The sequence below is a fragment of the Scleropages formosus genome, chromosome 11 (genome assembly GCF_900964775.1).
Source record: "Scleropages formosus chromosome 11, fSclFor1.1, whole genome shotgun sequence".
Lineage (NCBI taxonomy): Eukaryota > Metazoa > Chordata > Actinopteri > Osteoglossiformes > Osteoglossidae > Scleropages > Scleropages formosus.
Genome location: NC_041816.1, coordinates 5,373,855 through 5,492,370, shown reverse-complemented (window position 1 = coordinate 5,492,370; position 118,516 = coordinate 5,373,855). Strand labels below are relative to the sequence as shown.

General features: G+C 45.0%; 6 protein-coding genes across 7 annotated transcripts; 5 read left to right on the top strand and 1 right to left on the bottom strand.

Annotated features, from left to right (window-relative positions):
• Nucleotides 1-13,317: 13,317 nt before the first annotated feature.
• On the top strand, nucleotides 13,318-16,508 carry psmd7 (proteasome 26S subunit, non-ATPase 7). The gene is made up of 7 exons (XM_018752384.2): nucleotides 13,318-13,469; nucleotides 14,664-14,755; nucleotides 14,902-14,994; nucleotides 15,093-15,190; nucleotides 15,339-15,419; nucleotides 15,628-15,719; nucleotides 15,838-16,508. Exons 1-7 carry the CDS (start codon nucleotides 13,396-13,398, stop codon nucleotides 16,274-16,276), a joined length of 969 nt encoding a protein of 322 aa, XP_018607900.1. The 5' UTR covers nucleotides 13,318-13,395; the 3' UTR covers nucleotides 16,277-16,508.
• A 63-nt stretch (nucleotides 16,509-16,571) lies between these two features.
• Nucleotides 16,572-41,348, bottom strand: pkd1l2a (polycystic kidney disease 1 like 2a). Its single transcript, XM_029256337.1, is given in 40 exon segments — nucleotides 16,572-17,042; nucleotides 17,197-17,328; nucleotides 17,415-17,516; nucleotides 17,703-17,913; nucleotides 18,175-18,335; nucleotides 18,492-18,616; nucleotides 18,729-18,862; nucleotides 19,155-19,512; nucleotides 19,988-20,173; nucleotides 20,980-21,120; nucleotides 21,198-21,294; nucleotides 21,399-21,862; nucleotides 22,943-23,159; nucleotides 23,304-23,551; nucleotides 23,735-23,934; nucleotides 24,048-24,194; nucleotides 24,324-24,502; nucleotides 24,795-24,896; nucleotides 25,149-25,379; nucleotides 25,460-25,647; nucleotides 25,755-25,980; nucleotides 26,099-26,230; nucleotides 26,371-26,488; nucleotides 26,583-26,705; nucleotides 28,676-28,833; nucleotides 29,173-29,310; nucleotides 29,510-29,674; nucleotides 29,794-29,939; nucleotides 30,967-31,311; nucleotides 31,428-31,554; nucleotides 32,811-32,930; nucleotides 33,376-33,493; nucleotides 33,654-34,038; nucleotides 34,170-34,392; nucleotides 34,829-34,980; nucleotides 35,323-35,433; nucleotides 37,261-37,461; nucleotides 37,595-37,753; nucleotides 40,857-41,117; nucleotides 41,267-41,348. Coding segments are annotated over 40 exon segments (7,266 nt in total). The 3' UTR covers nucleotides 16,572-16,889.
• A 2,157-nt stretch (nucleotides 41,349-43,505) lies between these two features.
• bco1l (beta-carotene oxygenase 1, like) lies at nucleotides 43,506-48,955 on the top strand. Its single transcript, XM_018752459.1, has 11 exons — nucleotides 43,506-43,571; nucleotides 44,728-44,856; nucleotides 44,954-45,083; nucleotides 45,337-45,484; nucleotides 45,596-45,743; nucleotides 46,624-46,844; nucleotides 46,948-47,211; nucleotides 48,007-48,109; nucleotides 48,298-48,392; nucleotides 48,509-48,620; nucleotides 48,801-48,955. Exons 1-11 carry the CDS (start codon nucleotides 43,508-43,510, stop codon nucleotides 48,953-48,955), a joined length of 1,569 nt encoding a protein of 522 aa, XP_018607975.1. The 5' UTR covers nucleotides 43,506-43,507.
• Nucleotides 48,956-54,719: 5,764 nt separating this feature from the next.
• LOC108934595 (hypoxanthine-guanine phosphoribosyltransferase-like) lies at nucleotides 54,720-63,061 on the top strand. Of its 2 annotated transcripts, none has more exons than XM_018752527.2 (9): nucleotides 54,720-54,831; nucleotides 57,518-57,624; nucleotides 58,216-58,399; nucleotides 59,072-59,134; nucleotides 59,221-59,238; nucleotides 59,354-59,436; nucleotides 60,897-60,943; nucleotides 61,564-61,640; nucleotides 62,437-63,061. In XM_018752527.2, exons 1-9 carry the CDS (start codon nucleotides 54,790-54,792, stop codon nucleotides 62,482-62,484), a joined length of 669 nt encoding a protein of 222 aa, XP_018608043.1. In that variant the 5' UTR covers nucleotides 54,720-54,789; the 3' UTR covers nucleotides 62,485-63,061. The 2 variants fall into 2 exon arrangements, with proteins under 2 accessions (XP_018608043.1, XP_018608044.1); XM_018752528.2 differs by lacking the exon at nucleotides 54,720-54,831 and adding an exon at nucleotides 56,945-57,028.
• A 452-nt stretch (nucleotides 63,062-63,513) lies between these two features.
• bola3 (bolA family member 3) lies at nucleotides 63,514-66,136 on the top strand. The gene is made up of 4 exons (XM_018752561.2): nucleotides 63,514-63,667; nucleotides 64,646-64,772; nucleotides 64,943-65,031; nucleotides 65,426-66,136. The coding sequence occupies exons 1-4, from the start codon at nucleotides 63,632-63,634 to the stop codon at nucleotides 65,489-65,491; spliced, it is 318 nt and encodes a 105-aa protein (XP_018608077.1). The 5' UTR covers nucleotides 63,514-63,631; the 3' UTR covers nucleotides 65,492-66,136.
• Nucleotides 66,137-69,263: 3,127 nt separating this feature from the next.
• vat1l (vesicle amine transport 1-like) lies at nucleotides 69,264-112,469 on the top strand. The gene is made up of 10 exons (XM_018752438.2): nucleotides 69,264-69,287; nucleotides 69,948-70,301; nucleotides 72,051-72,180; nucleotides 75,874-76,089; nucleotides 77,507-77,649; nucleotides 81,520-81,623; nucleotides 82,678-82,733; nucleotides 83,509-83,703; nucleotides 109,789-109,872; nucleotides 111,602-112,469. Exons 2-10 carry the CDS (start codon nucleotides 70,087-70,089, stop codon nucleotides 111,698-111,700), a joined length of 1,242 nt encoding a protein of 413 aa, XP_018607954.1. The 5' UTR covers nucleotides 69,264-69,287; nucleotides 69,948-70,086; the 3' UTR covers nucleotides 111,701-112,469.
• The last annotated feature ends 6,047 nt before the right edge of the window (nucleotides 112,470-118,516 follow it).

Genomic DNA, 118,516 nt, shown 5'->3' with positions numbered 1-118,516 from the left:
AGTGTGAACCAAAGTTTTACCAAATCATTAACGGAAGCACTTCTTGACAAACTTGTTCTGTTACATTAATTTTAGTGCGCGGAAAATGTCTTGTTAGATATAATTAGTTTAATTATGAAAGTAGTTTATGATATTTTACTTGGAGCCAATCATAAACACGTCCTCCCACTCATACAACATCTGATTATACTTATCAGCAACTTATCGCTTCCATTTCCAGTGGGTAACAGTTTTTGACCATAAATGAAAGGATAGAAAACTGCAGCCCACACCTATGCAATCATATTTACTACACAAGAGCAGTGTAAGACAGTGTGTAACACAAGTGTACCGTATCATATTTCACTTTGGAATTATCGTATAAAAGCCTGCCACAATCATCATGGCATCTGCTATTTCTTTTATTGTCAATTACTCGGAACTGTAGTGTTGGAGGCTTACCTTTGGCACATGAAGTACATTTGGCATTATCTATTTATTTTCTTAAACACCTTTATCAGCAATATTGTTGCAAAGAGTTTTGTTTGGTATACAGAGAGTTTAGCAATTCACCTGAAGTGTGAATATTACAGTAAAAATATTTTGTAAGAACTTCAGGTTTACTCTGGATTTACTTAGGCAGAAAATGCATTGTTTGTCAGTAACGTCAGCTGAAAGAATTCATGATTCTTGCCAGAAAAATATTGTTTTAATTGTCTGTCATAGGAGTTCTATCCCTTTTTTACCAAGACCCAGTTTCCGTCGCCCCCTCCAGGTAAGGGGAGAGTTTTTGCCCCAGGTGGAGGAGTTCAAGTATCTTGGGGTCCTGTTCACGAGTGAGGGAAGAAGGGAGCATGAGATCGGCCGCAGACTGGGAACAGCGGCAACAGTAATGCGGTCACTGTACCGGACTATAGTGGGTCGATCTACGTCCCTACCCTCATCTATGGTCATCATTTTTGGGTGATGACCGAAAGAATAAGATCGCGGATACAAACGGCTGAAATGAGTTTTCTCCGCAGGGTGTTGAGACTCACCCTCCGTGACGGTGAGGAGTTCGGACAGCCGGGAAGAGCTCAGAGTAGAGCCGCTACTCCTCTACATTGAGAGAAGCCAGTTGAGGTGGTTCGGACATCTGATAATGATGCCCCCTGGGTGCCTCCCTTTGGAGGTATACCGGGCACGGCCAACTGGGACGAGGCCCCGCTGGTGGGATTATATCTCACAGTTGGCCTGGGAACGGCTAAGGATCCCCCAGGCTGAGCTGGAGGAAGTTGCGGGGGACAGGGGTGGCTGGGCCTCTCTGCTCTCCCTGCTGCCACCACGACCCTTTTAGGACAAGCGGGACAGAAGATGAGATGAGATGAGGAGTTCTATCCCTGCATACAAGCTTTTGGATAAACACATGTTTGTTCTTGCTTCAGACTGGAAGCTTTCTTTACGGAATTTACTTTTTACATCTCGAATATGCATCTATTTAAAATATACACACATGAGTAGGAGCAGGGTGCACTAGATAGGGTGGTGTATCACGAAGATTCTTGGTGTTGACATCTGTTTTCAAATTCTAAAGTTCATGAACAAAAAGGTAGATTTGCCCACCCACCAATCCACACCAGAAGATCCCTTCACAAATATGTTGTTGACTGAAGTGTCTAAATTTCTTCCACTAGATGGGTTAATAACCTGTTGGATAAATCGAATGAACTCTAGAAGATTAGGTCAAATTTCAAAATCTTCTTAGTGAAGCATGACGACCCCTGCTGAACACTGTATCCTTTAAGCCTTTGAGTTGTTTGACATACCTGTATTTATTTCCGTTTTCTTGGTGTGCTGGTTCTGTCTCTGTGCTGTTCTGACCCAGTTCTGCTGTGCTGTGAAGAAAATTAAAAAGTGGCCGTTTTGGGGGGGTCCGGTCATGCAGCGGGCTTGGCCGGGTCCTCCTCTCTGGTGGATCATGGTTTCCTGTCCCGCTTGGGGTGCCCTGTGATGGACTGGCGTCGCCTCCGGGGTGTGTCCCCTCCCCCTCAGGCCATGCGCCCTGTGTTGCCAGGTTAGGCTCCCGTTCGCCGTGACCCCACTTGAGTCACAGCCAGTGTGTGTGTGTATTTTAGTGGGAAAGTACATTGCATTCATTCATTCTGCTGGCACTTTTCTCCAAAGTGAAAATAACTCAGAGCATTAAAAATACTTGTGATTTTCTTTTATTGTTCCATTCCAAGCATGAATTAATAAACTGATCAGCGATTAAATTAATTTACAGAACTGCGTGCTGAAGTCATTTCATTTTAACACTAATAAATAACTTAAGCATATCTCTTTGGTTATAATACTGTTGGGGGGTGTGATGGTGCAGTGAGTTTGGGTGGGTCCTGCTCCCTGGTGGGTCTGGGGTTCAAGTCTTGCTTGGGGTGCCCTGTGATGGACTGGCGTCGCCTCCGGGGTGTGTCCCCTCCCCCTCAAGCCTTGCGCCCTGTGTTGCTGGGTTAGGCTCCGGCTCTTTGCGACCCCGCTTGGGATAAGCTATTTCAGAGTGTGTGTGCGTGTGTGTGTGTATATAAAACAGCGTCACAGTTTTTAAACGCTGTCATAAAAATAAATGCAATGGTTCCATAAACTAATTTAAAAATCTGAATTAATGGAGAGAAAAACCTCAAAATTCTATATTTTTTTAAAGATGTGACCTTCATTGAAACTTGCTGCAGTCATTAGTTCCATTTACAATTAAAGTAACAGACTTGTGTTACTCAGTTGCAACGTTTGTGCTAATAAGACTGTGGTCTGATAAGAAAAACCAATAGCCGTACAGCCAAAACCATAATTTCTGTGGCAAGCCTATTAGTGCTATATATTTCTGTCCACACAAAGTGAAAAAAGAAAACATGTTTTTGCAAAGCACTAAATTATTATAATTATCTACGTTATAATTACCATTTTAAATATATCAGCATTCAGCAAAATATTCTTGTAAGAACTTTCTCGTTGAACCCAGATTTTTTTCGGCTCTCCTGCTGTTACTACATACAGATTTTGCGAACTCAAATACCTCCTGAAGTGAGTAATTTGTCTTAAAACCATTACTATCATTACTTGGCACTGAATTATATCTACATTGAGCGAGATTCTGAAACTCAATTTCTGTGCTTTTCATAGAGGTTTTCACTGTTTACATATCAAGGTAATTTTCCCCAAATTGTACAAATGCTCTGTTTTAATTTTTATTGCCTAGGAAATGTATACCATAAGGACAAGCTGTGTTTATGTATCAATTTTTGAGAACTTCTTTTGTGTAACTATTTTTAACCTTATTATTACATTGTGGATGTCAAAATTACAAGTATTGCTATATTGCACTGACAAGCTTTTACCGCCCTTTATAAATAAACAAAAGCCAAGCATTAAAGGCAGAGTTTGCATCACAGCAGTAACTTGAATATTTATGAAAATGCAGACTTTCCTTAAGTGGAGACTAAACGCAGTGGACCAATACATATACTGTAAATCAAAACACTGAAATTCCATCTTGTCACACACACACACACACTGGCTGAAACCACTTGTCCCAAGCAGGGTCGCGGCAAACTGGAGCCTAACCCGGCAGGCCAGGGCATGGGGCTAGAGGGTGGAGGGGACGCCAGTCCATTGCAAGGCACCCCAAGCAGGACTCGAACCCCAGACCCAACAAACAGCGGGACCCGGCCAAACCCATACATTCATTCTCAAATTAAGCATTGGTTGTTGAATGAGAAAACGTTTGGCAATAATGGCTTTCAGGAAAAAAACAGCTGGATAAAACAAGTGTTTGGCCAGTACGACTGGGTGCATGTGGCATTTGCATGTATTTGGTTATTTATTTGTTTCTACAAGAACAGTGTGTGTTTCTGTGTGTGTGTGTGTGTGTGTGTGTGTGTGTGTGAATGTGAGAGAAACAGAGAGAGCAAGTACTTTAAAGGTTTGGTTGCAATTCTTGAAACAAGGCCTGTACAATGTTATTAAATACTGTAGAACAATGTCATTTCCCAGCATAGGCCATATAAGACTTTCCCTTCTACCTCTGGATCCAGTACTGCAGCCTCAAAATATGAGAAGACATTAACATAGCTGTAATTTTTGGAGATATGAGTCAACTATCACAGTCGCAGTATCAGTAATCAGTTTCTCGGAATGATCCTACGCCGGCCACTGCCGCATAACTCATTTAGTGACTTTCTACCTCTACTGTGTGACTATGTCAGCATCCAGCGTCCAGCATCCAGCCCCCCCGCCCCGTGCACCTGGTTTGTGTCGTACGCTTCCAGAGATTGTCAGAAACATCACCGTCTGAACCTCTTAATCTGTTTCTGAAAACACATTCTTTCTTCGTGCCGTTAACATTCGGTTTTTATTATGGCAGCGTCATCATCCGTTCAAAAAGATTCACGCTTCGGCTTGAGTTTCGGAATCAGCGCGCTCGTCTTCTTTTCACGGTGCGATCGGCACGACCTTTACAGTATTTAACGTTTTAAGACTCATTGAGAATTAAGATGTCTGGGAAGGCCAGGGTGACTCACCAGATTATTTTGGAATTTGGAGTACCACAAACTGCATTTGGAATCCGCTGGCAGAATGGTCTATGTGAGCTTTTTTAAACCATGGCTTTTTTTTTTTTTTCCCTCCCCACCACTTGTTTTGAACAGACTTTTTGCCTTGTTTACTCAGCTTAGTGTTGCCATTTGTATATTTTTTCCCTCAATCTTTTCGCCATCAACCCGAAGTACAAACAGCTGGACTCCGAGTTGACTTGCACACACAGTAGGAAGAAAATCACTGCGAGGTTTTGAATACGTCCCCAGACTGCCAGGTCTTATCTGATGTCCGAGTGCATGTGACCTGACAGGTGCTACCCAGACTTAGAGAGGTCAAACCGCGGTGTGTCCCCTCCCATTACCCCGCTGAATGCCCTCCACTGTGTTCTCTCGTCCCTGTGACCCTTCCTGGCTCCTTTCAGACCAGCATAACTGCGCTTACATGAATTCTGACCTCAGCTATGTCAGAGATTTTTGGCTCTGCACATCCGCACTACCCATAAGAACAAAAACAAACATGTCAAGGTACATTTATGGAGTCCCTGAATATTAAATAAGCCTGTAAATACACAGTAATGAGCCTGGTAAATATATAAATACACAAGCTTCAAAATCATTAAATTTTTTCTTGAAAGGACATGGCCTATTTAAAAAATATATTAAACAGGCAGGGTGGAATGAGGGTGCGGTGGTGGGGTGGCACAGTGGGTTTGACCGGGTTTGACCGGGTCCTGCTCTCCAGTGGGTCTGGGGTTTGAGTCTCGCTTGGGGTGCCTTATGACAGACTGGCATCCTGTCCTGGGTGTGGCCCCTCCAGCCTTATGCCCTGTGCTGCCAGGTTAGGCTCTGAGGACCCCACATGGGACAAGCAGTTTCAGATGGTGTGTGTGTGTATTAAAGAGGCAACAAAATCACCTTTTTTGAAACTTTTAATAGAGTGTCTTCCTTTGTTACTGTTGGTTACTGTCAGACAGAGAAATATGTTCCATTATTCAGTATTTATTATCAGGGCATTCAAACCTGTTACACTGATCTGATGCTTTTCTCCAAAATGACTTACAATGTTCATCTACCTACAACTATTTACCCATTTATACATCTGGGTAATTTTACTGGAGCAATTTAGAGTAAGTACCTTGCTCAATGGTACTACAGCTGGAGGTGGGATTCAAACCTGCGGCCCTGGGGTACAAAAGCAGCAGCTCTAACCACTCCGCTCGCAGCTGTCCCAAATTTTTTTGGTATTTTATGTTACGTCTCCATTTTTGATGCACATTTAACACATAAGTTAAATGTTACAGACACCAAAAATGTGGTAAAAAACAATACTTGCATAATTTAATTTAGATGCTCATTTTGGCTCTTTTGCTGAGAAGAATTCATTTTGGAATCAGAATATATTCCAATGCATTCCAACGCTAGTTTCAGTATGTAGGCTAGGTTGAAAGACAATTTTAAGGCATTATTTTTGCCTATTGGGTGGATACATCTCAGAATCCTTTCTTTTTCATGAGTGGTTCTGTAATCCATGAAAGAGACTTTGTGTATGGAATAAAGGAGTTCTGAAATAAATAAGCAAATGAAGTCCACCAAAAATGCAGTGAACACACCTCACGTTGACACTGTAAAAAAATGATCATCTTCAGCACTCTGTTAACCTGCAGCCTAAAGTGACCTGATTGTGTGCTTGTCCTCTTTGTTCATAGCAGATACTATATTTACAGTGCATGTAGGTTGTGATCTGTGCTATAATTTACAGTATAGGAAGCAGGAAGAGTGCATGACTTGCCTGAAGATTTCTGCTCTTTTCGGGCAGGATGTATTTTTCCCACTTTAACTTACTGTCATCGGGTCATCTTTCTTGTACTACTTAGCAGGCTCGTGCAGTTTAACTACCATGTGTTTTGTGTTTTTGTGTTTTTTGGCGCAGTGCTCTTATTGGCATCGCTGCAGATAGTGTTCCCCTGCCATAACCATACACAGTATTTATTTTGCCGCCTTCCACGCTGTTGATCTTAGGGATGTCACTGCTAAATTGATTTCCCCCAAACACTATCAACAGGTGTAGCACATGCTTGTCAGTGGGCCTGCTAATGTATGTCAGACACAGGTTCCATTTCTTTCTTCATTTTGGTGGAATCCTCAAAGAATTGTAGTAGGCTGGATTACTGTAATGCTTTATTGTTGGGTTGTCCGTACCAGACTGTATCCAGGCTACAGTTGGTACAAAATGCTGCTACGAGAATTGTTACTAGAACTAGGAAGTACGACCATATAATACCGGTACGTAAATCCTTGCATTGGCTCCCGGTCTCTTATAGAGTTGATTATAAAATCCTACTTTTGACCTATAAGGCAATACATGGCATTGCTCCGGCTTACCTTTGTGAGATCATTAATTTTTATATCCCAGGACGATATCTCCATTCATTAGATGCAGGTTACCTTAAAGTACCTGTGATCAATAAGACCTCAGTAGGAGGTCACGCCTTTAGTTATACAGCTCCTAAACTGTGGAATAGTCTACCAGTTACTGTCAGAAATGCCCCGTCTGTTTCTGTTTTCAAATCCCGACTTAAGACTTATATGTTCACTCAGGCATTCCACCTTGTAATGTAATTCGACCTGCCTTGGTTGTTTATTTTATCACCTTTACAAAAATGCATTTTAAATTTTCTTAAGTAAGAAATTACTAACTCTGTCTTATCTTCTCGTTGAGCACTACCTCTCTACATAAGACCTGAGGAGGCTGGCCAGTGGTGAAAGATGAATCCCGTGCTGACAGAGGATGATGTCCATCTGCCGTGACGATCGAGACGTTCCATGCTGAGCTGGGGATCCAAGATGCCATTTACCAACATTATAATTACTTGTTAAACACTGGCTTATAAACTGTTACTTTCTAGAATGCCCAGGAGGGGTGGGCTACCACTGGCCCTTGGACCCCCAGAGGTTTTTTTCTTCCTCAGCTTTCAGTTGGGAGTTTTTGTTCCTTTCCCCGGTGGCCAGTAGGTATACTTATAGCTCTATAATAAGTTCTTCATTATGGTAGCCATTAGTTGACTGTCTTCTTTGTTTGTATCAATTTTTCTTGCTGTATGCCTGTGTTAAAGCACTCTGTGTCACTACATGAGAAGAGCACTCTATAAAAAATAAAAATAATAATTGGACAATCCACATAAAGTACCTGGGGAAAACACACACACAGGACAGGACACCAGTCCATCACAAGGCACCCCAAGCAGGACTCAAACCCCAGACCCACCAGAGAGCACGGACAAGCCAAACCCACTGAACCACTGGGCTTCCCCGAGGAACACACCCTTTTTTTATTTATTTACAGGATGCTTTCATAGCCTTTGGACCTTCACAAAAGCAGAAAAAAGCAAAAGAGATCAGAGTTCCTTCAGACTGTTGTGCTGTTACAGACATAAAGTTAATGATCAACAAATCGAGCCAATTCATGTTTATGAGTTAATTGCTCTTTCTCTAAAAAGAGTTGTAGGAATTTTAAACTCATTTTTTATTGGCCTGTCCTTGAATTTTTGTCTTTGAAAAACCACTTTGATGAGGTGTTAATAATGCAGACACACAGTGTCTTAAGTGTGTCTTTTGTAACTGGCAGACTATACCTGAATTTAAGGAGAAAGAGAGCAAAGTCAGCCTTCAGCGGGCCTCGGGCAGAGCAAACGTAACGGTGAACTCAACCCGCCTTTGTCTACTCTCCCCTTCTCCAACTGCTCTTAAATGACTTATCGGCCCTTCATTCACGGCAGTGTACATTTACGACTGTATTTATTCATGAAGCAGGCGCTTCCAAAAGCGACACACCCCTCGAAGAACAATAAAAAAAAGTGCATTACACCACAAGGAGGAGAGATCTTGGGTGCAGACAAGTGATTCTTGAGTCCAGTCCATTCGTCACACACTGCTGTATAAATCAGTGCACATTATACAAGAAGCTGCTTATAACACACACGGTCTGAAACCACTTGTCCCAAGTGGGGTCGCAGCGAACCGGAGCCTAACCCGGCAACACAGGGCACAAGGCTGGAGGGGAAGGGGACACAACCAGGATGGGACGCCAGTCCATCGCAAGGCACCCCAAGCAGGACTTGAACCCCAGGCTCACCCAAGAGCAGGACCCGGCCAAACCCACTGCACCACCACACCCCCCCCAGCTGATTATAAGTGTTTTTTAATTAATTATTAAACAGATTAGACACATTAGTCCAGCACAGAGGGGAATTTAACTGTGGATATTTTACAGCGAAAATGATCATCGGTGAACTGTTGTGATTTAGAGTCGACGAAGATTATGAGCCCTCAGCACTGTGATCCACAGCACTACACATGAATTTTGACACAGGGGTTTTGTCCTCAGGCTCATTTCTTGTTGGATTGCTGTGACTTCTGGGACCCTGCACAGTAATTTAGGACTTCAGGTATGTGGTTTATGAATTCATAGTATTCCAGTCGGAATTTTCTACCTTGGGGTTACATTGCATGCGATATGCAAACAGAGAATAAGACGTATTTGCTGTGCTAAGATTAAGAACATGGGGATTACATAAAGCACCGTGACAAGAAAAGTGTTGAGAAACAAATTGATTCTCGGAATCGGTGGGAATGGATTCAACACCATCTAGAAAGTAACACATTACACGTTACCCTGGTATAACCGCAGTTCAAGCTAGTTTTGCTATTGCAATTTAGCTAAACGCAGCACTACTGCCTTGTTAGATATTGGTTTAGCTGAGGGTGTGCTGCTTGTTTAGGTGCCTTGTATCTAGTAACTGCTATAGTCTGTAAATACACAGCATTTGATGCCAGTGTTACAGTAAAATTTCTTTCTCGGTGGGACTGACATGCTGGCAAAATATTGACTGCATGCATATCTGTCTTATTCCTATGCTCTCATTACTTTGTCTTTTTGTTGCAGCCTGACTTTTTGAGAAAGTGCTATCCTTGTGTATTTTTTTGGAAATTTGGGGCTAGATCTTGGAAATTCAGACTTAAAAGTCTGGCTGTTGAAGAGTGAAGAAACCTTCAAATGCAATTTTTTAAGACGTTTTTTGTCTGTTTTGAACGTAAAGCAGGCCGAAGCTCTTGTCATTCCCAGTTTTCTTCATTTTTTTAGAATCTCCATCTTTTTATCTATTTTTTAAACTTTAGCTTTGTTTTATTCATTTTTCTTTCAAAATCTTTTCATAATAAATGCTGCTATGCAGTGAGACTAAGCTTTTTTGTCAAACACTAAAAATTTAACCAAAACTGTTGCTCATTTTGTATAGCTCAGTCTTACAGCATTTCTAAAAACATGGCTAAAATGAATTTACAAGACTAAATGTAACTGTGATTTTACTGAATTTTCATTGAAATAACTAATTAATAACAATGAATTACAGGTTTCTGATTAACCTGTGGGTTGGACCACAGTCCTGCTCTCCGGTGGGTCTGGGGTTCGAGTCCCGCTTGGGGTGCCTTGCGACGGACTGGCATCCTGTCCTGGGTGTGTCCCCTCCCCCTCTGGCCTTATGCCCTGTGTTACTGGGTTGGCTCTGGTTCCCCGCGACCCTGTATGGGACAAGCGGTTCTGAAAATGTGTGTGTGTGTGTGTGCGTGTGTGATTAACCTGTAATTGTGGTTATGTTGGTCAACTTCATTAAGATTATGATTAAGTCAAAAAAGCAGGACCAGAACTAAGTGTGATTTATAGAGGGGGGGACCAAAACTATCAGGAACAGTATTCAGAGGACTTTTATGCAGGTATGCTCAGATTTTCAGAGGACACCTGGATGGCACACAGTGGCACAGTGACAGTGCTGTTGCTTTATAGTGCCTGGGTGGTGTGGGAGAATGTGGGTTTGATCCCTGCTCAGTCTGTGTGGTGTTTGCATGTTCTCCCTATATTTGTGTGGGTTTCATGGGGGTGCTCTGGTTTCCTCCCACAGTCCAAAGACATGCTGTTCAGGTTCCCCCATAGTGTGTGAGTGTCCTAGAGAGAGTGTGTTTCACTGATGTATGGTTGAGTGGCCCATTGTAAGTAGTGTCTCTAGCAGTGTAAGTCACCTTGGTGAATAAGGTGTGTGGGCTGATAACACCACATAGAGTTTGTTGGAAGCTGCTTTGGAGAGAAGTGTCTGCTAAGTGAATAAATGCACATGTCATAACTCTCCCTTGAATTAAATTAATGCTAATGAAAAGCCAGGAAGGAACACTGGTGACTACAATGGAGAATCAATTTCAAATTTCCAATCAGTGAAGGATTACAAGAAATTCCCAGGCACTGAATATCCCCAGGAGTACAGTTAAGTCAAAGTTAAAAATGGAAAGAATATTTACTTTTACATTTATTCATTTAGCAGATGCTTTTCTCCAAGCAAAGTGCATCTCAGAGAAAAATACAATGACTACATTACATCAAGGAGAGACTTCTATGCAGACACGTGATTATAAAATACAGTTAATTTGTCACATTCCACCACACTAACCAGTATACATCAGATGAGTAGCTACGTAAAAGCTTTCCATTATTCTACAATTTCTGAACACAAAATTATAAACATTTACATCACACAATTTGCTGCATAAAGGTCTATCCATGATTCACCAGTTTCTAAGCACAAACTATTCAACAAGCATTTACACATTTATCGTGCTCTTAAAAGATCAGGGGAGAAGTGAGTTTGAAAGAGATGAGTTTTGAGACCCTTCTTAAATAAAGAGAGAGATTCAGCAGTTCTGAGTGAGAGGGGGAGGACATTCCACCACATCTGAGCCAGAATCGAAAACTTTTGTGATTTTGATTTTGGTCCTTTTGTGCATGGGGCCACCAAGTGGGTGGAGGTGGATGAATATAATACAGCTGAGAATGTGCCTAGAGCAGGCCGTCCACAAATCGCTCTAGTCAAGGACAAGAGACTACTGATAATGAGTGAATGTATGAAAAAAGAACAAGTAACAATCTAGAAATAATTTTCTTATAAGTCCAATACAGTGTGCTGGTGTTACCATTGTCATGCATAAAATGCCTTTTATTTTAATTAATTTTATGTGACGTATTTTTTCCTCCTGGGGGTGCAGTGGCGCAGTGGGTTGGACCACAGTCCTCTTCTTCAGTGGGTCTGGGGTTCGAGTCCTACTTGGGGTGCCTTGCAACGGACTGGCGTCCTGTCCTGGGTGTGTCCCCTCCCCTTCTGGCCTTATGTCCTGTGTTGCCGGGTAGGCTCCGGTTCCCCGCGACCCCGTATGGGACAAGCGGTTCTGAAAGTGTGTGTGTGTGTGTGTGTATGTATATGTATTTTTCCTCCCTTGAACCAATTTTTTTCTCAAAGTAAATAATGATTTTCCCTCACCATGACAATTTGCCTATGAAAGTGAATTCACGGAACAAATTCAAGCAGTTATGTTAAGAAAAGGTGTACTATCTTTCAGAGTTTGCAAGAAGGCCCCAGGAATGAAATGGCAACACACACACACACATTTTCAGAACCGCTTGTCCCATACGGGGTCACGGGGAACCGGAGCCAAACCCGGCAACTCAGGGCGTAAGGGGACACACCCAGGATGGGACGCCAGTCCGCCGCAAGGCACCCCAAGCAAGACTCAAACCGCAGACCCACTGGAGAGCAGGACTACAGTCCAACCCACTACGCCACCGCACCCCCTTGAAATGGCAACAATGCTTTAAAATTATTTCACGTTCCGACAATTAAAATCAGTGTAACATTCTACATCTTTAGCAACATCATAATGAAGGATGGTGAAAATGTGGCAAGGTAAAAATAAGCATTGTTAACGAAAATAAAACATGCTTAAGGCTGGAGTGCTTAACCAAAACTCTTGCCAAAGTTTTATTCTTTTAGAGGTTCTTTTAGAGATTCTTTTACAAGTGCAGCTGATAGCATAGTGGTTAGTGCTGCTGCCTTTGCATCTGAGGGTTGCTGAGTTAAATCCCACCTATTGCTGTAGTACCCTTGAGCAAGGTACTTACCTTCAATTGCTCCAGTAAAATTTATCCCAGGGACAGCTGGTAGGGTAGTGCTTAGAGCAACTGCCTTTAGACCAAAAGGTCACAGGTTCAAGCCTCACCTCCTGCTGTAGTACCTACTTCAGTAAAATTACCTGGCTGTATAAATGAATAAGTATTTGTAACCTTAACAGTGGAAGTTGCTTTAGAGAAAAGCATTGAGTAAATGTAGAAAGGGATTGGTTACAAAACATTATGGTTCCACTTAAGATAATGCTCAGCAGTGCCCCTAATGGTAAAGCCCAAGGGTAGCAGGACCTAAAATAGTGATCAGATGAATTGTGATTGGTCGAGGACTGTGCTCAGCAGTGCCCCTAGTGGTAAAGTCCAGGGGTAGCAGGACCAAAAATAGTGATCGAGTGACTTGTGGTTAGATGAGGACTGTGCTCAGCAGTGCCCCTAGTGGTAAAGACCCGCGATCAGCGGGATCTGAAATTATGACCTATATAGTCTCGGTGGGTGCGCAGTATTGCCCCCTCGTGGTAAATACCATTAACTAGTCTGTGTCGTGTTAAAGCACAAAACATCAAAGATCAGAGCTCATGCTGATTTTTATTTGCGAAAAACCCCCAAAGTCAACTTATTTATTAATGACTACATTTCGCTACTTCCAACACTATATATTTGGAAATTTTTCTTTCACGCTACTAGCCCTGTTAATGTTGTTCTCCATCCCCCTCTTAGTCATGGCGCCTCAGCACACGTGACCGCTTTGCCGGAAGTGTGTTGCATTGTGGGATAACGCAGCTGGGTGGCCCGGTGTAAACTGTGCATGTCAGTTTCATTGGGATACGAATAGCTTGGTTGAACGGAAGAAAAATGCCGGAGCTAGCAGTCGAGAAGGTCGTCGTCCATCCCTTGGTGCTGTTAAGCGTGGTGGATCATTTTAACAGGTTATTTTTGTGTGCTTTTTCATGTTCGATGTGCGAATCTAATGAAAAATTTGTACTGGTTTGCTGTGCTCAGGGCAGGCCTGGTTTTAGCCGTTAGCTACTAGCTTTGAGCTAACCGCTAGCTACTTAGAACTCAACCAGAAAACTTTTTTTCAATAGCAAAAAAGACAAGAATTTATTTTAATTTGTGTTTTATAATGCGCGATTCCTTTGTCTTTACGAGACCATGCTGCTTTCCCCTACCTTACAGGGTGGGAGTCGTTGAAGCTTAGTGACGAGCTAATCATTGTTAGCCGCTCCTGCGCTGCGGTGATGCTGCAAAAATGAGCTGAAGCTTCAGTTGCCTGGCTTGTAGAAAACAGAAATCCAAACTCTATTGCTGCTTGAATGAGTTCCACACACTGTTACAAAATTAGTGTCTTCCCTTTGGAGAGATACATACGTTTTTAGCTTAACGGACATGAAGACGGTGTGAGGCAGTGAATAATTATATAAACTAAGCCAGGCTGTTGACTGTGTCGAAGTAGTATTTTGACTTTTCTTCTTCTTCTTGCCTCCATTTTTCTCATCATCCTCTAATACTCATACTGGCAGTTGAGTTGTTTTCAGTCCATTCCTGGGGTGATCTGGTGTTGCTACAAATCTATAATTTCATCCTTGAACATTAATTTTGTACAAATAACATAGCAAGTCACTTGGGTAAAGCAAGACTTCTGCTAAATAAATAAATGATTAATAATAGTGTGAAATAATACCCTTCAGTAAGGGTAGCTTTCCTGGCTTTCTGGAAATTTCAGGCTTGTCTTGTTGTTCCTTCATGAGATGAGATTCACTTAACTGGTTTTCTTTGCATCTCTTACTAAACACATCTTGATTTTTACCCACAAAACCACAATAGATCGATTCATTCTGCTGATATAAGAAGTAATTTTTTTTTTTTCAATTGCTTGTGGATTTGGGGGAATAAAGCTTCTGAGAAATTAGTAGATATATGGAGTATATAAGATGCCAATCAAGAAGAAATTAATCAGTTCTGCTCTTAGGGTTGACTATCTCTCTGTCAATCTATATAAAAAGTGATCAGATGTGTTTATTTTTGAATGTCACTGACTGTAAAATATTGCTTTGCTGTGGAAAGATGAGCTCATCATTTTGATGCCCTGTGTTTGACGACGTTCCTCCCTGTTTGTGCAGAATAGGGAAAGTTGGCAGTCAGAAGCGCGTGGTGGGTGTGTTGCTTGGCTCATGGCAAAAGAAAGTCCTTGATGTGTCAAACAGTTTTGCAGGTGAGTATTTTATTTTTAAATTTCATCATTGTTCAAAAGATGTTTGCCATCCTGATGTTTGCAAGCTTTGCCAATTAGATGTGGCAGAAGTTTATTTACTGAAACTTGTTTTTTTTTTTTTTTTTTTTTTTTTTCTTTTCTTTCAGTGCCATTCGATGAGGATGATAAAGATGATTCTGTGTGGTTTTTGGACCATGATTACTTGGAGAATATGTATGGAATGTTCAAGAAAGTGAACGGTAAGTCCCCTGACTCCATTTAATACAATTTCTTTGCCTGTTTTATTTGACAATGTTTTTTTTAAATGTATTTATGAGAATATTTTTTTTTTTTTCAGCCAGAGAGAGAATAGTGGGCTGGTACCATACAGGTCCAAAGTTACGCAAAAATGATATCGCCATCAATGAACTCATGAAACAGTACTGTTCCAATTCAGTAAGTGCTTTCCTGTCTCTTCAACTTTACAAAACATTAAATCCTTTCATTAAGTTCGTTAGTGGAAATATTTGCTCAGGTTACTCAGTGTGAGTCAGATATGCAGTTAATATGTTGGATATCAGACACTCAACAAATTCTTTGTTAGGTGCTGGTCATCATTGATGTAAAGCCAAAGGACCTGGGTTTGCCCACTGAAGCCTATATATCTGTGGAAGAAGTGCATGATGTAAGTAATTCAATCTCTAGTCTGATATTTTTAAAGGACTTTCAATTTGTTGTTCATCTGAGTATTTAAATTTAAAATTAATTTTTGTAAAATGTCATCAATCGAGCAATGTAATGACACTGAGATTAAATAGATACGTCATACCAGGTCAATGTTTAAAATTTGTGTATGTAGATAGACACACACAAAAAAAACCATGTTTTTCCAGGATGGAACTCCCACATCGAAGACTTTTGAACATGTGACCAGTGAGATTGGAGCGGAGGAGGCAGAGGAAGTCGGTGTAGAGCATTTACTCAGGTAAGGGTTGTACTTTTGTTTGCTTTGCACTGGGTTAGACTAGTTTAAGAGCAAGTCTTACAATGGATGGGAATGAGAAGTGTGGTTTTAATGTGCATGCTTGGTTGCTCCTCTGCAGAGACATCAAAGACACAACCGTGGGAACTTTGTCACAGCGCATTACCAACCAAGTCCATGGGTTAAAAGGGCTCAACTCAAAGCTCCTGGACATCAAGAGCTATCTGGATAAAGTGGCTACTGGCAAACTGCCTATCAACCACCAGATTATCTACCAGCTGCAGGATGTTTTCAACCTGCTACCTGATGTTAACCTGCAGGAGTTTGTCAAGGCATTCTACCTCAAGACCAATGATCAAATGTTAGTGGTGTATCTGGCCTCCCTCATTCGCTCTGTAGTGGCCCTCCACAATCTTATTAATAATAAGATCTCCAATCGTGATGCTGAGAAGAAAGAGGGTCAGGAGAAGGAAGACAGCAAAAAAGAGAAGAAAGAAGATAAAGATAAAGAGAAGGGTGATGTTTCAGCCAAGAAAGATGACAAGAAGGAGAAGAAATGATCTGGTACTTCTGGCAAAGGACTGATATAACACTTGCTACAGCAGAGACTAATGGATTTTGTTCTTTACAGTCAATTTGTTATCTGGGAAACATTTATAATGCCAGATATTACTGTATACAAAGTTGCTTGGGCAGTGTTATGTTTTTTTTTAATAACAAGGACTATTTTCAGCCCTTCTTGACAAGTAAGGTGAATGAAAATAAAGTTCCTTTTCTGAAATGTCTCAGTAATTTAAGTAATACTTTAAGGAAAGGAGTAATTCACACTTAAAACTGACAAATTCTTGTTGCCAATCACGTTTAATGTTTACACAGTGCAACTTCAAAGACTATGTTGCTGATAGTTACTGCTCAGTACACAAATGAAAAATGCATGCAGTGTGAGAATACATGCTATAGTCATTACAGCTCTGTGATCAGTTTAAGCGTCCTCTGCCCTAAAAGTGTAAAGTACATCTAGTTAAAAGAATAGTTGAAAAAGTAGACAGTGGTGGGAAACACAAACTTTGCTTTATGAGTTCTACTTCTTTAGGCCAGTAGAGAATTGAAAAGCATCACAGCTCTTTGAATACACATTGTATTGCAGTTAACATAAACAGGAAGTCCCTGGTTCTAGTCAGCGGGTGCAGTATTGCCAGCAGAGGAGCTGGAGCTGTGGTCCTTTGTGCCTTCTGCTCCATCTTGCTCATTTTTCTTGCTCTTCATCCCAAAGAGGCTGCAGAGCTTGAAAAGCATAAGGTCCACTATCTCTTCTTCTTCTGAAGGCTACAAGCAAAAGAATACATTTCATCACCTGTGGAGTTTGTATTAAAAAAGTGCTCTGAAACAACTTATGCCTGATATTTGGAATGGACTTGTGGAACATGAACAACATTCCCAGAACTTCTGAAGGTGACCAACAGTGAGTTGCTAATTTTACCTTGTAGTGCAGTCTCTCTTTGCTGAATGCCACTAAGATGACTGAGATAAAGAGGTTCAGCACCACAAAGGTCATGAAGATGATGCAGGAGCCAATGAGGAACGCACCAAGGGCTAGGTTGTAATTCAGAATCTGTGAGAAGATCCCAGTGATCAGGAAAGTAACTTGCTAAGGTTCATCAATATACCTCTCGGTCTGGTATAATCCAGCTCGCTCACCTCCTCGTAGTTAAAAGTCCCGAGCTGCAGACTAACTATAGTTGCAGCAGCATCCGTAATGGTCCTGTACGAGTATAACTTCCAACCATACAGCAGGTTACACTGCAACGGGAAACACCAAATACATCATGTTCATAATTCTAGGTTTTATCAGTCTGTTATCCAATGTCTATATCAAGATTACCACAATTAATTAAATCCTGTTTTATTAGTACAATGGTGAAGGTCAGTTGACGTGTTCTTTCATGGAAAAAAAAGTGAAGAAGAATTAGCATGACCAGTTCTCACAGCTATGGCGTAAGCCAAGAACATGATGACCATGACGATGATGAAGCCGGAGATGTCATTCCAGGCCCTCCTCAGTGTGGCTGTGATCATGTTTAGCTTGGGGTTGAGCCTTAGCAGGTGCCACAGCTTTACAGTGGCCAGCAGCACCAGAAAGGCAATCAGGTATCCCAAGACTGAGTCTGTTGCTGCTGTGTTGTAGAAGCTGACAAACCTGGACAGGAGGATAAGCAGCAGGAGGACTCAGTGTTTGAGTGACAGTCAGGGAGGCACATCAGCAGAATTCAGGTAAATAGTACAGATGTTCTGAAAATCCTGCATTTAAGATGTTTACTCTGCTTGTCGCAAAGCCGCAACGATGCCTTCTCAAAACTCTATATCCTTGTTGGTTTTCAACGGAGGAGGCTTTACAAGACAGCATAGACACAAAAATAGCAGAGAAAAGCCTTTTTTTTCCCATCAGTTGCCCACTTACTGGTCCTGGTGATTCTGGTAGTACTCCATGTCTTGGTTCCCCTGCAGGGTTCTTTTGATGAAGACAGAGAGGGTGCTCCAGCTCAGGATGATGATGGCCAAGTCCAGCATGTTCCACTTGGAGCTGAAATATGCCCACTTGTGCTGTTTCATTAGCTTCCCCTGTCAGAACCAAGAGAGCCGAGTTTTAGGAGACTGAATAGAAGGAGACTGCAGTTGATCCCGATAATCAGCTACCTGCCGAGCTGCTGGTTATGTATGATGATCAGAATTGACTAATGCACTACATTTTCTACCAAAGCTCATGAAACCCCTCACCTGAACAAACATATAATAAAGAATGAAGAGAAAATAGATTGCTTCAGATGCCATGATGAAGTACAGGCCGCTGGTGGAGGGATACAGGCGGACAATCTGCAGCTCGGAGCGGTACTGAAAACCTCCTGTAGATAAGGTTGATGGTGTTCATGGTTTCAGTTGCATGCCAAGTAAATAATTTTGCTATTTAATTTTTTCAGTGATAAAACTTGAAGTGCAAGATGAACAATGCCTCACCGGTAGCCTGGGTCTCGAGCATCAGGGTGACAATGCAGAAAAGATTGACGTTGGCATTGTAGACAGTGAACTCCACAAACACAGCTCGTGTGTATTCGTCCAGCCAGGTTTCGTCAAACAGGTACTGCAGGATGCTGATTGCAGAATGAACGTGGACATGGTGAAGAGGAAGAACATTGTTCACAAGGAGAGTAAGCTATCGTAATATAATGCATCGTCTCCCAATATCGAGCCCTAACCCTGAAGTGATTTGCTTTCATCATAGACATAAATGAAAGCAAAAATATTCTTGTTAATGATAAAAATGAAGATTGGTAGGTTGGGCTTTTGTTTTGATCTTCATTTCATCCTGCAATGTTAACCGCTGAAAATCGTGAAGTTTTACTGAAGTAAGTTAAACTGGGAGACTGTCTTCTCCTGCCTCACCTGCTGGCGTTGCCCTGATCTGGACCAAGGTCCGCCACAAAGCCGCCTCCTCTGTAGAGTGCTGTGCTGCCCCATATGGGGTATGCCCTCAGTTGGTCCTGGCTCTGGTACTGCCAGGCAAAGGGGGCCGGTGTGTTGTAAGCTTTAGTGCCATTCATTAGCGTGCTGTTGGAGTTGACAGGTTTGCTCCAGCCTGGTCCATAGGTGCCCATGTCTTCTACCTCCCAAGAGTAGGGTGCGTCGCAGTCCAAAATATAATGTTGCAGGTAGCTTGACATCGTGCAGGAGTCCTTCCTCACCCTTACCTGCCGAATACGAGCGTTTCCAACCAGCTTAGAGTTCCCGTCTGTAATGAACCCTGGAGAGAGATCATCTCGGTGCATTAGTAAATCCAAAGATCAATCTATCTGTCATCAATAACCACTTTAATACAGGGCTGTGATGTTCCAGAGCCTGTCCTGGAAGGATATGGCGTGTGGCTGCGTATACCCTGGACAGGGCACCAGTGTATCACAGAACTCATTGACTCAGACATACACTAAGGTTAGTTTAGAGTCACCAGTTCACATGGAACACATTTCTGCATAGACTGACCAGGGTTTGAATCCACAGGACTACCCACTGCAGCATCATGCTGCCCATGCAGATGTAAATGTGAACCTTACATTCAATTACATACCATTTACATTATGAAATCTCCTTTTATTTGACTTGTAAGGATCTCCAGGCTCCTTTAACAGAAAGATGTTGCCACCTTGGTTCAGAATTTGGTTGCATCTTACTTGTTATCAGACTGCTGGCACTGATTCTGTAAGTAGCGGTAAACTTGCTACCTGGATACTGTCCAAAAAGGCTGCTGAGGAGGGTGCTGTTGGCCCAGCTGAATATATCATTGAGGCTCATGGTGTCCGAGATCCCAGCGCCGAAGCTCTGTTCTATGTGCTGATTGAGAAAGAAGGCGTTCGGGTCCCTCTGGCCGTAAGCCACCATGAGCAGCATCCACATAAAGCCCAAATAGACTGCAACAGACAGCGAAAGGAAGGACAGAGAAAGAAGACTGAATGGCTGAAGACATAATTGCAACTGAAGCAATGCTTATTTGGATGAGCCTTGTGGAAGATAAATTCCACAGTAGGCCTGACCTCTTCTACCTTCCTGGTCTGACGCTAGTGATGCAAGACTACACTGATTGTGGGCAACTGATTATTCGACTAATAGGACGTTACATTATATTGCCTAGAACGTGTGTTGTGGTCCTCTTGGGATGAAGTAAAAAAACGGCAAAGCATGTTCTGTATTTTCTACTCGGGCTAATTGCATACAGAAGCAATTATAAATTCAATTTATTCTACACTATGCTATATAAATTTGCTTGAACACATATTGAGTATGGGTACTTCAGAACTGTGACCCTCACATGTTGTTGCTTGAATAAGACCTCCGCTAAAGCATACACCTCACTGTCTTTGCGAATTCAACGGCAACCTGCTTCAGCTGGCAGCAGGAGGAAGTCCTACATTATCTGTGTCCTTTTGGTAGCTTTCAGAAATGATGGTAGTGTAAAATTTTACCACCACGTATAGACTGCACATATGATCATAACCATATCCTTCATTGCTGAGCACTACCATCCTAAACTACCATGCTGAAGGAGCGCTCGAGTTCTTGTAGACATATCTACTTGTTCTACCAAGAACTATATTAAGGGTGCCAGGGTCTCAGAATATTAAAAATGACCACAATAATAATTTTTTGTTACATATCCAAGGAATAGTTTGTGCACAAGGCATTAAGGTGTTGTGATGATCTTGAAAAAACATCTTACTGAGAATTTCTCTGATAAGCGCAAAGACCTTCTGCTCCTTTATCATGTTGTTCCTCATCCTCTCAACGTCTGTGGGTGCAGGGGGTTGGTAGAAGCTACAGGTGCTGTCTCTTCGAGCACTCAGCACTCCATCTGGGTCTGCTCACCGAAGGAGATGGCTCACTGTCACCAACATTTACAGTCTAGAGGAATACCGTTTACTTCTGAAAAAGGTTTACCTGAGGTTACCGTTGCTTTCTCAATGGGTAGATCCCCATAATCCTCCTGGTCCACCTTCTTTATAACCAGAGCAAAGAAAGCAGCAAAACCCAGGACCTGGAGAATAAAATGCACATAAACACTTCTGTCTGGATTGAGAGGTGTCCTTTGAGTTGGGTATGAAGCAAGCAACAGCTCTCCTCTGCTTGGAGCCATCTCACCTTCAAGGGCTGGGTGATGAAGAGGCTTTCAAAGAATGACACCACCATGGAGATGAGCCAGCTGATGGACTTGTCCTTGCCGTAGGTGAGGCCGTACATCATGGTGAAATACCCTGCTATGCCGCTAGTGGTTACCACTAGGAACCACCCCACAAACACAAACCACCAGGGCAGTCCGCCCTTGCAGCAGCCGCACTTTGAAGGGCTGGGGTGGGGGCCAGGGCTCTCTGTGAGAACCTCTGTTGTGGGCCTGGGGGAGGACAGGTAGACCTCCAGCTGAGCCTTCATACCCTGGACCTGACGCACTGCCAGGCTGTAGCTGCTGGGGTTCAGGAAGCAGGCTTCACCCAACATCTCCAGCTCTTTCTCCACATGTTGAAGCTGGCGGTACAAGTACTGGCTGTAGTTCATCTGTCTTTGAGTGTCAAGTAGCACCCTCTCGGGGCTGACACTGGGACTGCTCTCTGCCAAACGTGACCAGGTAAACATTAGTGGAACAACAGTAACACAGACAACACACTCACAAGTTACATCTATGGGTTATCATGGAACTACTTTACTGAGCTCAACAGTAAGATACTTCAGTTGAGACTGAAATGGTCATTTAGACTTTTGTTGTTTGCTAGGATCTGTTGCCTGGTTGTTATTTGTAAAGAAAGCAGCAGGTGGTGTAGTGGTTAGGGTTGGCACCTTAGGACTCAGAGGTCGGAGGCTTGATTCCAACCTCCTACTCTAATACCCTTGAGCAAAGTACTTGCCCTGAATTTCTCTCGTAAAAATTTCCCAGCTGTACATATGGATAAATCAGTGTTGGTAGCTCAACAGTGTAAGTGACTGGAGAAAAGCATCAGTTAAATATAAACTATTGTCTTTTAGAAAATTTGTCAAAAAAATTATAATTTTCCCCATAACAGCAACACAAACCCGTGGGAAACAATACTCCAGATTGTTTGTTCACTCTGACTCTCATCTTGTTATTGTTCTTAAAGGTAACATCTAATAAAATGTCCACTGTTATGAAATGTGGCGCTTTTTCAATAGCTCCTCGTGAAACACCATTAATGGCATTTAGCTAAGAACAAACTGTTTGTTCTTCTTCTCCAACATAAATAAATAACTGCTTGCGAAGCGCAGTGCTTTATTAAATACATGGAAATAACCCACAATTACGCAGTCATCATTTGTTTGACTGGCTATCACTGGCTGAGCTTTGCAGCCCTCTCTCATGCCTGGAAACTGTAGCCAAAACACCATTGTCTGTGATCGAAAATTGAGTGTTGAGGATGCAGCAACAAATAGGCAGAAAATTATATATTTTTGTGCAGTTATTTCATTCTTGACTTGACTTGGATTCTGAGCTCAAGTTGTTCTGACAGTTTGTTTCCTTTACACCTCATGTTTCTGTTCAGCACGTTGTGCCAGTAAAAATATGTTTGTTTTATTGCCCCATTACTATGTTTCTAGGCTAATAGAACACCATCTCAGCATTCCTCTATAACTACACATGAAATGCAACGGACACTCAGAGAATCTGAGAGTTGTACCCTGTAAATTAACCGTCCCCAGTGTAAGGACTAAGGGGCTCTCTGTCTTGCTATTCTCAGTATAGAAGTCGCCTCCTGCCCGGTTCTGCTGTCTGATGATCTCCTCCACCAGCGCCAACATGTGGTTGATGTCAGATGACCTTCCTGTCTTCATTTCCATTTGTGGAACTGGGCTCCTCAAAGCCTTGGAGAGGGACTGGGTAATCTTCTTAATGTCCTGAGGGAGGTAGACAACACCTTTCATGGACTATGGAGGTGTGGGAAGCAAATAGCGGAGTCTCGGTGTGGGTAGTGTGGTGAAATCTATATTAGCAATTATACATGGTCATGTAAGAGGTGGGGACTGAGCATGATAAGCTACCTTGACGACAGCTTCAGGAGTGATTTCTCTGTGGATGCTCTCTGGAGATGGTGGCTGGGTGGGAGGCATAGGATCAGTGTTTCCCCGCTGTGCAGGTTCTACCTTGGCTAGATTATTTTCCTGCTGCGACTTCCTTTCTCGTGGACGGGTATTCCTGAAGATGCTCACAATTAGCAGGTTGATGGGGAACATTATGATGGAGCTCTGGATGCCAATCATCACCTGCTGCCAAGTGAACTCAATTGGGCCTGGAGAGGGACAACATAGACCTTGAGCACATGAGGTTCTTAAATCCAGCAATTTAGTGTTAAAAATCAAAGAGTGAAAGACCTGGGCTACACCTAAAGTGGAGAGCAACATATTGAAAGTCAAGACCAAAGCAGATTGACATTGCAGTTCAAATTAGTAACGTCACAGACAAGCTCACGTACCCAGGTCCATCTTCTGCTCAGATGGGTTCTTGGGGATGCCATAAAACATGATGTTGGTCAGCATAGTGCAGAGAAGCAGTGAAAAGCAGCAGGAGACACGCTGTACCCGTGTAAAATTGCTGCTGGGGGGCCGACTGACCACGGAGAACCAGATGTGCCCATCGTCAAAGTCCTTTGCAGTCTTCGTGAAGAACAAGTTACTGCCAAGCCACAGACAAACTTGACACTGACAAAAGTGGACAACAGTCTCAACAAGGTATTCAAGTGCCATCAGATGAGAGAGCCAAGAACTTGGCTACTGCAGGCCACTTACCTGAACCTCTTCAGATCCTCCTCTGTGGCAACAGGGAAGACTTTGTCGAGGACACATTCACCCATGTCTACTGCCAACCATGAATTACACAGGAAATGCCACTTCTGCCCTGTCTCCACATCCTGTACCATCACTTTACTTAGGTACCTGTCAGTTGTGGGATGAACAGAAAAGCAGACTTCTGCAGTAAAGCTTTCATGTTGCACAAAGCTGTGTGGATTTGAAGTCTTGGATCTTCAGGAGATAATAGGGTGGGATCACCCGTTTGGATCTCACCATGAAGGGTATGCCCCAGTGTTGTCGTGCCACATCCTGATGTTCTGCAGCTCCCCCAGGGAAAATGGAGCGGTCAGCAGGAACATGTCTACTGCCCCACGCTCAAACAGAGGCTTGTCGGGGTCCTTCAGATGATGGGGATCACTGTCACCCTCCGAGCCCATAAGGGTTACCGTGACCTACACAGGTAAAATGCATAAAATAAGAGGGAAATTTTGAAAAGCAAGGTTGATTATTTTCTAGAACTCATTTATAAGGCAATAACTTGTGTATTGTGTGCTGTGGCTGTTATTTTGACTTTTGTTCCATGAGAAAAATTTGACAGACCTAAAAACTTTTCCCCGTTTGGCTGCTACAATGACATTGATGCTGTATCTGTGGGAACTGGAATCAATGAAAGTCACCTGACTGTTTACTAATTTTACAATGTACAGCAGTAGAGTAAAAACACTGGTGACGTCTGTCCCTGACCTGGGAGGAAGTGGAAGCTCCGCGTCGGTGTCCAGTGCTCACATGTAGAAGGTAGCAATACTGAGCCAGTGGGTCGTTGTCCTCCAGCACGGTAATCTTCACCTGGGTGACGCAAGAAGCAGTCACGTGAATGTTACATCACCATCATGGCATAAAATGCCCTTCAGTCTATCAGTTTTGGCAACAGTAAAACAAACCCTGCATCTTACCATGTTCCAGGAGTTTAGAAAAAACACGACACCTGTAAAATAAACCTACTGCCATGAAAAAAATCGATTAGAGTGTGATGCAGTTGTGTTCTTATTTTTTAATTTGCCTGATTATAGGAACTGACCAAAAGATACCCCTGCTGACCTTAGTCAGGTCATGGATGTCCTTCCTGCGTGCCCACACCAGCACAAGGAGGTAGACCAGAACAATGGCTCCCACAAAACACACCACCACGGGGTTGTTGGCAAAGGTGGCAAACAGCTCGGCAGTGCGTGAGACGTCCACAACATTGGGCATGACAAAGAAGGAGCTCCCAAAGAAGGTCAGGTGGGTACACAAGCACTGGGTGGCCAGTGGAGTGGTGAGAGGCCCAACCTGCAAGGCAAGTGTGAAAACTGCAGCCATGTCGGTAATTTCAAGGGCTAAAATAGGTTGTTAGGAAATGTGCAACGTACCCTACAGCCAGTGTTGCTCCAATTGGACCTGATCTCATCCCAGTACACACACTGGGATGATATGGAAGTGACAAACACTGTGGCATTGGTGGAGTTGACCCCTGGGCCCACTACAGGTTTCACAAGCAGGTAGTACACCCCAGTTCTGGTCAGGTTTTCAGGTCCTAAAACCCAAGTGTATTGATCCTCTGGAGCAAGAACAATAGATTGCATGTTTTCAGGTTCATACTCATCCTGATAAGGCTGAAGCGAATCTCACAGAACCTGGGGTGAGTGGAGCTGGGGTGGGAGTCACCTTGGGTTTTGCCCTGCTGGGGAAGTCTGGTCTGGGCCATGTTGGAGCTCTGGTTGGGGTACTGCTGGAATCCTAGCAGCAGCTGCAAGGTCAGATTCTCTGAGGGGTCCAGCTTCAGCACCAGGGAGATGTTTGGTTTGCTCACGTTGATGGCCACTGTGCTGAAGTTCCTCAGGTTCAGAAGTGTCACGTTCACCTCCGAAACATTTGGTCTTGGCAGGAAGATCTGGGGACCAGGCGGTGGACACCAGGAGAGAGGAGAAAGTCTGAGAGATAAATCTAGGTCTTCCCACTCCCCCCCATCCTAGGAATAGATATAAAAATGTAAAACAAAATAATAACACCTCAATCTCCGTGGTCAAGTTCCCCACAGGGATTACAGAACCATCTTCCCTGGTCAGGGAAAGGCCCCCCACAACCCCACTGACGGGCACCCCTCCGCTCCAAGAGAAAGGGTTCGCTCCAAAGCTCGTCATCTGCAGATGGACAGACAGGAGAGTAGCGTTTGGCTGAAGGATCCAGACAGAGCCCTTAATGAGGTGTGTTCTCTAAGAAGTGTCCAGTGACATGCAAGAACACGCATAAACAGGTCAAGAGGACAGTGTTTACTACCCACCCGTACAGACACAGGTTGGGATACTGGTAGGATGCTGGAGCCCAGGTAGGGGAGATTGAAGGCTGGAGATGTGCTATTCCGGATGAAAAGCGTCCCCTTAACTTTGTGGGACAACATCCTGACAAATGGTACCAAAAAAACAGGAGGTTCAGCTACTCACACACAATGTGCGCAGGCAGAATCTTTAAGGGAGTAAATTTCACTTTACTCACTTGTTGACAGAAATGTTTATCTCAGGGGTTTTGAGGACGACGGGCTCTTGGTCGATCCCCAGCCCGGCCAATAAGGCGGACTGCACATTGTCCACAGCACTGAGCAAACTGCTAGAAATTTTCCTCTGAAAGAACAAGATACAAATGAAAAGAAGGAAAGAATTTTACTGCAGGAAAAGCCCTATCAAGCTGGACTGAACTCATGACGACCCCTCACATGGTTAAATGGTAAGGAAATGTTTACGTTACATGTATTCATTCAGCTCATGTTTCTCATCGAAGCAACTTACAGTGTTAAGCTACTTACAATTATTTACCCATTTGTATAGCTCGGTAATTTTACTGGACCAATTTAGGGTTAGTACCTTGCTCAAGGGTACTACAGCAGTAAGTGAGATTTCAACCATTCAACACTGTCAGTCACTGGATTCTACTCTCTTCTCTTTGTCAGCTTGGGATCAAGGGAGCAGCACTAAGATGGTTTGAGTCCTATCTGACAGATCCTATGAAATGGTCTGGCGGAGCTCCCGTTCTTCTCTTCTGCCTCTCTCAACCGGTGTCCCGCAGGGCTTGGTATTGGGTCTTCTGCTCTTCTCGATCTACACCTCCTCTCTCGGCCCCCTTATAACCTCTTATGGATTCAAATACCACTGCTATGCTGATGATACCCAGCTCTTCCTTTCCCTTCTGCTTGGAGCATCAGACATTTCTGCACGCATTGCTGCCTACCTGTCAGTCATCTCTGCATGGATCATCACTTCCAACTCAACCTCTCCAAAACAGATTCTTCACCTCCCAGCTGGCCTGTCCTCCTGTCATGATCTATCAATCAAACTGGACAACTCACTCATTTTGCCTACCTCCTCGGCTAAGAGTCTGGGAGTGACGATTGACTCAAGTATATCTTTCTCTCAGCACATTGAAACCACAACCCGGACCTGCAGATACATCCTGCATAATATCCGCAGAATCCGTCCCTACCGCACAATTGACTCTGCCCAACTACTTGTCCAGGCCATGGTGACATCTCGTCTGGATACTGCAACTCTCTCTTGTCTTGCACTCCTGCTACCGCCATCAAACCTGTACAGCTGATACAGAACACTGCTGCTGCCCGAGTTGTGATTGACTTGCCAAAGCGTTCCCATGTATCTCCCCTACTCGTTTCTCTGCACTGGCTTCCCATAACTGCCCGGATCAAATTCAAGACCCTGGTTATTGCCTACAAATGTAACAATAGAACTGCTCCCAGTTATTTACAAGACTTGATCATCTGCTACACCCCAACCAGACTGCTACGCTCTTCCACATCCGCCCGGTGGTGGTCCCACGTATGAAAGGTAAAGCATGGAGGTTCTCAGTTCTGGCTCCATTGTGGTGGAACGACCTCCCCCGTCACGCAGAATTGCTGATTCTTTGTATACATTAAAAAGGGTCTTAAAACTCATCTCTTGCCAGACTCACTTCACCTGTGATCTCTTAAGTTCATGTAAGGTATAAATGCTCATGATCATCCTCGGATCAATCCTTTACACAGCTACTCCTGCAATTTAACGTAAATCTTTATATGTTTCTCAAAAAAACTACTAGGAAGGTGATTAGGAATTGTTGATGTTCTGGTAAAGTTTTATGCAGCTACTTGTGTGATGAACATCGTTGCATATGGTCAAAGAAACAAAATAACTGTACTTAAGAATCACACATCTGCTGCTATGTCTCTATCTCCTAATGTAATGCACAAATTGTATTTTCTGTGAGATGTACGTCGCTTTGGAGAAAAGCATCTGCTAAATGAATAAATGTAATGTAACCTGTGGATCCAAAGGCAACAGCTCTAACCACTATGCTAACAGTTGTCCCGCTCTGTTCCATACTGCTTTACCATTGTGTTCTACTGTGCATGTCTTTATATTGTGAACAATGGGAGAGCATACAAACTCTAAGGCGACGTACATCTCAGAGAGTATGCGAGGTTATGCAGTTACGTTCTGCACCTGTAGGACCCCCAGCTGAGGAAAGACTTGATCTGCAGCACTCAGGAGTTCCTCTAAAGGACAGCGCTGTAGTGACCTACCCCTTCCTGAGGGGAAGACGTCTGCTGGTTCGAATCAGCGGAGGCCGTCAGGATGTTGCTAGCTGCTGAGACGATAGGTCCGGCCGCAAGCAAAGTCTGCGCGGTCCCGACGCTGCCGCTGCTGTTGATCAAGAGCAGTGCCTGACTGAGGTTCGCCAGCAGTGAGCTGGCCTGCACCTGTGATGAAGCCACCAAGAAGTCTATGCTCATCTTGTTTTACCTCCCACAACCTGCAGAAACAGAGCCTCAGCAGGTTTTTGGAGACCTTAAGAGGGCCTTCCCAGAGCACCAAAGTCTGCTCATTAGACTGTGACCTAACAGAATGTCTCCCAAGTCTTAACTCATGTGATCAGTGTTTCAGGCAGGAGAAGAGCTCTTTATTACTCAGTATGACAAACACAAACCTCAGCTGTTGGCCCACTTCCTCATCTTCCCTTGGTAAGTTGTATGTGTAATTAATCATAGTACTATAAATTGAATCAATCAATGCCCCATATGAAAGAGTGTAATAGACACCTGGGCAGTGGAGGTCAACTCTCTGCCCACTTGGGTGATCCCCACCACTGTTTCGGCCACACACTGCACTTCCTGGGCACTGCTGAACTGGGTGGTCTGTACAGCTACCAGCATGGTGGCCAGCATCTCCTGCCGCATCTTCAGAGAGAATACCAGCTCAGTCACGATTCACGATCCTCAAGGTTGCTGAACCTACAACCTTCATAACTGATGAACATTACAAGCAAATTAAAAGGGAATGGATTTGATCAAATCTTGTTGAAGCTTCTATCTGAACACTTAGGTCTCCATCTTGACACCCACCCTCATCTTCCTCCTTACATCATCACCTTCATACCTTCATTCGCGTCGTCTTCTCCTGATTGCTTTTAGCTGGATTGTTCAGAATCCCAGACACGGTGCTGTAGAGCTGTGCCAACCTTGACGAAGACTGCTGGTTTACCTGTGTGGAAATCAGAACTTGGAGTTCCTGCAAAGACGTGTTAGCGCTGGCCTCCGTCACCTGGAAAAGAGAAAGTATGACCATGGCAGTTAATATTATAAATTAACTTTGGAGATTGTTAATAATGTTAGCTCATTCTAATGATAAATCTTCAGACAGTCAATCATTAGACCACGTGCCTTTGTGGTCAAGGTGGTGTTGATTATCTTCCCTTCCTTATTCTTCAAAGACACGTTCAGAGCCAGTCTGTGATTACTGCTCTTGTCCCCCTCAGGCAGGAAGAGAGACTTCACCACCAGCTCATTTCCACAGCTCAGGTACTGACCTGTAAGGAGAGGCAGAACATCATTATCACACTTGTACCACAGAAATCCTATCCCACTTCTTTACCTACACAACTCCACATTTGTGAGTATGCCTTCATGAAATTCCAAACTCTGGTTAAAACCTACAAGACAGCCAGAGCATCTGCATCCTTATACCTACAGGACCTGATCACTCTTTGCTCCCCAACCAGACTGCCCTTATCCTCAGTTTCTGGCCACTTGGTGGTTTGACTCATGAGGGATCCAAATTTGAAAGTCAAGAGGATGTCGGTTTTGCCTCTAATGTGGTAGAACGAGGTCAATCTGTCACTCACAACTGCTGAATACCTCTCAGCATTCAAGAATGGTCTCAAGCACATCTCTTTCAGAACCACTTCTCTGCTGATTTCCTAACAGTTTCTTACCTAGCAGGAACATCTTTGTGTCTCCTACCTGACTCTCAATTCCATGAGCAGCTACTCAAGTGATATACACAACCAAAAAAGATTTTTTTAGACAAACAAACTGCTTTTATTGATCATGTGCCTGTGTCTGAAGCTCTTCTTCTGCTGGTAAAATGTATTTTTGGTTATATCAGGTTGTTTCATTGCTTTGGAGGAATTTGGCTGCAAGGCAATGTCTACAACGGCTCATCCCAAGCGGGGTCATGGCAAGCCAGGGTGCAAGGCCATAGAGGGAGGAGACACACCCTGGATGGAACACCAGTCCACCACAAGGCACCCCAAGCATGGTTTCAGCCCCAGACCATCCCTACAGCAGGCACAGGCCAAACCCACCGCCCCAACGTGCCCCCAGAATTTGGCTACTAAACTAATAAATGTAATGTAGTGGTTGCATCACAAAAGACATGAAACGGGGGAATTGGAGGTATAGAATGTGCATTTTTCATGAATTCTTTGCCTGTTACATCTAGTGACAACCTCTTTGAAACCGATTTTATGTTCCGAGAACTGTATCCCAACCCTGTATGGCTTGAAAAGGTGAGTGTCCCAGAGCCCTCTATGGAGCCCAACCTCAGATCCTCACCGCTACCAGTAGTGATGCAGCACGTGCAGGATCCAGTTTGGCAGAAAGTCTTGGATGTAGCACAAGTGATAGAGAAGGCTGTGAGGACAGAGCCCTGGGTTGGGCCCAGGCTGCAATTAAGAGTGGAAAGGGCAGACTGGGAGTCAGAATAGGTGTGATCATTAGATGGTGTGGGATTGCTTCTTCCTGAATTTCTGGTGGTGGTGGCGGTGGTGGTTGCACTCCCATGTCGTGTGGTCTGTGTAGGGGTGGTGTAGGCCAGCGTGGTCGCTTGAGTGCTGGAGGGACTGTCCGTGTTCCGGACGTTGTAGATGTCATATGCAGACTTCCCATCCTTAAAAATGGCTGAAGAAAAGTAAGAAATTATTCATTGTACGGTCAGCACTGTGCTCTGCGTGTAATATGAACATAATTCCAAAGTTATAAGAGATTAACATGACCAGGAGCAGTCCAAATCTCACCTAGAGCCACAACTTTGGTTATCACAGAGAGCACGTCTTCATCACTGAGTGTGAGGTTATTAATATCTTCTGCATACAGGGTTAAGGGACCTGGGGTCCACCTACCGAAGCACTTTCCCAGAACCCCCTGAAAAGAATGAAAAACAACGTCACACAAAGTCCATCCTTTTACACATCAAGGGCACATGATGTGTTGCTGTAAAACAGTTGAAAAACCAACAATGAACATATTCTAGAACAGACAAAAGAAATCATCATGTGTGAAACAAACATAAAAAAACATTTAAAAAATGTGTTAATACTATGTACAAGGGGGGGTGCGGTGGCGCAGTGGGTTGGACCGCAGTCCTGCTCTCCAGTGGGTCTGGGGTTCGAGTCCCGCTTGGGGTGCCTTGCGATGGACTGGCGTCCCGTCCTGGGTGTGTCCCCTCCCCCTCTGGCCTTACGCCCTGTGATACCGGGTTGGCTCCGGTTCCCCGTGACCCCGTAAGGGACAAGCGGTTCTGAAAATGTGTGTGTGTGTGTGTGTACTATGTACAAGGTAAGTCAAAAAGTACCCGCAATAAGACACCGATGTTACTCCATTCATTATTGCGAACACTTTTTGCCCTGTTCTTGTGTTATTCGCTAGATCAAGTACTGAGCAGCTAAAACGGTGCGATAGAGAATCCACTTACAGGATCAGAAGAGTCATTTATATAAAACCATTTAATTTTTACGCAATTATTGCACTGCAGCTGCAGCTGAATGGTCTGGGTGACGTTCTGTTGCTTGCAGCCCAAGTTACATCTTCAGAAAGACAAAGAGACATTTTCAAAAATCACTTGCAATTTCACTTTGAGAGTGAACATACAGCCATTGTTCCTTAGGACATTACTAATTATTGTGTTGTGCTATTGTATCTTGTATTTGAATATGGTCTAGTTAAACAATAAAAAAACTCTTAAATATACAGTAGATAATGTTTGAACAAAGTAGCTGCAATACAAATTGTTAAACAGCCAGTTCCGCAATGTGTATATAGGTGGAACAGCAGACAGCTATGATGAACTTTCATTCTTACTTGATTTTCACGCTGTTACTGTCATTTGGAACCACAGTGACACATCTACTGGCTGTGTCATTTTTATGATTTTTATATGTTACAACCAGAGTATACACTGAAGGGCTGAACGTGGGTGGAAGGCAGGCCTGCGAAATCACCAGCGTATTATTCGTACTGTTGATGTTGCAAGAACAGTTTCCAGCTGTAGGATTGAAACAGAAGTCAAAGAAGGCATGAAAATTCCATCATCCCAAAAAGGTCAAAATGTCAGCAGAGACGCTCAAGATCATACGCATATGCTTTCCTGCACACTTACTGCACATCCAGTTATATGATACAGGATCATTTTTCATGTTCTTGCCCTCTAACTGGACAGAAGAGGTATCAGGGTGCACGGTACTGGGATTGGCGTTGATAGTGAATTGTTGGTCACGAGGAACTCGGGAGCGGTCGCCTGCCTGACAAAGACAAGAAAATTCCAGGGCATCGTCAGCATGGATGTTGAGTTTCTTGTTTTAACGTGCGCCCCCAGCCATCAGCAGACAGTCTCACTGTCATGATGCCTTTTGGTTGCTCAAGTGCCAAGACTCCTTGTGTAAGATTCTTGCTTGTCTCCAGTTGTAGGCCTTGCTCAGCTCTTCACTGCCTGTTCCTGTCGGCATCTACCTTTTACTCAGATTACCTCTGCAACCGAGTCCACCGAACAGCTCCTTTAGATGTGCTTGCTCTCCGCCTGCAGCAGTATCCTTCCAGCTATCCTACGCAGAGGCTCAACCCGAACGGAATAGAAGATGAGGACCTACCACCTTACATCACTGTCTTTATAGAAGGAAACTCATTAACATAAATTACCAAATATGAAAGAGGGAATTTATTTCTATGACCCAGCTTATGGAAACTTGCCTTTGACTCACTGCAGACCACAGCTGTACTTCCAACATCAAGATCCATTTCAGAAATGCTGTTAGTTGCTCTGACTTTCACATTCATTGGCCCTGTTGAGAAATTTTAAGCCATTAAGCAAATTCAGCAGTCTGTATCTGTAGTAGGTAGTACATATTATTTATAACAATGACACACCAACTGTTTGATTAAAGCTAAAAATTAATGTATTCAAGCTGCTTTAGTGAATCAGAGACTCCATCAGTAGACGAGCACCTTGGAACCTGGCTGGAATGCTGAACACCTGGAGGCTGCCGCTCGTCATCTCCTTCATTTCCAGGAAGCTCTCTTTGTTCCCAGAGATCTGGAACTGGAGCTGCACCGGGGTGCCTCGGTCCAGAGACACAGATACCTGGAGCTCTGGGTTCAGGCACGGCTTCCTCCCGGGCTCCACTGAGGCCCACAGGCCCTCCACAGGCTCCAGGAGGCAGAGCTGCATAGTCTTGGAGACAGCGTTTGCCATAACGTTGTTGGAGGCTAGAAGAGCCACCTGGTGACAGCCAGCACCCAATTGCTGCTGAGCCTCGGGACTCAGTGTGATGTTACAGGGGATGATGCCTCTTGTGGCGGTGGCCATAGCCAAAACAGTTTCACCATGCTGGACTCTGTACGTGATGTTGGTTCCTGGAAGGTCCAATCATGCATCTGGTTTTAGCAAAGCAGCAACCTCAGCTCCATCCCGTGCCAACATGCTAATAGGCTGTCCAAGAGACAAAAGCAAACATCAACAGCACTGCCGTGCGAGTTGGTTCTACCTGCTTCCAGCTCCACCTGGATGGCCAGCTCGCTGCCATAAATGGCCGTGCACTCGGAGCTGTCCCCTGATCGGTTGAAACTGTAGCATCTGACGATGCCAAAGTCATCAGCGGGCTCCTGGACAGAGATTGCTCCTTGCGCAGTCACGTGCCACTCGCTGGTGGAGCATTCCACGGTGATTGTGAAAACACCAGTGTGGGTGTACCTGTGTACCAGGCTGCTCTCTGACCTAAAGGACAAACATTCACCATGAAGGCTTCAGCTGAGGACAGCACTGGTTTCAAGCCAAAAAACTGTTGAAGAAAGGCTTATATCCTCTTTTTTATATATATATCAAGTAATTCTGGGAAGTTGTTTAAATCCCACTCTTAGCATGTGGAATCATTTAAAAGCATAGATTGTCCTCTACTGTATAAGGTGCATTAAGACTCGGCGTTGTGACATCTACAGTTTGGGAGATACCCGTGAAAGCATATGTTCTCTAGAGTGGACAGAAATTAATAGTTGTGTCTAAGGAGAATATTGATGGGTACCCTTTGTCCAGTGACTACTGATGTAAATATCTATATTGATCTAAATATCTAATGACTAATATCTATATTGCTGCAGCAGTGGATGAAAATCAGAAAGACACATATTGCTAACAGAAGGGTACTACTTACCCCTCTGGACTGTAGGGGTCAATATTTTGCCCATCTCCAGTGTTTAAGGTGCAGGTGAGGTTGCCTTGGAAGGGGTGGAGGAGCCACTTAAGTGTGATGGTAATGTTGTGGAACACCACTGCACTCTCATTCACAAGCAATAGGAGACCTGCAGAGGAGTCAACAGAACCAGAAGAGCAGCTCAGCTTTCTTCAGCTAGAGGGGGAGCTATTTCGTTAGTTCAGGTGTGTGTTTGCAATGGAGGATTATGGGAAATACGCCCATCGCCACCATGAACCACATCGACTGGAACATGTAGTAAAAAGTTCCTGAAATGTGAATACGGGTTATGCATTTAAGAAGGTCCAGGTCATATTTTTGCCTTCCTCAGTTATGACTGACAACAAATATGAACTTGAATACATGCAAATTAAAGTGTGAAAGGGTCAAAAATGCAAAACATCAGGAGCATCAAGCTGTTCATCCAGGAGGTGCGGGATGCGACTCCAACCATCTCTGCAGTGGTACTCCACGGACAGATAGCTCCCCAAAGATGGACATGGCTCCCCAGATGAAACATCACCCGTAGCCACCTGGCACACCTGCAGCCAATGGCAGTGGCCTGGTGAGACACAGAGGGGGCAGTAGGTGGTGTAGTGGTTACAGCTGTCTCTTTTGCACTTAAAGGTTGCAGGTTCAAATCCTATATCCTTCCATTGTGGTAGCGAGTGAGGTATTTATGCAGAACTGGTACAGTAACAATTAATGAGCTGCATAATGAAATAAATCATTGTTGCTTTAGAGGAAAGCATCAAATAAATTTAAATGTGGTGTAAGAGAGAGGCCTCCTGCTTCCACTTCCTCCCCAGAAGCCATGCATAAGCAGAAGGCTGTTGTGTCGACAGTAGGAGAGCTGCCAGGTGAAGCTGTTATTGTTTCTGCCGCCTGCGCATGCAACAGCACAACATGATCTCAACACACAAAGATGCTCTTGGTCCATTATGTAACCAGATATGTTTAAACTGTGCTTTTCCTACAGCTTGTCAAAAAGTAGTGCAGTGGATGAGGATCATGAATGGATTATAATGGACTCTGAGCAGTTCCAGAATCATTATGGCTGTTGCGTTCCCTCCTCTGTGTGTCTGGGAGCCTCGCGGCACTTTGTTACTCTAAGGGAGCTTTGCTCTGACGCTGTCGGGAGCAGCTGCCCTTCTGTTGACTTCGGTAAAGCAGTGTTAGCTCAGTCCCAGGGCTGAGGGTGCGATTGAAAACATGATAAGTCAGACGGTGAGCATGTTTTCTGTATGTCACTGTATGGGCCAGCCTTAGAGAAACTCTCCATGGGACACGTTTCAAGAGCCCCTTTATGTGGGCAATAATTTCTTATAATATTCATATCTTTGAGGGCATGTATTGTATGTCCGAAGCAGGAAAAATCCATACATTTACGTTTATTAATTTATGTGACACTTTTCTCCAAGGCCACTTACAATGTTAAGCTGCTTACACTGAAATGCCTCTTTATAAAGTTGAGAGCATACAATCCGTGTATTTCTACATATAGGATATATAATAAAATAATAAAACATTAATTTTATGATATCTTAAATATTATATAATTAAGGTTTTATAATATCTTAAATATTATATAATATAATATTTAATAAAATATTATATAATTAATGCTTTAGAATATCTTAAATATAAGATATTTAAGATATTATAAAATTAATGTTTTATTATTTTATTATAAATCCTATATATAGAAATAGACAGATTGTATCCCGCAAAATATACTGCATAAATTTCTTGATTTAGTGTTTTGATTTGTTCCGTTTGAGAAATGTTAAGTGTTTTATAGACTATAATGAAAGACTGTGAGGCTATCTTGGACAGAGATATTTATATCATTCTCTTTTGTATTTGAGTTCATTTGTACTGGTAAATGTAGTAAATGTACTGGTAAATTTTATGATATCTTAAATATTATATAATTAAGGTTTTATAATATCTTAAATATTATATAATATAATATTTAATAAAATATTATATAATTAATGCTTTAGAATATCTTAAATATAAGATATTTAAGATGTTATAAAATTAATGTTTTATTATTTTATTATAAATCCTATATATAGAAATAGACAGATTGTATCCCGCAAAATATACTGCATAAATTTCTTGATTTAGTGTTTTGATTTGTTCCGTTTGAGAAATGTTAAGTGTTTTATAGACTATAATGAAAGACTGTGAGGCTATCTTGGACAGAGATATTTATATCATTCTCTTTTGTATTTGAGTTCATTTGTACTGGTAAATGTAGTATGTTATTGTGAACATGTAAGTATAGCTGGTTTTAGCAGAAGTGGTGGATTCACCCATAAAATGTGTTGTGCGTTAAAATATTTATTTTCAGAATTAAAGAAGGCAGTGAGTGAGGAAGCACCTGACATCACATCCCCGACATCCACCCAGCTGCACTCTTCCTGGGGGGCCGAGGAGGTGGGCGGGGCCAAGTGGGTTGGTCTTGGGCGGCAGTAGTGCAATGTTTTCCTGCCATAGAAGCCGTTGTCCACCTCGATCACCTGGCCAGACCCACACTGGAGTGTGGCATTATGGTCTGTGCAGGCCAGGGAGCGGCCGGACTCTGAGGAGAACAGCGGATTACAATGAATGGACACAGGTGAAAATACACACACAGACACACACACACACACACACACACACACACACTCACACACACTCATTGATCGTGGGATTTGGTGATAGGGGAGTCTCACCAAACTCGCACACAAAGTGGAACTCCTGGCTGCAGTTGTCAGTCGCCTCCCACTGAAACCCCGAATCCCTCACTATGTGTCCACAGGCAGCGTCTACAGGAGGGTCGTGGGCCCAGTTGGCATAACTAATGTCAGAGCCATCCAGCCAGGAGAGCGGACCTGTAAATACAGTGCAAATACACTCTTGGTCAGTGATGCCTGTGGAAGAATAGCAAAGACTCGTGCAACTAAATAAAGTAAAAATTTGATTAATACGGTTGAGATTCAATCAAAGCACTCCACAGAATATTGCCAGAAAAAGGAAGTCACAGAGTGCTTCCAGGTCCCCCTAAAAGAGGACAGATACTTATGTCCAGAGAGGCCCATGCCCACCGCTTGGTCAGGGCTCATGAACCAATCAGGTTTAAAACAAAAAAAAAAAACACTTCAGTAAAATGTGAGAACAAGAAACAGGGTCTGTTTTAAACTTCTAACACTAGTGAAAGACTGTGAAACACTAAAACATCCAAGAACTAAAAAATACAGTAAGAACAAAAGAAAAATATGTACCGTAGATCAGTGATTTAGGGATGGCTAGACAGTGGATCCCAGGTATGTCTTGGCACCACTGCCCATAAAGATAAGTGAGGTGCTAGACTAATTATACATAACAAATAAGAATTCTTCTATAGGGAATGCCTTGCTAAACTATCCATGGTCTCTCACCCTAAATGAACTTTCCAGAGTCTTCCACACAATATGAACCACACAACTGAAACAGATCAATAGCATTTTGTTAATTTTGCAAGTATTTAAAGCTTTATTTTCACACATATTCAACAATCAGAGTGAAATTCTTGTGCTACAGTCCTCTCTTTCCACAATAATTTAAACTGGGGTGGTGGGGATTACGAAGGAAGGCAGTGGAAAAATGCAAAAGCAAACTACAGGTGGTCCCTGACCAACAATGGGGTTATGTTCTGCAAAACCCATCGTAAGTCGAAAATATCGTAAGTCGAAAATTCATTTAATACACCTAATACACACCTCTGAGTGACAGACCGAGAGATGCGGATCGCTGCGGATCGCTGCCGCTGCCCCGCATCACGAGAGAGTATCGCTCCACATATCAAAATTCAAAATTCGAAGTACGGTTTCTACTGAATGTCTATCGCCAGCTCACCATCGTAAAGTTGAAAAAATCGTAAGCCGAACCATCGTAAATCGGGGACCACCTGTACAGCCATACTAGACAAAATACTATAGGATAATACAATACAAGAACAAGGCATTACAAAAGCAAAATTTACAATATAAATACAATATACTTAATAAATAATTACAATTTTAGGTAAATAGCACAAAACGTACAAAATTCTCAGGCCATAAGCCATCAGCATATTCCAGTAACACTCAAGATCAGCAAGTACTCAGAAATGCAGTCTAAGTAGAAAAACAGCATTAATACATTTGGGGAGAGAAATAAATAATGATTAGGAGAAAAAAAAAGACAATAAATGTGAGGAAGGGACATGGACATGTCCATTGTGGGGGGAGGAAGAGTGCAGGAAACAAAGCCCTATTGAAGCGGCTGTGAATGAGCGGTATGTGCATTCTCTCCGTGGCTAATCTGACATGGCAGGACGCCCGTCACCGATGAATACAGGACAAATACTGTAAATCTTTCACCCGCTTTCCAGCTGCCGCAGGAGATAGTGTCCACACAACACATTTCCACTTTGTCTGTGTTTGAGACTCAAACAGAGAGCCGAGCCAACAAATGTTCAAGTGTAGGGTGATGGGATCACGGCCAAATGATGACACCCAGATCAAAATGGACAAAGAACGAAACATGTTTTTGATGTTTTTGCAAGAGATGTTGATGCAGTTTAGTTTGTCAGTTAGAGCTCCCTTGTAACCCTTTCCAGCCTGATGAGCTTTAACAATTCTTCTGAGATCCTCTGAAATCTCGTTTGATCATATTCTTTGGTCATATGATGCTTCTACACAATTCTGTTGTGAAGAGCAAGTAACCAAAAAACGTGATTTTTTTTGTATGCCAAAGCAGGTGACAGTTGCACCTGAACTGATGGCAACACCTGACACATTGTTAGGGACACCTGAAAGCACAGTGGTTAGAGATGCTGCCTTCGGACCTGGAGGTTTGAAGTCGACATCCTACCTCTGGCTGTAATACCCTTGAGCAAGGTACTTATCCTAAATCTCTCCAGTAAAATTACCCAGCTGTATAAAGAGGTAATTAATTATAACATTTAGCTGACACTTTTCTCCAAACCAGCTTACAGTATTAAGGTTACAATTATTTACTCATTTGCACAGCTGGGTAAGGTCACTAGAGCAATTTTTTAGGGTAAGTATGTTGCTCAAGGGTACTACAGCCAGAGGTGGGGCTCAAACCTACAACTTTCAGATCTAAAGGCAGTGACTCTAACCACTACACTACCAGCTGTCCCCAAGAAGAACATTCCCATTGTAAATTACTTTGGAGAAAAGTGTTACATAAATGTATATCTGATCCCAGTTAAACTCCATTCAAGATGGCTTTAGACGTTCACATACTTTTCCTAACAGTGACCTTGACTTAAGCCATTTGTCCAGTGAAGATATGGAAATTAAAAATGTTGTGTCAAATATTTTTTTTAAATAAATCAGTTTTTATTCTTATTACTTAGATGAAAATCTGTTTAAATTTTAGGCACACATTTATCGCATTCTAATCTGACTGTCTGTAGTACCCTTGATCAAGGTACACACACACACACACACATTTTCAGAGCCGCTTGTCCCATACGGGGTCACGGGGGAACCGGAGCCTACCCGGCAACACAGGGCGTAAGGCCGGAGGGGGAGGGGACACACCCAGGACGGGACGCCAGTCCGTCGCAAGGTACCCCAAGCGGGACTCGAACCCCAGACCCACCGGACAGCAGGACTGTGGTCCAACCCACTGCGCCACCGCACCCCCTTTGATCAAGGTACTTCACGTAAAATTGCTGTAGTGCCCTGCGGTGTAAATGAGTCAATCGCTGTATGAAGCTTTAGAGAAGATTGCCAGCTAAATCAATAAACATAAATTTTTGTATGGAGTCTGCATGTTCTCCCCCTAGTCGGTTTCCTCCCACAATCCCAAGACATGTGTTTCAGACACATGTTGGCAAGTATTTTTTTTTTTAAATCTAAAATAACTCTAGTGATGCGTAAGAGCACCACTTATCAGTGGTCTGCTGCACAACCATACCTTGGAAGGGTCAGCATCTCCTACCTTCAGGAGCACTGGTCGCCAGGGTGAGGTTCTGAGAGACAGGAGCCAGGCCCAACCAGAAGTCTTGCCCTGGGCTCAGGTGCCTCTGTAGGAATTGCTGTGTCTCTTCATTGAGGATGAAGGCCAGGTGGCCACCGCCCCGCTCGCACCAGGCCTGAGCTCTAAGGAAGCCGCGCTGCAGACTCACAAGCTCATAGCAGGAGCCATCGAAGGCCTCCTGGTATGGCGCGCAGAGAGGGTCTCCGGTCGGGTGCTGGGCATCTGATTGGTTTGCACATAGGAAAATGGAGCACAGAAGCAGGACGACGTGAGAAGCACCCATCTCCACCCAGGACTGTCTCCAGTCTGAGGGCTGCACTCCCAAACCAACGTGTCTTTAAAAGACAGTGACGTCGGTCGCCGCCTCCTACTTGCGGAACAGACCACCTGCGGCTTCTGTGGCGCTGTATCCGAATCGCCCGATACGGCTTTGTGAAACCCAAGTGGAGGCATTGTCTCCGACAACAAATAGCCCTCTGCTCCAGCCCATTATGAGCGCATCCCAATAAGACCCACAGGATTGTGGGTAAACATATCTAGGTGTTTCCGTACTGCACCAGGGTGCCACCTGCAAGGAGCGATAAGCCTCCCAGCATGATCATAAACCAGTGAACCTTTGTCATGGTCACCAGTAGATTAGTGGGTTTTTCAGCCTGAAAGTAAAGGTCACGATATGGAACAATGCACTGTCATGTGTTCTTCTTTTAGATATTCATTAAAAAAAATGACTTATGAAATTCATATTAATCCATATTCAACCACTGCTTGTCCAGTGGAAGGTTACAGTGGTGTAGATCCTGTCCTGGAAGCATAGATTTCAGTCCGTTGCAGCGACTTATGATACAACTCAGATATCTATACATAATTTGAAAAGGCAGGGGTTACACAAAGCACAAATGAATCGCTGTGGCCTTCGACCTTTGTGGAAACCAGCACGCTGCCCATGCCACCTCTAAACACTGCCAGCTCAGACTAACGGACAGCGTTCCGCTCTTCTTTTCCAGATGCACTACAATTTATCAGAAATTATCCTACACACGTTGTTCACCAAAGAATTTATTTGTAGAGCAAACACAAAGGAGTCTCTATCATCTCCTTCCAAAGGTAAATGTTTACCGAACTGCCCGAGGTTACATGTTCTTTAAAGTTACCGCTGGTGCCGTTGTTTGAACACTCTAGTATGGATTTTTTCAGGACTTATGAAAAAAAAAAATAAATAATAATAATAACAACAGAGTCTGCTTCTAACAGAGCAGCTGTTGACCTTGGCAGCAGAGCCCTACTGGGCAAACACAAGTTGTCCAGGCCAAGAAAAATAAAGAAAAAGCCAAGTTCACCCTCCACAAAGAAGAAAAACAGACCTGTAACATGTCCGGACGTAATACGGACACGGACGCGTATTACTGTAACGTGCTGAGGCCGATGTAAAGTATGGTTATCCGACTTGCAGAGTGTATTTACAAATTCAGCATGCGATTCCTGAAGTACAGTTGAGAGGTGACACGTTGAACTTGGAGGTGTGACAGAATAACAGATGGAACACAGGACCTGGGCAGGAATATGGGAAGCTGGCGGAGATGGGACTGGAACTCAGGACTGGAACATAAACAGCTAGGCCTATGGTAGAGGACTTCAGTGGTGATTAAATCAGGGTTACTAGGAAGTGACAAGACAGACAGGAGAAAGCTGATCAAGATTCTGCAATCTGGCCTCAGTTGTTTGTTCCTTTTATACTTCTTTGATTATCATATTGTGAGGAGCTGTGCAGGTTTGGGTCATACTGGAACCAAGTGACCCCTTCTTTGGTACTGTCCTTGGTTCCGGGTCTTGATTTTATCGATATTTGTCTCAAGGAGAGGCTCTTGAGAATGAGAAAGTAGAACTTTGGTGAACAGCTTAGAGAAAAAGAGAAAATAAGAGCTGCTGAACTGCAAACCATTGCATGGTAGGTCCTTCCGAAGTCTTGATAAGGCAGCAGCTGACAAAAGAGCAATCGTGGCGTAGTTACGCAGCTCTGGGCTAAAAGGAAGACAGAAAGCTTCATCACTGGTGCGCAGGACCAGACACTGAACATCAGGCACCATCAGAAGAACATTCTGAAGCACCAAGTGGACCAAGTGTACAATGAGCGACAAGGAGGCAGAGCATAAAGTCAGATAGTGGAAAATTGCGCTTACGTGAACATGGTTCAGCCGTACGTCCGCAATCCTCACATGTCACTCTTTGACGTTTTTATGACTTTCTTGATGCTGTTATCAGGGGATACGTGCCCTGCCGCAGGTGTCCCCTCTAAACATGGCACAGCGATCGAAAAAATATGCATTCCTTTATCAGTGGTTCGGTCAAATATTGCATCAAGGTTTTGCAGGAAGAGAAACGTAAGCGGAAAGGATTTCCACAGAGCTGTGGAGAGTTTGGCCTCCAGCCTAGTGGGCCTGGTGCCACAAGGGAAGGAGGAGGCACTTACATAACATCTGTACTCTGTTCGCATGACTGAACCTGACTTCCACGGCCACGCAAGGAGGGAGGACTCAGAGCTCTATGCTGACATCCGTGAATTACTACATACCATATTTTTAGAGTGCAGCGGACCAACAACAACAGGCGCAAGCATGCAGGAAATATTTGGCAAGAATGGAGCGGAGACGCCGGAGCCCCTCAGAGCGACAGTGTCGGGTAAATGATATCCGGTTGTCACGAGTCACGCTGCTGGCTTCACATGAGTCAATTGTTGAGCTCATCTTGTTGTTGCACCTTTTTACCTTAGTGTTGCACAGTAAACTGGGCATTTATTACATGGACATAAGAACATTAGTAATGGTAATAAACACAGTCATAACAACAGTAGTACTTTGTGTGTGAAAAACGCAAGAGATCATTTATCATACACAGTTAACTGAAGAAGAAAGGGATATTATGACTTTGTTTCTGCTGTTCGTGCTCTTTTTATCTCGGGATAATTGAATCAGCATTACCAGAAAATAGTCATTTAACAGTATAAAGCACTTGTATCGGAGACCTGTGTAATCCCCTCTTGCAATATTTCTTCATGCAGAGTATTACAGCTCTTCCATCAGATGCTCTTCCATCAGTCACTGTTAGTTAAAACCGCAATTATATATTACATTATAATTAAATTTAAATTATAGTATATATAAATTATACTCAAATGACCTCCAGGAATACTGCAAATTTAAAGATTATTACATTATTGTAATAATCATTTAAATTTACAGTATTTCTGGAGGTCATTTGACACCAAGAAGCTACGGTTGTAATAATCACTGCAGGCCTGAATTTAATACTTTTTTCCTACTTCTGCATTGTTTTAGTCTGTATTATTGGTCAGACCACAATCATTTCCCCAGACATAAAATATGCTTTAATATCAATAGGCTACAGTAATATCAATGGTTTTTTTTTGAGATTGTGGACAAAAACAACATTGTTTATGTTCGTTAATTCACCGTCAAGTTAACCTTTCCTTAACATTGTGCAGAGATTTTTAAGGGGTTTTTATGTGTCAGCTGCCCATCGCTTTTCACTTTGTTGGTTTGGCAGCTGTTTTTTGCTGTTTATTGAAGTGAAGGGTAATGTAAAATGCCCTAAGGGACTGGTAAGAAATCGCATGCGTGCGTGTGTCTCTCTCTGTGTGTGTGTCAGTATCCAGCAATGATCCTGATGATGAATAGATGGATGAAGATTCACACAACATTGACTCGTCGTTGCTAACAACACTTGGAAATGTAAACATTTCTTTGAACATTGATTTTATGTCTTATGCAACGTAGTTTCCTGTATCTGCTCATGTCCCGTTCTCGCGCGTTGGCAGGTTGTGTCCCTGACTGGCTACAAGGCACTCTGTTGCGCAACGGTCCAGGCATGTTCACGTTGGGGGGTACCACATACAACCACTGGTTCGACGGAATGGCGCTGCTCCACAGCTTCACTTTCAAAGATGGTGAGTCCAGCCAACCGAAAACACGGCAAAGAGTTGCAGTGCATCCAATATGCGTCCATCGAGTCGATCTGATCGTATCAAACGCTACCATTTTCAGGCGAAGTTTATTACCGGAGTAAATTCCTCCAAAGTGACACTTACAAGAAGAACATGGCAGCCAACAGGATTATTGTGTCTGAGTTTGGAACTATGATATACCCAGATCCTTGCAAGAATATCTTTTCAAGGTAAATATGAGCATTCATTTTAAATGATCCTTCACCAGTGTAAAAAGTGAACCAACCGCGTTACTCCTGGCACGTGCTTTCACCGAAGAAATGTAATGGAATCGATGGCGGCGTAAAAGACCGTACTTGGTAGGCCTGTTATGAATGCAATATGCACATGGTTTTTATTTCATGCTAATAGTTTTATGTACCGTATCCTTTGGACAACTGCATAGGTCGTATTAATAAAAGATGTATTTTATTTTAATTTCAGAGTGTTTAGCCATCTGTCCAATGCAATTTCTGACTTCACAGACAACAACTTAATTAACATAATACAGTATGGAAAGGACTATTACACCTCATCAGAAGTGAACTACATCAATCAGATTGATCCCGAGTCACTTCAAACTATAGGCCGGGTGAGTAGTTCACGTGATGCTGGTTCACGTGATGCTGGTTTGGTGCCGTGTGACTTTGGCATCTTTTTTTTGTGATTCTTCCCGTTCAATTGCGCTGTTTTTCTGTTCCAGGTGAACTACAGGAACCACATTGCTCTGAACCTGGCTACTGCGCATCCTCACTACGACAAAGAGGGGAACACGTACAACATGGGGACGTCAATCGTGAACTTGAGGGGACCGAATTATGTCATCTTCAAGGTCCCTGCACACGCTTCAGGTACCTTGCAAATGACTTGTCACCTGTTGTGGTTCCTTAAAGCCCATATCAGCTTTTCTGATGGGTGGATATGATGGTGTTTGCAGGTGATCCTTTTAGCCAGCAATACGCCGCTTACTATATATGACCCGTCAGATGAACAGGTCACACTCTGTTTCGAAGTTTATGTATGATTTTTTTCCATATGAGGGGAAGATAGTCTGAATTCACCAGCTAAATGTCTTAACGTACCACAAAAAGTCTGCACTGCCCAAAACTTCAGAAGGTTTCTGTGATTCCAACATTTTCCTACAATGAAATTACTCATCCGATTCCAATCCTTTGGCCTCCTGAACCTGGGTTAGAAGAACCTGATTTTTTAATGTTCGCCTTTCACTGAAAGTAAACATTTATAAGTACTGTGAGTGTGTGGCTCACTTTAAGTAGGGTCATGCTCCTTCTCCCCCCAGTAATGAACTTCACTAAGGGCTATAGTTTATAATTTCTCTAAGTGAACTGCTGTTAATCCCATTGAGTGATTTTTTTTTTTTAGTAGTATTTAATCTGAATTGCTCTGGCAAAAAATCCTTCTGTGTCTGGAATTGTGAGCTGTGTAGTTCACCTTGGGTGAGAGCTGTTATGGATATTAATTTTTCTGATCTGTTGTAATAATTCATAAAGTAGGAGTTGACAGACATTAAAAGACATTGTTCCAAATTCAAGTCCCAGGAATGTTTGCACTGCTGAACCTTCATCCTAAATTTCCTCAGCAAATTTCCACTTTCAGTGAGAACAAAATGCAAAAATATTAAAAGTCTCACTTTGTTCCAAGGCCTCTGAAAAGCAATCATAACAACCAAAGGAATAATGACATCTGATATACACACCCTTCTCCCCGCAGGTGAAGCTGGTAGAAATGTGGCCCTTAAGAACATCCAGGAGGTGTGCTCCATACCCTGCCGCTCCAAGTACTACCCCAGCTACTTCCACAGCTTTGGCCTAACGGAGAACTTCATCATCTTTGTGGAGCAGCCGTTCAAACTGGACATCCTGAAACTGGCCACGGCCTACTTCAGGGGTGTTACCTGGGGCAGATGCCTGAGGTTCGACAAAGAAGATATTGTAAGCAGCTAGTCGCCGTCCCATAGAGCTGTGCCTCGGCAATGGGTTACAGTCATCGTGGCTGGCTATCTAAATCCTCAGCTGTCTTCTCATCACCTTTCAGACTCTGATCCACCTGATTGACAGGAGGAAGGGCAAGGCCGTGTCCACCAAGTTCTACACAGACGCCCTGGTCATGTTCCACCACGTCAACGCTTACGAGGAAGAGCAGCACGTGGTCTTTGACATTATCACTTACAAAGACAGTAAACTTTATGACATGTTCTACCTGCACAACATAACAGAGGACAACCACTTCATTCAAACTAACAAGACATCCTCCCGTCCTGCATGTCAAAGGTTCATCCTTCCCCTCAACATTGACAAGGTAAAGGCACGATACTTCCTTTGCTCACGTGTCAGTGCGTTTTTCGAGTAACCTTTGAATTTCTCAGCATTTGGTCTTGTGTGGAGGAGAAATTAAATGTATTTATCAGACACTTTTCTCCAAAGCGACTTCCATCGAACTCTATATAGTGTTATTGGCCCACACCTTGTTCACCAAGGTGACTTATACTGCTAGATACACTACTTATAATGGGTCGCTCATCCATACATCAGCGGAACACACTCTCTCTGTGGCACTCACACACTATGGGTGAACCCGAACAGCATGTCTTTGGTATGTGGGAGGAAACCCTCAAGAAGAGGAGAGGACGATGCGAACGACACAGACTGAGCAGGTATCAAACTCACACTCTCCTGCAGCACTGCTACTTGCTGCACCACCCAATTTAGCTTGAAATTTAAAGCATGGAAGGTTTTTAAATGATCGCAGGTGGTATGCTGGTTACGGTGACCCACAGCCTGCCGCTTTTAGGCCCAGAATGACATTTATGAACAAATTTAAAAAAATGAACTTGGATTGCTGTAGTAATGGCTGTGTGGTCATTAAATCAGAACGTAGTGTCCACTAAGAAGGAGTAGCAGGTGGTCTAGTGGTTAGAGCTGTTGGATTTGGAGGTTCCAAGTTCTGGCCACCTTCAGCTGCTGTAGTAGGACTTACTGTGCAAATGAGCAAATATTTGTGGGTAGCTTAACATCTTAAGCTAATTTAAGTTACAATTGTAAGCTGTCAGCTAAATGATGAAGGGACTTGGCAATGTGCTTTAACTGACTTTAGGACTTAAGCGGAACAAACCTGGTGAAGCTGGAGGGCAGCAGGGCCAGTGCAGTCCAACAGGAGGATGGCTCGGTGTACTGCACACCCGACACGTTATGCGAAGGTGAGAAACCTTTCCCTTCATATACATAGTTAACGTAACAGCATCTGAATGACTAGGCCTGCTTCGCCGGTCCTTTAACCGTGAAGGAAGTACAGTAGCTTGGTCATGTGCAGCTAAGACAGAACTCCACTGTTATTATGAAGAATAATTTATTCATCCTGAAAGAAATGTTTCTCTTTCTTGTGCAGGAGTTGAGTTGCCACGAATCAACTATAAATTCAATGGCAAGAAGTATCGTTATTTCTATAGTTTAAAGGTGAAGTGGTCGCCGTGTCCCAATAAGGTAAATATCTTCATTAGAAAAGGGGCATGGACCTCTGTACGCGTGACTTCTAAAGGATTCGTCCAATCAACACTGGGAAAGAAGGTGTTTGCATTTTAATGTTCGTGTTTCTACAGATCGGTAAGGTTGATGTGGTCACTAGACAGGGTTTGGAATGGACAGAGGAGGACTACTACCCGTCAGAGCCTGTCTTCGTCGCTGCGCCCGATGCTAAGGAGGAGGATGATGGTGAGCTGTGGGGGGGGCTTACACGTCATACTTCATATGCTTATTCACATTCATACCAACAGCGAGTGCTCAGAACTGCAGACAGCAAACTCTACGCGAAAGCGGCCATGCGTACATATCTTCGTCGTTCTAAATCCATCTCACTTCTCAGAGCTGAACGTCCACGTAATTTCTTTTCAGGGGTCATTTTGTCGTCTGTCATCTCTCAGAATCCAGAGAAACCTCCCTTTTTGCTCATCCTGGATGCAAAAAATTTGAAAGAAATTGCACGAGCCACCATCAGCGGCAGCGTGCACATGGACCTGCATGGCATCTTCATTCCAAAGAAGGACTAACTCATCTTGACGGGCCATCAAGGCGGGTCGGATGATCTTACAAAGAAGCATGAGCTGCTGCTACTTTTCTCTGCAGCGTAGCCTAAATTCCTTTACAGCTCAATATTAGCTCTGTTTGCAGCCAATGTGGCTATTTAATCTCCAGTGGATGTTCATTTCACTTGCAGCAGACGCTAGTTCAGCTTCTAGGCCGTACTACGAGTTTGTCGCTGACAGTGATTCAGTTCTGCAAAACTGGAATCATGGAATTATGGGAGATATTTCCCAGACTTTCAAAGGGAAGCCAGACACTGCGATGTGAATGCAAATCGAAACGGGTGGAAATTTTGTCTACGTTTCTGATTGTCTGATGAGCAAAAAATCACAAAAGCCATAAATCTTAAAACTGTGCTTTACAGTTTTAATCTAGGAGCACAGAATCATTTACTTTACTTTAGCTAGTAGTTGATTACATAATCCAATGGGGTGTGGTAAAATTGCTCTTGATCCAATCTCTATTCCATATGTTTAATATTTTATGCGAAAAATCTGTGCTAATAAAAAGACATAGTTGTGTTAACTGATCTTGTGGTGTTCTGTAGACCTAACAACGTCGTACATTCAGCGTAAGAGTTACCTGTTCTTTACCGCAGCCACACAGCGCTGGTCTTGTGTGAATTTACATTCATTCATTTAGCAGAGACTTTTCCCCAAAGCGACGTTCATCTCATGTAACACGTGGTTGGACTAACGTGGCCTGTCAGAAAAGAAGAAGGGCTTTTATTGTGTTCTTTTCCAACAAAAATATCCGCGTAACTGCCGAATGGGAATGGAAGAATTCAGCTTGAAATCACACCAGAAACTATGAAATTGTCTTTTTTATTAGCTTTGACAGTCCGTTCAAACCATTCACCCCATACGGGGCACCGGAGCCTAACCCGGCACACAGGGCGTAAAGCTGGAGGGGGAGGGGACACACCCAGGACGGGACGCCAGTCCATCGCAAGGCACCCGAAGCGGGACTCGAACCCCAAACCCACCAAAGAGGAGGACAAGGACCAACCCACCGCACCACCCTTAAGCTTTGACAGTGGGCCTTTTATATAAACTTGTTACCGTAAATTTGCTCAAAAAATGACTCATCTTGCTTACTGTTTTAGTTGTAATTCCTATACAGGGTGTTATTATTGCACTGATTAGCCAGAATTTTCATCCAGAAGTGTCTTGTCATCCAGAAACATGTTACTGCCACTGTGATACCGTGGATTCTATATATACTGTTATATTAAAGGTTCATTCCTCTTCAGAATGCGACTGGGGCACCTCACACTTTTTCCATGTGCCGGTACTGTTGTTTCCATGGTAACTGTCGATGTACAGAGGTGAACCAGCAAGGCACATTTCCATGTGCTGATTTTCTCTCCTCTGGTCACCCCCTGCACATGCGCATTGTACGACGCAAAGAAGATGCCTAGGGTGAACGTTGAATTTCAGATGGAATTTCAAGTGTCTTGTCGTATCTTGCAGGATCATTATCTTATAAAAAGATGTTATGTCCATTAGAAGAACAAGGCAAAGTTCAATAGATAAAAACATTTCATAATACGCTACAGGGTTCAAAAGCTTTAAAGATCATAAAGATTGGCGAAAAACATGCGTATGCATGTATGTTTTTAATGTCTCACAGCACGTGGGTGGTGTAAGGGGATTCAGGTGTAATCCTCTGCATGTTCTCTGTGCAGGTTTCTTCCGGGTGCTCTGGTTTCCTCCCACAGTCCAAAGACATGCTGTTCAGGTTCCCCCATAGTGTGTGAGTGTCACAGAGAGAGTGTGTTTCACTGATGTATGGATGAGTGACCCAGTGTAAGTAGTGTATCTAGCAGTGTAAGTTACCCTGGTGAATAAGGTGTGTGGGCTGATAACACTACACAGAGTTCATTGGGAGCTGCTTTGGAGAAAAGTGTCAGCTAAATAAATAAATGTAAGTACAACTGCTCTGAGCTGGAGTTTCAGTTTTATCCAGGAATAAAATATTAGAGTAATAAAAATGTCAAAAACGTGTGTGTGTGTGTGTGTGTGTGTGTGTGTGTGTGTGTGTGATGCACTGGTGTCTGTCCATGGTGTACCCTGCCTCACACTCCATGCTTCCACAATAGGCTCTGGACCACTGCAACCCTGCACTGGACTATTGGTTAATGAAAATGGAAAAATAATTATATAAAACAGATCTGGCGCTCCTTTTCTCTGATATGCAAAACTACACATTAATAGTTACAGCTCTCTCACACACATTATCTGAAATTGCTTGTCTCACGGGGGGTCACAGCCTAACCCGGCAACACAGGGCGTAAGGCTGGAGGGGGAGGGGACACACCCAGGACGGGATGCCAGTCCATTGCAAGGCACCCCAAGTGCAACTTAAACCCCAGACCCACCGGAGAGCAGGACGCGGCCAAACCTGCTGCGCCACCATGTCCCCCCTTAGTTACAACTTAATTCTGTAAACATAACTCAGTTGCCATAATTTTACAATCGCACTCTAGCCAACTGCCTTCTGTTTACAATAGTCTTTGCTTTTTTTTATTCTCACTTGTTCGTGTTCATTTGTTCAGCGTCTTGTCACGTTGCTGAGAAGAACACCTCATAAAAAAGACAAATAAAAACACTGAATTGAGTTTTCAGTTTAAAACCTCATTAATATAGTCACTTGTAACACTGAGCTAGTTGCTTTATGTTACTAAAATTGTACCATATTTGTTTATACATAACTCTTTTATATACTACATAACAGATGTAGCATATAAAACTGCTGAGAGATAAGTGGAAATCTATGACCAAGTAAATTATATATTAGCAGAACAATACAGGTGCTGCATGACATTGGATTCTCCACTTGCTCTTGTTTCCGCTCACAGCTCAAGACAAATACAGTAGTTGGAAAAATATAGTATTATATAGAAAGCCTGATGAGTGACGGGATGTTGGCAGAACACACACACACACACACACACACACACACACACACACACACAGCCTGAAAACACTTGTCCCAAGCAGGGTCATGACAAACCAGAGCCTAACCCGGCAACACAAGGCGCAAGGCTGGAGGGGGAGGGGACACACCCAAGACGGAATGCCAGTCCACTGCAAGGCACCCCAAGCAGGACTCGAACCCCAGACCTGCCACAGAGCAAGACCCAGCCAAGCCTGCCAAATCACCATGCCCCCCTGTTGGCAGAAGATGCCAAACAAAAAGTTGTTTTTAACGAGTAAGATGTGAATCTTCCAATAACAACTTCTATGTGTTCTGAGACATAACCAGTGACTACAAAGTTCTTAAAACTGATGACGAGACCAGCTGGATTGGAGGTTTTAACTGTTTTATAGCTCCTTTCGTGTGTGCACGCTGCACCAGACTGTGGCAAGACTGTTTGGGTTGTTGCAAAGCAATGCATTAACTATTCATGTCTTTGCCCAAAAAACAGAGCAGAAGATTCATTTTTCATGTTTGTACAAAGGTTCACAATCTCTCAATCCAGTGAAGTATGAACTTCCTTAGCTGTTACTCTTGTGTGCGAACCTTGCCCAATTAAATAAGAACGTTCAATCTAATTCTTATTTTTTTTCAATCAAACATTTATTTTTTTATTTCAAGTGTTCTTTCTGCTGCTGTTCTTCTGAGGGTTGCCACACAAAATTTCATTGCATTGCACACAATGACAATAAAGTATCTTATCTTATCTTATATTATCTTATCTTCAAATGACCTACTGTGAATATTTGTTTCCAGTCAATTTTCATTTTTTGATGTTTTCAGATTTAATTATCAAAAACAAAACTACTCAGCTTTTCTTTTTTAATTTGTGCTACAAATACAAGCATAATGAAACAGAAATGGATTTTAACATCCATAGACTAGAACTATTCCACCAAAATAAGAACCTGACAGAATTTGTTAAACCCTAACACTTCTTGCCATTTGCACAGTTGTATTGTGTTGGATGTTGGAGATAAACAAATTTAATAAACTTAATAAGGAGTTGATCCCCGACTTTTGAAAGTGCTGCAGTCGACCTGCTGTTGTTTTTCATTTTCCCTCCTTTGTTTCTCTGTACTTCCATACTTTCCTGGTTTAATTTTTATTTGAAATGAGTTGAGCGAAGGGGGTGTGGTGGCACAGTGGGTTGGACCTCCATCCTGCTCTCCGGTGGGTCTGGGGTTCGAGTCTCGCTTGGGGTGCCTTGGGATGGACTGGCGTCCCGTCCTGGGTGTGTCCCTTCTGCCCTGTGTTACTGGGTAGGCTCTGGTTCCCCGTGACCCCATATGGGACAAGCGGTTCTGAAAGTGTGTGTGTGTGTGTGTGTGTGTGTGTGTGTGTGTGTGTGTGTGTGTGTGTGTGTGTGTGTGTGAGAGAGAGAGAGTTGAGTGAGATGCAGTGCACTCTGGGTTGTTGCATTTGTGGAATATGAAATATGGCAATAGAGTGCTCAGAAGAGAGCTGGTAGTGCAGTGGTTTGAGGTTCTGCCTTTGGACTTAGGAGGTGCTGGTTTGAATCCCAACTCCTGCTGCAGTGTCCTTGACTGAGGTATTTACCCTGATTGATACAGTATAAATTACACAGCTCTACAAATGGATATCAGTGTAAGCTGCCTTGGAGAGAAGCATCAATGTAATGAATGGATATGATGATAGTGAGCACATCTACCAGTTGCTAATGAGGTGTATATGTTTCAGAAAATGAGGTAAAAGGCACTTAAATAGATTTATTAACACACATGTGGATCTCAGAAGGAACAAAAACAATTAGAGTAACTGAACAGCCTTCATAAATCTGAAATGGTCAAATTTAAAACCGTAATCACGAAAGGAAACTTCCTACCTCGCATGACCCTTCAGCCAGTGTGTTATTGCACTCGATCAGTTTGATCGATCAGAAATAAAAACTGACAGCTGGATTAAATGCTCATATTCTAAATGAACTGTAAATGTGCAGGTGTATGAGAACATCAACTGAAATTATTCTAATCAGTAACCATTATGACGCCTTTCTTTAAATTGACTAAAATATTAGGTTTGTACACTAAGATACCTACATTGATTTACCCATTTATACAGCTGGGTAATTTTTACTGTACCACTTTAGTGGAAGTACTTTGATTAAAGGCACTGCAATAGGACTGGGGATTTGAACCCAGGTGCTTTGACTGCACAGCTGTATGTCATGACATTATAATGGACCTCTATGACCTTTACCTTCCCACCTTCAGAGCTCTTCTAATCCCTGCTGTTAAGGTACAGTAATCGTACTGGTGTAAAGTGAGTATGTGCTTAATTCCCCCTGGGCTGAATGTCTTCTACAGATAAATGATGTTGCCAGTTAAAAAAAAAAAAAAAATTAATTCAGCGCTGTAATTGTAAAATGTCTGATCTGTGTGTCACTGTCTTGTCCGCATCATTTAGCCAGTGAGGTTTAAAAGTAAAATCTTGTGAAGGATGCTTTACAGATATTTTACTGGTGTTCCAAAGGAAGTGTCAGTCCACACACAGTGGATGAGAAAGGTTTTAGCCCCCCCCCACCAGGCTGCAGGGGGTGGGGGGGGGTGGGTTGGGGGGGGCGTAAATCAGATTATTAGGTAAAATGGATTGTGACGTAGGGGTTTAAAGGCAGGGAGCGCACCTGGCCCGGGGCCGCACAGCCGTTCGCAGGGGAGGGAGGGACACCGCGGTGGACCAGGCAGTCTTCTCTCGGGGACGGGAGCATGATTTTCGGGAGACTGTAGCGGATCTGTGGGACACGGAGCGGAGAGAGACATCTGGCTGCACGAGCACGAACAGGAGGAAGACGACGACGACGATGATGATGAGGATGAGGAGGAGTATGGCTTCCTTCCTGCAGGTAGGGCAGCCAGGGACTCCAGACCTTTTCCACCGCCGATCTCCACCTCCTGCCTGCCTCCACCCAACGCTCGGACCCGCTGAGGGACCCCCCTGCGCTCTTGGGATGTGTGTGTGTGTGTGCTCGTACTGGTGATGCGCGTTCTCGTTCGTCGTTTCCTCGGGAGCGCCGAGTCGGCCAGGGTGCGGTCCGATTGCCGCCGAACCGGTCCAGGTCGTTTGGGCTGCACCCCTTCCATGCATGGTTTTCGTGGATCACGGAGGGTGACGTCGCCCGTTTCTCAGTTTTCCGCCGCTCTGATTGAGCTCTCCGTGGCCGGACGAGCGATTGTGTCGCGTGCTGTGCTGCTCCCCGCGCCGCGCTGCTCACGTGACGGACCTGTTTGTGCCCCAGTATGTGGTCCGGTGCGTGGGGTCCAGTGCGGTTCTGTTGCCGTGGTCCCGATGCTGCGGTCCAGTGTGCGATGGCAGCTACAGTACAGTACAGCCAGGCCAATGCATGCGTCTTCTCCGCCGTTGCCATGGCAACGCAATTTGTTTATCCTTTTGTTATTTGCGTGTTGCCGGCCGCCGGCACGAGTGCTTTCAGTAGCATCACCTTATATTTTTGCATTTGAATTGTTCTTTAGTTGTGTTCCATACTGGCACGTTCTGCCTGGCTCTGGTCACCGCCGTGTCGCAGGTCTTCTGTCATTTTGGTTCATTCCCCCGGCCGAAGGCAGGAGTAGCCCGTTTGGGAGGTAGGTGTAACCAACAATCAGCACTACAAGCTCTTCAGTAAATATTATCACAGGAGTTGAGCGCCTGTAGTAATTTCATGTACGCTGTGTTCAGCTAGCAGAGAAACCCAGTGATGGCATTCTCTAGTGAAGAATTCCTCCAGTCATTCCAGGTCCTGTATATGAGCAGTGCACTACCGTGGACTCTTTCTACTCTATTTATTGCTTAGTTTGATAGGCCATCATTATTTATCATTCTAAAGATAACATAAAATTGGTTAAGCATAATTGTATGTATGTATGTATGTATGTATGTATGTATGTATGTATAATCATAACATAAAAGGAGGAGGGGTGGGTGGCATATAGGGTTTGAGGAGGGATGGAGTACTGGTGGCACAACTGCTTTGTGTCCAGCCCCCTTAATTTTAGCACAAGGGTTTGAACATCCTTCCCTGTGTATTATTACATAAAGTATAATCATAACATAAAATAATCACTTTAAAGTACGGGTGATGTTCTTATGACTCTCAGCTGTTTCAAATGATGCTCCTGCATGTTAATTGTAACTGAACTGACTTGGAGCAAATCTTCTGTTTAGACAACACTAATACCTGGTGTAACTGATACTAGAGTAAAATACTCAATGTACCCAGGAGCCTCAAGCGTAGTTACTTTTAAAAGCATAGAGACAATGGGTGAACTGGAAGCAGTTAATTGGTTGTTCATATATTATATACAAAATGTGTTATGTCTTTAATTGGCGAATGAGGCTTGTAGGAAATCTGGAGGTGAATTTTCAATCCAAATGAGAACTTGAAATCTGTTTTCACTAATTGTGAAACAGCGGTTGTATGGACATGGTTCTTCATGCCTCGGAGCTCTTAATTAACTGGCTGTGATTGAGCTGCTGATTGAATGACTTTGGGATTAAAAGCACGTTAACCCAAATGCTTTGTTGGGGCCCCTACATTGTACACCTGTTCCGGGTTCAGTTGTGTTGAACCTGCTTTGGGGTAGTTTGAGTCCTAACCCCCCCCCCCCTTTTACAGCACAGGTATAAGTTTCATTCTTCCAGAGTTCCCACTACTATTTTTAGCTTATATATTTTTTTTAAACTTAAATCTGAATTCATTAGTACTGAAATGTATGAGGTTAGCCAATCCTTCTGAGAGGTTGACAATGTAGGGTTGCTAAGTATTGTAATGTGTACCTCTGAAACAATAACCATTGTTTTATTGTACAGTTTATTGAACATTCTCTGGCTGTGTCACAAGAATCCATTATTGGGGGGGGGAAACAGGTTTAAAATGGTTAAAGAAGTGACAATGTGTCCTTGGTAACGCCTTTTGGCTTAATGCTAAATCTCTTGATGCATTCAATCAACAGTTTGATAAAATCATTATTAGCGAAGAGATTATCTGCAACACACACCAACAGGCTACCCAAGGAGCAGGGTTGACACCCAGTATGGTAAAGGTATGTACCTACTGGTACTTCTAAACTGTATCCTCCATAAATTATGGATAGACTCATAAGCTGTCCAAATGCATAAATTCATTTCTGGATGTGTCTGCAGTTTGACTTTTACAGAATACTGATCTGAAGTAGTTGGGGGGGTGGGGGGATCACTTTATGTGTCTGCTGGTTAAATGAAAGTATTTGTCAGTTCTGTGGGTGAGATGAGGGCAGAACATTTTCAGAGGCTGTAGGAATGTTGTTTGTTTGGAAGCTGAACAAAGGCTTGTGTCACTTCTGCCTGTTTTCCTGAGAGCTGTGTCCTGGGGAACTTCCATAGATCATAGCGTAACACAGCATGGTGCTATTTAAAAGAAAAATACAGTACTTGTATATATTAATATTTTAGTTTCTAGCATGTGCCTCAGTTTATCACTTAGTGAGTTTGCATATAATGCTTGTCATGTTTTTAAAATTTCTTTTTTTCCTCATTTTCTTCTCCTTCCAAAGATTCCAGATGATGATAAAGGTTATGACTTGAACCTCTTTTGTGTACCCAAACACTATGAAGAGGATTTGGAAAGTGTCCTCATTCCCCATGGACTCATTATGGATAGGTAAAAATACTCCTAAGTAGTGAAAAGTTAAATACAGAGGATGTATGTTTTAACTGAAAATAAACATTAATAAAGGTGCATAAGTTTATGGATGTTAATTTTTCATGCGCATGTTCTGAAGCCAGATTTGCAGGCATCTAATCCCTGGTTTTGTTTGTCTTTTGTAACCCCTGCTCATTTACATCTATTCAAAGCACAGAGCCGGTCTTCCACCCAGCGTGTCGCGATCCAACAGCAACACCATCCATTATCGATATTATAAATCATTCAGCAGGCTTTAAATTAGTTTGTAATAGTATGGCATAGTGGGCTTGGGTTGTTTTCTTATCTGTAGGTTCTTGGTTTGCATCCCATTCTGTCTGTAACACCCTGGTCAGAGTCTTTACCCTTAAGTGACTAGTTTATTTTTTTTAATAAAAAAAAAAAACCATATAAATACCATCCTGCATGAATAGGTAAATGGTTTTAAAATGAGTGAGGCACATTCTTCGTAAGGCGCTTTAGGCAAAGGCGTTGGATGATTATAGGTAAATGTTGTTAATGTTTTGCTGCTTCAGCTGTGACTCTGTCTGCTTCTGTCTCCCTCTGCAGGACGGAGTGTTTGGCCAGGAACATAGTGGAGGACATGGGCGGATGCCCTGTCGTTGCTCTCTGTGTTCTCAAAGGTGCTTATAAATTCTTCGCAGACCTGCTAGATTACATCAAGGCCCTAAATCAGAACAGCGATCAGTCTGTACCACTGACTGTGGATTTCATTACCCTAAAAAGCTACCGTGTGAGTGATTCATCCTTGCTTCTCCTTTTCTTTCTAAAACGCGTTTCTCATTTTGCTTCTAATGTGTCATTTTTGTGCTAACCTGGTTTCAGTGTTCAGATTTCATTGATCTGTAACTAGAAGTTATGCAGTATTCCTGCTGTCTGTGATTCTATTATATACATTTTTGCACTATTTTATTGCTGGCCAATGCATGCACATCTATGTAACTATTCCAGAATATGAATGCATTTTTTTTTTTTTTTTTTTAAATTTCACAAGCCCTAGTTTGCTGTAGTGCTCTCATATATATTACATGTTCTAAAGTGCTCTAACAGATCTTTCCGTGACACAATGATCCCATTAACGCAGTCTGAGGGTCACATCCGTTTGGCTGATGTTATTATTCCTGGGACTGTTTCTGTATTTCCTTCACTCTGAACTGCACACGATCAATACTAGGCAAAGTGGTCTCTGTTATCAGATGTAAAATATGTTGACTCAGTTTTGCACTGTATGTCCTCCTGAGACCTATAACAAGAAAGCATGTGCAATATTCCCAATGATGCTATGTCCTCTAGAGTGGACAAAAAACAAATGCTTGAGTCCAGGAGGATGATTTCATATATTTTTGTAGACCCATCATTGAGATGTGGATGTGTCTCTGTAGCTGAACTGTCTTTATTTTGTCAGAATGAGTCTACAGCTGATGTTAAAGTTGTTGGAGAAGAAGAGTTGTCTGCACTAACAGGCAAAGTGAGTTCTTGTAATGTTGTTCCTAGAGATATTCATGTTGCATGTGCTTTGGCCTCAATGAGACAGTCTTGTGCTTTCCTCCACAGAATGTTCTCATTGTTGAGGTAAGGTCACCTTTCTTTTTTGCTTCATTAGCCATTGCACATTCATGGGAATACTGTGGGGTGTTTGTTCGGCTTAATGTATAGGAATGCTTAATTTTTGTTTTTTGTGTGGTAGGACATCGTTGAGACAGGAAGAACAATGGAGACATTGCTGTCACTATTAAATAAATACAATCCAAAGGCTGTCAAGGTTGTTAGGTAAGATTTGCATTTGTTAGCCATAGCGGTTCATTTTGCATTGAAATGTTACATGATAAACTACATCCCTGGTCCAGGATGTATTGAATAATAAGCACAACAGTATATCTTCTTGATACTGCAGATGACAGCAACAGTGATTCCTATCTTGCTTTTATAACTACCTATATTATGTAATGTTCATGTTGCATTGTTACTTCTCTTCAAAGTATTTGCATATGTATTTTATACAGAGAATAACCAAATATGTTAGGGGGGGTGGTTAGCAGTGTTGGAGCTGCTGACTTGGACCAAGGTTTGAATTCTTGCTTCCACTGTAACACCCTTGGTGAAAGCACTTATCCTAAACTGATGAAGTAAAAATTACCCTGCTGACAAATAGATTACTATGTAGTTTAGTGTACAAACCTAACATTGCACGTTGATTGTGCATTCAAGATGCACAAGAAAAGGTTATACCCTGTGCGTATATTTCAACAGCTGTACACAAGGACCCAGTCAAACCACCAACCCGAAGCCACAGAGAACAACTCAGCATAGCCAACATACATCTTTATGACCTGAGAAGCTTTTCCAACCCACCCACCAAACCAAATCTAACCTATCAACAAATAACCAAACCTAGCCTAACCCACCAACGCAAAAAAAATCAACCAAGAAACCAAGTTTTAACACACCAACTCAAAACCATACCACCAACAAGCCAAGCCTAACTGCCAACACAAAAAACCAACCCCACCAACAAAAAACCAGACCAAGTCTAACACACCACAAAAACCATTAAACCACACCCACCAAGAAAACCAAACCAAGTCTTGACCAACCAACAAAGAACTAAATCAAGGTTAACCCACCAACTCAAACCATCAACCCACCCCAACAAAGCCAAACTAACATAACAAGCGTAGCTCACCAATCAAGCCAACAAACACCAGCTGGGTACCAACATAAGTATTTCATTGAGGTTATCAAGTGGGCACCTCCCTTCATCTGTGTTTCATTGAATTAGGCCCGCAACACCTCCAGAAGGCGTAACAGTGCAGTCTGGCGTCCTAGACCCAGCCCCTCCACACATGTTTGATACCCTTCACCCTCAGCAAATACTGCAACCCCACTAACTCAACCAGTTAAACCACAACTCCATACATACCTTCTAAACTACCGCCAGACCAGCTGCAAATAAAAGAAAAGCATTGCCTGAATAAGTAAAGAATAGTCAAGATTTTCTTTCTACATTGCCTGGGGATTTAACTCTTCTGGATTAGACTATGTCATGTAGGACACTGGTTCCAACATTTTGCTTCTCCTGTTGGAACCAGTGTCCTACATGACAGTCTAATCCAGAATAGTTAAATCCCAAGTCAGTTGACACCAGCCGCAGAAACCTACGGGTTTCTACATTGCGTATAACAGAAGTGTCATTTATATTGATATTTATTTCCTTTGGTGTTTCCTTACAGCCTTTTGGTGAAAAGGACACCAAGAAGCTGTGGATACAGACCGGACTGTGAGTGTTTATATTTTCTAGATGGAAACTACTCGGCTGTTTGCCAGGGATTTAAGAATATCTACCAGTGAGCACTTAATTCAAAAGCGCTTACATCACTGAGTTAAATTGCAGTACGGACTTTGTACAGCTGTTTCCTGAGTGTGAATATTAAGCTTAATAAATGTGTGCATTAAATGCACTTGCTTTAAATATCATGCATGTTCAGACTACTAATGCTTAGCATTTTGGCTGGAATCTGATAAGCTCCCTAAGTGCATCATGGAAAAGCAGATGCTGTGGTACTTTTAAGATGACCTTCAGCATGGATCATACTTCAGTGGGCCTTTTTAACAATTTGTCAGTGTGGTAATTTTGTCAAGTGCAAAAAGTGAATTCAAAGATACCTGCACCATACAGATGCATGTGAGGAATGTGGACATTGTAGTATAACTGGCTGGGAAATGTGCAGAGTTCTTTTGGAAGGTTGTGTGTGTGGCTATAGGATGAGCCTCGTGGGGTCTGCAATGCTGTCTGAACACTTCTGACAATCTAATATATCAAACTTGTTTTCTTTTCTTTAGTGTTCAATCTGTGTGTTATTTTGGTCCTGATCCCTTTCCCTTTGACTCTTTTTCCAGACATTGGATTTGAAGTTCCTGATAAATTCCTAGTTGGATATGCCCTAGACTACAATGAACACTTCAGAGACCTCAATGTGAGAGGTTTTTATGTGAAATCTTAACAGCTGTTAGCACCTCTGCTCACTTAATACAAAGGAAAATGAAACGCTGATATACACTCGTTTGCAGTCAATTCTCATGTATGATGCAATAATAACTTCATGTTGCATCATTCATTGTTTTGCCAGCAAATCAAGTACTGTTCAAGCCAGGCACAGATTTATTCAAAAATATTTTTATTTATAAATTAATTATTTTGTATTTGTCATTTGTGGGTTAAATTGAAATCTCTTCTATAGCTCACTTATCCTCTGCTAATTCCTGGTTATGGGATCATGTATACTAAACCTAACCAATAGTTTAAACCATAATTTTTGTTCTCAGTGACCCAGATTTAGTCAAGTGTAGCTACATGTATTCTGGAAGCAATTTTGCTGCAGACCAGTATAGTTTCTCAGCTTCAAAAAATAATGCAGAGAAACTTAGCCTCAAAGTTAAATTCAAAACCAGCAGAGATGAGGCAAGGTAATGTACCATGCTAAATCTGTGTGTTTTGGGATGGCTGGTAGTTTAGTGGTTAGAGCTGCTGCTTTTGACCCTAAAGGTTGCAGGTTTAATCTCCAGCTGTAGTACCCTTGACTAAGGTACTTTACCCTGAAATTGCTCCAGTAAAATTACCCAGCTGTATAAATGGGTAAATGACTAATAGCTTGTAATAACTGTAACCTTAACACCAAGTCGCTTTGGAGAAAAGCATCAGCTAAATGACTAAAAAAAAAAAATGTTTGATTTGATCTCATGCGTGTGTTTTCTTTTTCTTTTTATAAATAGCATGTCTGCATACTCAATGAGAATGGAAAAGAGAAGTACAAGAAGTGAGAGGAAAACCTGAGATGCTCAGCCAACAGGCACTTGGACCACTGAAGCTGCTGATCGATTTCTGTGTTTACATGTTGTCTTTATTTTTCTATCTGAAAACCCTAACTTGCAGTGGCACAGAAATGGTGGCCCCTTTTCTGAATAATTCTTTAGTACTTGATATTGTACGATTGTATTTTTGAATTTAGGTACCAAATATGTGAATCCAGACAATGGCTCCTAGTTGGATAAATTAGGTTATTAGACTTTATGAATGTGGGGGGGGGGGAACGACACTATTTATTTGAACGTGAAGCCTCAGGTCTCGCTGTTTTCCCAGTGAGCCATATAGACTAGATTTTTATTTTGTATTTGACCTGAATGACGGAAATGTTTCGGGATATACTAAATATTCAGTGTGTCAATGCGTTGATCATGTTCTGTATTGCAATGTCTAATATGAAGGCCAAACACTTTTGGGTTATCTCAAGGAATGTGAAGACATATTTTTATTTGGTTTATAAAGTTGTTTTAATTCTGTTAAAACACGATTACAGTGAAATAATTAATTGCAGCAATAATACATTTAAATCTTGTTCACTTGTTTTTGACCACTTTATTTATAGAAACAACACAGTTTAGTAACATGAAGAAAACAAAGCTCAGAATTATTAAGTGTTCAAATCCCTCTTATAACCAGGCGTGGAAACTTTTTTTTTTTTTTTTTTTTTTTTAAATGGTACGTCCTGAAATGAATGCATAAGAGCCTCTTCCAAAAGGTTGATTAAAAGTGGGGTTTTTTTTTTTTTTTTTTTTTTTTTTTTTTTTTTTTTTTGGGGGGGGGGAGAAGAACGCTGACCTAAAGCCTTATTTCTTCTAACGTAGTTGCTACAGAGCCTTACACTACTGTACCACACAAAATGTGAGTGGATGTACAGAAATAATAAATCTGAACACACAAGTCCTTTTGGGACGGCGAGGGGGGGATGGCGTTCCCTTTAACTTGAGCGCCGGGGACATCGTAGGAAGGCGCTTCCGGTTCAGTGACGTCACAATCACGCGACAGGATGTTACTCCAAGGCACGAATGTATCAATGGAGAGCAGCGCGCTTTAGTGAAGCGGTCTGTCGGTTAAATATTTCTCCGCTGCAGAAGAGCGGGCGCCACGATGATTTCTCTCTCCAGATTTCTCCTCAGGAATCGGGTAAATAAGGGGAAAAGTTCTCCGTCGGACGGAGAAGTTGCCTCGTCGTAGTCACTTCTGTGTCTTGTTAATCTCCCCCGCCAGTTTTGACGCGATACGCCGCCTGTATTGTATGTACCGCGCTTATCTCGTTAGCTGTTTCCCTGAAGAATCGTTTTATATAATTATATTCCTAGAAACTAAAAACAGATTGGTGTAAATAAATATTGGATGTAATACGGAGTATTCAAGGCTTATGTTAATTACTGCTTTATCGAATATTTGCATATATAATCTTGATTACCTTGACGTTTTATTAAGCAATATATTCTGAGGCTGCTAGCTGAACGTGGTGCTGCTCTCTTTGTTTACCTGCGGTAACCATGGCAACATCCTCACTAGACAGGTGCCCTGCTGCTGCCGTAGCTGTCAGCATGTGGAATGACAGCTTGGAGGGAAGCTGTGCTGCATTGCTCTCCTTGTCTCCTGCTGCACAAGGGGCTCCTTTTCAAGAACACCTACATTTACATTTATTTATTTATCAGATGCTTTTCTTCAAAGTGATATCCAGTGAACTCTAAGTAGTGTTATCAGCCCACACACCTTATTCACCAGGGTAACTTACACTGCTGCATACACTACTTACACTGGGTCACTCATCCATACATCAGTGGAACACACTCTGTCACTCACACACTATGGGGGAACCTGAACGGCATGTCTTTGGGCTGTGGGAGGAAACCAGAGCACCAGGAGGAAACCCACATAGACACGGGGAGAACATGCAAACTCCACACAGACTGAGCAGGGATCAGACCCATGTCCTCTTGTACCACCTAGGCACTATGAGAAAGCAGCACTACTCGCTGTGCCACCCCCTCCAGGCAATATACACGTAACCTCATCAGGCCGAACAGCAGGAACCAATGAAATCTCTGCTCCGAACTGATTATTTTGGTGCTTGTGTCTTAAATGCGTTATTTGTTTGCTTGCCATCAGTTTGTTTCAGAGGCTTGCCAGGCACACAGGGTTCTGTCCACGCAGACCGAAGGGGAACTGAGAATCACGCAGATCCTCAAAGAGAAATTTCCCCAAGCGACTTCGCTGAAAGTGCTCGATATTTCAGGCAAGCGTGACAGATGCACCGCGGGCAGTCGTGCGGCCCCCTCCGAACATAACGACGGGTCTAACGTTACTTTCCGTGTTTCTTTAATATGAGCGTGTGCAGCCGCACCGTTGCCCCGTGCACACTGAGAGCACCTGACATGCAGTCGTCTTCTTCTGTCTGCTGTACAGGTGGCTGTGGGGCAATGTATGAGATACATATCGAGTCAGAAGAATTTAAAGGGAAAAGAACAGTTCAGCAACATCAGTTGGTTAATCAGGTAATTTTATTTATGCATGATTATAACTGAACTTATCCATCTTTTACATTTACATCTCTTACTCTGCATGTTCTAAGGGTGCCAGCATATTATCGCCGATGTGGTGTAAAGGATCAGCATGAAAGGTGTGAAGTGTGAAGAAGTGCGAATACACTTGCTGGAAACTAGTTTTTTTCTGGTGACCAAATATGTTCAGGAAATGAGGCTCCATGTCCTCCCAGTTCTTCTGCACCAGATCCTAGACATATAGGATACGTATGTGTTGCTCTGCTTTCACTCTTGTGTCCACTTTGTCCCGTGCAGGTGTTGCCCAGATGGACTCGGTTTTTTCACTGTACTGTAAAATTGTAGTGTTTGCTGCACCATCCTGCTAGGGTTTGTTTTCTTCCCGCAGGCACTGAGAGATGAGATTAAATCCATGCACGGGCTGCGCATTTTTACTGATGTCCCCGGAAAGTAGAAGATACGAACGCTCCTGGAATGTGCTGTTTCCTGCTATCCCGGTAGAAAATCATTATGATAAACATGATCAATGGAGCGCACAGCTTAATGGAACAAGTAAGCAGTAAGTAGAAATAGCTTAGGCTTCCCGATACTGTATTTGAAAGAATAATGTGAAGTATTTAAGTACGGTATGTTCATACCTTACACAGTTTCGTAGCCTCCTGTTTTATGAAACGCTACACGCACAAATACGAATGAGATTTCTTTTTAAACTTCTGACATCTGAGAGGTGAACTTGACTTCATGCTCTGATACGCACAAAGTAAAAAATCAAGGAGCTTTGATGCTGGAATGTGGTTGGAAAGAGACAATGTCTGAAAATTAAGTGTGCTTATGGATAATTAAAATTCCTGAATATGTTGTATGCAGTTGTCATACTTAATATATTTTAGGAACACAGCCATCATTTTGGGAACATGTTTGTCTTTCTAGTTTTAAGGAGGATGAACATATGAATTGAATTTCACCTGGAAGGTGATGGATGCTTTCAGGGAAAAATGCAGTCGGATACATACTGGCGGTATGCGGTGCACCATGCTACTTGATATGTCAATACGTAGTTTAATTTGCCTGCATACTGCAATGAATAAATGAATAAAATGTAAGTGAAGGTGGCCCCTGTGTCATCAGTGTTCCAGTGAATGTGTCTCTAGGTGTCATTAAGGTGACTCAGGGTTGAAGCGCTTCATCACCACTAGATGGCGCAAGTGTTCTATGTTAATCCTGCTTGACGTTTCTTTTTGTCCTCAGTACAGAGCAACATGTATCACTTCACTCCTGTTTTGGGGGAATTTACAGTGCTGGTTCACCTCATCAACTGACTGTACTGGAAATAATATTTATTTGAACTCTAAGATCTTCTTCCTGACCTAATCTGGAGGTAACAGAGGAAATACAGGTTGGGATAAAGATTACTGGATATGAATTCTCCCTTGATTTACAATTAAAAATGTTGTGTATTTTAAGATAGGCTGTTTAGTCATCTCTTAGTTCTAATTTAAAAATGAATGTTCATATATCTATTTATACATACACCAATCAGCCAAAACATTAAAACCATCTGCTTAATATTGTGTAGCCCGCCTATGCCGCCAAAACACCTCTGACCCGTCGAATCATGAACTCCACAAGACCTCTGAAAGTGTCCCATGGTTTCTGGAACCAAGACATTAGCAGCAGATCCTTTAAGTTCTGAGGTGGGGCCTCCATGGATCAGAATTCTTTTTCAAGCATGTCCCACAGATGCTCAATCGGATTGAGTTCTGGGGAATTTGGAGGCCGAGTCAACACCTTGAACTCTTTGTCACGTTCCTGAAACTAACCAACATCTACTTTTCCCAAGCTGGATTGCAGTGAGCCAGAGCCTACCTGGCAACACAGGGTATAAGGCTAAAGGGGGAGGGCAAGCACCTCAGACAGGATGCCAGTCCACCACAAAGCACCCCAAGCAGGACTCAAACCCCAGACCTCTCACAGAATGGCTACTTGCTGAACCCACCGTGCCACCCTCCTCAAACCATTCCTGAACAATTTTTGCAGCGTGTCAGGGCCACTGCCATCAGGGAATACTGTTGCCATGAAGGGGTGTCCTTGGTCTGCGACAACCTTTAGGTAGGTGGTACGTGTCAAAGTAACATCCACAGGAAAGCCAGGACCCACGGTTTCCCAGCAGAACATTACCCAGAGCATTACACTGCTTCCACCGGCTTGCCTTCTTCCCATAGTGCACCCTGCTGCCATCTCTTCCCCAGGTAAATGATGCACATGCAACCGGCCGTCCACACGATCTAAAAGAAAACGTGATTCGTCAGACCAGGCCACCTTCTTCCATTGCTCCACGGTCCGGTTCTGGCGCTCATGTGCCCATTGTAGGCGCTTTCGGCAGTGAACGGGGGTCAGCGTGGGCATTCTGAGCGGTCTGCGGCAAACTGCGATGCGCTGTGTGTTTCCGCACCTTCCTGTCATGGCCAGCATTAAGGTTTTCAGCAGTTTGCGCTACAGTAGGTCTTCTGTGGGATCGGACCAGACGGGCTAAGCCTTCGCTCCCCACATGCATCAGTGAGCCTTGGGCGCCCATGACCCTGTTGTCTTCAGGAGAGCACAGAGTGACCGCTCTCCAAGACCCTGCAGCAGGTAGTGAGAACTGCTGAGAAAATCATCAGGGTCTCTTTTCCCTCCATTACAGACATTTACACCACACGCTGCACCCGCAAAACCAGCAGCATTGTAGATGACCCCACACACCCCTCACACCAACTCTTCACACTCCTGCTGTCCGCTAAAAGGTACCAAAAAATTTGAGCGTCACAGTCAGACTGTGTAACAGTTTCTTCCCCAAGCCACCAGACCAATACTCACGGAGTGGACTGACACTGAAACTTGCTCACTGGTCGGTGATGAACTGTCCGTTATTGTGCCTATTGTCCTGTTTCAGTCAATGTTGTCATGTCTAGTGCTGTTTGCACAAGTCTTGCACACGTGCACTTTATGTAGCCTGTGTTGTTTTACGTAGCACCATAATCCTGGGGGAACGTTGTTTCATTTCATGTGTACTGTACCAGCTGTATATGGTTGAAATTACAATAAAGCCTCTCTTGACTCGACCCTGTCGCCGGTTCACCGGTTCTCCTTCTGTGGACCACTTTTGGTAGGTACTAACCACTGCATACCGGGAATACCCCACAAGACCTGGCGTTTTGGAGATGCTCTGACCCAGTCGTCTAGCCATCACAATTTGGCCCTTGCCAAAGTCGCTCAGATCCTTACGTTTGCCCATTTTTCCTGCTTCCAACACACGAAATTCAAGACTGACCGTTCACCTGCTGCCTAATATATCCCACCCCTTGACAGGTTGCATTGTAACGAGATAATCAGTGTTATTCACTTCACGTCTCAGTGGTTTTAATGTTTTGGCTAATCGGTGTATATATGTGAATTCAGGCTCTTTCTCAATTTTCATATTTGATCTTGTGTTTGGATGAAATAATCAGTCTTACATTTTACATTTATTCACCTAGCAGACGCTTTTCTCCAAAATGACTTAGAATGGATACTATGTAGTGTTATCAGCCCACACACCTTATTCACCAGGGTAACTTACACTGCTAGATACACTACTTACAATGGGTAACTCATCCATACATCAGTGGAACACACTCTCTCTGTGTCATTCACACACTATGGAGGAACCGGAACAGCATGTCTTTGGAGTGTGGGAGGAAACCAGAGCACCCACAGGGAACCCACACAGACACAGGGAGAATATGTAAACTCTACATAGACTGAGCAGGGAGCAAACCCACATTCTCTCGCACCACCTAGGCGCTGTGAGACAGCAGCGCTACTTGCTGTGCCACCCATGCCGTCCTAGTCTTTGTATTGTAACTTTACCTTTGGAATTACATTACTCATGGGATATTTGTATTGCTTTACCTGTGCCTAAAAATATTTACTTTTACATATGGAAGCATTCATACAAAAAACCCAGGTGGACAAAAGGCTGTGCACCCTGGCCCTCTCCCTGGTTTATATATGGCCTTGTTATGTTGTTACTTTCTGATTTTGTTCCATGTGCTTCTCTGAAAAAAGAGATTTGCGCCTATATTCTAAGGCTGTTGACTGAAGGTGGTCTTAAGCTTGAACTGCTGTTTATTTACCTAATGGAGTAACCATGGAAACATTCTCGCTAGACGGGTATCCACCTCATAACTGTCAGCGTATGGTGTTACACCACCGGAGAGAGAAGCTGTAAGGTCAGCTTGATTTGTCGTGCGGCTTGACTTATGTTTATCATACCGTCATATTTGACAACTTTAAAGAACATACATTTAATTTCATTAAACTGAACAGCAGAAGAGAAGTCAATAAGATCAATTTCCTCCACAAATGAGCGTCATATTTCGAGTAGGATTAATCAGGCAGTTTAAACTTGTTTTCACATCTCGTGTCAGTGAGCAAATGTAATTTGAGACAGGAGTTATTATGGTAAAATCATTAATGGACACAATTCTTTGTATCTGACTTTTATGCAAGTCATGAATTATTATTTTGAGCCATCCTATTTAAATGTTCATAGCTTCATATTTTGCCGACCTTTTGATCTATCTATTATATTGGAAAACACTTGCAGTAATGCAGCTGTTTAGAATTGTACCCATTGTCTGAACTGACCAAGTAGTCTGAAGGATATATTGTACGACGCAAAGAATTTGTGTGAAATTACTGGTGACATGAAAGCTAAGTGTTAGGGTGCACGCATCTACACAATGACCGTGAGCGAGTGTGTGAGAAAGAGTGAGACTGTGGGGGGCGGGGGAGTAGAGAGAGAGGAAGAATGAGTCTTTAAGGTATGAGATGTGTAAATGTACTTGCGCGTCTACGACCAGGCTTACGGTAGAGTCACTCCCCCTCAGCGCGAACAAACGCTCACAGCTGCTGCCCGGCGCCGGCATTCGCTGCTCTCCATGGGGGAGTGACCTGTCGCAGCCTCGCGCGCCGAGCCCCGCACGCCGAGTCCCCATCGCCCCCACACCCCCCACGAGGCCCGTGGACATGGCAAAGGAAGCAGCGGAGATGTCGGAGGAGACGGTGCACATGATCGAAAGGAGCGCCGGCAAGGATCCCGAGGGGGCCCTGTGTCCCGGGGACGCCAAGGAGATGCGCGCCGTGGTTCTCACGGGCTTCGGGGGGCTCAACAAACTGCGGGTGACCAGGAAGGCGATGCCCGAGCCTCAGGAGGGCGAGATCAAGATCCGAGTGAAAGCATGGTAAGGTTACCCCCCTTCATCCCCATCCCCACCGCCACCCCCACCTCGGGGCATTGTCCCATCCCTGAGGGTGGGGAGGTGGGAGGGATTGGGGTCTCGGAGGTGCGCTCGTCTTGACGGACTGGCTTGGAATCCTCCTGTGGCGCGCGCGCGCGCGCGCCCGAACAGGTGTTCCAGCGCGAGCCCGACTCGCTCCGTCTCGCGCAGGTGCCGGCGGTGGTGTGGAGGATTCCACACACACGGCGCGTCCGACAGGTGTCAGTTCATGTGCGAACGAACATACGCGCGCGCACACACACACACACACACACACACACACACACACCTGCTGTGAGAAGTGCGGGCCGCACTGAGTGTGTGTGGGTCCGATCCGGGCAGTTTCGGACACGGTCCAGGTTTGGACCCGAGCGCCGCTCTCACACAATCAATCAGCGTGGTGAGACGGGAACGCGCTCCTCGGTCACGTTTTCTCTTTCATTCATTGCGATCCGCTCTGGTGGAGAAGAGGCTGTGCGGCTGCCAGCGCGAGCCACAGGTTGTGCAGCCCTATGAGACGGGAGGTGATATGTTAGTATCATTTTCATCCCCTCTGAGTGACGCATGATGCCACAGGTCCCCCGAAAGCGACTCTTTGTGGCCCCACCGGGTGTAAATCCGCTCTGCGTGGTGCAGTGAAGCCGCACTGAAACGCTCATCTCGTGCTCCTTCCCACTGAAATGCTTTCTCTTTACTTTTTACCACCAGCTCAGGGTTCGCTTTCTCCTCCTGAAACAAAAGGGTCGTCTTCATATTTTTCCTTATGAGAACCTATATATAAAGTGGTGCTGATGTTTGGCTAGCAAAGGGCTGTTAGAATTTCTTGGAAAAAAATGTGTACTCCGGTGAATGTGAAACATCCCAGATCCAACTGCAGACACAGTTTCATCATGGCACCCCGAACAGCATGCAACACACACACAGGGACACGCACGCTGCACGAGATGGCGAAGGTGAGGATATCTCTAGTACCTTTTCTCCCAGAAATCGGGGAGAAAAGGCTCATCTTGCATGTAACTGCTTTTCTTTGTTCAAACACGGTTTATAGCGGTAAATTACCCTGCTTCTGGCCGGAATTGAGTTACCAGGCCTCCCTCAACCATGCAGAGTGGGTGGAACCTGGCAATAAAGCGCAGCACTAAATTTCGCTGGTGCGTCTTTCCTCCCACTTGTCTCTTTATAATAATACTTTGCTCAAAATAATTAAATGTGACACCGGGCAAGGCAGGATCTCCTGGCTCTGAATTTGATGCTTCTTTTATTTTTCCTTTGGCTCCTTAATTGTTTAATGTCCAGGTGCACTCTGGGGATGCTGTAATATGCCTTTATTAAAAAGGGAGCTCATGCGCACGCACGTTGTTCTTTCATATTTGCTGTGTGGATCGTGGGGGTGCTTTGGACACGTGCCCGCAATGCCTTGCCGGGAACTCTTGTGAGAAGTGGCCCCCTGATGGCGTGTGAGAGTCCACTGTTAGGACTCAAACGTCCTAACAGCCCGCGACAGCGAGCGCGATAAGGCCGCGACGAGTCATCGTCTCTCAGGATGCCACGCCGCGCGTCGCTCCATTCTTCATCCAGTGGTGCTGCGACGCTGCGCTTCCCGTCAGCAGATCCCGCTCATTTATTCAAGATTTCTCCACTTCTACAGCCTCATTCATAAATTGCTGCTTTGCTCTGAACACGATAATAATTTTGTCAAATTTTGTCTTGCAGCGGTCTGAACTTCCTAGACTTGATGGTGCGGCAAGGAAATATCGATAATCCACCCAAGACTCCCCTGGTGCCCGGATTTGAATGTTCTGGAATAGTGGAGGCCTTGGGCAGCAACACGAAAGGATTTGAGGTCAGTGAATGCAAGGATGTGCTTTTGGAGCACTTTAAACATATTGAGGAAATTCCAGGAAGATTATTGTGGGAGATGGATTTTTTTTTTTTTTTTGCCGGAAATGTGTCTGCGTTGTCTCATGGTGGCTCCCCTGGTGGCATCCACAGTGCTGGGTTCGAATGCAGGTCTCCGTGTGTCTGCGCAGAGCTTCCATAGGTTTCCTGCAGCTGTGCAATACCATTTTGTGTGTGTGTGTGTGTGTGTGTGTGTGTGTCTGTATGCACATGCCCTGGGATGCACTTGCTTCCTCTTGAGCTGAATGCTGTTGTTTCCTGGGGCTCCAACTGTGAAACAGTGATTCCTGGGGAGACTTATGTTAGGAAAATTAATGACTGACGTCAACACCATAACCCACTTGAGAGACAAAGGATGACTTTTTTTTTTCTTTTTCTTTTTGCGATGCTTCAGAAATCAGCGCTGCGACTCTCTCGCACCCCAGTCTCCCAGACGTGGGCAGTCGATCCGCCAGACCCTCTATAAATGTATTAAAAAGAGGAAAATCTAACTCAAACTGTACAGCACGCTGGACCAGTGGAGCAATAAGCTTCCGTCTTTGGTTCGAACCGCAAGTGTGGTGGAGTTGGAATAAGATGTCCTGGCACTGAAATACGAGTAGCTGTCATGCAGTGAGGAAAAGTGAAGAAAATCCATTCGCTTGCCATCTTTTACACGTGGCATTTGAGATCGGGCACTTAGACATATTACTTTGATAACTGGGTTGATTCGGTTGGCTTTTTCTGAAATTTCATAATTCAGGCCTGTATGTACTGTATTACCGTGACCGAATCGTACCTGCAGATACCAAGATTTGCTCAAGTATTGGGTGGTCTGCATCTTAAAATGCTCCTTTTTACCTCGGTAGCCTATTCTCCGTTTCCCCGTTTCTTCGCACCATTTCTCTCACGGACTGATTCATAACCATCAAGCTCCCCGTGGCCTTTGGTTTTCTGCATGAAGCCGTTGAGCAGCACTTTGTCTCTTGGCGGAGACCTCCAGCCTACCTGCCCGGACCCCCCCTGGCGACCGCAGCTCACGGATCAAGGCGTCGCGGTGCCATGTAGCGTGTTCAATAAAAAAAATACATGGGAGCTGTCATTAGCCCCCCGTGAGCAACGCTGCCTGAGCCTAATCTTTTCCACGAGGCGGCTGTAATTAATGATAAGAGCCTGCGTTGGCTCTCCGGCACGCTTCGCCACACCGAGGACACGCGCGTTAAAACAAATCCCTAATTGTTTAAAGCCTGATATCTGCATTTAATAGCTTTTTTTGCTAACTTCAGCACCGTGCTGCAGTGCTTCTCGATGCTTCTTCATAGGCGAACGCTCGAAATAGAACAGGACCGCATGGGCGCCGCGCGGCAGGAAGTCCACAGATTTCTGGAGCTGCTCCTCCGAAACGTCACGCTATCGGGGACGGGACGGCGCGTAACGGATCTGTCCGGATCCGTCCGAGCCGCTTTAATGGAGAGCGCAACCTTTGGACGCGCGAGGGAATTCTTGAGAGCGGCACGGTCGTGAGAAATGAGAGGTGTCACCCAACCAAGCGTGCCTCGCGTAACGCATCCCTGCGGATGCAGAAGAAGCTGCGCAGGGCAGTTGCTCTGGACTCTATCGCAGCTCAGAGCATAAAGCCTCCCCTTTGATGGAATAAGTTGATCTCAGCTCTGGAAAAAAAAAAAAGCACAGATCATTATGGGACCATAACAACTTCTCGACGCTGAAGTGAGTCACTGAGACATCGGGCTTCGCGAACCGTTGCCGTGGGTACGCGCGTTTGATCTCCATGCTACCGGGCGGCATCTCGTTGTGCCGTCGCCCTGCGGTGCCACACTCGGCCCTCGCCACGGCGGCTGCCTTTTGAAAACGCAAGGCGTTTGCGAGCCAGCTGGATGAGCTGTCATCCCACATGCACCTGCCCTTCAGTCAGCCCACGATTGTCCTGCACGGTCATAGACGACCTCGGCATTGGCTTCCGCAGATGGCCTTTGTGTCTTTCGTTGTTCTCTCGCCTCTTTTGGGAAAGGTGCTCGACGCTCAGCCTCCTGTCCAACTTCGCAAACCCCTATATGTAGAGGGGGACCCGATTCGGACCTCGGACTTCATCTTTCGAGCCCAGCTGAACCCGGAGGGCTGAGCCTCGCTCCGAAGTCACGTTACCACTAAGTCAAATGGGAGAAGTGCTGAATGAGACACGCACATCCCTTGAATCATTTAGAGGTTCGGTTTTGTGAAAATCCTGCAAATAGCTAAAATAAGCAGAGAGGTACTTTGCAAGACTTTGAACTCCAAGCAACGTAAAAACTAATCGTGACAAAATGCATCGTGTCCAGAAATTTCTATTCATCCCATAGACGTGCAACACTTGTCATCTTGTTGTTGGTCAGCAGCAGTGAGGAACACCAGCGCTCAGCTGTAAGCGCTGTGGAAACCAGTTGCTTTTAGCGGTCACGCTCTCCAGCTCCGTCGTGTACTCTTTGCTCATTTACCGGCTCGGAAGGTAAATACCGGTTGCGCTCGCTCCTGTGCAGAAATTAATAAGTGAAGCGTAAGCCTTTTAGGATAAACCGGAAATTGTTCGTATCTTTAAAATTCATGAGCGGAACTTTGTGACGGGAAGAGCCGTAATATGAATAATAGATATAGACTTTACCCAACGGAGCTCCACGCGCAGTTAAAACTTGACTTACTGTTTGTCTTGCGGCAGCATCAGGACTGCGTGTACAGCTATACCCGCTAAATGATTCTCTAGGCCTTGGAACGTTCCAGAAGAGCCCTCAGCCACGCGTCAGACAGACCGCTGCCCTGTGGTGTTACGAGCTGTGTTTGCTTTGTCGCCGCAGTTCGTGATTTAATATCGTCCTCAGTCATTAACGCTTCCGAGATGAATTCCTGTCCGCGAGCCACACGCCCACAGCCTGTGGGTCTGACCTGTATCAGGGTGGTAAAATATTAGCCTGGGTGACCTTCCTCATGCACCATGGTAAAAAGCTTCATTTTCTCAGAAAGCTTCATCCACCCTTGATCGAAAGCACGCAAAGCCTTCTATTATAAGCAAGGAAGCAGCGCTGTTTCCTGCCATCAGATGATCTGGGCATTTAAATTAAGGTGCAAATAAAGACCAGGTTCCCCTGTGGGTCATCGGCCAGTAGCAAGGACATCAGGGCCTCCAGCGCAACCCCCTCGCCCCCACCCCCCCGAGTTGATTTGCGGAATTTTTGGATCTAGTCGATTCCCGGACCCCTCCTGGTGCCAGCCGACACGTTCGCCGCTGGCGCACGGATGAGCTCACCTGCCCGATAATATTCACAGTATGTCATCGCGTTTCCTACCGCATGTTCCAATTTCAAAAGCGTGCGTGAAAGCGCTGCCCGTCGCTGGCAACCTCTAATTTAGATGTGGATCTATAAAAGGAGTTATGAGAGGAATTCTTATCGGTGCTTTCTAAAGCGTGTAAAACACTTTCAATTCCCTCATTTAGAGGTAATGGAGTTTCCGAAACAATGAGTTTTATCGATTTTTAAAGGTGCTTTCGGATTCTGCTGTAACTTCTCCTGTGATGTTCCAGACCCGGATGCCCGTCTGCTGCTGCTGCTGCTGCTGCTGAGTCCCACTCTCTGTGTCCCCCATGCACTAATCATGTGCCTCGTTCCAGATCGGGGACCGAGTAATGGCCTTCGTGAATTACAACGCCTGGGCGGAGGTGGTGTGTACGCCGCTGGAGTTCGTTTATAAAATCCCGGATGACATGACTTTTCCAGAGGCGGCAGCCTTCTCCATGAACTTTGTGGCTGCCTACATGATGCTGTTCGAGGTGGCCAACCTGCGCGACGGGATGTCCGTGCTCGTCCACTCCGCCGGAGGGGGGGTGGTAAGTCAGTCTTTCGGAGGAGCGGGAGACACACAGGCTGGTGCAGGAGAACCCTTGGAGCTCCTCTGGGTTCATCTCATCGGTGTTTATTGCGACTCCTGTAATAGCGTCTTTACAGTCCTTCCATTAGCTGAAGCTTTTTTCCAAAGTGAATTACAGTGATTTGCCCCTTTATGCACCTTGGTCAGTCTCACCATATCAGTGCTGGGTAAATACCTTGATCAAGGATACAATAGCAGGAGGTGGGGGTCAAATCTGGGGTCTCCAGGTTCAAAAGTGGGAGCACTAATCGCTATGTTGCCTACTGCCAAAGCAAGACCTCCTGCAGTAAACGGCAGGGAAGACAAGTTGCCCCTTTAAACATACGGTCACCCAATGCGGAGCTCAGACCCCCAACCCTAAGATTGAGTCTCAGGCTCTGCTGGCTAAGCTAAAGTCTCTTCTGATGGTGTCATACCCGTGTGCCAGCAGGTAGTGTAGCGCCAATTTAGGGTTAGGGCACGAAAGCAGAACACCTTATGAGCCTTGAACCTCCAACTCAAGACCTTCTCCTTTTTATTATGAACCTTTATTTAACTGTCTCCCTTGTGCAATGTGATTTATAGTGTTGGCAACCTTGTTGTATTGCTGGGAACCTTCGGAGAACAAGTCCACGTCCTTAACTAACTATGAGACTGTATTTACATTTATTCATTTAGCGGACGCTTTTCTCCAAAGCGACTTACACAGCTGGGTAATTTTACTGGAGCAATTTAGGGTAGGCACCTTGCTTGAGGGTGCTACAGCTGGAGATCGAACATGCAACCTTTGGCTCCAAAGGCATTAGCCTTAGCTAACCACTACGCTACCAGCTGTCCCTATAAACCTATAGACAATATAAAGGGGTAAAGGTAAATCACTGCTAAAAAAATAATCACTTTGTTTTTCAAATTCACTAAGTCGCTTTGGGTACAACTGTCTGTTAAGCAACAAACATCATAGCGATACTGGGTAATATCTTATCGGGGATCTGCAAGAGAGGCTCGGGAGAAAGAAAAGGCGCTTAGGAAAGGACTTATTATAAAATAACACTATGGAAATGTCAAAGAGTTTAAAAAGGTCAATGATGAACAAAGAATGACGGCGAATCGGGCATGGAGATGTGAGGGTTCAGCGTGGTACGGTACCACGTATTGCACGAACCCCGTTGATCTCCGTACCACATTCTCCGTGTTGAGCTGATCTAAAGGCGGAGACGTGTTTGCTACCGAACTCCGTGAGGAGGAGGAGGGCGGGGAGCTGTGCTGTGTCTCGGAGATGTGGGAGAACACGCTGCGGACGTTCCTCATTCATGCCGATAAAGTGTAATCGGCCGCCACCGGCGTTCGAGGCCCCCTTCCACATGCTTTGCTCACGCCTTCTCTTGGTCTCCCTTTAGGGCCAAGCGGTGGCTCAGCTCTGCTCCACGGTGCCCAACGTCACCGTGTTCGGGACGGCTTCTTCCTTCAAGCACGAGGCCATCAGAGAGTCCGTGACGCACCTCTTCGACAGAAACGCCGATTACGTGCAAGAAGTAAAAAAGTAAGAGTTGCTCTTTCTTCGGAACGTGGCGCAAACCAGTCGTGATGCCATGAACTGGGTGTTAAAATAACGACACTAGTTACTGGGTTTGCTTTACATCGCGGGAGCATTAATTTCTGTGAAATTATTTTTTCTTCTTATTTTTGTGTGAAAACGGCAGTTTAATGCGAAAAAAAAGGTAATTTTTTAAAAAATTTGAGTGCTTTTTAAATTTCTTTTTGTTAACGCTTCCGTTTCTTGTACTCCAGGGTCAACTACCCTTGGCCATATTCTGTTCATCGTTTAATTCCAAGTATTACAATAAACTTCTGAGGTTCGTACAACATGTTGCTTATTTTGGACGGCTTTGCAGTTCCATCACAGTTGTGTGATCTGAGCGTAAGGAGAATTGACGTGAACTGGCTTCGCCGCCTCGCGTAGAAAGAGCGTGCCGAGCAGCGCGCGTAATTCCGGTTTCGCTCTTTCGTTCTGCTCGGGAGCCGTTCCCACGTCGCTTCCAGTGAATAGGCGAGCTGGAATATGAGGTGAGTAGGATACACGCTCACGCATGCTCAATCACACACTTGTAGACACGGTGTCCAGTGCTGATCGGGGTGCTGTTGTTAGCCGCTGCCTTCCCCTGGCTTTGTGTGCCACCGGTCGCCATGGCAACACGCGGCGATGCTTAAAGAGGGAGCAATGCGGGTGCGGTGTTGGCAGGTCCTCTACGCAGATAAACCTGCGCCGGGAGAGGCGCGATGGCCGCAGAATGAGAGGTGCGACGAGGTGGAGGCGCCCAAAAAAATGTCCCCCCCCCCCCCAGCCCTTTCAGTCTGCTGTGATGCTGTTACGCACTTAGCGCATTTTTGCGCTACAGCGCTTTGTTCTCGGTGCGTTCTGAATGCAGCTTGACGACGGCTCTTCGGGAAATGAGCAGCAGAGTTTGGTCAATTTTTTTTTTTTTTTTTCCCCTCTCCACGTTCCGAAAGTAGTTCTATGGTGGTTTAATTGCGCTAACAGCTGGCTGGCTGAGTGTGGGTTTTTTTTTTTTTTTTTTTTTTTTTTGGGTCCAGGTTCAGACCCGATTCTCTTCTGGTGCTCGTCTGGTCCTCGGCATCTCCCTCGAATTGTCCGTCCAGAGCCTCGTGCTCCAGAACTGTGTGTCAGCTGTCCTGATGACCGAGCTAATGAGCGCTCAGGGGGCCCGCCGTGGGGAAGCGGCCTCCGGGCAGAGGCCCCTGTGCGCCGTCGACCCTCCGATAAACTTGACGGCAGACTGAATGTGGTAAAACGGTGTCGGAGCTGAGGACGACTTCCAGCGTGGCTTCGTAATAAAAAAACAGGCCCGTTCTAAAGAAAGGGAGATTAATAAGGCTTTCTTCTGTCAGGCTCCTGCATTCCGGCTGGGATCATGAGCGAAAGTCAAATTAAAACGGTCTTAATTCAGCCCTGGAAGGCGGCAGAGCAGGACCTCGGCATCACAAGGCTTTCTGAGCTGTTTACGAGCGCGGCTGGTGGAATGCAGCAGAGGGGGCGGCGGAGCGTTCGGAAGCACGCTATTGCGACCGGGTCGAAGCGACGTGCTCCCGAGCGTCCCGTCGAACGCCTTTTCCACAGAAATCGGTGCGTAACATGGGGCAGCAGGTGGCGTTATGGTTCGAGTCATCACCATGTGATCAAAGTACCCAGGTTCACATCTCTGCTCCTGCTGTAGTACCTTTGGTCAGGGTACTTTACCCTGAACTGACACAGTACATTTACATGAATTCATTTAGCTGCCGCTTCTCTCCACAATGACTTGCACCGTTAAAGTACTTTTATTACGATTATTTACCCCTCTACACAGCTGGGTAATTCTACTGGAGCAATTCAGAGTAAGTACTTTACTCAAGGGTACTACAGCCAGCCATGGGATTCAAACCTATGACCTTCGGGTCCAAAGGCAGTACGCTACCAGCTGTCCCCACTAGAGCCACCCGTAAAAATTACCCAGTTATTTAATTCGGCAACGCAAGTAACTTGTTGTACAAACCTGACACTGAGTTGCTTATCAGAGGAGTCTGATAAGTTATGTTTAATAATAATAAATAATATCTTCATAAAAACAGCATTATGTTAGTCACGGATCACTTATCCAACACGAGACCGATTAATTAAAACGGACACGTTTGTCTGTCGTGCTCCTGTAGATACTTTACACTAGTAAAAAAGGGGTCACAGACGCAATTTCGAGTGTGTACTTCCACCGTATCAATGCACGTACCCTAGATCCCAGTAAAAAATTACCCAGCTGCACAGAGGGGTAAATCAGTGTAAGTAGTTTATTATACAAACCTCACGCTCTAAGTTGCCTTGAGCAAAGGTGTCAGTTAAGTGCAGGAAATATCATCTAAAATGTCAAAAGACGGTTAAGGAGCTGCCGCCGGCCTGCGTATCGACCGAACGTCGACTCCAGGGGACGGCTCTCCGAACACGGGAGCTGGTTAAATAGTGTGAAAGCTCAGCGCAGGCGACGCACCGCTGAGCACCGACGAACGTTTTTCGCGGAGGAGGGGGGGGGGAATAATAAAAATTGTCAGCGCTCCTCCTTCCAATGAAGGGTTTGACTTCTGCTCAAGTGCGTTTATTCCCCAGTCTATTTATAACGCGTGAGTCACCCTGTTCTTCGCCGTTTCGCGCCGTTTCAAGTAGCCCAGGTCCATCACGTTTATTTATAGACCGCGTCCTATGGTCTCTATACAGCTGCCTTCGTTTACTGTGCCGCCTCGCACCCGGGTCCCTGCATTATTTATGTGTCCATCCGTCATTTATTAATTAGATCAACTATTTGTGTCCAGCCGAGGAAACTCCTGGGTATTTTATTTTAAATGTTTAATGCTCGCATACAAGGCCTGCCGGGCGACATATGGTTTTGCGTACAGAAATGCGTGGGTATTAATGACTCGCTAGCGTTTGTTTCGCTGCCCTGTTTCCCATGATGCACTTCTTCCAGAGTACCTCTGGGATTATTGGTGTACTGATATGCGATTCAAACCGCGATCCGGGCTCGAGTTCTGTTCTTTCCATCTCATCTGCACTTAGGAGGCCTGATTTCTCAATGTTAGTAGAGCGGTTGAAAGAAAAAGGGCCTTTCAAAGTGCCTCCTACCGCTGGCGTCTCCGCTGCGCCGGCACCCCGCTGGGAACGCAACTTGAAAATGGTGAAATATGCAAAATACGCTTTGTGTTGATGTTTTACGGGGTGTTTGCTAGACTAGGAAAATAGGATCTGTGTTATATCACCTAGGGTGGAAGTGATAATGAAAGGCCAGCAGGTGGCGCAGCGGTTAGAGCGCCTGCCTAAAAACACACACATTGAACCGCTTGTCCCATTCGGGGTCGCGGGGAGCCGGAGCCTAACCCGGCAACGCAGGGCGTAAGGCCGGAGGGGGACGGGACGCACCCGGGATGGGACGCCAGTCCGTCGCAAGGCATCCCAAGCGGGACTCGAACCCTAGACCCACCGGAGAGCAGGACCCGGTCCAACCCGCTGCGCCACCGCGCCCCCCTTCTGCCTAAAAACCCGGGCTAGAATCCCCGCTCCTGCTGTAGTACCCCGATCGAGGTACTTACCCTGAACTGGTCCGCTAAAAACGATCCAGCTGCGCGAGCCGCAGTGGAGAAACGCATCGGATAGATACGCCACCGATAAAAATGTAGCGAGGAAGTGCTGATATTTTACAGGAAGAATGGCGGTTAATTGCACCGTTTGGGAATTTTCACTCCGCGAACCGAAGGCGCGCACGGGTAACGGGCAGGCGCTAATTGACGGGGCTCGTGGGAACGGGCCCTGGAGAGCGAAAGGGCCGCGTGGGGTTCCGCGGGGTCTAACGGAATCCCTCCCGTCCTGCAGAATCTCCCCGGACGGCGTGGACGTCGTGCTGGACTGCCTGTGCGGAGAGAACACGGGCAAGGGCCTCGGTCTGCTCAAGCCCCTGGGGACCTACATCCTGTACGGTGCGTGAGGGCCCGGCGCCGCCGACTCACCCGACAGGCCCCCCGAACAAGCTCCCGGCGCATCTCGCTGACGTGTTCCGGATACTTTATGAGAGCGGGAGAAGGGCCGCGTTCGTACCTTTCGCTCCGGCGGCGCCGGCACTCATATTTCTGCCCTGTCATCTGTCACATGGCTTCTCGCCGCTCCGTTAACCCCGTCCGCCTTAAGTCTCATGCAAAGGCAGAGGGGAAAAAATAGTGGTTGAAAAGTGTGGTTCTTCTGCTTTAGTAGTGGGGCCAGCAAGTGGCGTAGTGATTAGAGCTCTGTCTTGGGTCCCAGTCCTGCTCCTGCTGTGGGGCCATTAACCGAGACCCTCGCCCTGAATTACGGCGCGCTGAACTGCTGGTCCGAAGCAGGGTCGTGGGGGGTCTACCCTGGATAAACGCAGTAAAAGTAAACCTGATGTATAAAGGGGTAAATCGTAGTAGCTGCATTATATGAACCTCTCACTGTAAGTGACCTAGGAGAAAAGGGTCAAATAAATAATAATGATCTTTATTTCATATATTACCTTTTAAAAAGCATCTTCTCAAAGCCCTTAGAAGAAAAATATATGTATTACAGAAATGTGCGATAAATATCTATTAAATATGCATAAAATTTACAATAGAAGAGCAACAGGATGAAACGATGAAATAAGAGAACGTGGTGATGATGAAATAATCTACCTTGGGTAAGATAAATGATGAGAAGAAAAGAGTGGAAGGGCAGAGAAAGAAAGGACCACACACCTATGAACGGTTTTGAAAAGCCTGGGGTTGAAGGTGCCCACGGGAGAATCCCCGATAATAACAATGATAATAATCATAATTAATAATAGCATTAATAATGAAACAATAAGTTGCTGATTTTGGAGACGTTAATGATGAGCGCAGAGGCCGCGATGCGGTAGGTCTGTCCACGTCCACGGGCGTCAGCTCTTCTGGCTCCCCAGGCTACGTCGGCGGAGTGCAGCTCCGGCACTCGACCGCACACCGAGACCCCGTCTGATCGACCCCCTTTTTGCGTTTTCAGGTTCATCGAACATGGTGACGGGCGAAACAAAGAGTTTCTTCAGCTTCGCCAAGTCGGTGAGTGCCGCCAGAGCGGTAATCCCCATGTGAGCGATCACAAGTGTCCGGAGAGCCGGGGGGCCTGAGCGTTCCTTCAGAGCCGGGGGCTCCGCCCCGAGTAGCGCTCCGAACGCACCGCAAGCAAGTCTCTCACACACACATTTTCAGAACCGCTTGTCCCCCACGGGGTCGCGGGGAACCGGAGCCAACCTGGTAACACAGGGCGTAGGGCCAGAGGGGGAGGGGACACACCCAGGACGGGACGCCAGTCTATCGCAAGGCATCCCCAGCGGGACTCGAACCCCAGACCCACTGGAGAGCAGGACTGTGGTCCAACCCACTGCGCCACCGCAGCAAGCGAATCATTCGACCCTAATTGCAATAATCCACGTCTGCAGCACGAATGCAAAGAAACGCCCGGCGGATGTTTAAGCGCTGCCGTTGCAGCCCTGTGCTCCTGGACGCCCCTTTAAATCCACACCTCTTATGTAGAAGTGGAACAGCTGGTAGCACTGTGGTTAGAGCTGCTGCCGTTGGACCCAAAGGCTATAGGTTCAATCCCCGCCTCTGGCTGTAGTACCTTGAGCAATGCACTTACCCTAAATTACCCAGCTGTAGAAATGGTTAAATAATTGCAAGCTAGTAACTGTAATCTTAACATTGTAAGTCGCTTTGGAGAAAAGTGTATAAATGTACGTTCAGGTGAGATGGGACCCTGCCGCTCCCCTCTGAGAGAAGCTCTCCAGTGAGGTTTGTGGATCTGGAATGACGCGGCACTTTCTCCCATCCCCAGTGGTGGCAGGTGGAGAAGGTGAACCCCATCAAGCTGTACGAGGAGAACAAAGTCATCGCCGGCTTCTCGCTGCTCAACCTGCTTTTCAAACAAGGTCGCGGCGGCCTGGTGAAGACGGTCGTGCAGAAGCTTCTCTCCCTGTACGAGCAGAAGAAGATCAAGCCACTCGTGGACTCCTTGTGGGCCCTGGAGGAGGTAGGAACTCTGATGGTGGGGAGAGACGGCTCCGTCTCCACGGGAACACCGGGGCCTCGTTCAGGTCGAGCGTGGCTCATTACCTATAAGCACACCCTTGGTCGGTCTTTACCGTGGTGAGCTGTGTTGTGCTCTAACCATCTGCTCCGTGCCCGTTCTCACGTAAGAAAGGGGTCCAGGCTCGCATCTGACAGCAGGCGGTGATGGTGGAGTAATTGTACCTAAGGGACCGCGGTACGCGAAGGGTGCCTCCGCTGGCAGGTAACTGACAGGTGTGATCGCTGTTGCGTTGCCGTGCCAACCTGCGCTTCTGGCACACTGCCGTTTCTCCTCCGTTTTCCCCCGAACTGCAGCACGCCGCTGACGGATGTCGATGCATCGCCGTGGAAACGGGGTGCGGCGTCCACACCTGACGCTGGAGTCTTTACCTGCGCTGCGTTTCCTTTCGGTGCCGTGTGCCAGGTCTCATTCGCACCCCTCCCTTCGGGTGCGTTAGTACCCCGCTGGCTCGTGCCCTGAGCAAGCGAGAGACGTCGAAGGGTGCGAGTGTCGCTCTGTCAGCTCCAGTGTAAAGCAGCGTGTGATCGGTCGGTGTTTTGCATGCCGGCGCTTGCAGATCCTTCGCTTTCGTTGCGCAGATGGCAGTTTGACATCGCAGACTCGACTCTCGTGGAGTTACGCTAACAAGGAGGGAAGTGTTTCCTCCGTGAGTTGTCTGATTCATATACATGATGGAAACACACAACTGCCTTCCTCTCTAATACTGCACTGTTCAGCTGAGCCACTGGGTGGCGTAGTGGTTAGAGCCATTGCCTTGCAGTGCAAGGACCCAGGTTCAGATCCCTGCTCCTGTTGTAGTACCCTTTTACCCTGCTGTATAATTGAGTCATCAGTGTAAGCAACTTATTGTCGAAAGCCACTTACATTTGCTAACTGCTTATCCTGGTCAGGGTCACGGGGGTCCGGAGCCTATCCGGGAATCACCGGGCACAAGGCAGGGAGGGTAAGCCCTGGACGCGACGCCATTCTGTCGCAGGATAGACGCACATGCCCACACGATGGGAAATTTAGCGTCATCAGCCCACCCGACCCGCACGTCTTTGGATTGTGGAAGGAAACCAGAGCACCCGGAGGAGACCTGCAGATATGGGGATAACATGCAAACTCCATCCAGACTGAGCCATGAATCCTGTTCGTTGTCTATTATTCCGATGCTACACTTGGACGGGGCGTAGCTAGGAATTCTAAACCCCTTAAAGAATATTGCTGTGCCCCCTTAAATAAAATAATAAAATAAATGAAAATGCTGTAATTTTTGTGGACCCCTACAGCATCTGTGCAATACAATACAAGATGCAATTGTATTGTAAAGACATATACAATAACCACTTGCAGAGGAGCATGCGTACAAAAAGCATATACCGAGCTGTTTAACAGGTAAATCAATGTACGTAGCTTAACAATGTAAGTCACTGTTCAGAAAGGTGTCAGCGAAATTAATAAATAATAATAAATTATAGTAATTTATAATAACCCAGTGACTATTTCCAGGACATTGATGTGTATTAATTTAGCTCTCGATTCTCCTTGGATTATGTCATCTTTGGCACCTTTTCACTCAGTTTTTCAAACATATTTTTCCTTGGTGTGAAGCTGAACCACTACTGTACCCTCATTGTTCCTCATTTGCGAGGTGGACGCCTGCCGGACCTCCATGGCTTCCCACCTCCTGGCAACAGGACCGGGGGGGGGGCAGGAGCGCTGCAGTCGCTGAGCTGCCCTGTACAGAGATTTTTTGTTCTCCCCAGAAAAGCAAATATAGTGGGCTGTGATTTAATACTCTCGCACCCGTGTCCCGAGACTCCCTTCGCTCCGAGGGACATTGTCGTCGGGCGCTGCGGGTGCACTTTTCGGTGTCACCGGGTTCACTGGTGCGATGGGTCGCTAGCCACCGCAGTCAGGTTTCAGTGCGGGTGAGGTGAATGCGGGGGGGGGGGGGGGGGGTTTCTCAGAAAGCCCGCTGATTCCCATCTCATTTGCATGGTAGCCATGGTTACGACAGCTTGTTTACAGCAAAAGCATAAGACTCATATGAGGGAGTCTAGTAGCCACAGCCAGTCGACTGTAAGAGACATGAATAAAAAATTCCACCAACCCCGAGAGCGGAACACACCACCAAAACGAAATACCTGCTTTAAAAAGAATCCTACAGCATAATTCCCATTAGCACACACTCCTGGCAGGTGGACGTGTTTAATTAAATTCCAGCCTGTGCCAGCGAGGGTCTTGCATAAGTCAAATTTTTTTTTTTTTTTTAACAGGCACTTTCTACACATCGTGCACTTATGGATCTTGGTTACGATTTAAACAGCTTCATGGAAAGGAGTATATGGCGTTTAACAAAAAACAGGTCAGTTGGTGGCGCGGTGGTTCGAGGCGTCGTCTTGTAATCTGAAAACCTGTGTTTCAGTCCAACCTCCTGCTCTAAGACCCTTGGTTAAAGTACTTTCCTTGACCTGACACAGTAAAAATTACTCTGGTATATAAATGGGTAAATCACTTTGTGTACAAACCCAAGTTGCTTGGTATAACGGTGTCACGTAACTGGTTATAATTTTATATACATTTACATATTTAGCTGACACTTTTTTCTCCAAAGCGACTTGTAGTGTTAAGGTTACAATTATTTACCCATTTATACAGCTGGGTAATTTTAACTGGAGCAGTTTAGGGTAAGTACCTTGCTCAAGGGTGCTACAGCCGGAGGTAAGGCTCGAACCTGCAACCTTTGGGTCCAAAGGCAGTAGCTCACAGTATATGGGTCAGCTGGTAGTGTAGTGGTTAGAGCTATATATTATATACTGTATATATGATAATATATAGGTTTCAGATAAATGCTTGATAATAATAAACACAGCCTGTACACTGAGTATCAATATACCTTTTTTAAATACATTTTTCACATTTTATTTGCATTTTGCACCTTTTTACAAAGCTTTACATTTACACGAATTCAGTTGGTTGACACCCTTCTCCAAGGCAATTTACACCGATGATTTCCATCAGTTGAATCAAATCAGCCGTACTAGGGTAAATACCGTGATCAGCAGGAGCGGGGATTCAAAGCAAGATTTTTCTTAGTTCAAGGCGGTCCCTCTAGCCACCACGCCACCTGCCTCCCTCACTTAACGCATCGGATGCATTTAGTGCACCATTTTTTTTTTGTTTTTTTTTTAAATGTAGTGACTGTGCTGACACATCGGTGCCTCGGTAGGGTGTTGTATCGGGCTGGACGTCGTTCCGAAGGTCTCGTTTACTCGAGTCGGCCGGAAACCCTTAAGGTCACGTTGTCAGAGCCTATCGCTTCAAAGCCTTTGATGGTGTTGACAAAGGAGCAAATGTCAATAAGCTTTCCCTTTGCACCGAGGACGGATCATGACCTTTGAAGAAGCAGCCTCATCGAGTAGAAATTGCCCCTCGAGTCGTTGAGCCGACACCTAGCAATTTACCCTGAAAATTCACTTGAACAAAATAACCCGAGATGCGTCTGTTCGTTTTCCGACAGGAAATGGAGACGGTTCTGTTTTCCGGTGACGGGTGGCTACAGGTGCCGAGCAGCTGCCCAACACGTCAGTCTTCTTGTGTGCCGAGTGGTGAGGGGGGCGCCACCTATGCTCTCACGACCAATCCATGGCGTCCTTGGCTGGATGCCACTGACGTTTGTCTCCCTGCTACGTGTCATCACCCGCCCCCCGCAGGAGCATCATAAACCTGAAACAAGCATAGTCACCCCCCCCACTGTCTGAGTCATCCGTACGGCAGCCTTCCTCCGCCTCATTCTCATCCGTTTCTCCTCAACATCACTATGCCATCTGTGGAAAAACAGCGAGGCCCAATAAAATAACTTTTGTCTTTTTCCGGTAAATTCCACAGCTGCGTGGGTCGGGATGAGCACGCCTTGCTGCATGAGCAGCCTCCGGCATGCGCTCCCTGACCTGACTTGAGCCTCGACTCGTGTGCCGGTCCGGTGGGAGTGAAGCGAGGGTGCTGTTGATGGGACAGACCAAACGCCCACCGGTTGGCAAGTCAAATGGTTCTGTAACCGCGGTAACAGATAAACAGTCCAAAGGACAGGGAGGGAGGGATCATCATCATCATCATAATGGGCTGCTGGAGATAACACAAATGGTCTGTGCGATGTTTGCACTCTGCTGAGTCCTCCCTCCCCCAGCGTGACTCCAAAACAGCGATGCGGATGTTCGGTGAACCAGCGGGCTTGTAATCATACACCGCCATTTAATGCTGATGCGGTGGACCCCCTTGAAGTTGAAGCGCACAATCAGGAGCATCGAGCTTTTCTGCGCCGGCCCTTTAAGTGGATTAACTACATGTCCCAAGATCCATTTACTGATGCCGATTTCCTGTGATTCAGAAAGGACATCAAACGAGAAATGTAGGAAAGCGTCCCACTCGAAGTGAGGTTCCGTATCTGGTCCGGCGATGTAGGCGCCGGTGATTCTGGGCACCGCGGTCCGTTGTCGGTGTGCTGCTTTGAAGGCTCGCTTTGAAGCTCTGGACCCCAGCTGAAGTCGGGACTTTCAGTGGACAGCTTTGAGGAACCTGGTCTGCACATGAAACGCTCAGCGGCCCCCAAACGCTCTAGGTTTACGGTACTGCGTGGCGGTGGCTGAGGAACCTGGACGCTGGAGTTTCCAACCCATGACAGTATGTCAATAATACCTGGAGGACAGTCGCTGACCGCAGTGATGGGTTGTGTTAACAGCAGTACTATGGTAAAGGTCACCGACTGATGAGGGGTGGTGCGCGGTGCTCGCTGGCTTTGTCCTCAAAGCAAACTGAGGTGGAACACAAAGATTGAACCTTTTTGACTTGACTTATAGGCAGGGATTCATGATTACCTTTACTTTATGTCCAAGCACATAGTAACCGCACTGATTTAGGGTTAGGGCACAAAAATGGGGCGTCTTATAAGATTCGAACCTGCAGCCTCAGCCACTGCTCCTCCTGTTTAGTCCTCTTCGGTTCAGACCTTCATCTTCTTTTTTTTCCTAACTTTATCTCGCGGACACCTGTTGTCAAAAGTGAGTTAGATAAAGGCGTTACCTAATCTTTCACTATGATTTACCCATTTATACAGCAGGGTATTTTACTGTACATGTGGGTTAAGTACATTGATCACGATCACAAGAGGAGCCACATCTGAACCAACAACCTTCAGAGTACAAGGCAGCAGCTCTAGCTTCTATGCCACCTGCTGCCTCACCAGGCCATTGACCTTCCCAACTAATGTGGTTGAACGCCACCTGCAAACTAGATGGCTTTTCTTGAGTCGGTTCACATTTAATCCCATTTGAGCTGAATTATGGCAGTTTTAATTATTGCAGGGTTATTATATTTACTTTAAATGTACAGCAGTCGAGGGAATTTAGCTCATTAAATAGAGGCGTTATGTCTCTTCCAACTGGGGCTAATGGCCCATTTATCTTTACGATTAAAAAAGTGTCTTTAAAAGCCTGGGAAAAAATGAATATGTGAGAAAGGAAATGAGAAAGAATGAATAAAAATGATAATATAACTGGGAGAAATATGTTCGAGGGTTATTTTTCCCCCGCTTTGCTTCTGACCTTTCCAAAATAAATACAGATATCTGCATTCCTTGTTACTAGGGCAACGCAACTCTTTGAAGAAAAGTGGCCAAGCTGTTATCATATTAGTTTTTAGACCGGTTCACTTGCAACATCTTGTTTCACATGGTGAGGGGTTCTGCTTATGGGTTTTTTTTTTTTTTTTTTAAAATATTTAAATTATTATTCCTTAATGTTAATCCTCTTTTTTTTTTTTTATTTAATATTAATTTTATTTTTTCTCTAGCTATCTATCTTCCGTTTTATTAACATTATTTCCATGTTTAGGAAAGCACAGCAGTAAAAGGGTGGAAGGGAACTGTGCCCTGCTAACCTGGGGTGGTGTTACTCTACTGTTTGACTGTTTATCGCGGTACTTCATTTCAGGCCGATGTAAAAACCGCGTCGCCCATTCAGCCCTGCTTTATATATAATCTCCATCCTCGCAGGACTCGCGTTGGCCAGTTTATTATTTCCATCCGGAGCCGCTGGTCCCCCCCGTGGGCTATTAGATGAAGTCACGGTGTTGCGTTCGCCGAGAAACACTTTCAAATTATCCACGGTCATGTTGCACAGAAAGCTCTGGCAGCACACGTTTCCATTTGTAAGCAAAGAGCTTCGCCGAACAGGTCCGCGGGTGGTGCGGGAACGGCTCGATGAGCCGAGTGAGCCGCTCGGCCAGTATGGCACGAGTTCGTTTCCAACCGGTTACTTACAAGTGATGCTCGCAGATGGTCCTTAACCCTTACTCCTAGTCCTTACTCCTAACCATATCCCATTACTCTTCACCCTAACTCTAACCCATAGGCCTTACTCCTAACTCCTAACCATAACCGTAACCCATTACTCCTCACCCTTACTCCTAGCTCCTTACTCCTACACTGATGATACCCAGCTCTTCCTTTCCTTTCCACCTGGAGTATCAGACATTTCCGCACGCATTGCTGCCTGCCTGCCTGTCGGACATCTCTGCTTGGATTTCTGATCATCACCTACGACTCAACCTCTCCAAAATGAGATTCTTCACCTCCCAGCTGGCCTGTCTTCCTGTCACAATCTCTCTGTCAAACTGGACAACTCGTTCATTTTGCCTACCTCCTCGGCTAAGAGTCTAGGAGTGACGATCGACTCAAGTCTGTCTTTCTCTCAGCACATCGAAGCCACAACCCGAGTCTGCAGATATGTTCTACATAATATCCGCAGGATCCGTCCCTACCTCACAACTGACTGCGCCCAACTACTTGTCCAGACCATGGTGATATCCCGTTTGGACTACTGCAACGCTCTCTTATGCGGCCTTCCCGCTACTGCCATCAAACCTCTACAACTGATACAGAACGTTGCTGCCCGAGTCATGATTGACTTGTCAAAGTGTTCCCATGTATCTCCCCTACTCGCTTCTCTGCATTGGCTTCCTATAGCTGCCCGGATCAAATTTAAGACCCTGGTTATTGTCTACAAATGCATCAGTAGAACTCCCAGCTATTTTCAGGTCTTGATCAACCGCTACACCCCAGCTAGACCCCTTCACTTGTCTACTTCTGCTCGCTTGGTGGTCCCGCGCACAAAAAGTGAAGCGTGAAGGTCCTCAGCTCTGGCTCATTGTGGTGGAACGCCCTCCCCCCTCTCACTCAGAACTGCTGATTCTTTGTCCACGTTTGAAAAGGGTCTTACAACTAATCTCATCCAGACTCACTTTGCCCATCATCTCTTAAGTTAATGTAAGGTGTTAATACTCATGCACCATAACTGTAAGATCAAGCCCAGCTCAACCTTTACACAGCTACTCTTGTAATGTAATGTAAACGTTTGTGTATCTCCAAAAAAAAAAAAAGAAAAAATTAGTAGGTCGGTGATCAGGAATCGTCGATATTCTGAGTTTTATGCAGCTACTTGTGTGATGAACATTGGTTCATCTGGTGGAAAGAAACAAACTACTTAAGAATCACACGTCTGCAACTATGTCTCTCTTTCTCCTAATATAATGTACACATTGTATTTTCTATGAGATGTACGTCGCTTTGGAGAAAAGCTTCTGCTAAATGAATGAATGTAAATGCAACCGTAACCCATTACGCCTCAGCATAACCCTAACCCGTAACCCTAACCTTGCCAAGGATTCTTCTCCACTGCACCACTGCCCAAAGTAGATGTGAGAGTGACCCAGCAACAGGGATGTGTTCACGCACGAAGCTAAGAGCCAGAACTCCACCCTGGGGTACGGAACCCAAACCCACACCAACACAGCACAAGGGTTGCTGTGGGGCACAAGAGCATCGCCGAACCTTTTCAGTGTCTTTATGCCAAACCCTGTAAAAATGAACAGCGGCATATGACTGCTGTCTTGACAGGTGACTGACGCCACAGAGATTTTCTAAAAGCAACTGAAGAAAATCTACCATTTTTATAAAATACAATATTTTTCTAGTTGATGCTTTCCTCTAGAAATAACTGACAATGTTGTTCTCTAAGCTTCTTGCAATTATTTATCCTTGTATGTAGATAAGCAGCCTTTATTATGGTTTACCCATTTAAGCAGCAATGTAATTTTTATTAATTTTTACTCTCTCTGCTCAGGGTAAGTACTGCGATCAAGGCTACGATAGCTGGAAGTGGGATTCGAACCCAGGTCCTTCGGTCAAAAGGTGAAAGCTTGAATTGCTTCGCCACCTGCTTCTCCGGCTCTCTCCTCTACTTAAGTAAGGTGGTTCTGGTTGGTTTTTATATGTCTGTATGAGTCAGTTTACACGTATATGAAAGAATACAGAATATGTGGCAAGAAGCTCTTTAATGTACATTTCAGGGCCAGTTCACGGTCCTCCGTGGCCTCTTTGTAACACTTGCCCTTTCAGACAGATTTCTTTAATGAACAAAACGTCGTCTTAGTGTTCTGTCCGCTACGTGCGTTGACCCACACAAGGCTGCGTCCTCGTCTTTGCGCGTAGGGCACTTGCGCAAACCCTGAACACCCCCTTGACCCGAACGCTTGTACCTCTGATTCCTAGTCGTCCCTCATGGGGCGCTGAGCATCGACAGGACCATTAGTGTGAATCTTCAAATAAAGTCTGGTTTTCCACGGTTACAGACCGTCATCTAACATTGACATACCGATGGCCTACACTGATTACGACGAAGCACGCAGGATGTTGGTCTTTCATGAAGGACCTTCCGTCTTCCGTACGTTATCAATAGCTGCTTGTCTAGTGCAGGGTCAAGGGGGTCTGGGGTCTATCCTGGAAGCACAGGGTGTGAGGCAGGGTGCACCGTGGGTAGGGCACCAGTCCATCACAGGGCAATAACACGCACACATGCACTTTGGGCATTTTCGAGTTACCGATTTGCCTGAAACACTTGTCTTTGAACTGTGGGAGGAAACCAGAGCACCTGGAGGGAACATAAACAAACGCTGAGACAGCGTGCAAACTCTAAACAGACCGAGCTGGATTTGAACCCGCATGCAAACCTAGAGCCCAGGAGATGTGAGGTACCAACACGCTCTGCTGTGTCACCTTACCACCCATTTTGTGCAGGAAATGGGACTTGAGTAGCTTTTCTCAATAGGAAAATGCAGCTCGCTCGCTGTTTTCAAAGCCGTCCGCTGCCAGGCGGGTTTCATCAGGCTTATCTGGAAGGCGTAGGTGAGCAGCTGAGCGGGAGCTGTCAACAGTACCCAGCGCGGTCGCGACGCCGCTCTGTCATGGGGGAACACGCTCAGGCTGCTAATATAGCCCAGCTCTGAGTTTCGGGACGTTTGTAAGAAGGAGTCCATCAAAAGTCAAGCGAACGCTGTTTAAAATGCGGCGACGCGCAGCATTTCAATACCTGGAGGCTCCTCGGCCAGCTTTTCAGCAGCGGGAACGGAGCAGGATGGAACGAAATTAAGGAACGTGCCGCGATAACCGGTGTTTTTTTAAAGGTCATGTGCGATAAAGGCGATGGATTTGATCACAGGAGTAATTGATGTGGACAAAGTGAGGAATTAGGAGGAAGCAGTGTGTAGACTCGGGGGATAATAACGGCCGATTATCAGTCTGACTCCTGTCCTGCCGCGCTATTATACAGTATCTCGGCCCTTCCTAATTGAATTTCCCCGGGATGTGCATGTCTGCACGTCTCGGCCTTATTCTCTGCCGTTTATTATGGGAAAGCGTTCTGCCCACATGACTGCTCAGAGTTGCTGAGGGGAGCTGCCTGTTTCCTGGGGGAGGGGCATAGCGAGAAGCGCTGCTGTCTCACAGCGCCCGGGTGGTGCGAGAGAACGTGGGTTCGATCCCCGCTCGGTCTGTGGGGAGTTCGCATGTTCTCCCTGTGTCTGTGTGGCTTTTCTCGGGGTGCTCTAGTTTCCTCCCACACTCCAAAGATATGCTGTTCAGGTTAACCCATAGTGTGTGAGTGACAGAGAGAGTGTGTGTGTGTTCCACTGATATATGGATGAGTGACCCAGTGTAAGTAGTGTATCTAGCAGTGTAAGTCACCGTGGTGAATAACGTGTGTGGGCTGATAACACTACGTAGTATCCATTGTAAGTCATTTTGGAGAAAAGCATCTGCTAAGTGAATAAATGTAATGTAAATGGGGTAGGTTGTAGAGGTACACCTCCACGGTCAAACAGGTGGTTCAGGGCAAACTGTGCTCAAGAAGTGTTTTTTTTTTTTTTTATAAATAAATGGATAAGAACAGTTGGTAAATTGGTGTTTTTTGAGCTGTCAAGTTATTATCCTTCTTATAATCCATTCACATTAATTTATTTTTTTTGGAACTTTTCTCCTGGGCAGCTAACGCTGATTTAACCATTTACGAAGTTGACTGGTTTTAGATGCCGTGATTTTGCCTACGTGCTTCGGTCAAAGGTACTACAGCAGGAGATGGGATTTGGGCCCGATGCCCATTGAGTCGAAAGGCAGCACTTCGAACCGCTACACACCTTTTGGACCTTTCTGCAAAGTGCCAAGCAGTGTGACGTTAATACACATACAGTGTGACTTGCAGTGATTTTATTCATTTATGTAGCAGGGTAATTTTACAGTATCACTTCTGGGTGATCTAGGGTACTGGGATCACGTGCAGGGATTTGAACCTGGGGATTTTTTTTTTTTTTTTTTTAAAAAAAAAAAAAAAAACAAAGTGCTGCCCTCATATTTCTGTGTACCTCTGGAGCATTTCTTAAGTGATCAGTGTCCCTACACCTTCCCCCACCCGTAAGTTTGGTCGCAACCAGGAAAACTCCAGGACCCGCTGAGCTTGTTATTACGATTCGTTAGACTGCATCGCGTCTGGAGGTACCTCTCAACCTTGGACACTTTCCAGAGCTTATACATTCCCTACTGAATTATTTGACTAATAAGTCACATTCCAGGGGACGTGGAATGGATATTCTCCCTTTTTTTATAGAGGATTTTGACTTTGAAGTTATCTGCTCTCGACGGAGCCGTTCAGAGCAAACCTGGGATAATTTATCATCCAAAGACAGAACAAAAAAAAAAACTTTAGGTATGTGATGTTACCATTGCAAGATTATTTGTAATTATTGCATAATTACTATTAAATTTTGTACTGTCCTACGTGGATTAAACTAATATTTTTCCATTGCCATCTTTTTAATTTCGCAGACTTCCATTTACGTTTTTTCGTTAAGCATTACCGTTAAGAATATTGTTCCTAGCTGTGAAGTTACTTTTATAGTGTTTTTACAGTGATTTACCTGTTTATGGGGGGGGGTTACTGTATTAATTCAGAGTAAGTGCCTCGATCAGGAACGTTATATCAGGAGATGTGATTGAAACCCAGGGTCATAGAACTGGTAGGCAGCAGCTGTAACCATTACATTACTCACAGCCCATGAATGCACAAGTGATTATAGTTTCAGTATGAATATTAATAATGCCACTGAGGTACAGTAACTGTTACGGTAATCTGGAAGGAGGTGATGTTAGTGTAGCAGCCTTACCTGTTACCTTTAATTATGAAGGGTACAGGTTCCAATCCCACCTACTGCTATAATACCTGTGAGCCAGTTCTTACATTGAGTTGCTCTAGTAAAATTTACCCAGCCGTATAAGTGGGTGAATAAGTGTAGGTCGCTTAACGTTGTAACCATCAGCCGAACGATTAAATTTAAATGTTAAAACCAAACATTTGGCATAAAATCAAGACAGCGGTCAGTTTATGCGGGGCAGCTGGTGGTGACATAGTCGGTGAAACCGTTGCCTTTGGACCCAAAGGTCACAGGTTTGATCCCCACCTCCAGCCCTAGTACCCTTGAGCAATGTACTTACACTAAATGGCTCTGGTAAAAATTACCCAGCTGTAGAAATGGGTGAATGATTGTAGATACTGTAATGTTGTATGTCTCTCAAGTGTCTGCTAACTGAATCAGTGTAATCCCGGTACAGTACACCACTGTTCAGGTTCTGATCTGAAGGTCATATATATAGTGCATGTCATCGATCAGATTATTAATCTGGGTCAGTGGTGGTTACTGGGTCTCTCTGAACATCTGCGCGACGCGTTTGGATTTTCAAAACTCTACAATCCTGCCAGAATGCCGTGTCTGGCAGCAGGTTTTCCGCGCGGAGCAGCGCTCCCCCTGGGAGTTATTAGCGGGGATGTGACACATACTAATAAAGGCGATCTCTTCATCTGCTGCCTTGTCACACTGACAGGTACCTGATGCCAAAGGAGATTCTGATTAAAAAAACAAATGCAGCGCTTACTTTGCCATTCAAAAAAAAAAAAAAAAAAAAAAAAATCCATGTCAGAAGGCATGAGTAAAATTATTTTTCACACCAGAAGAGTATTTCGATCTGGTCATTTTTTTTTAGATCCCTCATGTTTTAATTATTATTTTAACGATTGTATTCTCGTACATAGCTCGCAGTAGAAGGAAGTGGCGAAGCACGTGACGTGTTTGACATTAAAACCGTTGTAAATAAAATATCCAGCTATACGAAATATAGCCTGGAAACGTGGAAAGGGTGGTGTGTGAGGACACCACGCGTCGTCCTGTGTAGGACAGGTGTTGCTCCTTTCGTGCTCTGTGGCGGATGAAGGAAGAGCTGCGTGCCAACGAACGGCTGGCGCTGCTGGGAAACCATGCGAGGAGGGCAGGGTCAGCCTAGCCTGACGGCAAGGTCTGGTGGTCACGGGTTTTAGAGGGTGCTGCCCCTGGCCAGTGTGCAAAATCATGAGGGAACTCCTAACATGTGACCTCGGCTGAAAGTATTTTTGTAAATGGAGGCATTTCATTTACGAAGTATGCGGTATGTTTGGCCGAAAAGCTAAAGCTTGATGGTCCCAGTCATGTGGTGGCATGGTTGCACAGTGAGTAGCCTTGCTGTCTCACAGTGCCTAAGTGGTGCGAGAGGACGTGGGGTCGATCCTCGCTGAGTCTGTGTGGAGTTTACATGTTCTCCCTGTGTGTGCATAATGTCCCCTGAGTGCTCTGGTTTCCTCCCACACTCCAAAAACATGCTGTTTAGGTTCCCCCTTAGTGTATGAGTGACAGAGACAGTGTGTTCCACTGATGTATGGATGAGTGACCCATTGTAAGTAGTGTATCTAGCAGTGTAAGTCACCTTGGTGAATAAGGTATGTGGGTTGATAGTACTACATAGAGTTCATTGGAAGTCAGTTTGGAGAAAACACACACATTGTCTGAAACCACTTGTCCCAAGAGGGGTTGTGGTGAGCTGGAGCCTAACCTGGCCATGTCAGAGGGCATGAGTAAAATTATTTAGGCTGGAGGGGGAGGGGACACACCTAGGATGGAATGCCAGTCCATCACAAGGCACCCCAAGCAGGACTTGAACCGCAAACCCACCAGAAAGTGAGACTTGGCCAAACCCACTGTGGCCCCCTGCTTTGGAGAAAAGTGTATGCTAAATAAATAAATGCCACTGGTCACATTTACAATCACAGCTATGTGGTGCTGACCAGCTCACAGATTTGAGCTGGTGTGTATGACACATGATGCAAGAGGCAACCAGTATGTGCTCGTACTCCTTTTATTCACGCGTGTCCCCGATTGTGGAACGGCTCACGAGGGTGGGGGACAGGGAACTGATGCAGAGAAAGGGGTTCTCGTTGGGCGTGCGGGTCTGTGCTGGGTCGTCTCGGCTCCGTCTCCCTCTTTTCGCTGTTGGGCACATGGGTCACAACAGAGGTGGTTGTCATCCCCAGGTGGGATGAGTAAAAATGAAAAAAATGCCATTAATACTTCAGACAAAACTGAGGACTCCATGCGGTCCAGGGTTCATCAACCAGGTGCTGAACTCATGAGTTTCGTGTTGGTTTGGGCTCTGGCACGCTCTTTTTCCAGCACTTCCCACCTTCACCTGCTAAAGACGTACGCTTCCCCGTCTCACACCACAGAGGAGACTCGACGCAACGCAGATGGGTTCTTGGGAACCGAGACTTCGTCGGAGTCTTGTACACGCCCCGGAGACGGCCAGCTCACACACTCGCTTCTTTACGTTACATTTATTCATTTGGTTAGCACTTTCCAAAGCCCCTTGTATTTCTTTACCCATTTACCCAGCAAGCTTTTCACTGGAGCAATTTAGGGTAAGTACCTTGATCAAGGGTACTGCAGCAAGAGGTGGGATTCGAACCTCCAAGTCCAAATGCAGAGACTCTAATCTAACTACTACACCACCTTCTGTTCACGTGTGCTCGACGTTTTGTTAGGCACATAAGGCGGTCCCTCCTTTTGCGGCGTTCCACGTACAACGGAATGGTCAAAATTTGACATGATCTTTGCAGTTCCTGCAACGTGGATAGATCTCCATTCTCGGAGAGAGGACTACGGTGCTGTTTACGGCAAAAGAGCAGCGGCATCGCGGTGGGAAGACCTCCCTCTACGGGCTTCGACACCAGACTGGCCCCCCAAAGAGGACACGCGCCTTCTTTGACGGTCGCGCTAACGTGCGGAGACCCAGGTGGCGTAAACGCCGCGGGCATTCCGTCAGCAAGCGTGCGAGCGCTCTCAACTCGCACGCTCTCAAAGACACGCGGCACAAGCGGCCTTTGTTGGGTTGACGTGACTGAGGACGCTTCCTAGAACATCTGGGTAGCAGCTGCATTCAAAAGATACGTGAATGATACTTGTGTTTGAGTAAAAGCTTGAACGGGATGACTGTCTCTTTGTCACCGTCTTTAGGGTCCGTCGGTGGGTTCTTCTCTCAGGCGGATCGTGCCCCGTTTCGAGGGGTTTCTTTGTGGGGATAGACGCGTAATAGTACCCGAATCGAGGATTAGCGCTCGGACAGGACGGCCCGCAGACTCATTAGTAACGACTGACCTGACACCAATAGCCCAATAGCAGGGCGGCGCTGTCTCTCCAGCTGCTTCCGTTTTGTCCACATGGGGATTATAACCACCAGCGGTGTTCGGGAGCTGGACGAGCTGCAACGAAAAGGCATCGTTGCAAGGAGATGGGGTTTGACCCTTGAAAGGTGCTTCTTGTGCTGAAAATTTCAGCCCCCTATAGCCTCCTCCGGGGTTTATTTGCAACTTTGCTTGCTTTGTTCTCGGTTCTGGCGGGTCACTGGATGCTCTTTCTGCGAATTGGATTTCAGTCCCTGGGGATGTTGTCTCAGGGCAGGTTTCGGGTCCTTTAAAAAAACAATCGTGGGCATATTACAAAATCAAAAACTGTGCCGGAAGAGTGTTACAGGGGTCCATGTCCCCACCGGTTAGAAAGCTTCTGGATAACAGCTCATGAGTCCCAGGAAAGTCATTTAACGTTTAAGGGAAGCAAGAGGACGTCAAGGCCCTCGTGGCGTTGGCTCGGTGAACAACGGCCACATTAAATATCGATTGCTGTTGCCTGGACACGGGCACCAGAGGAATTTCTCTCCGCCAGCTGGACTGGTTCCTGATGGGATGTTGGAGGCATGCGTTGACATACCTGTGCGTTGAGTCAGTTTATCGCACCCTTTTGACCTCGGGTTTGTTTTGTTACGGCTCTTAATGGGTTCAGGGAGAGCAGGCGGAGGCCAGCTTGGCGTCCTGGTCGCTTGACAACCCTGTGTGGTCACGGTGGTTTCTCAGTTATAATTTATGACCACCAGATAAGATCCAAGCATGAAAGGAGTCCAGCAATTAGCTACATTTACTCTGCTTTTTTCCAAAGCGACTTACAATGTAAAGGTCCTTGCTGTTATTTACTCATTTATACAGCCAGGTTGTTTTACTGGAGCAATTTAGGGTGAGTACCTTTCTCAAAGTTACTACAGCCAGAGATGGGATTTGAACTGGCAACCTTTGGGTCTAAGAGCAGGGGCTTTAAACACTATGCTACCGGATTCCCGTTTCTATACCAAAGTACATTGTTATTTCTATCACGTTAGAATCTGCAACACTTGAAATTGCAGCAGAAATGTTATTTTTGTGAGCAAAGCGTAGAAGCAAGTTCGTGATCTATTTGATAGAATGAATTCCAGTTGTTGTTAGAATTTTGTGCGTAATGTTTCAAGGTCACATCCTTTACTGTGTATCGTTGAGGTTTCATAAAGAGTGATGCCCTGTCTTCAAGCGTCCCGAAAAATTTACCCTCACCTTTATTTTACTCCTTTTGGTATAAAATATAAACGAGTCATATTGTAACATAATCTGATGATTTTCAGTGGTCGCTCAGGTATGTCACTTGTCTGTACTAAGGGCACGTTATACACACACACACATTTTCAGAACCGCTTGTCCCATACGGGGTCACGGGTGAAACCGGAGCCTACCCGGCAACACAGGGCGTAAGGCCGGAGGGGGAGGGGACACACCCAGGACGGGACGCCAGTCCGTCGCAAGGCACCCCAAGCGGGACTCGAACCCCAGACCCACCGGAGAGCAGGACCGTGGTCCAACCCACTGCACCACCGCGCCCCCCTCGGGCACGTTATAGTCACATGTAAATCTAGTTTACTCACACACACACATTGGCTGAAGCCCCTTATCCGGAGCGGGGTCACGGCAAACTGGAGCCTAACCTGGCAACACGGGGCATAAGGCTGGAGGGGGAGGGGACGCACCCAGGACGGGATGCCAGTCCATCACAGGGCACCCCAAGCAGGACTTGAACCCCAGACCGCCCAAAGAGCAGGCACAGGCCAAACCCGCTGCATCGCTGTGCCACCCCCCCCCCCCTTTCTAGTTTACTCAGCAAACCCATAGTCCACATCCACATCACTGTAGCTTTTTCCCCCCGACATAACATAGGAAAGTCCTGTTGGTGTTTCTCCACTACCTCTTTCCATAATATCCCATGAGATTCCAGAATGTTCTCCAAAGTTCTTCGAAATTCCGAGAGTTCCCGGAATGTCTGCAGCAGCGGGTTGAGCGGGGAACCCAAATGAAATTAAAGCGTCTCCAGCCAGCTGCCGCTCCGACCGTACGCGTCATGCAGACAACACGTGAAATGTGATAACAGAATGTTTGTTACAAGCGTTCTATATAAAGGAATTCTCTGGCATACTGGTATATTTGCAAAATATTCATATTCTTGCATGTGCTTGCGTCTGGGGAAAAAAAATATCCTGTCTCAAGAAAAACATTAGTCAAATTCACTCTCTAACAGCACAATTACTGTTTTGTCCCAAAGGGTTAGGAGTCGCTAATAGAAACTGGAAGTAGTAGAATTACTTGAAATAAATAAGCATTCTTGGTACAAATAAGTAAATGTCAGTATTGTGATTAGCAAAAGGGTTTTTTTTTTAGTATTCAACACTCTGTAGGATTAAACTGATCATAGGAGACCAGACACGAAGCAATTGAGAGAGGAGACACCACAATTTCTTTTTTTTTTTTTTTGGACAAAATTCTAGCAGAATGGTTTCAGGGATCGAGAGCTCATGGGGATATGGAGAAATTAATTTTCTCCATATCTTTCATTGGCACCCCAGTCCCTGTGTGTGAAACCCCCACCCCCACCCCCAGCATCCTCGTTCTGCAGACCTGCCTCCCGTCTGTGGGAAACTCTGTCCCCGTTCGATCGGGTCATGTGGGGTGGCGAGGGGGAGGCTATGGGAAGGGCCACGGGGGCAGACATGGTGTATTCTCCCAAACCAACGCCCCGTGAAGGGCCTCGTTACGCTGAAATGGGCCGCTCTCTCGCTCCGACCCTGCTGGCTGAGCCCAGCCTTGGGCTGATCAGACCCCTGCCAGGTGGGGCCACCCTGCACGGTCGAGACCATCGTGACCGTCAGCGGGTCTCGTCTGGCCCTTGGTAGCACAAACAGATGGAGAGGTGGGGGTCTGTTCGTGTGCTCCACAACAGATTCATTCTCTGTTCCCCTGGCTCCCTCTTAAGCTCATTAATAGTAATTTTACCGCACGCTGACCCGCTTTTGTCCGCTGTTTTTTTTCCACCTGAATTGTCCCACTCAGCAGCAGGAGCCCGTGTTTCGCGGTAAATAAGGCGCCTAACACAACTGACGCAAAAAAAAAAAAAAACACAATTATTTTTGCATTGCCCACCGGATTTCCTGCATTGTTTCTTTAAGCCACGGTTACTCCGGAGGATCGCTGCAATGGAATTTTCCGGTAACATCAAAAGCAGGAGCACAGAAAATCTAATCATTTCCATTTGAAATTAAATTGAGCGTTAGCACGGTGATTGATTGCCGAGCCTCTGTCCGAACCATCCAGCACTTGCACAAATGCGTCGCTCAGACTGCATGAGTAATAGTAATAATAGTAACTGGAGAGCAAATTTGGGAGACAAATTGGTTGGGGGGGGAAAAAAAAAAAAATCTTCTGGAAGGTTGATCTTTGCAGGAGCGGATATAGCCACTTCGTTCCGCGCTTTTACAGAACTTTTCAACGTCCTCTTGGGTATAAAACGATTCCTCACTTTTCACATGGGTTGTCGAGCACACGCATTCTCGTCCTCCTCGTGTGTCTTTTCTGTGGAAGGGAAAGGGTCACGTGATGAGAGATCGTTCTAAAATATCAGGTCGCCTGCTGTCTTCGGCCAGGGGGAGGCGGTTATGCATTGGAGAGTAACCAGCTATATCTATTACACATTTATTTAATGTCAGATATGGTATAATCGAGCACATAGATGTATTGAAGGTAGAATGAAACATTGCGTCACATCTAGTAATAATATTATTATTTCTCCCAAATCCATGGTACTCGAGGGACCTGGGTTTGAATCCCCATCCTGCTTTGGTACTCCTGATCAGTGCAGTGAATGAAAAATAAGAATTTTGTGCAAATTATTATTTTTTATTCACTGCGCTGATTATTATATCTGCTCCTTTTCGCAGAGACAGAATAGACGGATAGAGGGAGCAAAAGCTGATTTTATCAATACATTTATTCACATAGCAGATGCTTTTCTCCAAAGTGACTTACAACAAACACTATGTAGTGTTACCAGCCCACACACCTTATTCACCAAGGTGACTTACACTGGGTCACTCATCCATACATCAGTGGAACACACTCTCTCTCTCTGTGTGTCACTCACACACTATGGGGGAACCTGAACAGCATGTCTTTGGAGTGTGGGAGGAAACCAGAGCACCCAGGGGGGGTTATGCAGACACAGGGAGAACATGTAAACTCCACACAGACTCAGTGGAGATCAAACCTATGTCCTCTCACACCACCCACACACTGTGAGACAGCAGCGCTACTCGCTTTGCCACCCCCTCTTGGTAATGCATGGCGTATTCCATAAACACTTTAAAATAATCATATTTAGTCACCTCTTGTCCAGATGTTGAAGGACATCAAGATGGTCAACATTCGCTGCCATCAACCACTCGTAACCCTCACCAGAGTTCGCCATAAACCTCAAAAGCCCAAGTGAAAAAGTAAAATGAGTTAATCAGATATAGTCATGAGAAATCTGCTGTAAAATAGGTGTAAATAAATATCCAGGAAACGAAGGAAAACAGGTTGGAAACTGCAAAGGACGGCATAGTGACGACATTTCAAATCGGTGTAACTGAAGTAGCTTTCAGAGAGGGTAGAACACCTCTTTCGGACTGAATATTTGATTTGAGCGAATCGTTCGTGAAACGGTACAGTTGCATAGCGAAGGACCAGGGACGGTGGATTTGAACACGGCTGCAGGAATTGAGTCTGATGGGAAGGAAATGGATCGGGTCTGTTTTTTAATTTCACAGCTGTAAGGTTTCCGCGAGAACAGCTGCGGTAAATGGAAATACGGGCCACTAAAGATACTGGAGGATTTTTCTATAGATTAAGAGAATATGTAGCAACACGATGATAAATTAATGTGCTTTTGTGGCACACGGGACTGGCAAAGCCCACTTCTGGGATCATCGGCCGCACCTCGTTTGCAGTAAAATACGGATCTGGGTTTGAGCAAAACGTGCTCGGGGAATCAAAAGTGCCCTGAGTTCTCTTGGGTGGGTGAGATGGCTGGGGGTCTCGTCCCTTCTTCGCTCACAGTGACGCCTGCCCACGACCAGGTGCACGTGGGACCCACGCCGGGTGAGCATCGTCTCCTCCATCCATGTTATGTTGCCTGGTGAAGGCTGATGAGTGAAATGAAGCGACACGCTCACAGCGTGAACATCAGTGGAGGTGTGTATCTTCTGCTCTCACCAGCCCCCCCAAGCTGGAACAGGTGTTGTGCTTAGAGGAAGAGACATAAAAACTGGGTAATGAGGCGCTAGGAGAAGAAGTTAACCAGCAATGGAGCGATGCTTTTGCTCTGGGGGTGCAGAAAAACAGCTGAGATGTAAACCTTAATGGCCTGGTAGATGTTCAGCGAATCTTGTAGATGTCTTTCTGACGATGAATTCAATTCTCAATTCTCAAGCACTGCACATGTTTAGATCAATTTTTTAATTATTTTAATTGTTAGTTCATCTGTGTTGAAATTTACAGGTCAAGCCGCTCCATTGTTTTCATAACGCACCAAGGTCAGGATTAGTATTAGTTCTATTTCTAGGGTTAGGGTAACCCTAACCATAACACGCTAACCCCACCTCAATCCCCTTTCTGCTGCTGGGTAAAACACAGAAGAGAGTGTGTGTGAACGACAGACAAAGTGAGCACTGCTGCTTCTGATGGGCTTAAAACATGGGTTCTAACAGGAACTGAGAGGGACGTTAACTGTCCGTAAGGAAGGGACAGCAGTGAAATCTGCCCAACCAGATATTTCGGAGAAGTCCTAGAGTAACACAGTTCCTGTCCAAGAAATGCCCCTTAATAAATGACAGGCATGGCAGCGGAGTTGGAATAAGTGGCTGTTTGACACCTGAGTCCTTCCTTCCTTAGAGACATGGACCTTACAATGGACTTTTTTTTTCTTTTTTTTTTTTTCCTTCTTCAGATTTCTGTGTCACAATCTTTTTTTCCAAATTTTTTCAGATTTTTGAATGTTTTCCTCCATTGTGGCCCCTAAAAGTTAAGTAGGTCCACACTGTTTCTAAGGAATCTACTGAGAAACCTGCCATTGTTAGATAAGAGACCATTTAAATCACTGTGTTCTCACTCCTTTGCTTGAAAATGCAGCTCACCTTTAAAGATGAATTCCTAAAAAGTCACTTAGCGGTTAAAATGTTTTAGCAGAAACATCCCCCGCTTTGGATCCCTCCGTGTGAATGCCTCCCTTTCCAAGGCATAAGGCCTGTCATGTAGATAATAAGGAGCCCCCCCACCCCAAGCCACAGTGTCTCACTCGCTCACACTGTGCTTGTAGGCAGAAATATTTGAATGATTAGAAATATTTAAACAAACACCAAGACTGGAGTACTGGAAAGTCTTAATCCCTGTTTCTCGGTAACTTGTTTGTCATTTTTCCTCTCAGTTTCTCTTTTCTTGTGTGGGAAATCAAAGTCTTTTAATAAGAATACGCCGTTGACACCATCCTCAGACCGTCAGAGCCATTTCTCATTATTAAAACAATTATTAAAAACCCTCTATTCACCATATTCCCATCATGAAAGCAATTATTAAAAACTTTGGAAATTACCATTTACTATTATTTCTTCATAACTGACAAATGTGTGTGTGTGTGTGTGTGTGTGTGTGTGTGAGACACAATAAGATTCAAGATGAAATCTGAGGTTAGGCATTAGAGGGAAACTTTGAGAGTATTTCATTTCAAAAAGATAGATAAAATGGGCAGCATGGTGGCACGGTGAGTAGTGCTGCTGTCTCACAGTGCCTGAGTGGTGTGGGAGGACGTGGGTTTGATTCCCCACTCAGTTTGTGTGGGGTTCGCATGTTCTCCCTGTGTCTGTGTGGGTGTACTCTGGTTTCCTCCCACACTCCAAAGACATGCTGTTCAGGTTCCCGCATAGTGTATGAATGACACAGAGAGAATGTGTGTGTTCCACTGATATATGGATGAGTTACCTGTTGTAAGTAGTGTATCTAGCAGTGTAAGTTACCCTGGTGAATAAGGTGTGTGGGCTGATAACACTACACAGAGTTCATGGGAAGTTACTTCGGAGAAAAGTGTCTAATAAGCGTAAAATGGTCCCTTTTAGCCCTCATAAAATACAGTTACAAGGTTCTTGAACTGCGCTTAGTATAGTAAACGGGGCAGCATGTTACCTAAATTTTAGGCTGTGCTTACAAACATGGTTTTGAACCCTCGAATGTTATCAGTAAAAATCCTGACGCTGGCCCTGCTGCTCTATCTTTCACCTGAGTATTTGAGGTGAAATTAAAATATTTACGCTCTGTTAAAATACAGTATGCGCTGCATAAATGGATGAAACTGTCAGTTGCTTTGGAATAAAGCATCAGTTTAGCAGCAAAACGATCACAGTAATAACTACAGCATTTGAAAAGTAAGGACAGGTGGATGTAGAGTCGGTTTGAATAAAATATCTCCATAAATATAGAAAAATGTAGCTCTGGCCTATGCCACGTTCTAGACCGTTCTGTCCCTGGGCGAAATGATGACAGTTCAATGTTATGGTTCAGTCAGTCACAGTGGGCTGAACCCATACTTTGCTACTCGAATACATCCATGCCTTTAAAGGGCCTTTATTGAGTTTAATGAGCTTTTTGACACGTCTTCTTGGGCCCGCTAATGAGGCCTTTCTTCTTCTCTGATGAGATGCGCTGCAGCGCTGCAATTACGTGTACAGCCATTATTAACAGACAATTAAGACATTTGTTGGCAAACAGAGCAGTTTAATCTCTCTCTTCTCCTGGGCCCAGTGGCACTGGAAAGACGAAAGCATCCGCGACGCACTTCAAGCGCGGCTTTTTCCACGACTACTTTCACCCCTTTCCGTGGCTGACGCGGTGACGTTGAGCTGCGGAAACGGCCACCTTGCCGTCGCTGCAGTAATAGTGCTATTAACGGTATCGAGTGTCCTGTAGCCGCCGGCGAGCATTTTTGGCCCTGTGTCCTCTTCCACACTGCCCCGATGTCACTAATGACAAGCACATTTGCTTTTTCAATAAGTACCTAATACCTATACCTAGTTACACCAATAGGTAGGCTAATAATTACACTTATGGGTAGACAGGTACACTGAAAGGTCCACTAAATACTATTCCAATAAGTGCCCTAATAGGTAGTAGACTAATGGGTACACTAAGAGTTACACTGTTACGTAGACTAATAATCGCAGTAATAAGTAGACACACACTTGTCCTGAGCGGGGTTGCAGCAAACCGGAGCCTAACCCAGCAACCCAGGGCACAAGGATGGAGGGGGAGGGGACACACCCAGGACAGGACGCCACTCCACCACAAGGCACCCAAGCAGGACTCGAACCCCAGACCCACCCAAGAGTAGGACCCAGCCAAACCCGCTGTATCACCACGCCACCGCACCCCCCTAATAAGTAGACAGGTACACTAAAAGATTCGCTAGTAGGTAGCCGTACATAGACCAATATGTAAACTAAAAGGTACTTGAATAGGTGCACAGAGAGCTACACTAAAAGGTATAGTAATAGGTAGGCTGATAGGACACATCTGGAATTGGTGTGGAGCGAATTGTGTTCCCGAAGGACCTGTTCCACTCTAAAAATGTTCCCTCCAGACCTGGGAATGGCCTGCTTTGCCATAGGCATTACGGTCCATTACAGAATGGTCACATCAGGCAGGGGGGCAGGAACCCCGATGCTCCCCCCGACCCGGCAACTGTCCCAACAGCATGGTGGGGGGAAAAAAGCTGGAGAGTTGATCATTTTGCCTGCCAGGGATCTCCGGCTGGCACCCCCCCCCCCAACTCGGGGACGGACTAAGCAGGGCTAAGTCGGCATCCAGCAAACGAGCCGCGGAGCCCATAGAGAGATATGAACGGGTGACTCATTGTGACGTGTCATTGCTCGCTCACACGGAATTGATTTTAAACAGCTGCCCTCCGACCATGAGTGGTTTGCCCAAGCTTAATGTGATTGATCACTTTCTGTTGTTAATCTTAAGTCCTGTCTTGAACTCTTTCGCTGTTGGATTTATGGAGGTGGACGTTTGGGCTGGAAACGCTTCGAGTGCCTGATCTGCGATTTGAACTGTGTCCGTTCAGCTTGTGAACGTGAGCAGTTTGCCGGGGAAACGGCTCGAGCTTTTCTCAGTCGGGGTGTTTAATGAAGAGGAGCGACGCGAGCGTCGAAATGGGTTGCATCGGTTTAGATGGGCTGGGGATCAAGTGGCTTTTTTAGCTGGAGGACAGAAACCGCAAAAGAGCAAAGCCAGAGCAGAGTGTGTGAATTCCGCGTTGTGCCCTTAGATGACCCGGAGACCGAATCCTTCCGACCGCACGGTCCGATCTGTTCAAGACAGCATGCGTTCGGGGGGCTTCAGACTCGCTCTGGCAACGTTGGCGACACCAGGTTGTGATAAGTTGGTCTGGCACCTTGAATAGAGCTGGATTTAGAAGGCCTAATTGTATAATTACAGTAATGGTTCTGTTGTGGCTTCAATGCAAATGAAGCGAAAAGGATTTTGGTAAATTAGGGTTACGTAACACGTTCCATTGATTTCATGACAGAGTAAGTGAATTGAAAAGGCCATAGACCTCTTCAGTGTGTTTTCCAGCTTACGCCCCCTTTGTGCAATGGCAAGATAGCCTTTGGACCCAAAGGTTGCAGGTTTGAATCCCAGCTCCAGCTGTAATACCCTTAAGCTAGGTACCTACCCCTGCTCCCGTAAAACTACCCAGTTATATAAGTGGGTAAATAATTGTAAGGCGCTTTGGAGAAAAGCATCAGCTAAATGAATGAACGTAAAATGTAAATAGATAGAAGCATTATTGATTCCGAAGGCAATAGCCTGAGCAGTTTAAATGCAACAAAGATATCACTTCCACACGTAAAAAAAAGGCGCATGTAGAAAATACAAGTAAAAAACTATTACTGACAGCTCTGTACCACTCAGTCAAGAGGTCAGTACCACCCCCATAATGAGAGGAGTCATTGCACAGCTGGTCAGTTTGCTCATCCTGGGATGTCTGGGACTGCTGCTTGGACCACTGAACCCCCCAGCCCCATTCACAGTGATGGATCACTATGATTTTTCCCCACAGCTACTAGATTTTCACTAAAGATCAACCTGTCTAGATGGAAGAGAGACGGTAAACATCAAGCGGGAATAGCAGAGCAAAAGCGGGTCTAAGCCAAGGTCCTCTTCAGGCCTCCACGGGACTGTTTGATCATAAACAGAAATAATCAACTCTCCTACAACAATGTTTTCAAAGCCACGTCCGCGCGCCTCCGACAGGCTACGCGTCCAGGAAATGCAGTGTGTACACAGGCAGGCGGCGGATGGCATAGTAGCTACAGCTGTTACCTTGCAGCTGGAAGGTTAATCATTTGGATCCCCACACCTGCTGTAGTACCTTCGTACAAGGTATTTATCCTGAATCAATACAGTAAAAAATTACCGGGCTGTATAAATAGGTAAATAACTAAATAATATAAGGTATAAACCTAACACCGTAAGTCACTTTGGAGAAAAGTATCAGGTAAATGACTGAGAAAATAAATTAATAGGTGAGTTCGGTCTGCGTCAACACAGTAGCAGTGAATCACCTCGGAGCGGTGCTGGGAGTACATGTGCCGACTGCATGAAATAAAAGAGCCGGGTTCTAAAGCCAATGAGTGGGACAACATTGTGACTAAAGATGGTCACCCGTGTTTAGAAAACTATTTGAAAAGGTATGGTAGAAATACCCTTGAGTCTGAGTGACTAGCTTTGATTCGTAGAGTCTTCTGTCTTTACTGCCCCCTGCAGGCACATGTCCCCTACTGCGCTTTCTGCTCCCTGACATGAACACGTTCCCTGCCCATGGTGGAACCACGTGTTGCCTAAACAACTGACCGCACTGTGGGAGTAACCCACGGGGTCACACTATTGTATCATCGACCTTAAGGCCAACATCTCTCTAAACGTTCACACATTGTCAGAATTACGGGATGTACAATTATATTATGTATAAGGAAATTTTCCCAGAATCCTTTGTGTCAGAGGGGGTCAAACACTGTTTCTCATACAGGTGAAGGAGGCCATGCAGAGGATCCATGACAGGGGCAACATAGGGAAGCTCATTCTGGACGTGGAGAAGTCCCCCACCCCTTTGGTAAGCAAACAGCCACAATTCCCACAATGAGCGAGGGAACCTGCATTCATTCATATGACCTTTTCCAATGCCACTTTGAATATCATATGAAATTTGAACATGATATTAATATTGCTACAGCATTTTTAGATTTTAAACGTAAACAGACAATATTTTGACAATTATGTGTCTGAATGTGTCTGTATTTATTCATAGGACCTTGTCGTAAAAGTCCGTTTGAGTGTGGAATTTGAAGATGATGTGAATGTCACTATAAAATCTTTACAGTTTAGTGGAAAACGCACTCCTTCATTTTTTGCGACTGTGTCTGTACTATGTTTTCTTGCACTGGACCTTTTCTCAAAGTCAGTTTGAATCTGGTACAGAATTTTTCACCATCAATAAATACTTTTTAAAGTCAGGGTGGTGGTGAAGGTATTTAAATGTGACATGAATATCACATAAAATCTGTATTATTTAGGTTGGATTAAGGGTCAGGGTGGAGTTTCCTGGTCAATTTGTGCTACATGACATTTTATTTTGTATCTTTTATATATTCAGATGTCATGCAGTAATAAGGCACCTTCTTCCTTTGACAACCTGTTGACTGTGCCTTAACTTGAAGTAGCTGGAGGGCAAATTGCAGGTAAAAATGGAACACAAAGCCTAAAGCATCATCATTAATTGCTATTAGTTCTATTTTAGGAGTGCCAGGTTACTCTGAGCACTGAAAATAAGATGAGAGACAGGGGTCTGGTGCACTTAGGAGGTGCTGCGCAGCAGGATGACAAAGAAGACATTCACGTCACTGGTTTCCATGGAGACCCTAGTCAAACCTTGTTCTAGGCAAAAGTGCATCTGGAAACAAAAGCCAGTGCTAACAATGTCTAATGTCTGCGGTCAGGATCGTTCCCAGCCATCGCGTCCCCTTAACCGCACTGCCGTGCTTGGAACATGCAGATGATAGGTAATTGGGATTAATTACCAATCATGCCTCTGTGCTGTGTCCATGGATACTTCAACTTATCAAATCAGATCATTGTCACTCAGGAAAGCAGGGACCGAGGTGCAGCTCACTTTGAATCAGGTTCGTCTGCGTGTTGATTTTGACGAGCTTTCTTCGAATGAAATAAAAAAGGCATTTCATTTGATTGGAGTATTTGCACTGAATAAAGATGCCGCATATGCTCGCGACGTGACTCAGCCGGGCTGCAATATCATATGGTTGAGAGCCCAGCTGGGAGTGTTTTGTACACAGTTAAATATTTATGAGCGCTTTTTTTTTTTTACTTCGGCCCTCTGCAGATGTCGTGGTCCAGGATGCCACAGTTTCATCAGCCTTTATGAAGCACAAACAGCCATTTCTGTTGTTTCTTCCTGCTGTGGCTTTCTTCTCTCACCGCGATAAATCAGAGTAGCATTCACACGGGTTGCTCTCTAAAGCGCCGATTTCATCGGGGGAAAAAAACGTCGGTATCGATGCACCTGGAAAGACGTGAACCCGCCGGATCTCCTTTTGTCTTCTCCTTCGATTTCCTTCGTCTTCTCCCGCTGACCTTTGGAAAAGGGAGCTCGCTTGCGTGTCGCCGGCCAGACTGCAGCTGCACGGCTTGCCGCGGGCCATCTTGGGGTTCCAGTAAATTCTCTGTGCGGTGAATAGCAGTAAAATAGGCCGCTGCAGGCTCTCCTGCTGTTACGAGGGGCTGGGGAAGATGGTTTACTGAGCCCGTCTCTCTCCCCTCTGCTGCAGATGGCCAACGACAGCACGGAGACCAGCGAGGCGGGCGAGGAGGAGGAGGAACACGAGGGCGACAACGACAACAAGGAGCGCATGCCCTTCATACAATAGGGGCGGATGGCGGAGGCCGCCGGCCCAGGAAGCAGGGGCACGATAGCGCGTGGGGTGGGAAGGGGTGGGTCGCGGGAGGATGGGTGGGTCGGGGGTCGGGGTTCACTGTTGTGTGCTGTGAACAAAAAAAAAGCCCTAGTAGAGCGTGCGTGATCGTGTGTGTCCTCGTGTTTCGTCCGCCAGTGAGCTGAACTGTGAATTGCGTGGAAAAAAAAAAAAAAGGAGGAAAAAAAAAAACGTAGCTTGTCGAAAGTGTTGAACTACAGAAGTGCCATTCCCGGTCGGTGTTGAGGAGATGTTACCTTTATGTTGCCAGCCAAACTATTGTTACCAGATGCTCGGTTATGTTTACAGCCTCCTGGGTGTCCGTCACTGTTTACTGGTCCACATCGAATGAACATCGAGCATGCGAGTGTGTGCGCGAGCGAGTACTGGCCGTTTGTTGCCCTAGCGTTGCTGATGGATACTGAAAAATGGACCAATCCGAGAAGGACTCTTCAGTGTGAGCCCAGCTGTGCTGTTCCGCTGAACTGCCACTGGACCTTTTCGTCGGTACTGGGGGGCATGCATATTAATGATGTCATTCCGGGGTCCTGTGGAGGAAACATCATTGCCTTGGCAACAGGCTGGAGTAGTAAAATGACGCACTCTATTCAAGCGACAGTATTAAGTATCAAGCTCGGGTGCTAAATCCCATACGAAAATGGTCGTTTTAAATAAAAACTAAAATAAAAAAGATGACAGCGCTCACACATTGTCTGAAACCGCTTGTCCCGTATGGGGTCGCGGGGAGCCGGAGCCTAACCCTAACCCGGCAGTACAGGGCGTAAGGCTGGGGGGGGAGGGGGGGACACCCAGGACGGGACGCCAGTCCATTGCAAGGCACCCCAAGCAGGAATCGAACCCCAGACCCACCCGAGAACAGGACCCGGTGCAACCCACTGCACCACTACACCCCCTCTATGACAGCACTCTCAAGCTTAAATTTAATTTGCACAGTACATGGCTATATTTTGGCTGGATGCCTTAATCAGTGTGTATATACATGAGACACACAGTTTATAGAACATGTGGCAGGTACTGTCGTAAGAATAATTGTAAAAATGGTGTATACATGTGCACCGCTCAGTTTCTGGTCTCCTTTCCGTTACCTGTTTGTCCAATAATTATGACTTCATGACCTGTCACGGGTTCTATAAACCTGTCAGACTCCAGGATAGTTCTGTCCGTTCCAGCATGACTGGGCTACCAGAGCCTTGCGCTCACTCTTTGTGCTTTTGAAGAAGGAAGCCCAAGTTGACGCCCCTCAGAGGCGATGCTCATTAGGTGTCGCCAACATTAGATGAGCACCGTTCTGCAGCATTCCACACCTGACGGCTCCCAAACCCGGACCCGCTCATTGGCTGAACCCTGAACACAAGAGGGTAGTTCGGTCCAAACCTGGTTTTCATGAGCCACTCCATGACTCTCCTGGCGCTCCTGTTCCTTCGTCAAAAGCAACTGGGTGCAGCCTGTGTGCCATATTCCAGTGCCGCTGTCTGCCTATCAAAAAACATGTAGCGACAACATCGTCATGAACGGAAACACTGCAGATCTGGTTTATTTGTACTTGTTTTACTAGCGTCACTCCTGCTTTGTTCTTTCCTAAGCCTTTAATTCACTCACAATATTTAGAGCAGTGTTTTTTGTCGCCCTACTAGTGCCTGTGTGTCATGGTAACGTAACGTAAAACCACGTAAAACGTAAGCAGGGGCCAGAAATGGAGACATCGTAAATCAGGAGAAGTTTCTGGAAGCTAGTAGCTTTAGCCCAAAGGGTATTTGGCTGTACTTAAAATCCCGGCATTTCTCAGCTTTTACTCCAAAGGACACCAGTTTGCATATGAACTAATAGGACAAAGAGGTAAGACGATCTGAATAATAGCACGGGATGAATGTTAGCCTTATCTATAAAAGCCTTCTTGTTTTATCCAAACAGTTTAAGAAATATAGCATAAATAAAAAGAAAAAAAGTCTGGATCATAAGGATGTAAGGATTTTGTCCTAAAAAGGACAAAAACATATCTTTAATTTTCCCGATACAACAAAAAATTGCTAAACCCATGTAACTGCTGTATATGCATGATAACTGATAACTCCTGTTTTTATCAGATGAACCCTCTCAGTCCACCGTTCTTTCACTGTAAGGGAATCGGTACTACGGTAATGAACGGACACGGACATTCTTCGTCTCCGTTTAAACAATATAGTAATAGTTTTCGGTATATTCAGAGTATGGCCTCATATTCAGGTTTCATAACCTCGTGGATGACCAAATATTACACCTTTTAAAAGTCGATTAAACATTGTAATTTTGTCTACCGTTCAGAATTTAAATAGTTTTGTACCTTTCCACTTTCACAGAAAATTAAATTAACATTTGCACATCCTGAGAACTCTATTACTGTCTGCAACAGACAAGAAATTTATTTTTCTGGCCAATTTAACGAGATGTCTGAACTGATATGAGGTAGAGAAACACATTTGGGACTCTTCTTGTAATAAATGAACGCAAGCTTCCTTTTCCAGCGAAGTATGTCATACATCTATATTTCAGCATTCATGAGATGTCAGATTTTTCTCTTTGAATTTAGAGAGTATGGCTCAGTAACCTGCTGTCATTTGGGCCTCTTCTAAACACGGTATTGTAGTGTTTGGAAGTAGCCTTGGTACGACGGACCATGTGTAGCATTGCAACAAGCATTCTTTTGAGAGATACGCCTTAAATTTATTTACGTTGCCAAATGACTCCCGTTTCCCTTCGCCGGAGACTCAGATCTGAAACACGGCACGTGTACGGGGTGCATCTTGGCAGCCAGCATGGGAAGCAAACCAGTGTTCCCTGTTAGGACCCCCTGTGTCTTGACTAACCTGCAGTGTACAGTGTCTGTGTGTTCACCATGATAGGTAGCTTCTCAGTTTTGCCTTAAAAAAGCTGAAAATAAATGGCGTAGGCTTACTTGTTAGCTCGAGCCTGTTTCTAAACCTGTATGGAAATATTGTTTGACTGTGTTAGCTGTTATTAGTGCATATGTTATGTTGTGCATACGCAGCCACTTCTGTTTACATGAATAAAATTATGAGTATAGCAACTGGGCCTGCGTGTTCTTCGTAATGAGGGCATTATTCTTTCTCTCACCTCTCTGATTGCCGTTCTTGAAAGTGCGGCACGCTGTTTTTGCCTCATTTCTCACATTGAAATAAGTCCGATGTCCAAAGGACGATGCCCTGGGAATATTACATTTGTTTGCTTGAGTACATTATACGCCGATCAGCCAAAACATTAAGACCCCCTGCCTAAGATTGCATAGGTTCCCCTGTCGAGGCATGGACTCCGCAAGACCTCTGAAGGTGTCCCGTGGTATCTGGCACCAAGACATTAGCAGCAGATCCTTTAAGTTCTGCAAATTTCAAGATGGGGCCTCTATGGATCGGACTTGTTTTTCAAACACATCTCACAGATGCTCGATCGGACTGAGTTCTGGGGAATTCGGAGGCCAAGTCAACACCTTGAACTCTTTGTCATGTTCATCAAACTATTCCTGAACAATTTTTGCAGCGTGTCAGGGCTACTGCCATCAGGGAATACTGTTGCCATGAAGGGGTGTCCTTGGTCTGCGACAACCTTTAGGTAGGTGGTACGTGTCAAAGTAACATCCACAGGAAAGCCAGGACCCACGGTTTCCCAGCAGAACATTACTCAGAGCATTACACTGCCTCCACCGGCTTGCCTTCTTCCCATAGTGCACCCTGCTGCCATCTCTTCCCCAGGTAAATGATGCACATGCAACCGGCCGTCCACACGATCTAAAAGAAAACGTGATTCGTCAGACCAGGCCACCTTCTTCCATTGCTCCACGGTCCGGTTCTGGCGCTCACGTGCCCATTGTAGGTGCTTTCGGCAGTGAACGGGGGTCAGCGTGGGCATTCTGAGTGGTCTGCGACTACGCGGCAAGCTGCGATGCGCTGTGTGTTTCCGCACCTTCCTGTCATGGCCAGCATTAAGGTTTTCAGCAATTTGTGTGGGATCGGACCAGACGTTCTAGCCTTCGCTCCCTATGCACATCGATGAGCCTTGGTCACCCATGACCCTGTTGCCGGTTCACAAGTTGTCCTTCCTTGGACCACTTTTGGTAGATACTAACCACTGCATACCGGAAACACCCCGCAAGACCTGCCGTTTTGGAGATGCTCTGACCCAGTTGTCTAGCCATCACAATCTGGCCTTCATTAAAGTCGCTCAGATCCTTATGCTTGCCCATTTTTCCTGCTTCCAACACATTAAATTCAAGACCTGACTGTTCACTTGCTGCCTAATATATCCCACCCCTTGACAAGTGCCATTGTAACGAGATAATCAATGTTATTCACTTCACCTCTCAGTAGTTTTAATGTTTTGCTTGATCAGTGTATATGTATTTAAATTGTACAGCTTCGTAAAACATGAAATAATGATACAATCCTGTTATACACTGACATATAATTAGAAATAACAAATGTATTTGTGCCTTATGGTACAAATGTGAAGAAAGTCAGCCAGGATGAGACACGCTGCTCACTATTAAACCAAAGCTCCAAAAATGAAGCAAAATATTATCACTATCCCATGTTCAATTTCACCAATGCTTTTCAATGAAAGTTTCACTCTATGTGTGAAAAATAACTACATTATCCCCAAGAAACAGCCAAAAAGATAAGACTGATGAGTAGAGAGCAAAATGGTCATCAAGTCCATAAAAGAAATGCTCACTTTCCTTAGTTAGGCACAGCATGGTAGGTTCATTAACTTTATTACCATGGTTTCTTCTAATTATCCACAAGTTCCAATATAAACAGAATGGAGGGGGGGCTTTAGAATCCCTTCGCCGTCAAGCTATCAGAAACAGATCGTATCACAGTAGCACAAATGCGGTGTATGCACTGTATGCTCAGAGAGAACCGTGTCCCATACAACAGAAAACCACCACGGCTTATGAAAACGTACCCTTTTTTTCCACACAACAGGTTTGTTATTCACTATTTATGCCCCGTTATGCAGTCCTTTTACTTGCATAACTGTTGTTTTATTTGCTATCTCTGATTTTGCCATGCACATGGACACTAAGCTTTGTCCATAATAAACATGTTTATTTCTTACTTCTTGAGTCTCAGTTTATCACAACCTTCACACACACACACACACACACACACAATGACTACAACCACTTGGCCCAAGCAGGGGTCTCAGCGAACCGGAGCCTAACCCAGCAACACAGGGCACAAGGCTGGAGGGGGGAGGGGGCCACACCCCGGATGGTACACCAGTCCACTGCAAGGCACCCCAAGTAGGACTCACATCCCAGACCCACCACAAAGCAGGCCCCAGCCAAACCCGCTGCACCACCATGCCACCACGCCCCCACTATCACAACCCTCACTTAAGGTAAATCTAATATTACAAAGCAGTACAGTACAGTGCTAATCCTACCTACAGTGATTGACCAATTGATACAACATGGTAAATTTTATGGTATCAGTTGAGAGGAAGTCCCAAGGGTATTACAGCCTGAGTGGGGATCACATAGTACACAGCACCTCTAGCAGAATAAACTCCGCTTATTTTGCAGTGTGAAAGATGTCATAAATGTGTGTGAACCAATTTATGAGAATGTCTCCATTTATGTTACACCCTGCGCTGGACAAGTAGTTATCGATAATGAATGAATGAATGAATGAATGAGAACATAGTAGAAAAACTGGGAATAATTTTCATTGCAAATATTACAAAATATGTTTTTATTAGGCGGGTCTGGGGTTCGAGTCCTGCTTGGGGTGCCTTGTGATGGACTGGTGTCCCATCCTGGGTGTGTCCCCTTCCCCTCCAGCCTTTCACCCTGCGTTGCCAGGTTAAGCTCTGGTTTGCAGCGACCCCACTGTGTGTGTGTGTGTGTGTGTATTATCATGGTCACATGTAATATGTTTTATTGTGGTAACTAGAGTTACGTGGCATAGTTCTTGTCCAGGAACTGAAAAAGAGCAATTTGCCCAACAGGGTGATTTTATACAACAAACTAACGCTCTTACATGAGGATTAGCTGAAGTTTAATATCATTGACTCAGTGTCATTAACCGCTTCTGCTGGTGAGGGTCTTGCCAGTCCCACCGTGAGGGATTACATTTTCTTTTATTCGCTCCTCTGGCTCTCCAAGGTGATCTACAATGTGGAGTTTGTGCACTAAGCTACTTACACCGATTTACCCATTTAGACAGCTGGGTCATTTTGACTATGTCAGAGCAGTGGAGCTCAATGCCAGCGGTCCACGAGAGCGCCCCCCTCTGACCGAAGCAGGGGTGATTCCGTGCTCTGGGCTACGTCTGGCACATCTCCTTTTGCTCCGAGTGCTATAAATAGCAAAGCTGGACCCGCTTTGTCCTCGACAAGCTCCCGTTTCACAGCTCTAACAGCACAGCTGGACCCCTGTGGGCCTTTCTAATATTTCTGTTACACAGCAATCCCAGGTAAACGGGGTATGTCGGCATACTGCCTGCTCCCCGCGGTTTCGGTTCAGGTGCGATCCGGCAGAACAGAAGAAGAGGCCGATTCAGCGCAGCGGCCTACTGCTGTCGTTTGCTCCCTCGTATTTCTCCGTTGATCTCCAGCTGTTTCACGACACTTGGCTCAGTTAGAAGAAGGATTTTGCTGTTGCAGATACGCTCATTCATTTCTTATTGGGAGCCATAGCTGGTGGAGTGTGTTTCGTATGGAACAGAAGGCAGAGTGTTAGGAGCGTATGTGATC

Bases quoted from the DNA above. Each gene is read 5' to 3' on its own strand.
- LOC108934595 (XM_018752527.2), top strand. From the start codon at position 54,790: ATGATGATGAGGATGAGGAGGAGTATGGCTTCCTTCCTGCAG. The intron at 57,625-58,215 runs GTAAAAATACTC...CTCCCTCTGCAG, and splicing joins CATGGACTCATTATGGATAG to GACGGAGTGTTTGGCCAGGA. The intron at 61,641-62,436 runs GTGAGAGGTTTT...TTTTATAAATAG, and splicing joins AACACTTCAGAGACCTCAAT to CATGTCTGCATACTCAATGA.
- bco1l (XM_018752459.1), top strand. From the start codon at position 43,508: ATGCAGGAAATATTTGGCAAGAATGGAGCGGAGACGCCGGAGCCCCTC. The intron at 44,857-44,953 runs GTGAGTCCAGCC...TACCATTTTCAG, and splicing joins CAGCTTCACTTTCAAAGATG to GCGAAGTTTATTACCGGAGT. The intron at 45,744-46,623 runs GTACCTTGCAAA...TTCTCCCCGCAG, and splicing joins GGTCCCTGCACACGCTTCAG to GTGAAGCTGGTAGAAATGTG.
- psmd7 (XM_018752384.2), top strand. From the start codon at position 13,396: ATGCCGGAGCTAGCAGTCGAGAAGGTCGTCGTCCATCCCTTGGTGCTG. The intron at 14,995-15,092 runs GTAAGTCCCCTG...TTTTTTTTTCAG, and splicing joins AATGTTCAAGAAAGTGAACG to CCAGAGAGAGAATAGTGGGC. The intron at 15,191-15,338 runs GTAAGTGCTTTC...ATTCTTTGTTAG, and splicing joins AACAGTACTGTTCCAATTCA to GTGCTGGTCATCATTGATGT.
- vat1l (XM_018752438.2), top strand. From the start codon at position 70,087: ATGGCAAAGGAAGCAGCGGAGATGTCGGAGGAGACGGTGCACATGATC. The intron at 72,181-75,873 runs GTCAGTGAATGC...GCCTCGTTCCAG, and splicing joins GCAACACGAAAGGATTTGAG to ATCGGGGACCGAGTAATGGC. The intron at 81,624-82,677 runs GTGCGTGAGGGC...TTGCGTTTTCAG, and splicing joins GGGGACCTACATCCTGTACG to GTTCATCGAACATGGTGACG.
- bola3 (XM_018752561.2), top strand. From the start codon at position 63,632: ATGATTTCTCTCTCCAGATTTCTCCTCAGGAATCGG. The intron at 63,668-64,645 runs GTAAATAAGGGG...GCTTGCCATCAG, and splicing joins GATTTCTCCTCAGGAATCGG to TTTGTTTCAGAGGCTTGCCA. The intron at 65,032-65,425 runs GTAATTTTATTT...TTCTTCCCGCAG, and splicing joins AACATCAGTTGGTTAATCAG to GCACTGAGAGATGAGATTAA.